General features: G+C 54.9%; 10 protein-coding genes across 10 annotated transcripts in view; 3 read left to right on the top strand and 7 right to left on the bottom strand.

The window, feature by feature from the left end:
- The window catches only part of DAZAP2 (DAZ associated protein 2), a 3,020-nt gene extending 1,394 nt beyond the window's left edge, over positions 1 to 1,626 (top strand). Inside the window, 3 exon segments of the mRNA XM_054295202.1 lie at positions 611 to 838; positions 1,346 to 1,526; positions 1,529 to 1,626. Of these exon segments, the coding sequence (XP_054151177.1) occupies positions 611 to 838; positions 1,346 to 1,526; positions 1,529 to 1,626 (507 nt within the window).
- A 4,360-nt stretch (positions 1,627 to 5,986) lies between these two features.
- Positions 5,987 to 8,772, bottom strand: SMAGP (small cell adhesion glycoprotein). Its single transcript, XM_054295227.1, has 3 exons — positions 8,742 to 8,772; positions 8,576 to 8,650; positions 5,987 to 6,150 (listed from the first exon to the last, which is right to left on the bottom strand). The coding sequence occupies exons 1-3, from the start codon at positions 8,770 to 8,772 to the stop codon at positions 5,987 to 5,989; spliced, it is 270 nt and encodes an 89-aa protein (XP_054151202.1).
- Positions 8,773 to 13,777: 5,005 nt separating this feature from the next.
- Positions 13,778 to 20,168, bottom strand: BIN2 (bridging integrator 2). The gene is made up of 11 exons (XM_054295201.1): positions 20,091 to 20,168; positions 18,626 to 18,706; positions 18,478 to 18,532; positions 17,204 to 17,298; positions 17,017 to 17,112; positions 16,827 to 16,934; positions 16,656 to 16,741; positions 15,604 to 15,679; positions 15,236 to 15,318; positions 14,170 to 14,977; positions 13,778 to 13,885 (listed from the first exon to the last, which is right to left on the bottom strand). The coding sequence occupies exons 1-11, from the start codon at positions 20,166 to 20,168 to the stop codon at positions 13,778 to 13,780; spliced, it is 1,674 nt and encodes a 557-aa protein (XP_054151176.1).
- Positions 20,169 to 21,591: 1,423 nt separating this feature from the next.
- On the top strand, positions 21,592 to 23,421 carry LOC128950319 (chymotrypsin-like elastase family member 1). Its single transcript, XM_054295200.1, has 8 exons — positions 21,592 to 21,631; positions 21,723 to 21,805; positions 21,900 to 22,000; positions 22,256 to 22,381; positions 22,466 to 22,602; positions 22,924 to 23,069; positions 23,156 to 23,305; positions 23,404 to 23,421. The coding sequence occupies exons 1-8, from the start codon at positions 21,592 to 21,594 to the stop codon at positions 23,419 to 23,421; spliced, it is 801 nt and encodes a 266-aa protein (XP_054151175.1).
- A 4,329-nt stretch (positions 23,422 to 27,750) lies between these two features.
- CELA1 (chymotrypsin like elastase 1) lies at positions 27,751 to 29,580 on the bottom strand. Its single transcript, XM_054295199.1, has 8 exons — positions 29,541 to 29,580; positions 29,367 to 29,449; positions 29,172 to 29,272; positions 28,791 to 28,916; positions 28,570 to 28,706; positions 28,103 to 28,248; positions 27,867 to 28,016; positions 27,751 to 27,768 (listed from the first exon to the last, which is right to left on the bottom strand). The coding sequence occupies exons 1-8, from the start codon at positions 29,578 to 29,580 to the stop codon at positions 27,751 to 27,753; spliced, it is 801 nt and encodes a 266-aa protein (XP_054151174.1).
- Positions 29,581 to 31,288: 1,708 nt separating this feature from the next.
- GALNT6 (polypeptide N-acetylgalactosaminyltransferase 6) lies at positions 31,289 to 41,701 on the bottom strand. The gene is made up of 10 exons (XM_054295212.1): positions 41,214 to 41,701; positions 40,156 to 40,328; positions 37,952 to 38,101; positions 36,985 to 37,219; positions 35,557 to 35,674; positions 35,257 to 35,457; positions 33,576 to 33,707; positions 32,093 to 32,194; positions 31,843 to 31,995; positions 31,289 to 31,402 (listed from the first exon to the last, which is right to left on the bottom strand). The coding sequence occupies exons 1-10, from the start codon at positions 41,699 to 41,701 to the stop codon at positions 31,289 to 31,291; spliced, it is 1,866 nt and encodes a 621-aa protein (XP_054151187.1).
- A 14,408-nt stretch (positions 41,702 to 56,109) lies between these two features.
- On the top strand, positions 56,110 to 87,285 carry SLC4A8 (solute carrier family 4 member 8). Its single transcript, XM_054295214.1, has 25 exons — positions 56,110 to 56,243; positions 63,636 to 63,717; positions 65,136 to 65,270; positions 65,895 to 66,030; positions 66,870 to 67,030; positions 68,417 to 68,602; positions 69,074 to 69,162; positions 69,272 to 69,429; positions 69,778 to 69,865; positions 71,448 to 71,594; positions 71,755 to 71,846; positions 72,599 to 72,773; positions 73,036 to 73,169; positions 74,414 to 74,659; positions 74,750 to 74,855; positions 76,234 to 76,395; positions 77,004 to 77,117; positions 77,564 to 77,725; positions 78,237 to 78,488; positions 80,455 to 80,523; positions 82,780 to 82,953; positions 83,742 to 83,879; positions 84,865 to 84,962; positions 85,390 to 85,493; positions 87,020 to 87,285. The coding sequence occupies exons 1-24, from the start codon at positions 56,199 to 56,201 to the stop codon at positions 85,475 to 85,477; spliced, it is 3,237 nt and encodes a 1,078-aa protein (XP_054151189.1). The 5' UTR covers positions 56,110 to 56,198; the 3' UTR covers positions 85,478 to 85,493; positions 87,020 to 87,285.
- A 3,037-nt stretch (positions 87,286 to 90,322) lies between these two features.
- On the bottom strand, positions 90,323 to 92,458 carry LOC128950317 (pro-glucagon-like). Its single transcript, XM_054295198.1, has 3 exons — positions 92,364 to 92,458; positions 91,319 to 91,465; positions 90,323 to 90,506 (listed from the first exon to the last, which is right to left on the bottom strand). Exons 1-3 carry the CDS (start codon positions 92,456 to 92,458, stop codon positions 90,323 to 90,325), a joined length of 426 nt encoding a protein of 141 aa, XP_054151173.1.
- Positions 92,459 to 108,095: 15,637 nt separating this feature from the next.
- AQP5 (aquaporin 5) lies at positions 108,096 to 111,276 on the bottom strand. Its single transcript, XM_054295225.1, has 4 exons — positions 110,914 to 111,276; positions 109,523 to 109,684; positions 109,129 to 109,212; positions 108,096 to 108,281 (listed from the first exon to the last, which is right to left on the bottom strand). Exons 1-4 carry the CDS (start codon positions 111,274 to 111,276, stop codon positions 108,096 to 108,098), a joined length of 795 nt encoding a protein of 264 aa, XP_054151200.1.
- Positions 111,277 to 121,592: 10,316 nt separating this feature from the next.
- Positions 121,593 to 125,329, bottom strand: part of AQP2 (aquaporin 2) — a 6,106-nt gene continuing 2,369 nt past the window's right edge. The window contains exons 2-4 of the mRNA XM_054295224.1: positions 124,459 to 124,623; positions 122,732 to 122,812; positions 121,593 to 121,808 (exon numbers count right to left, since the gene is read on the bottom strand). Of these exons, the coding sequence (XP_054151199.1) occupies positions 121,593 to 121,808; positions 122,732 to 122,812; positions 124,459 to 124,623 (462 nt within the window). The remainder of the gene's footprint in view (positions 121,809 to 122,731; positions 122,813 to 124,458; positions 124,624 to 125,329) is intronic.

Here is a 125,329-nt window from a genome sequence, read left to right as displayed (position 1 = left end):
AGGGACACACACACGATACACACGGGACACACACATGGGACACATGGGACACATGGGATGCACACACGGGACATGTGGGACATGTGAGATGCACCGGACATGTGGGACACATGGGACACACATGGGACACACGGGACACGTGGGACACACCAGACATGTGGGACACGTGGCACCCATGGCACACATGGCACACATGGGATAGATAATATCAGGACACATGGGACACCTGTCTGGGGGGGTGACACCTGTCTGTGGGGTGACACCTGTGTGCGTGGGTGTGACACCTGTCTGAGGGTATGACACCTGTCTGGCTGGGTGACACCTGTCTGGGTAGGGGTGACACCTGTATGGGTGGGTGCACATCTGGGTGAGGGGGGTGACACCTGTATGGGTGAGGTGACACCTGTCTGAGGGGGTGACACCTGTCTGGGTATGGCTGACATCTGTCTGGGGGGGTGACACCTGTCTGGGGGGTATGACACCTGTCTGGGTGGGTGACGCCTGTTTGGGGGGGGGGGTGACACCTGTCTGGGTATGGCTGACATCTGTCTGGGGGGGTGACACCTGTCTGGGTATGGGTGACACCTGTGTGCCCTCGCTGTTTTTGCAGCTCTACCGCCTCAGCTTTGTCCCCCTGGGCGCCGCTGGTGTCCCTCCCGTGTCCCCAGCGTGCCCGGGTGCGTCCCTGTACCTGCCCCTGGCCCCGCCCCTGCCCCTGGGCTCCCCCGTGGCCTTCCTGCCCCTGGGCCAGGTGTACCCGGCAGGACCCGCCCTGCTGCTGGAGGGGGGCGTGGGCAGCACGGCCAGGCTGGGCACAGGTGGCACCGCCGGCATCCAGGTGAGGGCAGGGGCAGCTGGGGGGTTTGGGGATTTGGGGCAGAAAGTTTGGGGCAGGTGGGAAGGGTTGGGACAGGTGGCACTGCCAGGATCCAGGTGATACCAGGTGGGTCTGGGGGGTTGGAGATGGGGTGGGAAATCTTGGGGTGATACTGGCAGCATCCAGGTGATACCAGGTGGATCTGTGGGATTTGGGACAGGTGGGAAGGTTTGGGACAGGTGGCACTGCCGGCATCCCAGGGAGTGTAGGTGGATCTGTGAGGTTTGGGACAGGTGGGGAGGTTTGGGACAGGTGGCACTGCCAGCATCCAGGTGAGGGCAGGTGGATCTGTGGGATTTGGGATGGGGTGGGAAATTTTGGGGTGGCACTGGCACTATCCAGGTGAGTGCAGGTGGGTCTGTGGGTTTGGGACAGGTGGGATTGTCAGGATCCAGGTGAGTGCAGGTGGATCTGTCGGGTTTGGGACAGGTGGGAAGGATTAGGGCAGGTGGGATTGTCAGGATCCAGGTGAGTGCAGGTGGATCTGTCGGGTTTGGGACAGGTGGGAAGGATTAGGGCAGGTGGGAGGGTTTGGGACAGGTGGGACTGCCAGGATCCAGGTGAGTGCAGGTGGATCTGTGGGGTTTGGGGATTTGGGTGGGGAGGGACCAGAAGATCGCCTGGCCCTGGCCAAGGTGAGTCCCAGCCCCATCCAGGTGGCTTTGGGCACTTCCAGGTGGGGTTTGGGATCACGGGTGGCCCTGGGGGGAGCAGGGCAAGGGGGGCCTTGGGCTGCTGACCTCACCTGACCTCACCTGACCCCACCTGACCTCACCTGACCTCACCTGACCCCACACCTGGGCCTGGCACTTCCTGTGGGCTGGGGGAGGCTCCTGCTCACCTGGCCCTGCTCACCTGGGCCCCCCTCGGTTCCCCTCTCCCGCAGCCTCAGAGGTTCCTGCTCCCCTGGAATTCCCACCTGGAGCCTGGGAACAGGTGACAGTGTGTCCCAGGTGACAGCACAGGTGACACTGTGTCCCAATGTGGCAGCAGAGGTGACAGGTGTCCAGGCCAGGTGCCGCAGTCCTCAGGGGTGGCTCAGGGCTGTGTCCCAGCCCTGTCACTGTCCCTCAGTGGGGTTGGGGACATCGCTGTGTGCCCAGAGCGCGCCCGGGGTGTGACACTGTCCCCTATCGTGACAGTGGCCTCGTGTCCCTCCTGTCACACAGCCCTGTCCCTGCTCTGGTCATGATGCTGACCTTGGCTGTCCCCCTGTCATGACAGTGACCCATCTCCTATCACGACAGTGGTCCGTCCCCTATCACGATAGTGACCCATCTCCTGTCATGACAGTGACCTGTCCCTTGTTGTGACAGTGACCTTGGCTGTCACCCTGTCATGACAGTGACCTCAGTGACCTGTCCCCTATCGCAACAGTGATCTGTCCGTATGTCGTGACAATGACCCATCCCCTAGCACAACAGTGACCCGTCCCCATGTCGTGACAGTGACCTGTCTCCTATCATGACAGTGACCCATCCCATGTCATGACAGTGACCCGTCCCCATGTCACGACAGTGACCTGTCCCCTGTGGTGACAGTGACTCCTCCCCTATCGCAACAATGACCCCGTTCCCTGTCACGACAGGACCCATCCGCTATCGCGACAGTGATCTGTCCCCTATCACAACAGTGACTCCTCCCCTATCGCGACAGTGACCCATCCCCTGTCATTCCCCTATCATGAGAGTGACCCATCCCCTATCGCAATAGCCCGTTCCCTGTCACGACAGTTAGCCCTCCCCTATCGCGACAGTGACCCCTCCCCTATCGCGACACTGACCCATCCCCTGTTGTGACAGTGACCCGTCCCCTATCGCGACACTGACCCGTCGCTGTTTCCTTGCAGCCGCCGCCCGCCGGGTGCCCCCCGGTTGCCGCCCCGGTGCCGGTGCCGCCCGGAGCCGCCGTCCTGCTGCCCCCGCGCAAGGGGCGCGTCCCGGGGGGAAACGGGGGCGGCTTCGGCCTCTGGTGAGGGGGGCCCGGGGCTGGGGTCCCCCCTGACCCTTTGGGGTCCCCCCCGTCAGCCCCTCCCCCCCCGGTACCTGCCTGGGGACCCCAAAGGTGGGACGGACCCCACCCCCCCCCCCCACAGGTGACACGAGGGGGTGACAACGGGGAGGGGTTTGGTCACTTGGGGGGCTCATTCACAAATGAGGGTGAGCTCAGCCCCTCCCCTTCCTCATTTATATGCCGCTCTAATTAATTAATGGCCTAATTAAGGCCTGGAGAGGAGTTTCCCCTTCTACACCCGCTCATCCCTCTGCTAGAGCCATCCGGGGTTCTCTTCTTTTTGGGAAAGGTGGGTTTGGGGTAGGAAACAGAAAATATCTCCTCTCCAGAGACAAAATTCTCTTCCCAGAAGCAAAATCTCCTCCCCAGAGGCAAAATCCCTTTCCCAGAGCCAAAAATCTCATCCTCAGAGGCAAAATTCCTTTCCCAGAGGCAAGATCTCCTCCTTAGAGGCAAAATTCCTTTTCCAGAGGCAAAACCTGAGCCCCTCCTGGCCTCTCCCGAGGTTCCCCCTCACCCTCTCCCACCTTTTCCTCCAGGAACTCTGTCCTGGCATTTCTTTGAACCCCCTCCCAATAATTTTGGATTTTTTGCACTTCAACTCCAATCAAAGCCATGAGCGGTGCCAGGGCCGCGCTGCCGCTCCCGTGGGATCCTCCCACTTCCAGCTAGAGCCGGGTTTAATTAATGCTTAATTAGCAAACGCTTGGTTTTAACTCGAACCTGGTCTTTTATCACCCGAATTCCTTAAATCCGAGAGGCTGTTTGCATCTGTGCCGGGATGGGAACGCCCAAATCCCTTGGGTTCCCTCTTTAGGGTCGGGATGGTTTGGGGATTATCAATGGGGTTATCAATGAGGTGTAAATTGGTGGTTTATGGAGGAATTGTTGTGAATGGGATGTTTGTAAATGGATTTTTATGAATGGGGCGGTTGTAAATGGATTTTTATGAATGGAGTGGTTGTAGGTGGGTTTTATGAATGGGGTATTTGTGAATGGGTTTATCAATGGGTTTATCAATGCATTGATAACCAAACCTCCACAAGCTTGGGAGGAGCTCTTCAGGGATCCTCAATCGGGTGTTTTTCTTCCTTTTGGTTATTACTTGATGAAGAAAGAGCTCAGATTCGCTTTTATTTTATCTTAAATATTTCACTTTAATCCGAATCTGTGTTCTGTGTGTGTGTGACCACCCCTGACTGTTCCCGAGCTCGGCTCTCGGACTCTCTGTGCTGCACTGAACTTGTGGATTTTTATACTAAAAACCAAAAATAAAATAAAGATTATTTTGAAAATTTAAGTGAAGTGACAAATTTCTGTTGGGCCTCTGAGAACCCCTTTGGCTGCTGCCAGCTGGGGTTTCCTCACTTCTTTCCTTTTTCCTGCTGTGTTGGGAACTTCCTCTTAATATTTTTTTAGGGAGTATTTGGGGTTTTTCCTGCTCTCGGCACCCACATATTCCTTCCAGGGCTGGCTTCATAAATTAAGGAAGAAAAAAAAACACAAACCAAAAAAAATCAGTCTGTAGATCCTCAGCTTTAGGCAGAAGCCCAGCTCCAGGGAATTTAGGAAGATCAGAAACTCCAGGGGATTCAGGCAGATCCCAACTCCAGGATATTTAGGCAGAACCTCAGCCCCAGGGAATTCAGGCAGGTTTCTAATTTAGGTGGATCCCCAAATCCAGGGAATTTAGGGAGAGCCCCAAAGCCAGGAAATGCAGGTAGAGCCCCAGGGAATTTAGGGAGATCACAAGCTCCATGAGATTCAGGCAGATCCCAGCTCCAGGATATTTAGACAGAACTCCTACCTCAGGGAATTTAGGCAGGTTTTCAATTTAGGTGGATCCCCAAATCCAAGGAATTTAGGCAGAGCCCCAAAGCCAGGAAATGCAGGTAAAGCCCCTAAATCCCTCCAGGGAATTGAGGCAGATCCCACTTAGGAAGATCCCCAACCTCCAAAACATTTCAGCAGATCCTCAGCTCTGGGATATTTCAGTGCATCCCCAACTCCAGGAAGTTTGAGTAGATCCCTGATTCCAGGGAATTCAGGTAGCATCCTAACTCCTGAAAATTCATAGAGGTCTCCGTCTCCAGGGAATTTTCGTAAAGCACAAGCTCCAGGATATTTAGGCAGAACCCCAGGGGATTTAGGCAGGTTTCCAATTTAGGTGGATCCCCAAATCCAGGGAATTTAGGCAGAACCCCGAAGCCAGGAAATGCAGGTAGAGCCACAAATCCAGGGGATTGAGGCAGATCCCACTTAGGAAGATCCCCAACCTCCAAAATATTTCAGCAGATCCTCAGCTCTGGGATATTTCAGTGGATTCCCAACTCCAGGAAACTTGAGCAGCTCCCTGATGCCAGGGAATTCAGGTAGCATCCTAACTCCTGAAAATTCACATAGGCCTCCATCTCCAGGGAATTTAGAGAGATCACAAGTTCCATGAGATTCAGGCAGATCCCAGCTCCAGGATATTTAGGCAGAACCTCAGCCCCAGGGGATTTAGGCAGTTTCTAATTTAAATGGATCCTCAAATCCAGGGAATTTAGGCAGAGCCCCAAAGCCAGGAAATGCAGGTAGAGCCCCAAATCCAGGGGATGTAGGCAGATCCCACTTAGGAAGATCCTCCACCTCCAAAAAATTTCGGCAGATCCTGAGCTCTGGGATATTTCAGTGCATCCCCAACTCCAGGAAATTTGGGCAGATCCCCAATGCCAGAGAATTCAGGTAATATCCTAACTCCTGAAAATTCACGTAGACCCACAGCTCCAGGGAATTTAGGCAGAACCCCAACCCCAGGGAATTTAGGCAGGTTTCCAATTTAGGTGGATCCCCAAATCCAGGGAATTTAGGCAGAACCCCAAAGTCAGGAAATGCAGGTAGAGCCCCAGCTCCAGGGGATTGAGGCAGATCCCACTTCTCCAAAAAATGTCAGCATATCCTCAGCTCTGGGATATTTCAGTGCATTCCCAACTCCAGGAAATTTGGGCAGATTCCTGATGTCAGGGAATTCAGGTAATATCCTAACTCCTGAAAATTCACATAGGCTTCAATCTCCAGGGAATTTCGGGATCTGTGTGGATCCCAGACCTGTCCTTAGATGAAATATTCCTCCTTGTCCTTGGCCGGAGGCTCCTCCCTCGGGGTGGTGTCGGGCTCGGGCTGCTCGTAGGTGAGGTAGGAGCCCTGGTTCCGGTACAGGTAAATCCCAGTCACCACCAGCACGGTCAGCAGGGTCAGGAACACCAGGGTGATCACCACTGCAGGGCAAGCAGGTGTGACAGGTGAATTGGAATAATTACCAATATTGCCAGATGGGATGTGCCTGAGCTTGTCTGGCCCTGGGTGCTGAACCAAACAGAGGGAACTGTGGTGATTTCACCCCAGAGACACCTTTGGCCGGCGGGGTGTGTGGTGTGTTGCAGACATCTTTTATGAAAAATCCTTTCTTTAGGATTTTTTCCTCTTGAGAAGCTGAGAGGCTTCAAGAACAAAATGTAAACAATGATTATCTGCTGCTGTGGAATGCAACAGGTGGATCTGTGATTCGTCTCATGTGGTTGTTTCTAATTAATGGCCAATCACAGTGAGCTGGCTCAGACCCTGTCTGAGCCACAAACCTTTGTTATCACACTTTTGTATTCTATTCTTAGCCAGCCTTCTGATGAAATCCTTTCTTCTATTCTTTTAGTATAGTTTTAGTGTAATATATATCATAAAACAATAAATCAAGCCTTCTGAAACATGGAGTCAGATCCTCATCTCTTCCCTCATCCAAGAGCCCCTGTGAACACGATCACAGCCCAGGGCTCTGCTGCCCAGTCTGGGCAGGAGCCTCGGAGCCCCAACTCCAGATCCCACAGCTCCATCCCAGCCTAGAAAGGCTCCAAGAGGGAAAACGTTTGGCCATTCAGGCTGGGATTTTGGTGCATATCGCTGTAATCTCATCAGAGGTGCGAGGAATTGTGGATTTGTCTTTCTAAACAAGCTGTGGGTCTGGTGATGGATGAAACCAGCACTGGGAGATAAAAGAAACAATGGGAAGGATTCCACTGATTGATGAATGGAAAAAGAGATTTGCTCTTACAAATAAACTGTAGGTTTGCTGATAAATGAAATAAGACATTGAAAGATGAAAGAAACAATGGGGAAGGAAAACCCCTAAATTCCATAAGAATTAAAAATGAAAAGGGAGGGTTGTATGTTAGAGGGGAATCTTTGGTATCAGGTGTTCTGGGGAGTCTGAACCTCTCAAGCACCCCAGAAATGGGGAAAGAGAGAGGGAAATACAGCCAGGAAATTGGGATAAAAAGGAGGCTGCATCCTCCAAAATTCGGAGAGACCCCAGGCAATGCCCCATTGCCTCTCCCTTCATTGGAATAAAGCAAAAGGGCTTCTCTGGCTCCTTTTTGGACACAGCCTCTGGTGTTTGTGGATGAATTCTCCTGACACAGGGAATTTCCCAAACCCTCCTTTGGTATGCCAGGATTTTCATCAGGTGAGTTTACTGTAGCCTCAGCAGGAATTTATACATATCATCCATTACAGGCTACAGTAATCTCACCTGTGAAAATCCTGGCACACCAAAGGAGACTTTGGGAAATTCCCTGTGATGAGATTACAGCGATATGCACCAAAATCCCAGCCTGAATGAAACGTTGCTTCCACAGGATTATTCCTCTGACCAAACCCCAGCAATGTGCATTCGATGTGCACCATCAATAAGATAGAGAGTTATCTCCTAGAATGTATTTTGCAGGAGATTGTTCTCTAACAAGGTGAATTATTTACCATTTTTGGAGAAACTCTCAGCAAGAGCGGCAACAAGAAAGGAAAAACTACATGAAGATGCTAAAAGGATAAGATGAATGATAAGAAAGCAAGAAACCCTTGGAGCTTAGAAATTAATAAAAAGACTTTATGAAAGTTTTCTGTGGGTGATGCCCAGAGGAGAGGAGCCAGAGTGCCCCCCCTGTGTCACCCAACCTGGTTCTGCTCTGATCTGAGCTTTGCTTGTGGCCTTTTTACCATTGTATTTTAATTATGGAATAAATTCTCCTTATTAATCAAATTAGCTAATTCATTTACAACATAGCCTGTAATCGATGATATGGATAAATTCATGCTGAGGCCACAATAATCTCACCTGATGAAAATCCTGGCACACCAAAGGAGGGTTTGGGAAATTCCCTGTGATGAGATTACAGCGATATGCACCAAAATCCCGGCCTGAATGAAATGTTGATTCCACAGGATTATTCCTCTCACCAAACCCCAGCAATGTGCATTCGATGTGCACCATCAATAAGATAAATCTGTGTCTCCTAGAATCGATATTGCAGGAGATTTCCCTCTAACAAGGTGAATTATTTACCAGTTTTGGGAAACTCTCAGCAAGAAAGGAAAACCTACATGAAGATGCTAAAAAGATAAGATCAATGATAAGAAAGTAAGAAACCCTCGGATGCTGGAAATGTATAAAAAGACTTTGTGAGAGTTTTCTGTGGGTGATGCCCAGAGGAGAGGAGCCAGAGTGCCCCCCCTGTCTCACCCAGCTTGGTTCTGCTCTGATCTGAGCTTTGCTTGTGGCCTTTTTACCATTGTATTTTAATTCTGGGATAAATTCTCCTTATTAATCAAATTGTTTAGTTAATTTATAACTGAGCCGGAGCAGCCCGGCCTCACCTGCGATCACGGCGGTGTCGGCCTCCTCATGGCCGGGGGGCGTGGGAGCCTTCCTCAGGTACGGCGTGGTCGGGTCTTCCTCGGCACAGGGAGAGAGGGGGGTCAGGGAGGGCTGAGCGGGGGGAGAAGGTGGGGAGAGCCCGGAGGAGCCGCTCCAGGTGCTCACCTGAGCTCAGGTGGGGCCGATCTCCCTCCATGGCATCGGCGCCTTCCAGGGGAAGGGTTGGGGTCCTTCGGAGCTGCCAAAAACAGCGACAAAAGCGGTGAATTCCCGCTCAGTGCCTCATCAGCTGTGCTCAGGTGGGGATAAGATCCCTCCTTCCAGTGAGTGAGGCTCCGGGTTCCTTCGGAGGTGCCAAAAATAGCGATAAAAGCTATTTTTGGGTGAATTCCCACTCAGTGCCCCATCACCTGTGCTCAGGTGGGGCTGAGATCCCTCCTTCCAGGTGAGGCTCCGGGTTCCTTCGGAATTACCAAAAATAGCGATAAAAGTCGCGATTTCCTCCCAAACCACCCCAAAACTTGCAGCACGAGGGGGGTGGCGCAGCACCAGTAACGCACTGGAATTACTGGGGCTGGGGTCGCAGCCGGGACAGGGAAGAGCCAGCCCCTGGCTGGATTCACTCCCAGATTTTGAGAGCTTCAAAGCGCCTGAAAGTCCTTGAAAATGCCCAAAATGCGGGGCCGGAGCTCGGGAATTGCCCGCCCCACCTTGGCCGTGTCCGATGGGGACCCCCGGGCCCCCCGAATGTCCCGGCCGTGGCTCCGGGGCCGGGCGGCTCCGGGCGCGGGGGTTCCGTGACTCAGCGCGGTCGGAGCGAATCCGATCCCGTTTGTTTGGGGCTTTTTTTTTAAAAAAAGAGGAAATCGAGCGGCGGGAGCGGGGCAGGAGCGGGGCGGGGCCACGGCCGGGCCGGGAATTGGGGTTGGGGGGGAATCGCGAATTGGGGCTGGGGGAGCACCGGGAGTTAAGGTTGGGGGGAGGTGGGAATTGGGTCTGGGGGAGCCCCTGGAGTTAGGGCTGGGGGCGCACCGGGAACTGGGGCATCCCGAATTTGGATTAGGGGAGCCCTGGGAGTTGGGGCTGGGGGAGCCGGGAATTGGGACTGGGAAGAGGCAGGAATTGAGTCTGGGGGCGCCGGGAATTGGGTCTGGGGGCGCCAAGAACTGGGTCTGAGGGAGAGCCGGGAATTGGGGCTGGGGCACCCCGGGAATTTGGTTTGGGGGAGCCCCAGGAATTGGATCTAGGGGGAGGCTGGAATTGGGGCTGGGGGCGCTGGGAGTTAAGGTTGGAGGGAGGCAGGAATTTGGTTTTGGGGAGCCGCGGGAATTTGGTTTAGGGAAGTTGGGAATTGGGTCTGGGGGAGCCCCGGGAACTGGGTCTAGGGACCAGCCGGGAATTGAGGCTGGGGGAGCTCTGGGAATTGGGTCTAGGGCGCCGGGAACTGAGGCTGGGGAGCCGGGAAATTGGTTTAGAGGAGCTGGGAACTGGGTCTGGGGGAGGCGGGAATTGGGTCTGGGGGTGCCGGGAATTTAGTTTGGGGGAACCCCGGGATTTGGGGCTGGAGGAGACGGGAATTTGGTTTAGGGGAGCTGGGAATTGGGGCTGGAGGAGTCCCCCAGGAATTTGGTTTGGGAAGCCCCGGGAGTTGGGTCTGGGGGTGCCGGGAATTGAGTCTGGGGTCCCCGGGAGCTCGGGCCGTGCCCGTTCCCCTCCCGCAGGGCTCAGGGAGGGCGGGACCCGAGCAGGCAAAGCCCGGCTCGGGCTGGCAGCAGCCGCTCCTTAAACTCAGTTTTACTGAAAATCAGCTCCGCTTTAAACCCAGCTGTACTTTAAACCCGTTTTTGCTTTAAACCCGGTTTTGCTGTAAGAACAGTTCTGCTTTAAAACCTTGCTTTACTTTAAGCTTGTTTCACTTTAAACTTTGTTTTGCATTAAACCTTGTTTTGTTTTAAACCCAGCTTTGCTTGAAACCAGACTCGCCTTTAATCCAAATTTCGTGTTAAACCCGATTTTTTCTTAAACCCAGCTTTGCTTTAAACCCAGCTTTGCATTAGACCCGATTTTATTTCCAGCACAATTTTTCTTTAAACCTGATTTTACTTCAGTCCAGTCCTATGTTAAACCCAGCTTTTCTTTAAACTTAGTTTTGCTTTAAACTCATTTTGCTTTAAACTCAATTTCACTCTAAGTCCAGCTTTTCATTAAACCCAGCTTTGAATTAAACCTGATTTTGCCTTAAAACCAGCTTTCCTTTAAACCGAGTTTGCTTTAGACACGATTTTACTTTAAACACACATTTGCATTACATCCACAGCTGCTTTAATCCCAGCTTTGTTTTAAACTCGGTTTTGCTTTAAACCCAACTTTGAATGACACCAAGTTGTGCTTTAAACAGTTTCGTTTTCAATTCAGTTTTACTTTAAACCCAACTTTGAATTACACCAAGTTTTGCTTTAAACAATTTCATTTTCATTTCGGTTTTGCCTTAAACCCGGTTTTGCTTTAACCCAGCCCCTCATTAAGCCCAGCTTTGCTGTCGAGCTTACCCAGCAGAGCTCTCCGGGCCTTTCCCAAAGCCAACCTCGCCCTTCCCACGGAGCAGCTGCTGCTCCCGGGCGGCTTCGGAGCCAAAACTGGGATTAAATTCCCCAAAATAAACCGGGGTTTAAGAGAAGAATAGGAAAAGGCGCTGCTGGGTGGAACAGGGGCTGGGCTGAGCTTTGGGAAAGGTTTATTGGGAAGAGTTTGGCATTGCCAGTGAGGAATGCAAACCAGTTCTGGGCCCCAGCACCCCAAAAACGCAACCCTGGTACCCACAAAACGCAACCCTGGGACCCACAGAGCCCGAGGATTGGAGTGCTGGGACTCAGCAAAGGTTTAACCCGAATTTATCTGAGGGAAGGGTTTGATTTCCATCCAACCACGCGTGGTGGTGGAAGGGGAGCTCCTCCTGCTCTCTCCAGGACAGGGATGCTCCCCACGGATCGCTCCCTGCGGGAAGGCCCCGGTGCTTCCCAAAACCCCGGAATTTCTGGCAGTGCCAGGCCGGGATCCAGCCCGGAAGGAGGGGGCTGGCAGCCGCAGTGAATCATTCCCATCCGAATGCATTCAAATGTGTTTTTACAGCAGGCTTGTGAAAAACTCCTCATCTTCCTCATTCCTGCGCTCCGGCCGAGCGGCTCCAGAGCCGTTCCCAAGGGAAACCCTGCCCCGCGCGGCTGCTCTGATCCTAAAAACTCCTTCCAGGAGCGCCGGGGATGCAGCTCCTCCATCCCTATCCCCATCCCCATTCCCGGTGCCTGGACGACGGGAGGAACAAACCGTCCCTATAGATTTGTTAGGGGTGCTCGGCAGCGCCTTTATAGCCTCCCCATTCCCATCCCCATCCCCGTTCCTGGTGCCTGGAGGACGGGAGGAGCAAACCGTCCCTGTAGATTTTTTAGGGGTGCTTGGGAGCGCCTTTACAGCCCCCCTATCCCCATTCCCGATGCCTGGAGGACGGGAGAGGAGCAAACCGTCCCTAGAGATTTTTAGGTGTGCTTGGCAGCGCCTTTCCAGCCCCTCCATTCCCTTTCCGTGCCCGTTCCCAGAGCCTGGATGACGGGAGAGGAGCAAATCATCCCTACAGATTTTTAGGGGTGCTTGGCAGGGCCTTTACAGCCCCCTTATCCCCATCCCCGTTCCCAGAGCCTGGATGACGAGAGAGGAACAAACCGTCCCTAGAGATTTGTTAGGGGTGCTTGGGGAGCACCTTTACAACCCCTCCATTCCCATCCCTATCCCCATTCCCGTTCCCGGTGCCTGGATGACGGGAGAGGAACAAACCGTCCCTAGAGATTTTTTAGACTTTTTAGGGGTGCTCGGCAGCACCTCCATTCTCTTTCCCAGATTTGTTAGGGGTTCTTGGCAGCGCCTTTACGGCCCCTCAATTCCCATCCCTATCCCCATTCCCAGTGCCTGGATGACCGGAGAGGAACAAACCGCCCCTACAGATTTTTAGGGGTGCTTGGGAGCACCTTTACAGCCCCCCTATTCCCATTCCCATCCCAATTCCCAGAACCTGGATGACGGGAGAGGAACAAACTGTCCCTACAGATTTTTAGGGGTGCTCGGCAGCGCCTTTACAGGCCCCCTATCACCATTCCCATCCCCGTTCCCAGAGCCTGGATGACATGAGAGGAACAAACTGTCCCTACAGATTTTGAGGTGTGCTCGGCAGCGCCTTTCCAGCCCCTCCATTCCCATTCCCGGCGGATGGAGGATGGGATCACCAAACCATCCCCCCAGGCTTCTTTCGGGGTGCTCCGCAGCCCCTTTACAGCCGCCCCTTCCCCTCCCCAGCGGGTGGATTGCGGGATTTGCTGCTTGCCCTCGTTTCTTGTCCCTCACCTCGGGATGATCCCCTGAGAGCAGCACTTTGCTCCCGCTGTTTCCCCCTCAGCTTTCCTGCCGGATTTCCTGCTTTCAGCCTCTCCCTGTGGCAGGATCCGGCCTTTTCCTCCCCTCCCACCCCAAATCCAGCTGGAAAACGCCCGGCCGAGCCCCGACATTCCGGCTTCACCCCGGACCGGCCGCACAGCCCGTCCCTCACTGTAGGTGCCACCGTGTCCGAATCCCTGCGACTGGGATTTGCCTCCTGAAGCCCCCCAGGATCGGGAATTTCGGGGGAAGGGACATCCCGGGATCCAATTCCCACTCCTGCAGCTCTTACCTGCCGGCACCATGTGCGGCTCCAGGTGAAGGCGTTGCCCTGTTCCTACCTCACCTTTCCAGTTCGGCTGGAATGAGGATGAACCTCCCCAGGATCCCTCCCCCGTTTAACCCCTCGCTGGCTGCGAGGCAAATCCATCATCGCGGAGATTTGGGGAATTTTTGGATCACGGGAGGGGAAAATTGGGAGTGTTTTGGGGTTTTTTGGCATGACAGCGAATTTTCCGGGAGCTGGTGGAACAGGTTCGACGCCTTTTCCCTGAATCACGGGCGCTGGAGCGGGGCAGAGCTTGACAACCCCCAACCTCCCCCCCCCTACACCCCTCAGCCACCCCAAATCCACCCGTGGGGTCCCCCCGGACCCCTCCGCAATCCCAGATGGAGATTTGGGATTTTTCCACCTTTTCCATCTTTATTTCGGACGGAATGGGGGCTGGGAAATACTTTCTGGGGAACGAATCTGGGGAAGAAGCCGCATTTCCCTGGGATCAGAGGGCGCTGAGGAACTCGGGGGGATCCTGGGGGGGGTCTGCAGCACCTGAGGGGTCCCGGCTCGTGTCCTGGCTCTTGTCCTGCTCCGGTGTCCCGGAACAGCCCTGGGAGAGACACGGTGGCGGTGGCACTGGCACCTCGTGGTTCTGTTGAATCCCACCCAAAAGGGACCGAGCCCCCCGCCTGTGGCACCCGCCTGGGTTGGGGGTCCGGGGGGGCTCCGGCGACGCGGGAGGGGCAGGTCCGGCCCCACCTGCGGCACAGGGTGTCCCACGGGCTGGCTTTGTCCCCGGGTCCCCACATCCCTCCCGGGTGTCCCCAGCCCTGGGTGCGTTCCTCGCTCCCACCCCGGCGTCCCCCAGAACTTTCCCCCCTGAGCTCTGCTCACCTCTGGCTCGGCATCCGCCGCCTCCGCGCTGCCCCCGCTGTCCCCGCGCTGTCCCCGCTCTCCGCCGAGCTGGCACGGCTCCCGGGGACACGCCGCGGGGCCGGGGACACGGCAGGGGACAGCTGAGGCGGGGGACACCGCGGGCCGCGCCCGACCCTCGGCGCTGGTGGCCGCGCTGTCCCCTGCCGTGCCCGCCGCTGTCCCCGGCGCTGCTGACAGCGTGCCAGCGGCCTGGGCGATGGCCTCGGATAAAATCAGTGACGCCAGCGAGGTGGCGATGCCCTCGACCCCTCCCCGCGCCCCGCTGTCACCCCCCGGCTCCGCGGCTGTCGCCGGTGGCTCCGGACCGGGGGACAGAGAGTCGGGGTCGGAGATGGGCTCAGGGGACTCCTCGGTGGACACCGACCCTGTCACCGCTGTCACCTCCTCTGGGGGCTCCTCGGTGGACACCGACCCTGTCACCGATGTCGCCTGCTCCGAGGGCTCCTTGTCGCGGACGGGACCGGGCTCCGTCGTCCCCTCGCTGGACACCGACCCTGTCACCGCTGTCCCCTGCTCCGCGCTCTCCTCGCTGGACACCGAGGCCGTGTCCAGGGAGCCGCCGCTGGCGGGGGAAGCCGGGGGGGGTCCGGGGGACACAGCCCCCGGCTCCGCGGGGCCGGCGCTGTCGGTGTCGGTGTCGGTGGCGGCGCTGTCCCCGCCGGGGGACGCCGGTGTCACCTCCGCGTCCAGCACGGGCGCCTTGTCCGGGCAGGGGAACATGGCCGGGGGGCTCACGGGGGCGGAGATGACCAGAGAGCGGCGATTGCTGGGGGCGAGGGGGACAGAGGGGTTCAGCTTGGGGTTCATCCTTGGGGTGTCACCGTCCCAGCTTGCAGGGGGCGCTTCCCCACCCAGCAGGACCCCGATAATGCCCCAGGCCCACCAAGAAGCAACTCCAGCCCATCTTTGGCAGGCGCCCGCCCACCCCAAGACTGTGGGACCGGAACCTCCATCACATATGTGGGGGCTGGGGGGCGAAATGTCCCCTTGACCCCCCCTGTCCCCTCATCTCCCCGGGGGTTACCTGGGGACACCTTTGATGATGAACACCTTGCTCGAGTGCTGTTTCTCCAGTTTGCTCATCACCTCGTACAGGTCCCGGTTGAGCTGGAGGGGAGGTGGGGACACAGAAACATTTCAGGGGGTGCCCCCAGGTGCCCCCCATCACCCGGGGGCTCAGCAGGGCCCCCAACACCTGGGGACACCCCGAACGCCCTCGGGCTGCTCTGAATGAATGAAGGAAATGAGGAGCAAGGACTCCAGAGGCGCGGGGAACAGCACAGGCATGGACACCTGGGGACACCCGGGGACACCTTGGGGACACCTGGGGACACTTGGGGATGCCTGGGGATGCCAGGTGGTGGGGGACGTGTTTTGGGGTGCCTTCCCCACCTTGCTCATCTCTTTGTAGAAGACGTCACGGAGGTTGGAGATGTTCTGGAAAACGGTGACGTAACAGGCGAGGCGGCTGCGGGGGACAGGGAGGGGTCTGGGGGTGCCCCACGGTGTCCCACGGAGGGGACACTGGAGGGGACATGGGAGGGGACATCGGAGGGGTCTGGGGTGCTCAGCCACCTCCCACCCGTCCCTCCCCCTGAGTCCCCAACTCCGTGGGCCCCACACGGAACGGGAATGTCCCCTCAGGGCCATCCCATGGATGTCACAGAGCTGCCAAGTCCCACTGTCACAGGGCCCCGTGGGCGATGTCCCCCAGGACCCCCGATGTGTCCCCAGGGCGGACTTTGAGGAGAGACCCCTGCAAGTTCTTTCCTGCATGGGAGGATCTCACCCAACCGATGGCACCCACGCCCAGCCCGTATCCCCCGGTCCCACGATGTCCCCCATCCTCTCTGTGTCCCCCAGCCCCACGATGTCCTCCGATCCCACAATGTGCCCCGTCCCTGCTGTGTCTCCTAGCCCCACGATGTCCCCCTGCCCCTGCCGTGTCTCTCAGCTCCACAATTTCCCCCAGCCCCACGATGTCCCCCACCTCTCTGGTCCGTGATGTCCCCAAGCCCTTGTGGTGTCCCCCAGCCCCATGATATCCCCAGCCTGACACCCTCCACGGTGACCTCTATTCCTGTGATGTCCCCCCATCCCTATTGTGTCCCCCAGCCCCTGCCATGTCCTCCCAGCCCCATGACATCCCCAGCCAGTATTTGGGGACATCACGGTGTCCCCCAGCCTGATGATATCCCCAGCCTGACTCCCCCCAAGGTGACCTCCAGCCCCATGATGTCCCCCCAGCCCCACGATGTCCTCCACCCTCTGGTCCATGATGTCCCCAAGCCCTTGCGGTGTCCCCCAGCCCCATGACATCCCCACCCTGACACCCTCCATAGTGACCTCCATCCCCGTGATGTCCCCAAATCCCCGCAGTGTCCCCCAGCCCCCTGCAGGTCCCCGAGCCCCCGCGGTGTCCCCAGGCCTGTGACAGCCCGTACCTGCCGTACAGGACGGGCAGCTCCTCCAGCAGGTCCCTGTTCAGCTCCTCGAACACCGCCTGGGCTCTATTGAACTCCTCCTCGGCCTGGGGGAGGGACGGGGGGGTCGTGGCGTTGTCCCCAGGGCCGGGGGACTGTCCCCAAGCGGGAGCTGTCCCGGGGAGTGCCAACCTTGGCGATTTTGGCCTCGTCCTTTTTCTTGGCGCTCTGCAGAGCCTCCAGGTGGTGCCGGGCGCTGTCGTAGTCCACGAGCTTTCGGCCCCGCTTGGCGATGCGCTCCTGGGGGGGGGAGGGGCAGGTGAGCCAGGACCCCCCCGTGCCCCCCCTGTCCCCAACCCCGCCCGACAGCACAAGGGGGCACCTTGAAGTCGCCGAACTGAGCCAGGTAATTCTCCATGAGCCGCAGGGCTTGGTCCACCAACTTGGCCTCGTAGTCCTCCCACAGGAGGTCATTGCTCTGGGGGGACAGGGACAGGGACAGCAGTGACAGCCGGGACCCTCGAGCCCCCCCGGGCTTCAAGGGGACCCTGGGGACACCCGAGGCTCACGTCGGCGATGGCCCGGAGCTCCTCGTGCCCGTCCCACTCAGGGCTGTAAATGTCCTGCAGCGTCTCGGCCACTCTGCGGGAGCTCTCGTGCATCACTGCGGGCACAGACACCCGGCATGACCCTTACCATTGTCATTATTATAATTATATTATCACCGTCATTATCGTTATCATTATCGTTATCATTATCACGATCATTGTCATTGTCATTATCACTATCACTATCACGATAATCATCATTATCATTATAATTGTCATTATCATTATTATAATTATGATTATCACTATCATTATAGTTATCATTATCGTTATCATTGTCATTATCATTATCATTACTATATTAATATTAACACTATCACTATCACTATCATGATATGATCATTGTCATTATCATTATCATTATCATTGTCATTATCATTATCACGATCACGATCATTATCACTATTTGTCATTGTCATTTAGTCCTGATCTTTAATAATTTATTCACTGCTGTCCGTTGTTGTTTATTAGCCCGGGTGTGTTATTATAAATTATTTATTGTCTCTATTATCCCACATATACACTATGTATAACATATGTATTATCTGTTATTCTATTTAATGTCTTATATAGAATATATATCCCATATATATTTATTATCTATTATCCCACATACAGTATTTACTATTATTATTTTATTAACATTATTAATAATAATTAATATAACATCGTTATATTATTATTCAAAATTATGAATATTAATACTATTTATTTATTACAAGTACTAGTATATTAATAGTATGTATTATTAAATATTATTTATTTATTAACATATTATTGTTTATTATTAATATTATTATTTAATATTTAATATAGTTTTAATATCTATTATTTTTATCTCTTCATTATCTCTCTATTATTTTTCTCTCTATCATGTTTATCTCTTTATTATCCCATATGTATTTAATACATAATGAGATGTAAAAATTTATATTGCATATGTCATATATGTAAGATATATAATATATATCTCATCTAGATTATCTATTATCTCATGTATAGTATTTTTATTAACTATTTTCTCTTTATTATCCATTCATACCTTACAATCTATTTATTCTCAATATTTATTTTTATTTATTCTTTCTTTTGATTTAATACCGATTTTTAATGAACAATCCATTTATTGTAGCATGCTTTATTTCCTCTGCTATTCCTGATTTATTATCCCGGTCCCGCCCCGGGTCCCTCCCTGTTCCCGGCTCTCCCGGGTCCATCCCGCGTCTGTTCCTCACCTCTCACGGCTCCCACGAACCCCTTGAGCTCCTTGTAGAGTTTGTGACCCTCGTTCTGCAAAACAGGGCAGTGAAGGGGGATCAGGGGGATCAGGACATGTCCCCAATGTCCCCAGTGTCCCCAGTGTCCCCGGTGTCCCCCTGTCACCTGCTGCAGCTGGAAGTTGTAGGCGCTCTGCTCGAACTGCTCATCTTTGGTTTCCACCGTTTTGCCCAATTTTTGCAAAACCTGTGATGGGGAGAGAGGGGAAGAGGCCCCTGCCAGACCCCGAGGGCCCCGGGCTGTGCCCCCTAAAACCCTCCTGAGGGGGGGCCGAGGAGCCAACGGGGCAGGATTGATGTGGAAATAAAAAATCTCACTGTGTTCCTCAGTGCTTTTATTTCTTTCAGGAAAATGGTGAATTTTTGGGTGCCAATCTGCCTCCCACCCTAAACCCTGTGGGTGCAGTCCATTCTCCCACCCTAAACCCCTCGGGTACAGTCCTGTGCACCCCAAAACACCCCAAGCCCCGACTGTGGGGCACAGGGGACACCATGAGGAGGATGAGGAGGCTGAAGGAGAGCTGAGAGGCTGCTCTGAGTGGGAGAGATTCAGGGTGTCCAGGCTGAACCTCCTGGGAAGAGGCTGAGTCTGGACTGGGGCAGCTTTGGGGTGTCCAGGAAGAGATTGAGCTCCCCTGGGAAGAGGCTGGGGCCAGGCATGAAGGAGTTTTGGGGTGCCCAGGAAGAAGGTGACCCTCTGGAAAATGACTGAAGCCAGATGGGGGGAAATTTAAGGTGTCCAAAAAGAGCCTGAACCCCCCAGAACAGCCTGGGCCAGGCAGGAGAGACTTTTTGGGTGCCCACAAACAGCTTGAACCCCACAGGAAGGGGCCAGGGCTGGGAGTGAGGAGCTTTGGGGTGTTCAGGAAGAGGCTGGGGCTGGGTCAGAGGGAGATTTGGGATGTCCAGGAAGAGGCTGGGTCCCCTGGGAACAGGCCAGGACCGGCTGGGAGGGAGATTTGCAGCGTGCAGGAAGCAGCCAGAGCCTGGCCCGGGATGATTGAGCCGTGGGAAAGCCAAATTTAGCGCCGAACCCCGGCCAGGAAACCCGGGAGGGTGAGGGTTTGAAAGGGGTCTTTGTGTCACCCCCAAAAGGGGAGTCACAGCTACTTTTAGGGGAGAGGAAAGGAAGGAGGCCCCCCCAAAAGCAGCTGAGAATTGTCCCGCTCGAGCCATTTCCGCAGCCCTTCCCCCTCGCTTCCTGTGCTGATCTCTCCAACTTTCCTGGGACCCCCGGCCACGCTGGGTCCTGCCGGGGACCCCCAGTGCCAGCCAGCCCAGGGACCCTGTGCCACCACCCTACAGCCCCCCCCATAACCCCTGCAAGGCGTTTTGGGTGGAGAACCCCCCACCATTAGAGAAGCCAAAGTGTCTCGGGGAGCTTTGGGAGATGCCATCCCCCAAACCCTTGGAGTAACGATGACACTGACCCAGAAACCCCCAAACTCCCACCCTGTGAGCACCCAAAGGTGCTGAGCTGCGCCCTTTGGGCCACCCCAGGAGCACTGAGGGGGGACAGAAGGACAAACCCAGCCACAGGTGGGGTGTGGGGGTGGGTGGCACCTCCGTACCTTCTCCTGGGCGCGGCTGAAGCGTTTCTGGACCTGCCTGGCGAAGAGCCCGGCGCTGCCGCCCCTGCCCTCGGCCATGGCCCCGGCGCGGCCCCAGAGTGGCCCCGCAGCTGCCGTTGGAGGCTTCGAGGGAGGAAGTTGGAGGCGAGGCCAGGCAGCATCCGCTGCGCGCCCCGGAACCCCCAAATCCCCAAAAGGCTCTTCTGGAACCCGGCCAGGCCACAGGGCTGGGGGGCCAAGGGGGATCCGGCTGGGAGGGAAACACAAGGAGCATCAGGGCAGCTCCTGGCCCTGTGCAGGACAAAAGGTCACTGACGACAAAACCCCAAAGTTCAAGGCTGTCAAAAGATCCGTGACCTCTCAAGTCATGGAGAGGTGGAAGGGACACACAAGGATGATAAAGGAAACCTGTTGGTTCTGCAAAGGACAACTCCAAAGATCCCCAAAATCCAGGAGTGTTGTCCAAGAGCTCCAAGATGTCCAGACTGGTGGAATAATGGATATCCTCAGGTGGAAAAGACCCACTGGGAACAAAGAACTGTGGAACATCTGGAGTTGGATAGGACACAAGTTTTGTGTCTAACACAGGACAATCCCCAAAATGTCAGTAATACACAAATCCCACTTTTTTAGCCCAAAATGAGTGTACAGCCCTTTGTGCCACAGCTGGGGGCTCAGCTTTGCCCTGGGGTGTCCCTGTGTGGGGTGGAGCTGTTGCCACAGTCCCTCGCTGTGTGCCCTTGGTGCTGATAGAACAAACATGGGATTACTTGGAAATTGTGTTCCTGGGAAGTTTCGTGTTTTCCTTGGAAATAAGTGCAGAACTGCAGCAGGTGCTTTTGATTTCCATCACTTTTTTTGACCTGGTTGACCCCATGACCGCTGTGATCCCAAATCACAGGGCCTGTGCCTTGAGGGCCAATGTTCCTCACCAAAACAATCTCCATTTGGAGTTCAAGGGATAAAAAATGACAGAGTTTGGGTAAAAATTCTAGGGTTTAATTCAAACCCTATCTCTGCTTCATTCTGCCCCAACATCATGCCCCAGGGAGCCCCAGCCCTGCTCCAGCGCTGGCTGTGCCGGGGGCTTGGGGAGGGGCTGAAGGTCGTGCCCTGTTTGTGCCTCGATTTCCCCATCCCGGTGCCAAAGTGGCTCCATCCAGGTGTTGGATCAAGCCCCGGGAACCATCCCACGAACCCAAGGCCCCGCAGAGCTGCAGCCAAAGCCTGCTGGGGCTGAGAGCGGGACCCAGTGGTGACACAGCTCGGGGACACGGGGACAGCAGGTGCCAGCGCAGGGCAGCGTCTCCCTGGGCTGCAGCGGCCAGGGGGGCTCGGGGTGCCCCTGGGCTGCCCGGGGACCGAGTGTGCTTTGGCACAGGGGCCAAGGCCGCTCGGCGGGGCCGCGGCACCTGCTGCCCTTCCCGCGCCGCCTCCCGCCGCCCCGTTAAAGCGCCCGGGGCCCGGCGCTCGGTCCCACCGCGGACAGCGCTCCACCATGATGCTGCAGCTCGTGCTCCTCGCCGCGCTCGCCCTGTGCGGTGAGTCCCGCCCGGAGCCTTCGGCCTCGGCACCCCCGAAAGCCGCCTTGAGCCAGGCCCGCCGGGACTGACGCCGTCCCTCTGTCCGCAGGGCGCTGCTCCGAGCTGGATCTCGATGGCATGCAGCGGGTGGTCGGCGGCACCGAGGCGCGCTCGCACTCCTGGCCCTCCCAGGTGGGTCGTGCCGGCGCGCCACGGCCGGGCCCGGGGCTCTGCCCGCGCCGGGACCCCGCGCTCAGCCCCGCGCCGTGTCTCGCCCCCTCCCCAGATCTCCCTGCAGTATTACTCCGGGGGCGGCTGGCACCACACCTGCGGGGGCTCCCTCATCCACAGGAACTGGGTGATGACCGCTGCCCACTGCGTCAGCAAGTGAGCGCCCCGGGGACCCCTCCTTCCCCTCGCCAAACCTCCTTTCCCCCAAAAACCCTTCCCAGCAGAAATTGCGGCTGCCCCAAGCCTCAGAGCGGCCGCCCTTGGGGGGCTTTTGGGCTCCTCCTTTTTGGCCGGGCCCCCGCGGGGCTGCTCCGGGAGCGTCCTGGTCCCGCTCGGAGCCTCCCGGAGCCGCTCCCGCTCGGGCTGCCCGCAGCTCGGCGCTGACGGAGCGTTTGTGCGCCTTGCCGCCAGTAACATGCAGTACCGCGTGGTGGCCGGCGAGCACAACCTCTACAGCAACGACGGCACCGAGCAGGTCTTCAGCGTCAGCAGGATCATCGTCCACCCCTACTACAACACCAACAACGTGGCCGCAGGGTAATGCCCGCGGGACGGGGGCTTGGGGGTGCCCGGCCGGAGTTTGGGGGGCTCCTTGTAACATCCTCTCCCTCCCGCCGGCAGCTACGACATCGCCCTGTTCCGCCTGAGCAGCTCGGCCACCCTGAACAGCGCCGTGCAGCTGGCCGTGCTGCCCCAGGAGGGCACCATCCTGCCCAACAACTACCCCTGCTACATCACGGGCTGGGGCCTGACCCGCAGTGAGTGACGGGCTGCCCCCGACCCGAATTGCCCCGGCACGGCCAACGGCGGCAGCCGCGGCAGCGCCCGGAGCCCGGCACGGCCCCGGGAGGCTCCGCTCGGGGCTGCGCTCGGGGCTCGCAGGCGCTGAGAGCCGGCCGGGGCCTTGCCGAGCCTCGGGGGGACGGCCGGGGCCGGAGGGGCTCGGGGGGACGGACGGGGCCGAGGGGCTCGGGGGGACGGACGGGGCCGCAGGGGCTCGCAGGGAGCCGCGGGCTCTGCTTTGGCCGGGCCGTTCCGGCGGCTCCGGGCCGGCGCTGACCGGCGCCCGCTCCCCGCAGCCAACGGGCAGCTGTCCAGCGTCCTGCTCCAGGCCCCGCTGCCCGTCGTGAGTTACCAGATCTGCTCCAGCGCGTCCTACTGGGGCTCCACCGTCAAGAACACCATGGTGTGCGCCGGAGGCGACGGCGTGCGCTCCGGCTGCCAGGTGCGCCCGCGGCCCCCGCGCTGCCCCCGCCGCCCCCGGCGCTGCTGCCCCCGCAGCCCCGGCTCACGCCGCTCCTTGCTCCGCAGGGCGATTCCGGCGGTCCCCTGCACTGCGCCGTCAACGGGCAGTACCAGGTGCACGGCGTCACCAGCTTCGTCTCCAGCCAGGGCTGCAACGTCGCCCGCAAACCCACCGTCTTCACCCGCGTCTCCGCCTACATCTCCTGGATCAACAGCGTAAGGCGGCCGGGCCGGGCCCAGCCCCGGCGCTCTCGGGGCTCCGCTGCGCCCGCCCCGGCCCCGCGCGGCTCAGCCCGGCCCTTCCTCCCTTCCAGGTCATCGCCCAGAACTGAGCCCAGCGGGACAAGCGCTCGCTGCCCCGAGCCCATGGACATCCCCTCGCTGCCCCGCGCCGCGCTCCGGGCTCCTCGCCCCCGAGCCGGCCTCAATAAAATCTCTCCTCCCGAAAGTCTCGGAGCCTCCGCGCTGCCTTTCCTCGCGTCCGCCCAACCTTCCTCCCCTCGCCCGCCATCCTCCTCCTCCCCAGCTCCCGCACCGGCCCTTCCCCGCCTCCTCCTCTTCCTCACTCCCCAGGGAACAGCCCTGCGGACCAGGAGCTGCCTCCGAGCTCTGGGGCAGCCCCAACCTCCGTGGGATGCTGGAAAAGGGGCAAACGCTGCAAAGCCCCTTCCTGGGCTCCAAGGCAATCGCCCCTTGGCAATGCGGTGGCACACGGAGCGTTCGTAGCAATCCCATCGGGATCTCCCCTGGCACTTGCTGCATTTCTCTTCCCCAAATTCCCTCCTTGCCAATGAGAGGTGTTGGATTCGGGGACTGCCACCCAGCTGCCTCAGCTGCGTCCTGGGGCTGTGCCACAACCCCCCAGCCTGGGGACACAACACCAGCACCAACGTGCCCCAAACACCCGGTTTGCACCCAAACAGACACTGCTGGGTGGATCTAGTGGCCGCTGGGAGTTCCCCTCAGCCCTGGGTCGTGTCCTGCTGAACAAAACACCCACGAGTGACAAGAGACCCTCCCAAAAACACCCTGGACACATCTGTGTGAGGTGGTGCCCACTTGAACACCTGATTTTGCGGGTCCCCTCTGTGGAGACGTGGGTTTTGGGGTGAAGGAGCCCATTCAGAACCTGGATCTGTAGGGGGTTGAGCTTGGGGGGGGTCTCACAAAGACAGAGATGGGGGCTGAGGACTCCCTGATCCAGGAACATTTGAGGGGCAGGAAGTGTCTGTCTGAGCCCCCAGATTTTGGGGATCCCCTCCATGGGGAGGTGGGGTTGGAGGAGAAGAAGCCCATTCGTGGATTTGGGGGTCTGAGCTTGGATGGACCCTCAGGGATGGAAATGGGGGTTCAGGCTCCCCAGCAGAAAAATCTGGGGAGGGCACAAACCCCCAAGTCCCTCGGGCCTGACGTCATCCTCAGACACAGGGGGACCCCCAAAGGGCAGGGTCCCCCACATTTCCTCCATCAGCCCTCATGAGGCCCCAGAACCACTCCCAACGGTTCAGCACCCCCAGCCTGGGGGGGCCGCGGGAGCAGTGGCTGTGCCTGGCACTGCTGAAGCCCCCAGGGCTGGGTCCAGTTCTGCCCCTCCCAGCAAGAAAAACACCCAGGGGCTGCAGAGTGTCCAGAGAAGGGAACAGAGATGGGGAAGGGGCTGGGGCAGCTGAGGGAGCTGGGAAAGGGGCTCAGCCTGGAGCAAAGGAGGCTCAGGGGGGGCCTTGTGGTTCTGCACAGCCACTGTCTCAACCTGACAAGAGGGGACAGCCGAGGGGTCGGGTTGTGCTCCAGGGAACAGGGACAGGAAGGGAGGGAATGGCCTCAGGCTGGGCCAGGAGAGGCTCAGGTTGGACATGAGGAGATGGACACAATCCCTCCCTTGGCTGGCTGTGGTCCCAGCCCTGGTTTCACACTGCAATCCCAAATGTCTCAAGGCCATTGATCCGCTGTGAAGTGACACCAGCACAGCCCCAGCTCAAGCCCCAGCTGGTGCCTCTGAGGATGAACCCTCGGGTTCATCCCCTCACAGTCCAAGAGTGCAACATTTGCTCCTCCTCACAAATCTTTGGCTTCTCCTGTCTCTCCCAGTGTCCCCCCTCCTGGCTGTACCACTGCTCTCCAAAGCATCAGCAAAGGGTCAGGAGCTCATGGCCTCTTGTATCACCCAGAGCTCAACTTTCGTCTCAGCCGCAAACTGAGCTGTTCCTTGACACACCAAGCACAGAATCCCTGGGGTGGGAAAAGCCCTCCCAGATCATCGAGTCCCAGCTGTGCCCAATCCCCACCTTGTCCCCAGCCCAGAGCTCTGAGCGCCACATCCAGTCCTTCCTTGGACACCTCCAGGGTCAGGCACCCCAAACCACCCTGGGTAGCCCCTGACAATGGCCAACCACCCTGTCCGTGTGTCTTAGGTGACAAGATGTGTCTGGGGATGTGCAATTTATTATCACCTGTCAGAGGTGGGGCAGTTATCTTCTGTTCATTGGGCAGTTTTCTTTATCTCTGCCACAACCAATCCTCCCTCCAGGAGATATATTTTGTTAATGAGCATTAATTATTAATTATCATCTGTTCATGGGCCATAAATTATTAATTATCTTCTGTTCATGGGCCAGTGAGTGTCCCTGCAGGGCTGATCCAATCCCAGCATCCCATGGGGAGATGCTCCACCCAGGGGAGGAGCCAAGCATTCCTACCTGGATACAATCTGACCCTGGGAACACCCCAGCAGCCTTTGCCCCCTGCATTCCCACAGGAGCAGCTTTCTGCTGCCCTGCATTGCCAGAGGGAGCCCAGGCCCATCTGCAGCAGCCCTGGAGCTGCAGACGAAAACTCCCCCCTTGTGCAGGATCCCTGCTGCAGCAGAGCCACAGCTGGCACTGCAGGAGGGCTGAGCCCCCATGGGATGGGGCTGGGACACCACCCTGGCATTCAGGGGATCAGCTCCTGTCCTCATTCTGGCTGTTATTTTCTATTACTGCTTTTTCATTTTGTTAAATTTTCCCTAATAAAGAACTGTTATTCCTATTCCCATATCTTTGCCTGAGAGCCCATTAATTTCAAAATTATAAAAATTTGGAGGCAGAGGGTTTCCATTTCAAGGGAGGCTCCTGCCTTCCTCAGCAGACACCTGGCTTTTCAAACTGAGGCCACCTCTCCTGGCCCAGCCTGAGGCCATTCCCTCCCCTCCTGTCCCTGTTCCCTGGAGCACAACCCGACCCCTCGGCTGTCCCCTCTTGTCAGGTTGAGACAGTGGCTGTGCAGAGCCACAAGGCCCCCCCTGAGCCTCCTTTGCTCCAGGCTGAGCCCCTTTCCCAGCTCCCTCAGCTGCCCCAGCCCCTTCCCCATCTCTGTTCCCTTCTCTGGACACTCTGCAGCCCCTGGGTGTTTTTCTTGCTGGGAGGGGCAGAACTGGACCCAGCCCTGGGGGCTTCAGCAGTGCCAGGCACAGCCACTGCTCCCGCGGCCCCCCCAGGCTGGGGGTGCTGAACCGTTGGGAGTGGTTCTGGGGCCTCATGAGGGCTGATGGAGGAAATGTGGGGGACCCTGCCCTTTGGGGGTCCCCCTGTGTCTGAGGATGACGTCAGGCCCGAGGGACTTGGGGGTTTGTGCCCTCCCCAGATTTTTCTGCTGGGGAGCCTGAACCCCCATTTCCATCCCTGAGGGTCCATCCAAGCTCAGACCCCCAAATCCACGAATGGGCTTCTTCTCCTCCAACCCCACCTCCCCATGGAGGGGATCCCCAAAATCTGGGGGCTCAGACAGACACTTCCTGCCCCTCAAATGTTCCTGGATCAGGGAGTCCTCAGCCCCCATCTCTGTCTTTGTGAGACCCCCCCCAAGCTCAACCCCCTACAGATCCAGGTTCTGAATGGGCTCCTTCACCCCAAAACCCACGTCTCCACAGAGGGGACCCGCAAAATCAGGTGTTCAAGTGGGCACCACCTCACACAGATGTGTCCAGGGTGTTTTTGGGAGGGTCTCTTGTCACTCGTGGGTGTTTTGTTCAGCAGGACACGACCCAGGGCTGAGGGGAACTCCCAGCGGCCACTAGATCCACCCAGCAGTGTCTGTTTGGGTGCAAACCGGGTGTTTGGGGCACGTTGGTGCTGGTGTTGTGTCCCCAGGCTGGGGGGTTGTGGCACAGCCCCAGGACGCAGCTGAGGCAGCTGGGTGGCAGTCCCCGAATCCAACACCTCTCATTGGCAAGGAGGGAATTTGGGGAAGAGAAATGCAGCAAGTGCCAGGGGAGATCCCGATGGGATTGCTACGAACGCTCCGTGTGCCACCGCATTGCCAAGGGGCGATTGCCTTGGAGCCCAGGAAGGGGCTTTGCAGCGTTTGCCCCTTTTCCAGCATCCCACGGAGGTTGGGGCTGCCCCAGAGCTCGGAGGCAGCTCCTGGTCCGCAGGGCTGTTCCCTGGGGAGTGAGGAAGAGGAGGAGGCGGGGAAGGGCCGGTGCGGGAGCTGGGGAGGAGGAGGATGGCGGGCGAGGGGAGGAAGGTTGGGCGGACGCGAGGAAAGGCAGCGCGGAGGCTCCGAGACTTTCGGGAGGAGAGATTTTATTGAGGCCGGCTCGGGGGCGAGGAGCCCGGAGCGCGGCGCGGGGCAGCGAGGGGATGTCCATGGGCTCGGGGCAGCGAGCGCTTGTCCCGCTGGGCTCAGTTCTGGGCGATGACCTGGAAGGGAGGAAGGGCCGGGCTGAGCCGCGCGGGGCCGGGGCGGGCGCAGCGGAGCCCCGAGAGCGCCGGGGCTGGGCCCGGCCCGGCCGCCTTACGCTGTTGATCCAGGAGATGTAGGCGGAGACGCGGGTGAAGACGGTGGGTTTGCGGGCGACGTTGCAGCCCTGGCTGGAGACGAAGCTGGTGACGCCGTGCACCTGGTACTGCCCGTTGACGGCGCAGTGCAGGGGACCGCCGGAATCGCCCTGCGGAGCAAGGAGCGGCGTGAGCCGGGGCTGCGGGGGCAGCAGCGCCGGGGGCGGCGGGGGCAGCGCGGGGGCCGCGGGCGCACCTGGCAGCCGGAGCGCACGCCGTCGCCTCCGGCGCACACCATGGTGTTCTTGACGGTGGAGCCCCAGTAGGACGCGCTGGAGCAGATCTGGTAACTCACGACGGGCAGCGGGGCCTGGAGCAGGACGCTGGACAGCTGCCCGTTGGCTGCGGGGAGCGGGCGCCGGTCAGCGCCGGCCCGGAGCCGCCGGAACGGCCCGGCCAAAGCAGAGCCCGCGGCTCCCTGCGAGCCCCTGCGGCCCCGTCCGTCCCCCCGAGCCCCTCGGCCCCGTCCGTCCCCCCGAGCCCCTCCGGCCCCGGCCGTCCCCCCGAGGCTCGGCAAGGCCCCGGCCGGCTCTCAGCGCCTGCGAGCCCCGAGCGCAGCCCCGAGCGGAGCCTCCCGGGGCCGTGCCGGGCTCCGGGCGCTGCCGCGGCTGCCGCCGTTGGCCGTGCCGGGGCAATTCGGGTCGGGGGCAGCCCGTCACTCACTGCGGGTCAGGCCCCAGCCCGTGATGTAGCAGGGGTAGTTGTTGGGCAGGATGGTGCCCTCCTGGGGCAGCACGGCCAGCTGCACGGCGCTGTTCAGGGTGGCCGAGCTGCTCAGGCGGAACAGGGCGATGTCGTAGCTGCCGGCGGGAGGGAGAGGATGTTACAAGGAGCCCCCCAAACTCCGGCCGGGCACCCCCAAGCCCCCGTCCCGCGGGCATTACCCTGCGGCCACGTTGTTGGTGTTGTAGTAGGGGTGGACGATGATCCTGCTGACGCTGAAGACCTGCTCGGTGCCGTCGTTGCTGTAGAGGTTGTGCTCGCCGGCCACCACGCGGTACTGCATGTTACTGGCGGCAAGGCGCACAAACGCTCCGTCAGCGCCGAGCTGCGGGCAGCCCGAGCGGGAGCGGCTCCGGGAGGCTCCGAGCGGGACCAGGACGCTCCCGGAGCAGCCCCGCGGGGGCCCGGCCAAAAAGGAGGAGCCCAAAAGCCCCCCAAGGGCGGCCGCTCTGAGGCTTGGGGCAGCCGCAATTTCTGCTGGGAAGGGTTTTTGGGGGAAAGGAGGTTTGGCGAGGGGAAGGAGGGGTCCCCGGGGCGCTCACTTGCTGACGCAGTGGGCAGCGGTCATCACCCAGTTCCTGTGGATGAGGGAGCCCCCGCAGGTGTGGTGCCAGCCGCCCCCGGAGTAATACTGCAGGGAGATCTGGGGAGGGGGCGAGACACGGCGCGGGGCTGAGCGCGGGGTCCCGGCGCGGGCAGAGCCCCGGGCCCGGCCGTGGCGCGCCGGCACGACCCACCTGGGAGGGCCAGGAGTGCGAGCGCGCCTCGGTGCCGCCGACCACCCGCTGCATGCCATCGAGATCCAGCTCGGAGCAGCGCCCTGCGGACAGAGGGACGGCGTCAGTCCCGGCGGGCCTGGCTCAAGGCGGCTTTCGGGGGTGCCGAGGCCGAAGGCTCCGGGCGGGACTCACCGCACAGGGCGAGCGCGGCGAGGAGCACGAGCTGCAGCATCATGGTGGAGCGCTGTCCGCGGTGGGACCGAGCGCCGGGCCCCGGGCGCTTTAACGGGGCGGCGGGAGGCGGCGCGGGAAGGGCAGCAGGTGCCGCGGCCCCGCCGAGCGGCCTTGGCCCCTGTGCCAAAGCACACTCGGTCCCCGGGCAGCCCAGGGGCACCCCGAGCCCCCCTGGCCGCTGCAGCCCAGGGAGACGCTGCCCTGCGCTGGCACCTGCTGTCCCCGTGTCCCCGAGCCGTGTCACCGCTGGGTCCCGCTCTCAGCCCCAGCAGGCTTTGGCTGCAGCTCTGCGGGGCCTTGGGTTCGTGGGATGGTTCCCGGGGCTTGATCCAACACCTGGATGGAGCCACTTTGGCACCGGGATGGGGAAATCGAGGCACAAACAGGGCACGACTGTCTGCCTCTTCCCAAGCCCCTGGCACAGCCAGCGCTGGAGCAGGGCCTGGCTCGGCCTCCTTGGGGCATGAGTTTGGGACAGAATGATGCAGAGCTACAATCTGAACGAAACCCTCGAGTTTTGGCCAAAACGCTGTCATTTTTTTTCCCTTGAACTCCAAATGGAGATTGTTTTGGTGAGGAACATTGGCCCTCAAGGCACAGGCTCTTTGATTTGGGATCACAGCGGTCATGGGGTCAACCAGGTCAAAAAAAGTGATGGAAATCAAAAGCACCTGCTGCAGTTCTGCCCTTATCTCCAAGAAAAACACGAAATTTCACAGGAACACCATCTCCAGATAATCCCATGTTTGTTCTATCAGCACCAAGGGCAGAAGGCGAGGGACAGTGGCAACGGCTCTGCCCCACACAGGGACACCCCAGGGCAAAGCTGATCCCCCAGCTGTGGCACAAAGGGCTGTACACTCATTTTGGGCTAAATAGGGAGTTCCTAGAACGAGAATTGTGAAGGATACAATGTGTGAGGAGCGTTGGGAGCTCAGAATGGCCAGAGACAGGATTTGTGTAAAATAAATCATCTCTTTATTTGAGGTTCAGTGTCTAGGACAGGTTCTCCCCACTTCTGCCATGTCCAGGAGGATTTTTCCCCACTGTAAATGATATGGCAACAAAAGTGACAGCTACACAAGTTGGGATAGACAAAAAATCTGGAAGAGAGGAGATGTGGCACCCAGGATCCCGTTCAGAAGGATTCTCTCGTGCCATCCAGGGAAAACTCCTCCTGCTCAGCACAAGCAGAATCGCACCCAGGAATCATCATCATTTAATAATAACAATAGTAAAAGCAAGAATCTAACTTCCTCCCCCCTCCAAATCCACATGATTCCTAAGGCACAGATCCCAACTTCTCCCATTGCCCGCCAGCGGCCACCGCAAGCCCCGATTCGCCCTCGACGGAAGCAACCCTACGGTCACCATCCTCCTCCTCGCCGGATTTTCCCGCCCAGATTCCCCATCCGGGGAGGCGCATCCACGTTTTTAAAGCCTGAAGAGGGTCTGGCTGGAGCCGGGATGGGGAGGATGAGCAGCGGCTCCCGAGGAGCATCGGCAGGAGCATCCCTGCCACCGCCGCTGCGTTTCGGGGTCCCTGGGGCGCCCCCGGCCGAACCTGGCTCCCAAAGGCGCGGGATTCCGTTCAAGGCAACCACGAAATGCAGCATATTTAAGGCTTTCACTTCTTAAATTAAAGCGAACAAGGGAGTTTTTTTGGATCCTGGTTTCCTGAGCGCGGCCGGGGGCTCCCCTCCCGTTTAGGTGAAGGACCAGAGCTGATGCGGGTCCGTGAGGTCGCAGGGAACGAGCGCCGGGTGCTTCCCCCGGGCCGTCAGACACATCCCCGAGGCCAAGTTCTTGATCAGCCGGTTCTGCCGAGAAACAAGGCAAACCGTGAGCGAGAGCGGGGTGTGAGCGAGGGGAAACAGCACCGGAGGGGCCGCTCCGTGCCCTGGGGCGATTACCATTGCCTAATGGTAGGGACCCCTTACCATTGCCTATGGTAGGGACCTCTTACCATTGTCTAATGGGAAGGACCCCTTACCATTGTCTAAGAAATTTAGGATTACCTAAACCGAAGGCCTTCAAAGCCTTAAACAAGACTTAAACACTCTTAGTTTCTGCTAAAGTCCGCGGGCCATTACCCTGCATCCCCTAAATGCTTTAATTAAGCTAGGACCTTCCAATTTACTGGACAGATGGGCTGTGATCCCATGATACTGTAGTTAACAGCTATATGCCCTAACCAACAGGCTAATAATCGATGCACATCCATGAGCTCGCAGCTCACTGTGAACTGGGGGCTCCTCACCTGCGCCAGGTCCCACTCCTCGCTGGCGGGCACCCGGCCGGGCTTCCCTCGGAACTGGCACTCGCCCAGCTCGGCCGTGCCCGCGGCCCCGCGCAGGCACAGCTCCTTGCCGATGTTGTGGCGCAGCTCCCGCTGGCTCGTGTACTCAAAGTACTGCGGGGAGAGACAACGGAGCCGTCACCGCCGCGCCCCGGGGGAAAACCGGGGGCTGGGAGAAGGGGAAATGATGGGGGTGGTTCGGGGGGCGCACCTGGTTGCCCCCCAGCCCGTGGCAGGGGTACATGATGAGAGGTTTGCCGCCGTGGTTGTTCTCCCCGACGTCCAGGCAGCTCTTGGTGCCCTCGTTTTTGATCTGTGTGAGGGGAAGAGAGGAGTTGGGAGGGGAAAAGAGGTGGTGGGGGGAAAAGGAGAGGGGAGAAAAAGGAGGGAGAAAAAGGAGAGGGAAAGGGGAGGAAAAAGAGATGGGGGAAAAGAGATGGTGGTAGGAAAAGGAGAGGGGAGAAAAACAAAAGGAGAGGGAAAGAGATGGGGGAAAAAAGAGATGATAGGGGGGAAAAAGAGATGATGGGGGGGGGAAGAGATGATGGGGGGGGAAAGAGGGGAAAGAGATGGGGGAAAGAGATGGGGGAAAGAGGGCAGGGAAAGGCGATGGGAACGGGGGTGTGGAGGGGAGGAGAGGGAGGAAAGACGGGTAAAAAGACAGGGTAGGGGGAAAAAGGGGCAGGAATGAGGAAAAGGTCTGGGAGAGTGGAGGAAAGAAGGGCTCAGAGGAGCCAGGGTGGGACCGGCTCGGGTTTGGCCGTGCAGGGCTCTGGGTTATCGCTGTGCACACACCATCCCGGCATCCAGAGCCGGCTCCGGGTCCTGTGTCCTTTCCAGGACATGAGGAACGCCCGAGCCATCACCTCCGGCACGCGGAGCAAAGGGAAAGGCACCGGGCGGAGGTTTCAGGAAATGAAGGTGAATTAAAAGTTGGATGGGAGCCAGCACCCACCCAGCACATGGCTGTCACCCGGCTGTCGCTGGGCTGGGTGCTGGCCATGCCAGCTGCTGTCACATCGCCCTGGCTGAGGAGGGGTAGACTCAGGATCCAGCACCCAGCTTGAGGGAAAAGGCTTTTCCTGCCTGAGGGGAATCCCATCCTCAGGGATGAAGCTGCAGCCCCTCATTCTGCCTGCCCTCAGTTCCTCGGGGACGCAGCCAGAGCTCCGTGCCCTGCTGTCCCCAGCTCCCTCAGGGACGGAGCCAGCCCTTCACATCCCACCTGTCTCCATTTCCCTGTGGATGGGGGGCTGGAGATGGGGTCCTGCCTCCCACCTGTGCCTAGATTCCCTCGGGATGGAGATGGAGCTCCCCATCCCATCCCATCCCACCCCATCCCCAGCTCAGTTTTTCCAGCCCTCCCTGTACCAGGACGGTGTTTGGGACTCAAGGAAGTTCTCAGCTCTTCCCCCGAATTTAACCCAAGTCCACATCCCCACGGATTCCCCACCCCGGGAGTCACCCCAAACCAGCTCTGCCGGATTCCAGCTCGGCCGGAGCCCAAACCGGCCCCGCCAGCCGGTGACAGATGAGGTGACAGACAGACACGGTGAGCAGTGACAGACAGACAGGGCGACAGACATGGCAGCACCAGCTCCCCAGTTCAATTCAAAGCCCCCAAACCCACCCTCTGGGTGCTCCCCTGGCCGTTCCCGGCGCAGGGCGGAGCTCCGGCCGCTCCCGGCACTCACCGCTCCGTAGAACGTCGGGGTCAGGTCGGGCACGAACATCTCGGGGTAGACGTTCTGCAGGTACCAGGTGAAATTCCTGCAGTGCAGCCGCTCCCGCAGCCTGCGCCGCTCTGTGATGTCACCAAACGTCTTCTAAAAAATGAAATCGGGGCGAAAATTAAATTCACTTCCAAAAACAATAGGGAAAATCGCCAAAAAAACCCTTTCCAGGTTGGGGCTCAGAGCTGGAGTCACCCCCAGCTTTTTCATCATCCCTCCAGGTGTGACCAGCACTCAGACAAGGTGGGGGGGACATCTGGCAGGTACCCACAGGCTCCACCAAGAGCTTGGAGATCTTTTGGCGAAGAATAAGAAGTTCTGGTATTGAAAAAAGAAAATAAGAAGTTTTGGTGCATTCACATTTTCTGAACAGAGAGAGACAATTCTCTCTCCCATGTTTTTTTTCCTGGAGAAGCACAGAGAAAAGAAGAGGAAACAATTCTTATCTCAGCTTGCTGCTCCTGTTTTTTTGCACTTGTGGAATGTGTTAGGAAGATTACCTGACGTGATTTGTCAGTTGGATTCTACTGAGGATTGTTTTGATTCCTTAGGCAATCACTCAAAGCTGTGTCCTGGTTGTCTCAGTCATTCACGAATCTTTCTTTAGTATGTATATTTTGTATAGTACATTATCTCTTTAATATAGTATAGTATAATGTAATAAATAGAGTTTTAATAAAGCAATTGTTCAGCCTTCTGAATCAATGGAGTCAGGTACCAATTACTCCCTACCTCAGGGGTGCCCTGCTTTATGATATTGGTGTTGAAAAAAAATCATTAGGAAACAAGAAACAATTGATAAACTCCAATGTTTTCCTACTGGGAAACATTCTGGTTAGAGAGGGAAAGAAAAAAAAAAAAGCTTTTGGTTATTTGTGTCCACCTGCCTGATCTCCCACCTGCTCCTGCTGCTCAGGTGGAGCTCCCAGCAGGACCAGCCCTCTGTCCCAGATTGCAAGGCAAGATGTATTCTATTATAATCTGGGTGGCACTTGTCTTTTGTCAAGTGGGCAGTTTTTCCTTATCTCTTCCACAATCACTCCTCCCTCGGGAGGGGATATCTGCTGATAACAGCCATTGAATGTCCCTGCATGGCTGATAAGAGCTACAGCATCCCATTGGGAGATGTGAACCCAGAGGGAGGAGCCAAGCATTGCTACCCAGATATAATCTGGAGATTCTGGAACACCAGCACGGCTTCTCCACTGGATTCCCCAGAGGAGCAGCAGGTGCCTCTCCTTCCCACTGGATCTTCAGAGGAAGACTTCACCCTTCTCCAGAACCCCCTTGCTCCAACAGAACCACCCCTGACACTGCAGGAGGGCTGAGCCACAATTCCAATGGGACTGCTGCCAACACCCTGACCCACAGGGTGTCAGGTTGGGTTCTGACTCTGTCAGTGTTGTTCTAGTGTAATGCATTGTTTATTTTATCCTTTAATTTTCTTCCCTATTAAAGAACTGTTATTTCCTGCTCCCATATTTGTTGCCTGAGAGCTCTTAATTTAAAATTTATAGCAATTTAAAGGGGTAGGGAGGGTTTACATTCTCCATTTCAGGGGAGGCTCCTGCCCTCCTTAGCAGGCACCTGTCTTTCCAAACTGAGACACCCTCCCAGCAGAAGCAGCAGCAGCCCCCAATACCTCTCTGGCCATCTGGGAGGCTTGCTGGTTGCGGCGGTAGAAGATCTCCTTGTAGTCGTCCATCCAGACCTCGGCCAGGCGCACCTGGTTCCGGGAGATCACCTGGGTGCCCTTGGGGAAGGTGTGGGGGCTCTTGGAGCGGAACACGTGGCCCACGACGGAGCAGGGGATGATCTCCACCTGTCCCCCGCACTGCCACACCTGCGGGGAAGCCACACCTGAGGTGGGGGGTCCGGCCCCCGGGCCCCCCAACAGGGAGCTCCCTGGAGGTGCCCTCAGAAGGTGGACCCCCATACTTACCCTGAAGGACATTTCCACGTTCTCACCCCCCCAAATCTCCATCTGGTCGTCGTAGGAGCCGATGTGCTCAAAGTAGGACCTGGAGATGGCAAAGAGGCCACCTGCGAAGGTCGGGGACCTGCAGGGGGAAAAGAAGGGGTAAAACACAAGTCAAAGAGCAGAAATCTGAGTTTTGGGAAATCAGAGTCCCCCTCCATCCAGCTGTGGTGGCTTTGGCTGGACTGCTGGGAGGGGACAGAGGTGACAGCGTGACATGGAGGAGCCTCGCTGCCAGCTGGATTCAAAGTGAAAAGAGGATATTGTTACCAAAAACCTGTCGCCAAAAAGAGGAGGAGGTCAGAGCTCAGTGCCCCAATCCCTCCTCCCGCTTCCCTAATCTTTTCCATCTGAGGCTGGAACAGAACCTCGCTTTTATTCAGGAAAAATAATAAACGCCAAGGACTCGCTGAGCTGCTGGAGACGAGGCAGCGGCGGGAGCCAAGCGCCCGGCTGGAGGTGAAAGGGGCCTTTATGGGGACAGGAGCGTCGCCCAGGTGACCCGAGCACAAAGCCAGCCCCGCGGCCGGGGTGGGGCCGGGTGTCCGGTGTCTCCCAGTGGGGGCACAGGGAGAGGTGGGAAAACCACCCAGGCTCTGTCTGCATGTCAAACAGAGGGATAAGAGAGGGGATTTTGGCACAGCCTGATCCACAGGTGACCTGTTCTGCGCGGGGGCACCCGGGCACCGAGGGCGAGAAGGCAAAGACAGCAATTAAATCCTTAATGGGAGTGAGAGCAATGAAATCCTAAATGCCGGAGCGAGAGGCAGCTGGAGGAGACTCTAAGGTCCATTTTGGCGCCAAGGGAGGTTTGCCCTCCACCACCCCCCCAAGCTCTGACCGTGCTTGGGCACAAACTCCCGACATCTCCCATGCCAAAATCCCAAGGGAGAACCCTGCTGGAAAAGGGCAGCACTGCCCACCCAGAGGCACCAAAACCAAGGAGGACACCTGTCGCAGACATCTTTTATGGAAAATCCCTTCGTTAGGATTTTTCCTCCTGAGAAGCTGAGAAGCCTCAGGAACAAAATGTAAGCAATGATTATCTGCTGCTGTGAAATGCAACAGGTGGATCTGTGATTGGCCCATGTTGGATGTTTCTAATTAATGGCCAATCACAGCCCAGCTGGCTCAGACAGAGAGTCTGAGCCACAAGCCTTTGTTATAATTCTTTCCTATTCTATCCTTAGCTAGCCTTCTGATGAAATCCTTGCTTCTATTCTTTTAGTATAGTTTTAATGTAATATATATAATAAAATAATAAATCAAGCCTTCTGAAACATGGAGTCTGATCCTCGTCTCTTCCCTCAACCTGAGACCCCTGTCACAAACACCAATTTGCTGGGAAAAAGAGAAAACCCAGCTGGATAAAGCATCCTGTGCTGGGCTTACTTGATGGGGAAGGTCTCATCCTTCCTGCGCTGCCTCTCCCGCGCTGGAACCACCTCCCAGCCGAAGGTCAGGCTCCAGTCGAAGTTGCCCCGGCTGTGCTGCTTCCCGTTCTGCACGGGCTTGGAGAACTCGAAGGTGTTGAGGTCGATGGTGGCGATGTCGGGGCTCACCACGGCCGTGGGCTCCTCGGCGATGCGCGACAGGAGCGGCTCCAGCCAGCCATGGAAACACTCGCCTGGGACACGGGCAGGGCTGAGCGGGGCTGGGGGAACCCACAGCGCCCGGGGCACGCACGGGTGACACGGGGGGACATTCACATGGTGTCACGGGGGGACACTCACAGGGTGTCATGAGGGGACACACATGGTGCCGCAGGATATCATGGGGGACAGTCACGGGGTCACAGGGTGACACTCAGAGGGTGTCATGAGGGGACACTCACGGTGCCACAGGGGGCCATGGGGGGACACTCACGGTGCTATAGGGTGTCACAGAGTGTCACGGGGGGACACTGACAGGGTGTCATGAGGGGACACTCATGGGGTCACAGGGTGTCACGGGGGGACTCTCATGGTGCCATGGGGTGCCACAGGAGGGACACTCACAGGGTGCTACGGGGTGTCATGGGGGGACACTCACAGTGTCACAGGGTGTCATGGGGGGACACTCACAGTGTCACAGGGCATCACGGGGGGTCATGGGGGGACACTCACAGGGTGTCATGAGGGTACACTCACGGTGTCACAGGGTGTCATGTGGGGACACACAGGGTGTCACAGGGCATCATGGGGGGACACTCACAGTTCCACAGGGTGTCATGGGGGGGACACTCACAGGATGTCACAGGGTATCATGGGGGGACACTCACAGTGTCATGGGGTGTCACAGGGGGGACACTCCCAGTGCCACAGGGAGACACGGGGAGGACACTCCTGGTGTCACAGGGTGTCGCGGGGGGGTAACTCACAGTGGGCATCCAGGAAGGTCAGCACCTCCCCGCTGGCCACGCTGGCCCCCAGCAGCCGTGCCGTGATGAGCCCCTTGCGCTCCCGCTGCCGCACCACGCGCACGATCTGCAGCTGCTCCACGTAGCGATCCAGCTCCTCCTTCAGGTACTCTGCAGGTGGGAAAACCACCTGAAGCCATCAGTCCCTGCATCCCACCAGCCCATCCTGCTGCCCCATCAATCCCATTGACCCCATCCAATCGATCCCATTTTATCCCATCCCATAAATCCCATTCCAAATCCCATCAATACCATCAAACCCATCCCACCCCATCCCATCTCCCAGATCCCATCCTATAAATCCCATTGATCCCATAAAATCCATCCCACCAATCCCATTGATCCCATCTTATCCCATCCCATAAATCCCATCTCTCCCATCAATACCATCAATCCCATCCCATCTCCCAAATCCCATAAATCGATCCCATAAATCCCATCCCATCAATCCCATTGATCCCATCTTGTCCCATCCCATAAATCCCATTCCAAATTGCATCTCTCCCATCCCATGCCAAATCCCATCTCTCTCATCAATACCATCAATCCCATCCCATCTCCCAAATCCCATCCTATAAATCCCATTGATCCCATAAATCCCATCCCATCCCCATCCCCTGCTGCTCAGACTCTGCAGTTGGGTTTGGGTTCAGGGACACCTGAGCCTTTGCCCCAAACCCAAGTGTATTTTTGGCTAAAGAAAATTAGTTTTGTAAGGGTCTAACCCCCTCCTGTCTAATCCCTCTCTAGAGAGGGACTGGGGGTTGGCAGGGTGGGTGAGGAGGTCACATCCCTGTGCTTGAAGTGTCACCAGGACCAAGCTGTTCCTGAGGAAAGGGGTCACCAGAGGAACCCGGGATTTCTGGGCAGATGCAGCCAAGCCAGGAGCTAGGAATGGCCAAGTGGGAGCTGGGACCCTAAGAAAAGCGGCCTGGGAGGGGGATACGAGTCCATCCCACATCCAGCCCCAGTGGGAGTCGAGCTCTGGGGCACCACGAGGTTCCTGCTCCTCGGGAGCCCGTGGGTGGAAAGGGAGAATTTATCTGGGACAAGGGCAGAGTCCGCTCCTCCCAGTGCCCCGACACTGAACCCCGCGTTAATTAGCTCTGAGTGCTAATTAACGAGGATTACAGCTGGCTGAGGGTGGAGGTTTGTGGGGCACCTGATTTGTCCCCAGGGCAGGGATAACAGCGGTGCTGGGGAAGGGAAAATCCCAGGGGTGGATGTGAAATGGGGAGCGGCTGCTGGGAGATCCCGGGATATTGGGAGTGTGAGTGGCTCAGAGCTGCTGCTCCCAGGCTTGGAGAGGGGCTTGGTGTCCCCTGCATCCTGCTGATCCCACATCCTGCTTCCCTCTGGCCCCTGAATCTCCTCACTGGTCCCTCACAGCTCCCTGTGGCTCCTGCATCCCTGTCACTCCCCCATCCCACCACGGCTTGTCCTAACTCCCTCTGGCATCCACATCCCACATGGCTCCTGCATCTCTCTGGCTCCTGCTTTCCACCAGGGCTCCTGCATCCCTTTGACCCACATCCCACCATGCTCCCTGCATCCCTCTCCGGCCCACATCCCACCATGCTCCCTGCATCCCTCTCCAGCCCACATCCCTCTGACCCACATCCCATCACAATTCCTGCACCCTTCTGGCTCCTGCATCTTTCTGACCCACATCACACCACAGCTCCTGCACCTCTCTGGCCCCACATTTCACCATGCTCCCTGCATCCCTCTGATCCACATCCCACCACGACTCCTACATCTCTCTGACCCCACATCCCACCACAACTCCTGCATCCTTCTGGCATCCACATGCCATCACAACTCCTGCACCCCTCTGGCCCCGCATCTCACCATGGTCCTTGTGCTCCTCTGACCCACATCCCGCCGCAACCCCTGCACACATCCCACTGTGCTCCCTGCATCCCCCTGACCCCACATCTCACCACAACTCCCACATCCTTCTGGCCCCGCATCCTTCTGACCCACACCCCACTGCTCCCTGCAGCCCTCTGACCCACATCTCATCACAACTCCTCCATCTCTCTGACCCCACATTCCACCGTGCTCCCTGAACTCCTCTGACCCACATCCCACTGCTCCCTGAACTCCTCTGACCCACACCCCACTGCTCCCTGCACCCCCCTGTCCCCGTGTCCCCCACGCACCGTCCGTGCTGGCATCGTCCACCAGGATGACCTCTCGGAGCAGGCGGGCCGGGGACGAGTGCAGGACGCTGTAGACCGTGCGCAGCAGGGTGGACCAGGCCTCGTTGTGGAACACGATCACCACGCTGGTGGTGGGGAGGGGAGGGCAGCGCTTGAACTTCTGATCGATGCACCTGGGGGGCAGAATGGGGGAGTGAAGGGGGAGGCACGACTGGAGAGACCCCCGATATCCCCCCCCCCCACCAAACCCCACAGCGGCAGGGGAGCAGCTCTGGCCCCTCTGGACTCGTCCCTGCTTTGATTCCCATTGATTTTGGTTGAGTGAGTCCCATTGCCGGCCTCCGTGTCCCCCCTTTGTCACCGCCACACCTGCTAAGCACGGATAATCGCCTGCCGGCGCGGGGGGCTGGATTCCTCCATCCCTTTCAAGGCTTTTTCCATCCCGAATTCCCCCCCATGTCTCCCCCATCCCACCCCTCCGCGCGGGCCCCGCTTTAATCCGGCAGCCCCTGGCCGAGGGCAGGCGGGGAAATCTCTGGAGTTTCCCTCTTTCCCTGCCCCCGACCCCAGCGGGGTCCGAGGCTGTTCCACTCGGCTAAGAAAAGAAAAAGTCTGACCGCTGGAGCCGCTGGGATAAAGGCGAGAGAGGAGGGAAAGGCGGGGAGGCGCCGGAGCCACCAAGCAGGTACAGGGAGACACAAAGAGCCTGCTGCCACTAAACCCGCCCCCAAGGGGCCAAAATTAGGGAGAAATAATAATAAATAATTTCCTTTTTTTTTTTTTTAGCTCTGTCTGCATTCAATCCTCTGCCAGTGCTGGGTGACATCCTGCCCCCAATCTGTTTTAACTTTCCCTGAAATTTAAGGGAGTAAATGGCCAGGTTGAAGGGAATAAGTGGCTAGACCGAAGAGGTTGAGTGGCCAGATTTGAGGGAGTGAGTGGCCAGATTTGAGGGGACTTAGTGGCCAGATTGAAGGGAGCGAGTGGCCAGACTGAAGGGGTGAGGAGCCATTTTAAGCCAGTGAGTGGTCCCAGGGGCTTTCGGGCCCGGCTCTCACTCGGGGGGGCGGCTGTCGGGGCCCAGAGCCCGCTGCAGGGAGATGCGGTCGCTGGCGAAGGCGTTGAAGCAATGCTTCTCATAGCCCCGCTCCTTCTCCTTCGTCTCCTCGGGCGTCCAGCGATCCTTCTTGAAGGCTTTTCCGTCGGCGCCGGGGCTGGCGGGGTCCTGGGGCGGCCTCTCCATCAGCGGCCGCAGCTCGGCCGCGGTGTAGACGCCGGGCAGGCAGGAGCGGCCGCTGGGCAGCGGCTCCGGCGGCGGCTCCGGGGCCCCGATCTGCAGCCGCGGCATCGAGTCCCGCAGGTCCCGCACGGCGCCCAGCATCAGGTCCAGCACCTGGCCCTTGCCCGGCACGATGTTCCGCAGCCACGGCTCCTCGCCCGGCTCCTTGCTGCCCACGTCCTTCTGGAGGATGAAGAGGAAGAGGACGAAGACGGCGCCCGCCAAGGCCACCTTCAAGGCGCTGTAGCGGCGGCGGAACAGCCTCATTTTGGGGTGTTCGGGGCGGTTTTGGAGGGTTCAGGAATGTGGGGGCTGCGGGTGCATCACGGTGTCCTGCTTTGCTCCAGTGACCTGGGGGAAGGAGAAACACCTGCAGTGAATTCCCAGCCTGGATGCAACTCCTTGGTGTCAAAACAGAAATACTGCACTGAAGAGATAATATATTGTGTTTAAAATAGATCACATTGTACCTAAAATAGAATATATAAATATGATCAGCTCATGGAATAGTTTTGTTCAGGACCTTAAAGATCATCCAGTCCAACCCTCTGCCCCGGGCCGGGAACCTCCCACTAGACCAAATAATAATAACAATAAACAAATAATTACATAATAACACAATAGCAAAACAGTACATTAATATATCGACATAGTAAAGCAATATTAGCAACATATTAACATATCAATATTGCAGTACGATGTTAGTAATATATTAATATGGCAAAATAATATCAGCAATATATTAATATAAAGTTTGGCACAAGTGACACCTGTAAAATTCAATCCCCCCAGCACTTCCAGCCCCTAAATCCATCCGGAAATTGAAACACCAGGAAAAGTGCAGGTTAAAAAAGTGCCGGGGGATGCGCCACCCACCCCCATCACCATACACGAGATCCCCCCAAAAGTTTCTTCTGGGACTGATTTGGAGGCTGCAGCCTCCCCCCGCCACCGCCAAGTTAAAATACAGCCCAAAATTTGCCAAAATATTTTTGGCCGCCGGGGAAAAAAAAGCCTTTTCCTGGGCATTTTCCTGCCTGCGAAGGAAAACTCGAGCAGACCATGCAGCGCTCCGGGTTCGGCGGAGCTGGAGCAGCAGGTTCGGTGTCCGGGGCAGTGTCCGGTGCCACGGCCGCCGGGAGCTCGGCGCCAGCTCCCGAGTTTGCCCCGGGATCCGCCGGAGGCTCTGAGCTTTCCACCACCCCCAAACTTCCCGCGGCTCCTCTTTGTGAGCCGCGGCCGCCGGAGCATGGACGAGCCCGGCGGGATCCATTCACGGCCATCTCCTCCTCCTCCTCCACTTCGGGGTCCCCCCCCTTCCCCCGGCTCCTTTTTCCCCTTTTCTTTTCATTCTCTCGGCAATGGGCGGGGAAGGGCACCTGCCACAACTTCAAGGGCGAGGAGGTTTGGGCTGGGGAGGAGGAGGGTCCCGGGGTCCCCGCTTTGAGCGCCGCAGGATCAAAGCTGGACCACGCTTCACTGCCAAGAGCGCCCGGCCCCATCCAGCGCGGAAAAGCAGAATCGGGGGGAAAAACCCCATAAATCCCCTGGTGTTCTCTGCCATTGCCTCGGAATTTCTGCCCCAAGCTGGGCGAAGGTGGCTCCGCTTCACTCCTACCCCCGAGGTTTTCATTGCACGGCGCTGCTGTACAATAGAGAGGGGGGGAAAAAAGGATTTTGGGGAAAAAAACCCATTTCCATCAACCCCACCACTCTGAGCTTCCTTCATGCCACGTTGCTAATGAAGCTCGTTAGGTGTCGGTGCTAATTAACACCAGAGGGACACTCAGGTGTGCGGGGGGGCGCAGGTTGTGCACAACAAGAGCTGCCGCTCCCAGGGGGCCACAACCCCTTCCCAAAAAGGGCGAAAAAGCCGAATAGAAATAAAAATTTCCCCTCTGAAAGACTGGGATGGATTTGGCACGGAGCTCCAGCGTGAGCTCCTGGTGCACCTGCGCCCTCCACTACCTGCCCTGCGAATCCCAGGTGGATTCTGCTCCATCCCATCCCGAAAATCCCATATTGCCACGGGGCTGGCCCTGCGCCCTGGGAAAACAACATTAAAATGACCCAGGGGAGCCTATTGGGGTCGGAAAAGGGGGAAAAGGGGAAAAAAGGAAAACAAGAGGGGAAAAAGGGGGAAAAAAGGGAAAAAAGAAGGGGGAAAAGGGGGGATGAAAAGGGAAAAAAAGGGGGGAAAAGGGGGGGAAGAGGAAAAAAGGGGGGAAATGGGGAAAAAGTTCAGTGGGAATTCCAGGAGCGTCCCCCGCGATGTGGGAGGGAGGGATTGTGGGGAAGAGGCAGAAACAGAGATACACTCGTGGAGGAAATAAAGGGAAATAAATAAAATACAAGCGGATTGACACCCACACTGCCTCAGGTGAGGCGGCCACCGGCTCCACGTGGCAGCGAGCCACGATGACACCGGGAGGGGCAGGGACGGGGAGCTGGGGTGCAGCGGGATCGCTCCCGGCGGGATTCAGCGCCAGCGGGAGGAACTGCATGTGCTGGGAGCTCACAGGGTCAGGATCCTGGCGGGCTTCCCCGCCAGGTGGGTGAGCCCAGAGGGTCCCGGAGCCGCTCCCGGGGTGTGTGAGGGTCCCTGCCCCGCCGGGGATCCTGGGGTACCTCCTGGGGGTTGTGGGGGCCGGGTCTTCCCAGTGCCCTGCCCAGAACCGCCACAGCCTCGGGACCGGACCTCCCGGCCCGGGGGGCTCCATCCCAGGACCACCTGAACCCCCCTGCACAAAGGGGCCTCTGCACCGGGACCCCCGAGCACCCAAGTCCAGGAGGGTCCCTCACCAGGACACCCTGCTCTCCCTTCCCCCGGGCCGGGGGCTCCGCACCGGGACCTCCAGAGCCCCTTACCATGGTGGGGGGCTCCACACCAGGACATCCAGACTCCCTTACCACGACGGGTGGATCTACACCAGGACCCCAGACCCCCTTACCGCGAGGAGGGGTCCACACCAGGACCCCCAAACCCCCTTACCATGGTGGGGGCTCCGCACCGGGACCCCTGGGACCCCCGTACCCCCTCCCCCGGGGCAAAGACCTCGCAGCAGGACCCCAGACCCCCTTACCGCAGAGAGGGGCGCTGCACCACGACCCCCAGGACCACCGGACCCCCTTTCCCTGGGGCGAGGGCTGCCCACCGGGACCCCGGGACCCCCTTTCCCGGCAGGAGCTCTGCACTGGGACCCCCTTAGAGCAGAGGGGGGCTCCCAGCGGGACCCCCGGCTCGTCCCCTCCCTTCTCACCGGCTCCACAGCGGCTGCGGGGCCGCAGGTGCGTCCGGGTGGGGCGGGGCCACCTGCGCTACCTGTCCCCGCCTGCCGGGCAGGTGCACGGGCGGGGCCGCCGCGCTCCTAAAGCCGCTTGGCCCGGGGAGAATGCTGGGTCCTAAATCCGCCCTGCCCGGGAAAAAGGCCGGGTCTTAAAGGTGCCCGGTCCGGGAAAAACCCGGGTCCTAAAGCCGCCCGTCCCGCGAAAAACGCTGGGTCTTAAAGGTGCCCGGCCCGGGAAAAACGCTGGGTCCTGGAACAGCCCGCCCGTCCCGGGGATAACGCCCGGTCCTGGAGTCACCGGCAGGCCCCGAGCCTGAAATGGAGGTGCTGTGCTGGGACCAGTATGGGGCTGGCACTGGGGACACTGGGGACCAGTAAGGAACTGGTACTGGGCACACTGGGAGCCACAGGATAGGACTCCACGTGTACTGGGGCCAGTAAAGGACTGGTGCTGGGCGTGCTGGGAGCCACAGGGATTTATGGAGGTGCCAAGGTCACGACTCCAGGTGTGCTGGGAATCAGTAAGGGACTGGCACTGGGAACACTGGGAACCAGTAAGGGCCTGGTACTGGAGATACTGGGAGCTGCAGGGTAGAACCCCATGTGTACTGGGGACCAGTAAGGCACTGACACTGGGGACACTGGGGACCAGTAAGGGACTGGTACTGGAGATACTGGGAGCTGCAGAGCAGGACCCCATGTGTACCGGGGCCAGTAAGGGACTGGCACTGGGGACACTGGGGACCAGTAAGGGACTGGTACTGGGGACACTGGGAGCTGCAGAGCAGGACCCCATGTGTACCGGGGCCAGTAAGGGACTGGCACTGGGCGTGCGGGGGGCTGCAGGGATTTATGGAGGTGCCAAGGTCATGGCTGCAGGTATGCTGGGACCAGTAAGGGACTGGTACTGGGGACATTGGGGACCAGTAAGGGACTGGCACTGGGGACACTGTGGGCTGCAGGGTAGGACCCCACATGTGCTGGGAACCAGTAAAGGACTGGTACTCGGGATGCTGGGAGGTGCAGGGGTAGGACCCCACGTGTGCTGGGGACCAGTAAGGGACTGGCACTGGGGATACTGGGAACCATCAAGGGACTGGCACTGGGGATACTGGGAGCTGCAGGGTAGGACACCATGTGTACTGGGGACCAGTAAGGGACTGGCACTGGGTGTGCTGGGGGCCACAGGGATTTATGGAGGTGCCAAGGTCTTGGCTCCAGGTGTGCTGGGACCAGTAAGGGACTGGCACTGGGGATACTGGGAGCCACATGGGTAGGACCCCATGTGTACTGGGGACCAGTAAGGAACTGTCACTGGGGACACTGGGAACCAGTAAGGGATTGGCACTGGGCATGCTGGGGGCTGCAGGTATTTATGGAGGTGCCAAGGTCTTGGCTCCAGGTGTGCTGGGACCAGTAAGGGACTGGCACTGGGGACACTGGCAGCCGCAGGGTAGGACCCCACGTGTACTGGGGACCAGTAAGAGAGTGGCAGTGGGGATACTGGGGACACTGGGAACCAGTAAGGGACGGGTACTGGAAGTCCCAGGGATTTATGGAGGTGCCAAGGCTCCAGCTGTGCTGGCACCAGTAAGAGATTGGTACTGGAGGTCCCAGGGATTTATGGCGGTGCCATGGCTCCAGCTGTGCTGGCACCAGTAAGCGCCCGGCACTGGGCGTGCTGGCAGAAGCAGGGCACGCACGGGAAAGCCCCGGGGGGACGGGCCCAGGCGGGCTCCAACACCCAGCCCAGGATTCTCCCTTGGCTCCGGCGCTGCGCGGAGGATTTGGGAGATGTGAGCTGGAGCAGAGCGAGGATTAATCGGGATTATTGGGACATTAGCTGGAATATTAACTGGTTCACAGGGATGAGGTCTCCGAGGCACAAACACCCCTCAGCCCCAAATTAAAGCGCTAACGAGCTGGAATAAGGTGTGAGGGGAAACTGAGGCACGGATTGGAGCCAACCCTCGGTCCCCCACGAGCCCCCTCGGCCTCCATCGCCCTCCCCGGGGCTTTTCCGAGCTCGTTTCGAGCCCGTCGCTCTCGCCCCTTTCGTTTCCTGCTCCGGAGGTTTCGCTCTTCGCTCACAGCCCGAAGGGGAAATTCCCACCCCCAAATTCGCTGCTGCTCGACTTTCGGCGCCCGCCACTCTCAGCTCGGCGCCACCGCGGCCACCGGGCAGGGCCAGCGCGGTCCCCGCACGGTAAGTCAATTTTGGGGGGAAAGAGAAGGGTTTTGGGGTGGGCTGGGTGGTGGGGATGGGATTTTGGGGGTCCCGTTCCCCCCCACCCTCGGAGCCAACCCCGCAAACGGGAATTTTGTGCTCCCGAATTGCTGCTTTTAATCGCAGTTTGGGAGAGGAGAGGCGTTTTTGGGACATAAAAAATCTCCTGCAGCTTCATCCTGGGGGCACCAATCTGGGGAAATGAGGAGTCGAGACCTGAGGAACCCTGGCAGGGCTGGAATGAAATCCATAACAAAATCCAAATGAAATCCAAATAACAAAATCTTCCCAGGCTTGTTAGGGAGAGGCGGCTCGGTGTCACGCTCCAATTAATAATTAATTGGCGTCTTTATAGACAAAACAAAACTTGAATTAGAGGTGGAGCTGGCTGCCTCGGGAGGGAGGGGGGTGTAAAATGTTTAAAGGTTTTCAGGAGCAGAGGACCCCAAAGAGCCAAAACTGGGGTGAAGTCACCCCAATTGCGAGCACTGCAATTCCCTGCGCCGGGAGCAAACCTTACCATCGCCTCTGGGGTTTTCCTCGCTCCGAGCGCATTTCCTTGGGGATTTCTGCCCTTCATCCCTCCCGGGGAATCCACAGCGCCGGAGGCGGCTCCATCCAACCCTCCAGCCAAACCCCCAATTTGAGCCAGAGATTAAATTTGACCGAGCCGAGCTGAAACTCGCGGGGCTGAGCGACAGCAAACCTGGAGGAGCTGACAGGAAGCCAGGCTGATTTTTTTTGCTCATTATGCTAATTAGGAGCGCGCGAACCTTTCAGATCCCCTCTGCAGATGGTTTGCAGATTTGTGCCCAGCTTTGGGTTTGTGTGTTATCTTTTCGCCCGGTAATAATTGGCGCAAGATGGGAAAACTGGGAAGTTAAATCCATAATACAGCTGTTAAAGAGGGGGCGAACGTGGGAAACGCAATTTTCCTCTGTAATGCAAATATTTGGTTAATTGATGCTGGGTGGTGCTTTCTGAGGTATTTTTGGGAGGAGAAGGGGCTGAGCAGCTCAAAAAAGGGAATTGTGTCCCCACCCATGGACATCATTCCTTGGATGGGTTTGTTCTTGGGACTTTTTTGCTTTCATGCCCAAAAATTCGATCCTTTGGTACTGAGTTGGAAAGACAACTTTTTCCAGGTAGATTTTTTTTATTTAAACAGGATTTTTGTGCTGTTTGGAGGTCGTGGAAGCTGTGGGGGAGAGGTGGAATAACCCAGCTCAGCTCCTCTTAGGAAGAACTTCCCTTTTTTTTTTTCCCCCTAAATTATGAGAGAACTGGGAAAGATTCTCTGTGCAATCCCACACACCTGCAGCACCTGATCCTCCCCATCCCACCAGCTCGGGATGGCCCTGCAGCTCCTCCTGCCCTGGGATAACCCCAGGTACCAGAGATTAATAATGATGATTAATATGATCATTATTGCTGTTCCAGGTGCTCGTGGCCTCTCCTCCCGCTGCCCAGGTGCGATGGAGATGCAGGAGGTGTTCCTGCAGCTCTGGGGGGAGCTGGCCCGGCTGCAGGAGCTGTGCTCGGAGCAGGGGCGGCTCCTGCGGAGGCTGAGGGCCAGGAAGGGACCGGTCCTGGGTGAGTGGGACCTGCGGGGTGCCCAGACTGCACATTGGGGTCATTCCAATCTTTATCCTGGCAGGGTTATGGGTCCTGGTAGGGTCATTCCCACCTCGGTCCTGGCTGGGTCATCCTCTCCTTGGTCGTGGCGGGGTTGTTGGTCCTGGCTGGGTCATTCCCACTTTTATCTTGTAGGGTCATTCCCACCTCGGTCCTGGCAAGGTCATTCCCACATTTATCCTGGCTGGGTCATTCCCACTTTTATCCTGTAGGGTCATTCCCATTTTTATCCTGCAAGGTCATTCCCACCTCGGTCCTGGCAGGGTTATTGGTCCTGGCTGGGTCGTTCCCACCTTTATCCTGGCTGGGTCCTGCTTTTGTCCTGGCAGGGTGAATCCCACCTTGGTCCCAGCAGGGTCATTCCCACCTTTATCCTAACAGGGTCATTCCTATTTTTATCCTGGCAAGATTATTGGTCCTGGCAGGGTCATTCCCATTTTTATCCTGCAGGGTCATTCCCAGCTTTATCCTGGCTGGATCATTCCCACCTTTATCCTGGTGCCCTCAGAAGTTCCTCTGGTGGGGTGAAGGGTCTCGGAGCAGGAATGTGCCCTGAGCCCCTTGTGGCTTTGGGTGCTGCTGCTCAGGGACGCTCCTGGTCCTGGGACCATCACCTGGAGAGGGTGGGGCAGGGCTGGGGAGGATCTACAGCCCAGAAAACACCCAAGAACCCTGTGGTTTTCCAAGATTTCCCCTGTCTGTACTCTCCTATCCCCCCAAACATTCACAGCAGCCCCACGGGGTCTGGCATCATTTCCCCAACCCTAAAATGGGAATTTTGTGGTTGGGAGGGATCGATTTGGACAAAGCTGTGCTGGGAAACTGCAGCCTCCCCACCCTGGGGCTCCCTCCTTTGCACCCATGTCCTGCCAGGATTTAAACCAAAGCATTTCTGGGATCAACCTGGAGTTTGGGAGCATGGGGATGTTCTGGTTTCCTGAGGAAGATGATGGTCCCCCATCCCTCAGCCTTCCCTGGCTGTCCTCAGTGTCCTTTCTCAGGTGGCCCTGGAGAGCTCTGCCAGCCCAGGGGTTCCCCAAGCCCAATGGGAAAATTGAGCAATGGAAGGAGAAAAACCCCTTTGAATTCCCAGGAATGAATTCCAGGAATGAGCTGGGGGGGCTCTCTCCTTTCCACCCGTGTCCTGCCAGGACATAAACCAAAGCCTTTCCTGGGAGTTTGGGGACATGGGGATGTCCCGTTCTCCTGAGGGAGCTGATGGTCCCTCAACCCTCCCTGGCTGTCCTCAGTGTTCTTTCTCTGGTGGCCCTGGAGAGCTCTGCCAGCCCAGGGGCTCCCCAAGCCCAATGGGAAAATGGAGCGATGGAAAGAGAAAAAACCCCTCTGAATCCCCAGCAATGACCCCTCTGCCTCCCTCTCTCCCAAAGACATCCCGGTGTCGCTGCCCGTCCAGTGCACGGAGGATGTGGGGACAGGGGACGGACAGAGGTCACCTGAGAGCCGCCGAAACCACCCGGGAGCTCTGGCATCCTCCACACCCCACCTGGAGGGCTCTGCCTGTCCCATGGGACAGCCCTGGGCCACTAAGAGGCTCCCCCTGAGCCCTGGGCAAGGCACAGGAGCTGCAGGAGCCGCAGGAACCACAGGTCCTGGCAGCACCAAGGAGGACAAGGGGGAAGCGCCCGCACAGAGGAGAACCTGGATCCTCCCGGCGCCCTGGGAAGGAGGGAGAGCTCCCTGCAGCCCTCAGGAAATGGAGACACTAAACCCAGGGCCTGGGGGCTCCTTCCCAAATCTTCTGGATCTCTACGAAGCCCCTGAAGCGCTTGAGAGGGAAGAGGCTCCCAAAGATGTGGCTCTGGTGGAGATCCGAGGGCCTGTGAAGGTAATGGGGGAGGTTGGGGGGAGTTTGAGCACCAGGGACCCTTCACCCTCCTCTCCATCAGCCCTGGACACATAGGAAGTGTGGCAGAGTGGGGTTATTTCCTTAAAAGGTCTCTGGCCACCCCATTTTCTGGTTCCCAGGGGATTTGGGCACAGGAAAGTCCCTGAGGTCCGGCTGTCCAGCCAGGACATCCCTCCTGTGACCCTCAGGGAGGCTTTGGGGATCCCTTGGAGGAGTCAGCTGGGGAAAGTTCTCCCAACCTCCTTTGAATCTTCCAATTAAACAGCTCTAACTATTTACTTCATTCTCTCCGATCTCAAATTTCCAAATAATTCCAAACAATTCCTGTCATTCTGAAAGGATTTCTAAAGTCCTCCCTGAGCTCTGGCCCCTCCTGGTGAACCTCCACCCCAGTCCTGGCCTTCCCACCCAGGGTCCCAGGGATGCCAAATCCATTTCCTTTCATTCCTTTTCCCAAATGAAGGCCATAAAAATCCCTTAATGGCTTCAGGGGCTGGGTATTCCCAGGGATAACTCTGAGTTTGGGCTGGATTTGGGAGGGGGTTTTTGAAGGAGAAGGGGGAAGTGGGGCTGTGTCTGTTGGAGCCCCATCAGCGCTCAGATGACAATGGCACAGGGACAGGTGACAGTTGTGCTCCAGTTTTCTGCTCAAAGCCCATTTTCCTGCTGGTTTGGCCCATGGGAAGTGCTGGGGGAGGTTCAGGAGCCACACGGACATGGGATTGTCCAGTGGGATTTATGGGATGGGGCGAGCTCGAGCTCCCCAAGTTCCAGCCCAGCCCTTTTTGGGTGGGATCAGGCTCTGGGGGCTGGCCCAGGGCACTCCTGGGGGTTTCTCTTCCCAAAATCTCCCATTTCCTCACAGACCTGCTGGACCCCGGGCTGGGTGCTGGAGGAGGGGACGCTGAGCCCCAGCGCTGAGGCTGCCCCGGGCTGTGAGCTGTGCCAGGAGATTCTGCCCTCGGAGGCAGCGGGACACATGGAATATCTGAGCCACCTTCTGCTCCACCTCGAGTAGGACTCGTCCTCCCAGTGGGAAATCCATGGATCTGCACCCTGAGCCACGGGACAGACTCTGGACATCTCCAGTGGACAGACTCTGGACATTTCCCATGTCCATGGGACGGACTCTGGACATCTCCACGGGACAGACTCTGGACATTTCCATGGGACAGAGTCTGGACATTCCATTTCCACAGGACAGACTCTGAACATTTCCACGGAAAGACTCCAGACATTTCCACAGGACAGACCCTGGACATTCTAGACATTTCCCATCTCCATGGAACAGACTCTGGATATTTCCCATGTCCACGGGACAGACTCTGGGTGTTTTCGCAGGACAGACTCTGGACGTTTCCCATTTCCATGGGACAGACCCTGGACATTCTGGCCATTTCCCATTTCTATGGGACGCACTCTGGACATTTCCAAGTTGGACTGATGGCCTCGGGGGCTCCTCCAGCCCTGGGGCTGATGAGGGTACTGGGGTGCTGCTGCTGGTTTGGCCTGGGAGCAGTTTCCACGTTCCCTGTCCTTCTCCATTCTCCTGGGAACATGGTCCCAGCTCTGGATCACCCCGGGTGTGTTCTGTTATTGATCCCTGTGGATATTGAAGCCAATCTCATCCCAGGGTCTGGAGGTGTGAGGAGGATCTGCAACTCCTACAAAGGGAATTCCTCAAAATTTGCCTTTGACTGAGTGGAAATGAATCTTCCATAGACACTTAGGGATGCTTGGGAAGGCACGTCGGCTTTTTCTGGGAGTTTGGAAGGTTGGGTGGGAGAATCTCAAGGTTTTTGGGGTCACTAAGAATTATTTTAATTCATTAAGAGGAATTTGAGTGTTTTATAGCATTCCCATCAGTGGCATCCAATTCCCAAAGGAATTCACTGTAACACTGAGGAAACTGAAGCACAAAGCATCAGTTCCCAATCCCTCTTTTCCTTTGGAAAAATCTCATCTTAGGCTTTTCTGTTTTGCAAGTTTCTCCCAAAGTGGATTTGGTGTCTCCTGTTTGAGGAAACTTGTGTTGAAATGAAGAGCCAGGTTCTCCTCTAACTCCAGGGATTGGGAAGAATTGGAATCTTCAGCTCCAACATCTCCTCTTTGGCAGCACAGAAAAGCCAGGATTGAAGTTTCTTCCCCAAAACAGAGCCACATTAATGGATTTATTAATGACAAACTCCTGTGTGTCCCCAGGGTCCCTGGAAACATTTCCCAAGAGAAATCCCACAACTTTCCTTTGCATCAGCAGCTTTGACCTTGGATTCTCCACCCATGTGGATGTTGGAGCTGCTTCCAGCCCTGGGTAGAACCAGGGCCTCCATTTCACTGAAAATTGATTTTCTCGAGGTTTTCTTGGGGTTTTCTCAGGGGTTTCTTGGGATTTCCTTGTGATTTTCTCAGGGTTTTCTCTGGATTTTCTCAAGGTTTTCTATGGATTTTCTCCAGGTTTTCTCCACACCTCAATGAACTTTCCCACCACCATCTCCTGCTCCAAGTTTCCTCCTGTGGCTCCTCAAATTAATTTGCATTATTTGATGATTATTTGAGTGTTTTATGCTCTTCTTAGGGGAGAAACTCTCATTTCCCAGGCGAATGCCTGCAAGCTGCAGCCCCAAAGCTGGAGCAAGGACCCCACCAATTAATTCCCATGGGTTGGAGCTGGCCAGGAGGCGAGGGATCCATCCTCAGCCAGGAAATGGAATTCCCAAAGCAGAAACAGAGATGGTTTTTATCAGACTCAAAGCTCCTGGTGTGGGGCTGCTGCAGCTCCAAAATGCACAAAATGCCGTGGAAAACCCCCCTGGGAGCCTTTGGGCTGAGAAACGAGGGAATTTTTGAGTTTTTCCATCTTTGGGAGGGTCAGCAGTGGAAGCTCCACCAGCCCAGCCTCCCTCAAGGACATTTTTAGTGTGGGGTAATTAATCCCCCCCTCCAGATGTTCCCCAGGGGTGTGGAGCTTCCCTTTTGGATCTGCAGGGCAGGAAGGTGCTCTGGCTCCAAAATAACTTTAATTGCAGGGTGCTGTGGGGCCGTGGGTGGGCTGTGGCTCCAGCCTGGCCTCCAGGTGGGTGGGAGCTGTTTTGGAGCTGGGTCAGGGCTGGAAAATCACGAGTGGGTGAAGCTGTGCCAGGAGAACTCAGGGAAGGGAGCCTCACTCTTGGTCTCAGGGATGGAGATGGTGGTGCTGCTCCTGGGGAAACCACAGCAGCAAAAACGCAGCTGGAAATGGGATTTTGGGTGGAAAATGTTCATTTTTGGGGGTTTCTAATTAAGGGTTTGGGCTGTGGGAGGGGGAAGGGGCTGCCCAGGTGCTGACACTGAGCCCTGGGTACAAATCTGTGCCCAAACAGCCCCAAATTCCAACATCCAACTCCTTTGGGGCCACATTTTCAGAGGAGAAAACAGAAATGAGGGTGGGGCAGGCTGGGATTTCATCCCTCTGATGGGAGAGTGAGGAAAAAGGGAAATTTCCTGCCCAGGAATAGAATTTCTCCAAGGAAAAACCCTCTGGCTGCTGTGGCTGCCCCAAATCTTCTGGGAGCTGCTGGAAATGAGGGATGGAGAATCATCTGCAGCAGGAGCCCATCTGTGCCACCAGCGAGGATGGGAAGTCATTAACGCCTCTGTTAATTAATAACTGCCCCTCAATTTCATCCCTCATTAAGGGAAGGGAAATGTTCCGTGATCCTGCTGTGTTTGGACGCGAACTCAGGAGGCAGAGGCTGGAAATGGGATAAAAAATAATGAATTTCCAAGGAAGTCAGAGACTTCCAGGTGGTGTTTGGGGAAGAGTTGGAGGTGACAGCTCAACCCTCCCCAATTTCTGAACCTTTCCTGCTGGGACAAGGGGAATTTTGGGGAGAAAAAAGGGACAAGGGGATTTTTGGGGAGCAAAAAAGGGTCAAGGGGATTTTTGGGTGGGACAAGGGCATTTTGGGGAGCAAAAAAGGGACAAGGGGATTTTTGGGGAGCAAAAAAGAGTCAAGGGGATTTTTGGGGAGCAAAAAAGGCTCAGGGGGATTTTTGGGGAGCAAAAAAGGGACAAGGGGAGTTTTGGGGAGAAAAAAAGGGCCAAGGGGATTTTTGGGGAGCTAAAAAGAGTCAAGGGGATTTTTGGGGAGGAAAAAAGGCTCAAGGGGATTTTTGGGGAGCAAAAAAGGGACAAGGGGATTTTTGGGGGGCAAAAAAGGGACAAGGGGTAAAAAAAGGGACAAGGGGATTTTTGGGGAGCAAAAAAAGGGACAAGGGGTAAAAAAAGGGCCAAGGGGATTTTTGGGGAGGAAAAAAGGGACAAAGGGGTGTTTTGGGGAGCAAAGGGCCGGGTTTGGCCTCAGCTGGGGGAAAAGGGGGGTGGGAGGTGGTGGAGGGGGGCCGGGAGGGGACATGGGGGGCTGAGGGGGAGGTTGTGGGGTTTGGGAGATTCCTGAGGGGATGGGGGTGAGCTGGGGGGGGGGGTCAGGATGGCATTGGGGAGGAACAGGATGGGGCTGGGGAGGTCAGGATGACCCTGGGGGTATCAGGATAGATCTGGGGGGTACCAGAATGATACTGGGGGGTGTCAGGATGGTGCTGGGGGTACCAGGATGACCCTGGGGTGGTCAGGATGGTGTTGAAGGTGATGCTGGGGAGGGATGGTGGAGGGGATTTGGGGGTGAGAGGGCTGGGGGGTCTGAGGGGATTTGGGGAGCAGGGATCAAGGGATGGTGCTGAAGCAGAGTTGGGGTGATGCTGGGGGGGGGGGTCAGGATGGTGGTGGGGTGGTCAGGATGATGCTGGGGTTACCGGGATGGTTTCGGGGGTGGTCAGGATGGTGTTGGAGGGTACCACGATGGTGTTGGGGGGGGGACAGGATGGTTTTGGGGGGTGGCAGGATGGCGCTGGAGGGGTCAGGATGACCCTGGGGGGGGTCAGGATGGTGTTGAAGGTGATGCTGGGGAGGGATGGTGGAGGGGATTTGGAGGTGAAGCTGGAGAGGATCTGAGGGGGAGGCTCGAGGGGATCAAGGGATGGTGAGAAGCAGAGTCGGGATGATGCTGGGGGGTCAGGAGTCAGGATGGTCCTGGGCAGGTACCAGGATGGTGCTGGGGGTGGGTCAGGATGGTGCTGGGGGGCACCGAGGGTGGGCGATGGCTCTGGGAGGGGGCACTGAACTGCCGGAGGGGCCGGGGGTGATGCCGGGGGATGGGGTGAGAGGGGAATCGGGGTGATGATACCGGGGGCGAGCAGGGGGATCCTGGGGGGCTGCTGCGGGCACGGGGGAGGGGGCAATGCCGGGGGGTGGGGGGGCACTGCGTGCTGAAGGGAATTGGGGTGATGGGGGGGAGCTGGGGGTCAGCCGAGGGCAGGTGCTGGAGCAGGATGGGGGCAATGCCGGGGGTGGGGGGGCGCTGAGCAGTGAAGGGAATTGGGGTGAATTGGGGGGATTGGTGGGGTCAGCCAAGGGCAGGTGCTGCAGGGGGGATGGGGGCGATGCCGGGGGGCACCGGGAGGGTGCTGGGCACAGTTCGGAGCGGTCGGAGCGGGGCTGGGGAGGGAATCGGGGCGGGGGGCGCAGGGAACCCGCGGGCATCGCCCCTCCCGGCCCTGCCTCCTCCTCCTCCCCCTCCTCCTCCTCCTCCTGCCGCTGCTGCTGCCGCCGGCCTGGGCGGGGTTTGGCCCCGGCCCCGGCGATGCTGGAGCCGCTGTGAGCGGCACCGGCCCCCCCTGGCCCCCGCCCCGGGGGGGTGCCCGGGCCCAGCCATGCCCGCCGGCAGCACCGAGCCCGATGGCATCCTCAGCTACCAGGTGGGGCCGCGGGCGGGGGGCGCGCGGTGCCCCCGGGCCGGCCGGAGGATGCTCCGCGCCCGCTTCACTGCGGCATTTCCGACCGGGGGGGGGAGAGGGGAGGGTTCTGCAGGATGGGGGGGCGAGGGGAGCGCGGAGGGGGTGAAGGGCATCGGCGGGGGGGGGAGGTGATGTCCGTGAATTTGGTGCCGGGGATGGGGGTCCGGCCGCGCAAAGAGGGGGGGGAGAGGGGCTCGAAGTGGGCGCAGGAAGGGGGGGAAGGGCACCTGAGTGGGGCTGCTCGGGGGCCTCAGCGAGCCCCCCCTGGCTCCTCCTGTGCATCTGCATCTGCCTGCGCCCCCCTCCCCCGGGCGGCTTTGGGAGAGGAGACAAAGGCCGCTGTCCCCGCAGAGCCCCGCGTCACCCCGGCACTGTCCCCCCCCCGGTCACGGTCCCCCCGTCATTGTCCCCCCGTCATTGTCCCCCCTTCACTGCCACCCTGCACTGTCCCCCAGTCACTGTCCCCCTATCATTGCCACCTTGCGCTGTCCCCCCGTCACTGTCCCCCCCATCACTGTCCCTCTATCATCGTCCCCTCGTCACTGTCCCCTCCTGCCCCATCACTGTCCCCCCTGTCACTGTCCCCCTGTCATTGTCCCCCTGTCACTGCCACCCTGCACTGTCCCCCTCACCACTGTCTGCCCCGGTAACTGTCCCCCCCCATCACTGTTCCACTGTCATTGCCAGCCCATCAGTGTCCCCTGTCACTGGCCCCGTGTCCCCCTTGTCACTGTCCCTCCATCAGTGTCCCCGCATTGCTGTCCCCCAGTCACTGTCCCCCGATCACTGCCACCCTGCACTGTCCCCCCATCACTGTTCCCCCTGTCACTGTCCCCTCTGTCACTGCCATCCCATCACTGCCACCCCACACTATCCCCCCTGTCACAGCCCCGCAGCCTGGGGGTCTCAAGGGTTGTGCCTGTGCCCGGGCAGGAGAGGTTAGGGGACCCCTGTGCTGTCCCCCCACCTTGGGCTATCCCCCCCCCCCTTTCAGCATCTCCTTGTCCCTGTCCCCCCCCGCCCCACACCCCAGGACTGTTGGGAGCTGCTCTGGGTGGGAATTAATTAATGAGAGGTTGGGAATTAACGAATCTGCCCGAAAATTACAGCGTGAATGGAGTTAATGTCCCCCCTGCCCTGTGACCATGGTGTCCTGGGGATGTCCTGGCTGTGACCAGGGGGTCCCTCCCCAGCCCCATTTTGGGGGTACAGAGACCCCTCCTCTCCCCCAGCCCCAGCCAGGGGGTCCCTGGGGGTGACACGGCCCAGGGGACCCCAGGGCTTTGTCCAGGGGGATAGAAAGGGGTCGGGGGGGGTCTCTCTGCCACCTCAGCAGCCCCCAGGTCCCCCCCGTTACCTTCATCCCATCAGAACTGTGGGTCAGTTATTAATGAATTATTAATTATTAATTACACCTCGGGCCGGGTGAGTGACATCAATCCTGCCAGCGCTGCTGGTGGCTGCTCCTGGTGTGTCCTGGGCTGGGGCCAGGGGGGCTCAGGGCTGGTCCTGAGCCTCTGCTTGGGGCTTTTCCTCATCCTCAATTACCCCAAAACATCCCCAGAGCAGGAGATTTCCATTCCTAACCTGAGGAGTCGCAGGGAGCCAGGGAAACTGAGGCAGAACCGCCAAGGATCCCTCTGGGGTACACAAAATCTCAACAAAATATGGATTTAGAGAGGGGGACAGGACACACATGAGGAGGCAGAGACTGGAAAATGGGATAAAATAATGAATTTCCAAGGAAGTCAGAGACTTCCATGGGGTGTTTTGGGAAGAGTTGGAGGTGACAGCTCAACCCTCCCCTGTTTCTGAACCTTTCCTGCTGGGACAGGGGGATTTTTGGGGAGCAGAAAAGGGTCAAGGGGATTTTTGGGGAGCAAAGCGCCAGGTTTGGCCTCAGCTGGGGAAAAGCGGGGTGGGAGGAGGCCAGAAGGGGACATGGGGTGGGAGGTTGTGGGGTTTGGGAGATTCCCAAGGGGATGTGAGATGGAGGTGACCAAAATGGGTTTTCCTGCCTTGCTCCAGCCATTCCTGATTTCATTCCTAGTAGCAACAATTCCTTTCAGTCTCCTCAGAAAACAACTTCCAGGCAGCCAAATTGAGTTTTTTTCCTTAGAAAACAGCAAATTGAAACAACTCTGGCTGCTCTGAGACTCCGGGGTGAGCGATGCCAAGCTCAGCATCCCCCTTGCAGCCCAGTTTGGATGATTTGGTGCTTGCCAGGCTGTCGGCAGTGGAGGAGGATGGAGAGGCAAGGCTGGTGCCCATCCAGGCATCCTGGGATAACCCCTGCTTTGGGGCCACCCCCTTTTCTGCTCAATCCCACCCCAAACCCATGGCTCCATGGTCATAAATCCTCAATTTCCCCTGAATGTCCTCGGGGGAACAGCCCCTCCATCCCATCCCAAACCCATGGTTCCATGGCCATAAATCCTCAAATCCCCCCAAATGTTCTTGGGGGAACAGCCCCTCCATCCCATCCCATCCCAAACCCACAGTTCCATGGCCATAAATCCTCAAATCCCCCCAAATGTTCTTGGGGGAACAGCCCCTCCATCCCATCCCACCCCAAACCCACGGCTCCATGGCCATAAATCCTCAAATCCCCCTGAATGTCCTCAGGGGAGCGGCCCCTCCCAGTCTGTCACTCCAGGACATTTAATAGAACTGGAATCTCCAAGGTAAAAGAGAGGGAAGTTTAATTTCTGACTCCAACATTTATAGCTTTTCAAAAGTGACAGTGGATTGGAGGGTGACAGTGCCACCTCTCCAATGACACTGGACAAAACCAAGAGCCCATCAAGTTTATCCTCCTCCATAAAAGAATGCAAAGCAATTAATTATTTACATGAAGTCCATAGGAAAGTTCATCACAGAAATACAAACATCAGGAGGCTTAAAAGAACTTAAAAAACCAGAACAATGCTGAGTTGCCTGACTGGGACTGGGGCAGTTTGAGGGGCAGCATTTCCCTCGCTGTGATTTCGGGGATGTGTCCAGGGAAGGGAAGGTCCATGGGATGTCAGAGCATCCCACCGGTGCCACCTGCCCCTCCTAAAGCTCCTGGAGCCTCAATCCTGGTTAATCACCCTCAGTGGGGCTCCGAGCTTGGTCCCAATGGGATTTTCCCAGCTCGGTGTCACCTTCCCGGCCGGGTCATTCGACACCCGGGTCACCTTTCCGGGCAGGTGAGCTCTGCAGGGAGCTCATAAAGCAAACGAGTCTGGAGGATGGAGATGCCAGATTCGCTCAGCTCGGGGAGTCAGGCAGAGCTGGAGAGGGAGGAGAGGAGGAATGGGGCTTGTCCTCTGTGAAAAACGCCAATCACTTGTTTTTAAAATTTTTAAAAGTTTAATAGTAATAAAATAGTTAAAAAGAATAGTGACACAATTAGAGTAATAACAATTTGGACAAACTGAATTAGGAAAATAAGAGACAATAAAAAGCAAAGAGTTACGGACGTCCGGGTACCTTTTTCTGGGCATCATGAGCCTGAAAAAGGACCCCCGTTAACAAAGGACTAACCATTAGGAACAATAGCCCATTGCATATTCATACACTTCATACATGATGCATAAATTCCATTCAAACAGAGGATTCCGTCTGGTCAGTGTCAACTTCTTCTTTCTAATCCTAACAGTGCCTCCAAGGCGGGAAGAAGTTCCTTTCTTCTGATAAGAAGGCAATAAATTCCCTTTCTCTGAAAGGTTTAGGTGTCCTGGGGCTGCTATCTCGCTGCAAGCCCTTTCTGTTAAACAAAGCATCTTACATAGCATCGTTTCTGTTTTAACAATTTTTATAGCCTAAAACTATATTTAACACAGTACTTAAGAAAATTATTACAGCATTATTTTCTAACACAACACATATAGTATTCATTTTAATATTTGCGAAAAGCCAATCATAAAATACATGCATTTTTCACATCCGGAGCCTCTGTCCCGTGGCAGGGCAGGCTCTGGATGATGAGAATCCCCCAAGGGATGGGGCTGGTGCCCAAGTGAGATCTTCCAGAAATTCCCTGATTTTCTGCAGGAAATTTGGATGGAAACAGCCCTGCCCATGATGTTTATTTTCCTGACAGTTTGTACCTCACTTTTTTTATCTTGACATTTGTTTTCTTTCATCAAGTAATTAAACCATATATCCCCACATTATCCAAATCACTTATCATCAATACTTTCAATTAATCTTCCTCTACATTTCCTATTATTAAAAAAAACCCAATCAACCACCATTATCACTCCACAACCACCCCTAAAGACATAGAATTAACCCCAGAACTAACCCCCCCCCCAAAAAAAACCAAACAAAAATACAAACCATGATAATAAATCATCAACCAATCACCCACCAAATTTTACGTCCTTGTAGTTTATAGAAAGCTTGTGCCAAAGTGAGACCTTCCAGGAATTCCCTGATTTTCTGCACGAAGTTTGGATGGAAACCAGCCCTGCCCATGATGTTTCTTTTCCTGACAGTTTGTACCTCACTTCCTCTTTGGGAATTTGGGTTTAAAATCCACTCCAATGCTGATTGTCCTTCCCCTGGCAGGATGTGGTGTTTTCACCTCATTCTGGAGAATTTTCCATGAACCAGAGCTGGGTTCTTCCCCTCCTCAGTGTTTTCTGAGTGTGCAGAGTTTTGGGGAGTGTAAATAATCCTGGGTTTGGAACTCTGGATTCTGATCCCGTCCCTTTTTGTCTCTTGGAGCTGAGGGACACAAGGTGACCTTGTCCTGAGGGAATCTGACCCCTGATCCATCTGGAGTCCCCCAAAACTGGGGATGGACATGGGGATGAAGGAATGGCTTGGATGGGAAGGGACCCACGAGGTCACAGCAGTGACAACGTGACCCTTTCTGGGAGAATCCCAGGGGCTCTGCTGGGGCTGTGCATCCCCTGAGGGAGGGAAAATGCCCCCAAATCCTGCTGGAGCTTCCCTGGGGTGCAGGAGGGGAGGTTTGACAAAATGTCCTTTTGGGGAGAAAGAGCCTTGAATTGAGGCAGGATTGAATCTGCCCCTCTCAAATCCCTGTTCACTCCCACTGCCACAGCTGTGCTAAAATTTCCCATTTTATTAAAATTCCCATTTAAAATTGTGATTTATTGAGCCCTTTCACGCTGGGCCTTTTCCAGGGTGGGATTTAGTCCCTTTTGGTGGCTCTGGAGGGTGCTGGGAAGGGCAGGAGTGTGGTGATGGATGGTGAGGACAGAAATCCTGTTTACTCTCACTGCCACAGGTGTGCTCAAACTTGCCATTTTATTAAAATTCCCATTTTAAATTGTGATTTATCAAGCCCTTTCACCCTGTGCCTTTTCCAGGGTTGGGGTTTAGTCCCTTTTGGTGTCTCTGGAGGGTGCTGGGAAGGGCAGGAGGGTGGCGATGGATGTCACTGGAGCGAGGACGGAAGAGCCACTGGCACAGGAAAATCCGGCTGCTGGGCAACGTGGGGAGAGGGCAGGTCCAGGAGCAGGCAGAGGAAGCGACACTGGAAATCTGGAATTAGTGCTCATGCATCAGCAATCATTCCCAGCAGGAATCTTTGCTCCTCTTCCTCATCAAACTCACCCGTGCCTGGAAGGACCTGAAGGTTTTCCATCCGTGGGTTAAAGCAGGAATTTGGGGGGAACAGATTCCCTGATATCCAGCTGAAATCATAGTCCATTATTTATTCTCCATTTTCCAATCACCTCGTGGCATCATTATCGATACAAGGGCAGTGTCTGCCTGGTGGGGTTGGAAACTTTCCTTACAGATTCCAGCTGTGGTTGCTCTGAGCTGGTTCAGCTCTTGCTCCTGGAATCTCATCCAGCAGCCCCTCTAGTTCCCCCAGTTCCCTCAGGATTTTGCTCCTTTTCCATCTTCACTTTCAGGAATCAAAATCTGGGTGATTTTTGTTGTTTGAATAATTTTCGATCGCCGTGATGGCATTGAACCTCATCCACTCAATCATCCCAAACCTTCCCCTTGAGCCTTTAGATGAGGAATAATTGGGAAACTTGATGGAAAATAATTGGGAAAATTGATGGAAAATATGGATTGTTGGGCATTGCAGAGTTTGTTTGCACTGATTATGGGATTTTGGTTTTCTTGGGGGCAGAAGGAGAGGGAAGGTGAGCAGTGGTGATTCCTTCCTTTAGTATTTGCAGCATAAAAGAATCATGGAATGGTTTGGGTTGGAAAACCATCGGACCGTCCTGCTCCAATCCCTCTGCCGTGGACAGGGTACCTCCCATGAGCCCAGGCTGCTCAGAAATCCCAATTAAAAGATGGGAAATGCTGTTTTCTTTGGGGGACCTCTCACCAAGGGGAGCCTGAGCATCTGCAGGACCTTGAAGGCTTCTGGAGGTCATTGGTGGCCACGTCCTCAGGCCAAGAGCCACCCAGAGAGTCCTGCAGGAGCCACCCTGAGACCAAAGGTGGCTCTTTTCCCCCAGGTCCCTCAGGATTTTGCTCCTTTTCCACCTTTAGTTTCAGGAATCAAACTCTGGGTGTGCTTTTTGTCGTTTGAGTAATTTTCAATCACTGCAATGGCATCAAGGCAAGGTTGGACCTCATCCACTCAATCATCCCAAACCTTCTCCTTGAGCCTTTAAATGAGGAATAACTGGGAAACTCATGGAAAATATGGGTTGTTGGGCATTGCAGGATGTTTGTTAGCACAGATGATGGGATTTTGGTTTTCTTGGGTTGTCTGGGGGCACAAGGAAAGGGCAGGTGAGCAGTGGTGATTCCTTCCTTTAGTATTTGCAGCATAAAAGAATCATGGAATGGTTTGGGCTGGAAAACCATTGGACCATCCTGCTCCACCTCTCTGCCATGGACAGGGTACCTCCCATGAGCACAGGTTGCTCAGAAATCCCAATTAAAAGATGGGAAATGCTGTTTTCCATGGGGAACTCCCACCAAGGGGAGCCTGAGCCTCTACAGGACCTTGAAGAACTTTGGAGGTCGTTGGTGACCACGTCCTGTAGCCAAGAGCCACCCAGGGAGTCCTGCAGGAGCCACCCTGAGACCAAAAGTGGCTCTTTTCCCCCAGCTTGGAAATCCCTGTGTATTTATTCATTTTTTAAGAAATCAACTACAAAAACAAAGCAGGGGGTTGAGTATTTTTAGGTTTGAAATGCCCAAATTTGGGTCTGAAGTGCCTCTCCCCCCACAGTAACCATTCCAGACTCCCATCGTGTACAACACGGATGGGTTTATTTGGGATTGGGAAAAGAACCTTCCACAAGTCCCTGGTTTTTGGGCTGTGCCTGGAGGAGAAGCCGTGATCCTCATGGAATGGTGGATGGACAGGGAGCTCCACAGACCCATCACCAAATTTTCCCTTCTTGTCCTCTTTAGAGACACGACGAGGAGGCCGTGATTGACCAGGGCAGGACGAGCAATGTGGTCAACATCCACTATGAGAAGGAGGAGCTGGAAGGTGAGATCCTGCTGAGAACTTGCTGGGATCCTGCTGGAGGAGCCACCAGGGCCTGGGAAAAAGTCCCTGCAATGTCCCTTGCCTGGTGTCACATCAAGAGCAGCAAAACCTGTTGTGGTTCTTGGTTAAACAACAAATTATTGATTTATTTTTTATTGCAACGGCTTTTAAAGCCCTGGTGGAGGCCCAGTGTGAAATGTGTCCATGGGGTTGAATAATTCCCATCTGCTTTTCCCACAGCAGCTGCTCCTAGCTTGGAGAGGGCAGGAGAATGATTTGATGTGGTGGAGATTCCGTTTTCCCTTCTGGAGTTCATTGTCATGGGGCTCCTTTGACCTTTTCTTGTCACCTTCTGCCATAAAAAGATTTCAAAACTATAATTATTGTATTATCTCCTGCTTAATGAGCAAATCTGAGGGTTGGTGGTGGTGGTGTTGTCCAGCCCAAGCTGGAATTTGAGAAGGGTTTTGGTGCTTTTAGGGCACATTTAGGTGACCCCCAAACCATCCCTTGGTGTGAAGCTTGAGTAAAATGGGCTTGGAAAAAAGGACAAGTCTGTCAAAGTCAGGGGTCCACTGAAATTTACATTGAGGGAAGTTGCTGTGGGAGTTTTGGGTGTCTTGGTTTGGAAAGACAGGAGTCTGCTAAGGAAGGCAGGAGCCTTCCCTGAAATGGAGAATGTAAACCCTCCCCACCCCTCCGAATTGCTATAAATTTTAAATTAAGGGGCTCTCAGGCAAAAAATATGGGAGCAGGAAATAACGGTTCTTTAATAGGGAAAAGAAAAAAAAAAGGATAAAATAAACAATGCAGTAAACCAAAACAACACTGACAGAGTCAGAACCCAACCTGACACCCTGTGGGTGGCAGTCCTGTTGGAATTGTGGCTGCAGCCCTTCTGCAGTGTCAGGTGTGGTTCTGTTGGAGCAAGGGGGATCTGCAGAGAAGGATGTATTCTTGCTCTGAAGATCCAGTGGAAGGAGAGACAGCTGCTGTTCCTCTGGGGAATCCAGTGGAGAAGCTGTGCTGGTGTCTCAAAAACCTCTGGATTATATCTGGGTAGCAATGCTTGGCTCCTCCCTCTGGGCAGAGCATGTCATGATGGGATGTTATAGTTCTTATCAGCCATGCAGTGACATTCCATAGTCTGTTATCAGCAGAATGTCCCCTCCCGAGGGAGGTGTGATTGTGGTCACTCAAAGAGAGAGATAAAGCAAACTGCCCACTTGACAAAGGTAATCTGCCGTACAGATGGTAATGGAAAACATCTTGCATTGCAATCTTCAGCATTGGGGTGTCCTGTGTGGGTCCTGGATGAACCTCGCGGGTCCCTGAGGAGCTGCCCTGACTCTGTGGCCTCCTCCTGGGGTGGCTGTGCTGGCTGAGCCACCAACATTGCCACCATCCTGTTTCCCCAGGCCACCGGACCCTGTACGTGGGCGTGCGGATGCCGCTGGTGCGCCAGAGCCACCGGCACCACCGCGCCCACAGCCAGAAGCACCGGAAACGGGAGCGCGAGAAGGACGCGGTGCCCACCGAGCAGGGATACCACTGTAAGTCCTGCCGAGGTGCCCACCATGCCACTGCCCAGCCAGGTCCCTGGGGACACTTTGTGGGGCTGTTTTACCCAGGAAAAGTGGCTTTTTTTTTTTTAGCAAGGCTCCCTTTTTCCAAAATTTCCTCTGGCTTTGGAGTTAAATAAAATAAAAAAAAAAAAAAAAAAAAAAAAAATCCATAATGGGTTTGGGGATCCTGCTGTAAAACTGGAGGTGTGGGTAAGGAAAGCAGTCCCTGTGGACACTTTGTGGGGCTGTTTTACCAAGGAAAAGTGGCTTTCTTTTTTTTGGCAAGGCTCTTCTTTTTCCAAATTTTTTCTGATTTTGCAGTTAAATAAATAAATAATAAAATAAAATAAAATAAAATAAAATAAAATAAAATAAAATATCTATAATGGATTTAGGGATTCTGGTGTAAAACTGGAGGTGTGGGGAAGGAAAGCAGTCCATCCTTATGGGATGGAGGCTCCACCTTCCCCTGTGAGAGCCCGGAGGGAGCTGTGGGAAGGGGCCAGCCCAGCGTTTATGGCTGGACTGATCCCAGTGATGCCACTGGAATGTGAGTGTGCTGGGATGGATCCAGGCTCAGAAATGGGATGGGGAATCTCCTCCTGTCCCCAGACACCCCATCCCAGCGGGTCCAGTTCATCCTGGGCACGGAGGAGGACGAGCAGCATGTTCCTCATGACTTGTTCACGGAGTTGGATGAGATCTGCGTGAAGGAGGGGGAAGATGCCGAGTGGAAGGAGACGGCCAGGTAAATAAATCCCTGGGATTTGGGAATGGCAGGAAGCTGTGCCAGGAGGGGTTTAGGCTGGACACTGGGAAAAGGTTTTTCCCCTGCTGGAACAGCTCCCTAGGGAATGGTCACAGCCCTGAGGCTGCCAGAGCTTCAGGAGTGTTTGGACAAAGCTGTCGGAGACAGGGTGAGATTTTGGGGTGTCGGGGCAGGGCCAGGGATGGGACTTGATCTTTGTGGGTCTCTTCCCACTTAAGAGAGTCCATGGTTCTAGAGGTCAGGGAATGCTTGGTTTGGGCATCAGTGGGATTTTTGGGGTTATCCTGAGCCAGAAGTTGGACTTGATGGTCTTTGTGGGTCCCTTCCAATTCCAGAGATTCCATGATCCTGTGATCCTCATGAGTCCCTTACACCTCTGGAATTGATTCCATGTTTCCAGAGGCCAGGGACATCTCTAAGTGGGATTGTTGGGGTGTCCTGCACAGGGCCAGGGGTTGCACTCTGTGGTCCTCATGGGTTCCTTCCAATTACAGAGCTTCCATGATCCTGTAATCCTCATGGGTCCCTTCCACCTCTGGACATTCCATGATTCCATGTCTCCAGACGCCAGGGACAGTTTTAAGTGAGATTGTTGGGGTGTCCTGCATAGGGGTTGCACTCTGTGATCCTCGTGGGTCCTTTCCAGCTGAGGATATTCCAGGATTCTGTGATCCCTGCTGCCAGCTGTGGTGGCAGAGGAGTCCCCGTTCTCTGGGACATGGAACTCTCCCAGCTGCAGGAACCTCCTCCAGCCACTCCACGCTTTTATCCGAGGGGCTGCAGGGCTGGAGCCCTTTTCTCTCTGGCCAAATCCACAGGTGGCTGAAGTTTGAGGAAGATGTGGAGGACGGGGGCGAGCGCTGGAGCAAACCCTATGTGGCCACGCTGTCCCTGCACAGCCTCTTCGAGCTGCGCAGCTGCATCATCAACGGCACCGTGCTGCTGGACGTGCACGCCACCAGTGTTGAGGACATCGCCGGTACGGGGGAGAAATCCTGCCCGGGACTTGGGGCTCCCAGCTGGCCTGGTGGGGCTCTGTCTTGGTTTGGAAAGACAGGAGTCTGCTAAGGAAGGCAGGAGCCTCTCTGAAATGGAAAATATAAACCCCCTCCCTCTGAATTGCTATAAAATTTGAAATTAAGGGGCTCTCAGGCAACAAATATGGGAGCAGGAAATAACAGTTCTTTAATAGCAAAGAAGATAAAAGGATAAAATAATGCAGTAAACCAAAACAACATTGACAGAGTCAGAACTCAACCTGACACCCTGTGGGTCAGGGTGTTGGCAGCAATCTCATTGGAATTGTGGCTCAGCCCTCCTGCAGTGTCAGGGCTGGTTCTGCTGGAGCAAGGATCCTGTGGAAAGGTGCAGTCTTCCTCTGAAGGTCCAGAGGAAGAAGAGGCAGTTGCTGTTCCTCTGGGGAATCCAGTGGAGAAGCCGTGCTGGTGTTCCAGAATCTCCAGATTATATCTGGGTAGGAATGCTTGGCTCCTCCCTCTGGGCTCACATCTCCCAATGGGATGCTGTAGTTCTTATCAGCCAGGCATTCAATAGCTGTTATCAGCAGGTGTCCCCTCCTGAGAGAGGAGTGGGTGTGGAAGAGATGAGGAAAAACTGCCCACTTGACAAAAGACAACTGCCACACAGATGGTGATAGAATACATCTTGCCTTGCAATCTGGGACGAGTTCCTAGAATGGGAGTGGGCTCCAGGTGTGCAGCTCTTGCTGGCAGTGTGGGGTCCTTTGGAAAGTGATTTTTGGGTTAGAGAGAGACTGGAGCAAAGTTCTGCTGCAAAAAAAAGAGAATATTTTGCAGTAAAAGGGAGAATATTCTGTAGTAAAAAAAGAGATTATTCTGCAGGAAAAGGGAGAATATTCTGCAGTAAAAGGAGAATATTCTCCCTTTTACTGCAGTACCTTACTTTACTTTACTTTACTTTACTTTACTTTTTCCTTTACTTTTCTCAGTAAAAAGGAGAAGTGTTCTGCAGCAAAAAGGAGAATATTCTGCAGTAAAAGGAGAATATTCTGGAGCAAAAAAGAGAATATTCTGCAGTAAAATGAGAGTATTCTGTAGCAAAAAATGAGAATATTCTGCAGCAAAAAGGAGAATATTCTGCAGTAAAAGGGAGAATGTTCTGCAGCAAAAAAGGAGGACATCCTGCACATTTTGAGTATTTCAGGACCTGGCTGTTTGGCTCTACCTAGGAGCTGGCCCTTGTTCAATAATTACTCACTCCAAGCCATTTCCTCACATTACTCTGATTCCATTTTCCCTCCACACACCGGGGTTCAGGGCTTTAGGGGCAGAGTGGCTCAGGCAGGGCAGGTCCATGCTCTGACCTGGTGTCCCTGTCCCCCCAGATCTGATCCTGGCCCAGCAGGAGCCCTCGCCCGAGTTCGACGAGCGCACGCGGGCCAAGGTCCGGGAGGTGCTGCTGAAGAAGCACCACCACCAGAACGAGAGGAAGAGGAACAACCTCCTGCCCATCGTGCGCTCCTTCGCTGATGTCAGCAAGAAACAGGACCTGCACCTGCTGGAGAAGCCAGGTGAGGTTCTGCGGGGTTTGGGGCTGGGTGAGGTTCTGCATGGTTTAGAGCCAGGTGAGGTTCTGTGTGGTTTGGGGCCAGGTGAGGTTCTGTGGGGTTTGGAGACAGGTGAGGTCCTGCAGGTATGGAACCAAGTGAGGTTCTGTGGGGCTTGGAACTAGGTGAAGTTCTCCAGGGTTTGGAGCCAGGTGAGGTTCTGTGGGGTTTGGAACCACCAGGTGAAGTCCTCCAGGACTTGAGGTCAGATGAGGTTTTTGCCAGGTTTTAGCACCAGCTGGAGGTTTCTGCCAAGCTTTACCACAAGGTGAAGGTTTCTCCAGGGATTTGACACCAGGTGAGGTGTTCTCCAGGCTTTGGCACCACATGGGGGTTTCTGGGTGACTTTGTCCCCATTAGACTTGTTCTGGCAAATAACAAACACCCCAACTCCTCCCTTCCTCCCTTTCTGAGTGTTTTTCTCTTCCCTCCCAGCCCAAACCCTCACCCCTCACCCTTCTCCCACCACTGCAGAAGCTAAAAATGGGGTGACCCCTGAGACCAGTGCCATGGACCTAAGCAAGGTGAGACCTCTGCACCTCTCCCACTCCTCCAGGGGGGTGAGAGGGACCCTGGGGGACCCTGAGGGCTTCGTTTTTGGGGAATTCCCTGAGAGTGGCTGGTCATGCCCAGGCGGAGCTGCACTTCATGAAGAAGATCCCCAGTGGAGCGGAGGCGTCCAACGTGTTGGTGGGAGAGCTGGATTTCCTCCACCAGCCCCTCGTGGCCTTTGTCCGCCTGACCCCGGCCGTGCTCCTGTCGGGAATGACAGAAGTTCCCATCCCAACAAGGTCAGAAGGAGAAGCACAACTTTTTATTTAAAAAACCCCAAACACACCTGAAATCACCCCAAACCCACCTGAAATCAAATCTGGGGCCCAAGTGAACAAGTGGGAGCTGAATGTTTCTCCCATGCTGCTCCTCACCTTCCTCCCTTCCCTGCTGGATCTTTGAAACCTATGCACTCATTTCAATGAAATTGGCCCCAAAATGAGATTTGTGATTGGTTTTGGTGAGCAATTCAATCCATCAAGGAGGTAGGGAACCAATGTGTTTCCTCTTGAGGGCCCAGGGGTTTCTCTGGGTGCTCTTGGAGTGAAGCCACATTCCCCTCTCTCAGTTTGGTTTTCCTTGTCCAGGTTCCTGTTTGTTCTGCTGGGGCCAGGAGGAAAAGCCCATCAGTACCACGAGATCGGCAGGTCCATGGCCACCACCATGACGGATGAGGTCTGATGAGACAAGGGGGATCTCGGGGTCACTTTTGGGGTTCTTCACCATTTCCTGTCTCTGGAGCAGTGAGGAAGAGGATTTGCTGTCCCAGCTCTTCATTCACACCCCAAACCAGGCAGATTTACACCACCCCAAATCCCGGGGGCTGAAATTCCCTCTGGGTGCATCCCACATCCCATCCTTCCCTAGGGGGTGCCTAGGACATTTTCCCCAGTGGTGGCATTGCCCAGGCCAGAGGAACTTCACAGAATCAATCACACAATCACAAAATAATGAGGTTGGAAGAGACCTCTAAGATCATCAAGTCCAACCTATGCCCAAACACCTCAACTAGACTATAGCACCAAGTGCCATGTCCAGTCTTTTTTTAAACACGTGTCAGCACAGAAAGTCTAAAATCCTCAGCATCCAGAGCTCCAACATCTGCTCTTTGGCCTATCCCAATCTCAGCCCCCCACTTCTCCCTCCAGCTCCATCCCAAGCCCCATCCCTGCCTTTCTGCCTGCTGGATTTTGGCAGAAAAGTGAAATTACACACTTCTAATCAACTGCACAGCTGTAATCTCAGTGCTACCAACCAATTTCAGAAGCCTTCTCCACAGCCTCAGGTCAAAATGTAGAGCTCTCCTGGGAGTCAGGGTGTCACAGAATCACAGAATCAATCACAGAATCACAGATTCACAGAACAATGAGGTTGGAAGAGATCTCTAAGATCATTGAGTCCAACCTATGCCACAACACCTCAACTAGACTATAGCACCATGTCCAGTCTTAAACACATCCAGAGATGGTGACTTTACCACCTCCCTGGGAAGAGCATTCCAGTACTGTATTATTCTTTTGGTGAAAAACTTTTCCCTAATATCCAACCTATTCCTTCCCTGACGTAGCTTGAGACTGTGTCCTCTGGTTCTGTCAGTTGGTGCCTGGTGGAAGAGACCGACCCCACCTATCTCCAACCTCCCTTCAGGAAGGTGTAGAGAGCAATAAGGTCACCTCTAAGAGAGCAATAAGGTCACTGCTAAGAGGGCAATAAGGTCACCTCTAAGAGGGCAGTAAGGTCACCTCTAAGGCAATAAGGTCACCTCTAAGAGGGCAATAAGGTCACCCCTAAGGCAATAAAGTCACCTCTAAGGCAATAAGGTCACCTCTAAGAGGGCAATAAGGTCACCTCTAGGGCAATAAGGTCACCTCTAAGGCAATAAGGTCACCTCTAAGTGACCCCTAACTTCTCCTCTTTGAGCCAATGCCTCCAGTGTGGCCACAGGGAGCAGGGCTGAAATCCCACCCGGGATTCATCCTGCACCTCATCCTCCCCACACCCAGGGCTGGCACCATCCCAGGGGCGGCACTGCCAGGGTGGGAGAACTTCTCCTCAAAGCCATGAGGGACGGTGACCTCATGGAGGAGATGATTGCAAGCACCACAATGCTCAGATTCTTCCTGCTGGGGGAACGTTTCCAGCTGCCATTTCCAACTGGAGATTTGAGGAAGATGATCCTGCCATAGCCAAAGGGGAGCGGCCCAGGTGAGGACACCTGGGGTGGGTTGTGCTCTCACTGGGGCTGTCCTCTGGGCAGGTTTTCCACGACGTTGCCTACAAAGCCAAGGACCGGGCTGACCTCGTGGCTGGCATCGATGAGTTCCTGGATCAGGTCACGGTGTTGCCTCCGGGAGAGTGGGACCCCTCCATCCGGATCGAGCCCCCCAAAAATGTCCCCTCCCAGGTGGGTGCTGCAAGGGGGACAGGCAGCGCAACACCCCAAATTCTGCTAAACTTGGGATTCCCAGTTTGGCACAGCCACACCCAGGCCAGGAGCACAACAAGCTGGTGGTTGATAAAATACCTGGAAAATGCCAGTTTAGAGCTGAATTCTGTGCTCACAGGAAAAGAGGAAGATGCCGGGAGCTCTGGATGAGAGTTCTTCCCACAGCAAACCGGAGAAACACAGCGGTCCTGAGCTGGAGCGGACTGGGAGGTGGGAGCTCTCCTGGTTTGGGGCTTTCGTCTGTTTTGCCCCCAAAATCTGAGCAGGCACCTCCCCTTCCAGCAGCTTCTGGGGTCACCTGGTTCAGTGAAAGGGCCCACGTTGCCACCTTGGGCTGGGCAGGAGGGACATCTGGGAAGGTGGGAGATCTGGGAAGGTGGGAGATCTGGGCAAGGGGGTCATCTGGGTAGGGAGGAGATTTGGGAAGGTGGGAGATCTGGGCAAGGGGGTCATCTGGGTAGGGAGGAGATTTGGGAAGGTGGGAGATCTGGGCAAGGAGGTCATCTGGGTAGGGAGGAGAATTGGGAAGGTGGGAGATCTGGGTAGGGAGGAGGTCTGGGAAGGTGGGAGATGTGGGTGGGGGGGGAGATTTGAACAGTGAGGATGTCTGGGAAGGTGGGAGATCTGGGCAAGAGGGACACCTGGGCAAGGAGGACATCTGGGAAGAAGGGATATCTGGGTAGGGAGGAGGTCTGGGAAGGTGGGAGACTTGAGTAGGGGGGACACCTGGGCAGTAAGGAGATCTGGGAAGATGGGAGATCTGGGCAATGAGGAGGTCTGTGAAGGTGGGAGATCTGAGTAAGGGGAACACCTGGGCAGGTGGCCCAGCCGCAGCATGAGCACACTGGGGTTTCCTGGCTTTGGGGCAGGAGCAAACACCTCCAGGTGAAGGCCTTTTCTGCCCAAAGGAAACCAAAGGTGTTCTCCCAGAGAACAGCCTGGTGTTCCCTCCCTCCCTGCAGGCTCTTTGGGGGTCTGGTCCTGGACGTGAAGCGCAAGGCGCCGTGGTTCTGGAGTGACTTCAGGGACGGTCTGAGCCTGCAGTGCCTGGCGTCCTTCCTGTTCCTTTACTGTGCCTGCATGTCCCCGGTCATCACCTTCGGGGGCCTGCTGGGGGAGGCCACCCACGGCCACATTGTGAGCTCCTCTCTCTGTAGGGAGCGTGGGGAGGGGGAGATGCCCCAAAAGGACCCCCCTGGACTGGTGGGGAGTGTCCCTGCTCGTGGGGAGCGTTTGGAGCCCAAACCAGCCCCTGCCAACTCAACCCGCTGGTCCCTTCCAACCCAACCCGCTCCATAACCTTGGAAATCTCTTCGCTGCTGTGAATTTCCTTTGGGTTTCTTGGAGTTTTTTTATCCCTAATGATTGATTTGCTTTCTGCTCCCTCTCTCCCTGACAGAGTGCCATGGAGTCACTGCTAGGAGCATCCATGACAGGTGTGGTTTATTCTCTCTTTGCTGGCCAACCCCTCACCATCCTTGGCAGCACTGGACCCGTCCTGGTCTTTGAGAAGATTCTCTACAAATTCTGCAAGTGAGATGCTTGTCTTCTGTTCTTCTGGAGGAGAGGCTTTTTTATTGTTTTGGGCAGGGAGAAGATGTTTTTCTTCTCATTTTCTCGGTGGGAATTGTCAGATTTAAGTTGTTTGCTGGGTCACAGAGGTCTCCTGCTGCTGTTGTTGCACAGGAAGGATGAGAGCCCTTGGGATTCAGGGTCATTTGGGGTTTTTGGCTTGGGGTCATTTGGGATTTTAGGGTTGTAAAGAAGCAGTTGGAGGAGCAGGAACCAGAGGCTCTGGATGGATGCCCAAGAAAGGTGAAACAGATCACTCTGGTTTGGGAATGATGGAGGGTTTGTTTTCCACTGAGTACAAAATTCTAAACCTGATTTTTGCTGGAAGAAGAAATAGATTTTGCCCTAATCTCCATGTCGTTCAAATGGAATACTTTGAGTTTTGGTGATTTTATTGAGCAAGTGGGAGCTTTTCCTGGGAAATAGCTCTTTTCTATAACAGTCCTTTCATCTTGGTGACTTTGGTGTGGGATGAACCCCCCTCACCAGAATTAAACTTCTCATTTACCCCCAAGCTGACTGTGGGTGCCCAGGGCAAACCTAGCTGGTTTTGGTGTCAGGGCTCTGGGGCACATGGGAGAACGTTCCACAAACTCAATCAGCCTTCAAGGCATTAAGAACACATTAATTAATGCTAATTAAACACTTGGCTTCTCCACCCACTGTGACGGTGTTCACAGGGGTTTTCAGATGAGGGAAGAGACGAGAATGTTGACTCCATGTTTCAGAAGGCTTGATTTATTATTTTATGATATATATTACATTAAAACTATACTAAAGGAATAGAAGAAAAAGTTTCATCAGAAGGATAACTAAGCTATGAATAGAATCAGAAAGAATGATAACAAAGGTTTGTGGCCTGGGCCCTGCGTCCGAGCCAGCTCACTGTGATTGGCCATTAATTAGAAACAACCACATGAGACCAATCCCAGATGCACCTGTTGCATTTCACAGCAGCAGATAATCAATGTTTACGTTTTGTTCCTGAGGCCTCTCAGCTTCTCAGGAGGAAAAAATCCTAAGGAAAGGATTTTTCATAAAAGATGTCTGCGACAACCCACACCCTGCAACCTCAAGGACATGGAAACCTCAATTACCACCTGCAACCTCCACACCCTCTCCCATTGCTCCTAATTTTCTCTGGAGGAAGGCTCGGTTCTGAGGCCTGTGCTGGCCTTTCCCCAGGAGGTTTTGTGCTTTTCCAGGGACTACACGCTCTCCTACCTGTCCCTGCGGACATGCATCGGGCTCTGGACCGCATTCTTCTGCGTGGTGCTGGTGGCCACGGACGCCAGCTCCCTGGTGTGCTACATCACCCGCTTCACCGAGGAGGCCTTCGCCTCCCTCATCTGCATCATCTTCATCTACGAGGCCCTGGAGAAGCTGAGCCACCTGCGGGAGACCTTCCCCGTGCACATGCACAGCAAGCTGGACCTCCTCACCATCTATTAGTGGGTGTTCTCCTCCTCACCCTCCCTCAGGTGCCTCTGGGCTCATCCTGCTGCTGTTCCCTCAGCCCTGTCCTGGTTTCCCCCCTCCAGCTGTAAGTGTGAGCCCCCAGCTCATCCCAGCAACGAGACCCTGCGGATCTGGCGGAGCAACGGGGTCAACGTGTCGGGAATCACCTGGGGAAATCTCACAGTGACCGTAAGTGCCCTGGGCCACCACTGCCTCAGGGAGGCCAGGTGCCAGAGCCACCTTCTTCAGGAGACTTGGGGCTTCAAAGTGCTCCGAAAAGTCCCTGCTAAAATCTCATAAGTACTTTAAGCCTGCTTGGTCCTGGAAAGGAGAGTCCAAGGGTGCCGAGCCTACCTGGTCCAGCCCCCCTGGTCCAGCCCCCCTGGTCCAGCCTCCCTGGTCCAGCTCACCTGGTCCAGTCCATCTGATCCAGCCCACCTTGCTCAGCCCACCTGGTCCAGCCCCCCTGATCCACCTCACCTGGTCTAGCCCCCCGGTCAAGCCCACCTGGTCCAGCCCACCTTATCCAGCCCACCTGGTCCAGCCCACCTGGTCCAGCCCCCCTGGTCCAGCTCACTTTGTCCCCAACCTCAGGGACAAGAACTGTCCCACTCAGCTTTGTGGGACCTTGATCAAGGTTAAGGGAGCTTAGATTCCTGGAGCATTTTAAGGACTGAAGTTCCTGCCTGAAGGCAGTGATTGGCTCCCTTAATTGGTTCCTAATGACTCCCAGGCCCTGCTGTCGAAGAGTCTTGCATAAATTTGCATGTCTGAGCAGCCCCACAGGGATTGTCCCTGCAAGCAGAGCCCAGGTGTGGGATGGGGGCTCTTTGGGACATCTCCAGCCACTTTTGGCCTTGTCCTGAAAGCCCCAAATGCAAAGGGACAATTTGTCTCTTTTTCCATCCTATGGTTGTCCCAGCCCTCTTTCCCTGGTCCCTCTTTATGCACAAATTTCCAGCTTTTCCTTCTTCTGCAGTGTTTTCCTCAGCTATGGTGGGGCAGAGGATGTGCCATGGGTCTGTGGTGTCCCACCACATCCTGCCTCTGCTCCCCTCTGTGTAATTCCAGCTCCATGTGTCACTTGTTCAGCTGCTGCTGCCCATATTTGCATTATAAAAATATAGAAATATTTATACATAAACATCTACATGTTTATATAACATATTATATATAATACTATTTATATATTTTATATATCTCTAGTTATTTATCTTTGAAATATTTATATTTATAAATATATATATGTGTAGTATATTGTATTATACATAATATGATATGATATGATATATGATATATGATATAATATTTATAAATATTTATATTTATATGTAAATAGTAACATTTATATTATTATATTATAATATAATAATATTTATATTGTATATTTCTATTTATTTCTATATAAATATGTACATATTTACATCATGCTGATATATTTATAATATATTCATATATTCATATTTATAACTCCTATGGCAGCTGCAGGGTCACAGATCTTGCACCAAGACCCTCCACCCCCCGTTATCCTGGTTTTCCTCTGTGTTCTGATGCTCTGTTTCTCCAGGAATGTCGCTCCTTGCATGGGGAGTTCCACGGACCTGCCTGCGGACACAACGGCCCCTATGCGCCCAATGTCCTCTTCTGGTGCTGCATCCTCTTCTTCTCCACCTTTGTCCTGTCGAGTTTGTTGAAGAAGTTCAAAACCAGCCGTTACTTCCCAACCAGAGTAGGTAGAAGGTGGTGGCTGGGGGCAGATTCCATGCTCCTTTCCCAAAATGCCATTCCTGAAGCACTGAAGGATTGGCCACCGCTCAGTCAGGCTGGGAAACGCTGACCTTGGATGTCCCTCCCTCGTTTCCATGAGTGCAGAGAGGTTGTGGCATTCCCCACCTGCCTCACAAACTGTTCCTGAGTGATGGCTTTTGGCTCAGGCAGTGGGAAATCTGCTCTTCCAAAGTTATTTATTTCTCTTCCCCTTCTGAGCATCATTTTCTGGAGTGGCATTCAAATGAGGAGTTGCCATGGAAAAACAGGAATGAATGATGCCTCAGTGCCTTATCCCCATTTTACCCAGAAGTGTGGTACCTTTCCTCATTTTTGGTATTTTTGTTAATGTCTGAATTAAAATTTGAATTTTCCCCCTAATTAAACTCTTTCTGCTGTCCCACACCAAATCCCCAGATCTCCAACATGGCAGCACCATCCACCCAAAGGAGTTGGCTGCATGTCCTTGGAGTGGAGGGATTTTAGGGATTAACAATCCCAGCTCTGTGGGTGTCCCCAGGTTTCCCCCCTCGTGTCCTGGCCCCTCTCAGCCCCAGTTTCTTGCCCCAGGTCCGAGCCACAGTGAGTGACTTTGCTGTGTTCCTCACCATTGTCATCATGGTGCTCATCGACCTCGGGATCGGGATCCCGTCCCCCAAGCTCCACGTCCCCCACGTGTTCAAGGTAACGGGGTAGGGATTGGTGGAGAAAGCTTTCGGCACCTCAGGTGCCACCAGGTGATGTCAGGGCAGGCCTGGAGGAGGTGCTGGTGGTGGAACCATCTCTTCTTGGACATCCAAAAGCATTGATCCCCCATGGAAATCAGGGCACAGCCCCAAAACCAGACACTGGACAGGAGAACCATCACCAGCAGGGCAGGGCTGGGCTGGAAGAGCTGCTGGTGGTGTGAGCTTCTGCCACATCCAAGTCATCAATCCCTTCCTGAATTTTGGGAAGCCAGCCCCAAGTCCAGGGGAGAGGGGACTCTGGGACAGACGACACTGGTACTGCGGAGCCCCCTGGGAGAGGGTGACATGAAGGGAAATGGGAAATGCTTGGACACAGGGATGGAAGGGAACAGAGGCCAGGAAAGGGTTTGGGCTGGGAACTGATCCCACCCTGTGTTGCAGCCCACCAGGGATGACCGTGGGTGGCTCATCAACCCCATTGGGCCCAACCCGTGGTGGACGGTGTTGGCTGCACTCATCCCAGCCCTGCTCTGCACCATCCTCATCTTCATGGACCAGCAGATCACGGCCGTCATCGTCAACAGGAAGGAGCACAGGCTCAAGGTGAGGGGCTGCAGGGGGTCACCCCCTCCCCACCCCACTCTGTGGGGCTGGGACAAGCTCCAAACACTTTGGGAAGGTTTGGGATAACACCAGGCTGTGTGGCAGGAGCTCTCCTGGACACAGAGAGGGGATGGCAAATTTTGGGAGCAGCAAGTGAATATTGGAATGTAGAAGGGTTTTTTTCAAATGTCAGTGGCAGCTGGGGAATGAGCTCCAGGGATCACTCAGAGCCATGTCCTACCTGCAAGTGGTGGGAATTTCTTTATGAATGAAAAAATAATCAATTTTAAAATGATTTCTGAGTACCAGAGATGGTACAAACCCTCCAGACCCACTTTGAGTCCTGCCAGACTTTCGTGCAAGACATCAAATCCACGTTTGGTTCCAGTTCTTATTTCAAACCTTATTTGAATTTTCCAGAAGTTGCCTTGTGCTTGGGCAGTCTTTGAGCCCCACCCATGGTGTTGCCCTTGTCCCTGAGGGATGCTCCTGTTCCACTTTTGCTCCCCAGAAAGGCTGTGGGTACCACCTGGACCTGTTCATGGTGGCCGTGATGCTGGGGGTGTGCTCGGTGATGGGGCTGCCCTGGTTCGTGGCCGCCACCGTCCTGTCCATCACCCACGTCAACAGCCTCAAGGTGGAGTCCGACTGCTCCGCGCCGGGCGAGCAGCCCAAGTTCCTGGGCATCCGGGAGCAGAGGGTCACTGGCCTGATGATCTTCGTGCTCATGGGCTGCTCCGTTTTCTTCACCTCTGTGCTCAAGGTGAGAGCGGGATGGAAATCCCCTGGTGACCCACATGAGTTTGGGGGGAGATGTGAAATTAGGGCCTCTCTCCCCCAGGTGATGCCAAGGGCAGGATGGGAACCAGCCTCGGTGACTTCCCAGCCCTTCAGACCCGGCTTGGGGTGCTCAAGCCAAGCAAACAGGACAAATCCCTTAATTTGGGATTGTCCTCCACATCCTCTGTAGTGAGAGGGATCCTGGCTGGATCCCACCAAACCTGGTCCATCCCTGCCCTTCCCAGCTGGACTGGAGAGAAAATAGACCAAAGGTTCATGGCTTGAGATAAGGACAGGGACAGATCCCTCATCAGCCATGATCATGGGAAAAAACTCTGGAATTAGGGATATTAATTGAGTTTATTACTGACAAAGTCACAGCAGGATCATGAGAATTAAAACCAAACCTTAAAAACTTCCTTTCTTCCCCATTGGTCCCTCCCAGGGGACACAGTTCTCCAGGTTCTCCTCCAACCCGAGTCCATCCCATGGCAGACAGCTCTCCCCAAACTGCTCCAGCAGGTCCATCCGGGAGCCAGCGGGAGCTGGTTCTGCCAGACATGGAAGAAACTTCCAGCAGCTTCTCACAGAGGCCATCCCTGCTCCCCAACCATGGCCACGCAAACTCAACATGTCCACCCCCTCATTGAGTTAGAATTTAGCATTTCAGACAAGCAGGACTTTATTGGCTGCAATTCACTCCCCCAGGAGCCTCGGAAGAGCCATTCCCAGGAGCTGGACCCTCAGAGTTCCCCCCACAGGCTTCCCTGCCCCTTCTTTTCACCAAACAATCCCAGCTCCAGGTTCACAGGAGACAAAACCCAGGCTCAAAGGAGACACAACCCAGGCTTAAAGCAGACACAATCCCAACTCCATGCTCAAAGCAAACACACAATCCCATCTCCAGGCTCAAAGCAGACACAGTCCCACTTCCATGTTCAAAGGGGACCCATTTCCACCTCCAGGCTCAAAGGAGACCCAGTCACAGATCCAGGCTCAAAGGAGACACAACCCAGGCTCAAAGGAGACCCATTCCCACCTCCAGGCTCAAACCAGCCCCATTTCTACCTCCAGGCTCAAAATAGACATAGTCCTATTTCCAGGCTCAGAGGAGACCCAATCCCATCTCCAGGCCTCAAACCAGACCCAGCCCCACCTTCAGGCTCAAAGGAGACACAATCCCACCTCCAGGTTCAAACCAGACATATTCTCATCTCCAGGCTGAGAGGAGACCCATTCCCACCTCCAGGCTCAAATGAGACACAATCCAGTCTCCAGGCTCAAAGGAGACACAATCAAATCTCCAGGCTCAGAGGAGACACAATCCCAGCTCCAGGCTCAAAGGAGACACAATCCCAGCTCCAGGCTCAAAGGAGACCCATTCCCACCTCCAGGCTAAAACCAGACCCATTCCCACCTCCAGGTTCAAACCAGACCCATTCCCACCTCTAGGCCCAAAGGAGACACAATCCCAGCTCCAGGCTCAAACCAGACCCATTCCCACCTCTAGGCCCAAAGGAGACACAATCCCAGCTCCAGGCTCAAACCAGACCCATTCCCACCTCCAGGTTCAGAGGAGACACAATCCCACCTCCAGGTTCAGAGGAGACACAATCCCACCTCTAGGCTCAAAGGAGATGTCATTTCCATGCATTCCCACAAGAGTTTTTTCGAGATAATTTTTACCCCCCACAGGAGGTCTCAGATAGATGAAATGTGCTCCTGATGGATGAAATCCCCTCTTTGTCTCCAGCCTCTCTGGAAAAGAGGATTATTCTGATGGAATGAGTCAAAAGATCAGCCTGACCCAGAGAACAAAATCTGTGCTGGATAAAATCCAGCATGGGAAAGTTGGGAATCTCCAGGCAGCACCTGAGAAAGGAGTGGTGGGAGAGAGTGGCAATGCTGCAAATGAAATTGGAGCCATTAATTGTTGCATTTTTCCCCAGTTTATCCCGATGCCAGTCCTTTATGGGGTCTTTCTGTACATGGGGGTCTCGTCACTCCGAGGAATCCAGGTACGGCTGCTCCGGGGAATTTCCTCTCCTGAAGGCCTTGGGGTGGGAAAAATGTCTCTGAGAGCAGGAAATTCAAATGTTTTTTTTGTCAGGAATGGTGGGTGCAGGCTCAGGAAGTTTTTATGGCTTGGAGGGCCAGTTCAGTACTGGGAGGACCCAGTTCAGTGCTGAGAGAGTCCAGTTCAGCACTGGGGAAGGCAGTTCAGCACTGGGAGAGGCCCAGTTCAGCACTGGGAAGGCCCAGTTCAGTGCTGGGAAGGCCCAGTTCAGCACTGGGACAACCCAGTTGAGCACTGGGAGAAGCCAGTTCAGCACTGGGAGAGGCCCAGTTCAGCACTGAGACAACCCAGTTCAGCACTGGGAGAGTCCAGTTCAGTACTGGGAGGATCCAGTTCAGCGCTGGGAGGAACCAGTTTGGCACTGGGAGGGGCAATTCAGTACTGGGAGGACCGAGTTCAGCATTGGGAGGGCCCAGTTCAGTGCTGAGAGAGTCCAGTTCAGCCCTGGGGGAGGCAGTTCAGCATTGGGATTGCCCAGTTCAGTACTGGGAGAGCCCATTTCAGTACTGGGAGCACCCAGTTCAGCACTGGGAAGGCCCAATTCAGTGCTGGAAAGGCCCAGTTCAGCACTGGGACAAACCAGTTCAGCACTGGGAGAGTCCAGTTCAGTACCGGGAGGATCCAGTTCGGCACTGGAAGGAACCAATTCAGCACTGGGAGGAACCAATTTGGCACTGGGAGGGACAGTTCAGTGCTGGGAGGACCCAGTTCAGCACTGGAGGGGCAATTCAGTACTGGGAGGACCGAGTTCAGCATTGGGAGGGCCCAGTTTGGCACTGGGAGGAACCAGTTCAGCCCTCTCTGTTTCAGGTGTTGGGACAGGTTGGTGTTTGGTGATGGGAAAATAGCAGAATTCATGTGAAGAGAAGGAAATTTTACTGGAGAGAATCCTTGCTGGGGATTCCCTGGGCCAAGAGATGCTGACCAGAGAAAACCCTGGAATAACTCGGAATTTGGTGGGCAAAGCCAGGTGGATTTTGGATGGAGTGAAGGGACAGCAGGTGCTGGTCCCAGGAGGAACAGAAGGGGATCTTGGATTTCTCCTTGCTCCCAAAATCTCCACATCCCAGCAACTGCAGGAGCTGTGGCAGTGTGTTAGTATAACTTATTTGAGCTAGGTCTAATGAGCTCTAGGGGGCTTATAACACACTTAAGATAGCTTAGCTACTTTTGGAGGCATAAAAATCAGCAGGATGGCTTCTGTTGCAGTGTTGGAAACAAAAAAGTTTAATAAAAGGCAAAATAACAAACAGAAAAACTGAGCTAAGTGTTTGACATTCTTGCTCTTAGTAAAAACACTTTACAAAAGCAGTTAGTTTCTTTGTTCACGTCTTTTTCTAGTTAATTGTTTAGGCGAGACTTTTTAGCTCTTGTCTAATTAGCCATCCTTGAGTTTGAAGTGAAGTGTCTTAAGTCTTATGAAGTGTCTTTTCACTTAATTAAAGAGAGAAACTTCTAAGCTTCTGTCTTAGTTTGGAAAGCCAGGTGCCTTCTAAGGAAGGCAGGAGCCTCCCTGAAATGGAGAATGTAAACCCTCCCCACCCCTCTAAATTGCTATAAATTTGAAATTAAGGGGCTCTCAGGCAACACATAAGGGAGCAGGAAATAACAGTTTTTTAATAGGGAAGAAAATTAAAGGATAAAATAAACAATGCAGTACACTAAAACAACACTGTCAGAGTCAGAACCCAACCTGACACCCTGTGGGTCAGGGTGTTGGCAGCAGTCCCATTGGAATTGTGGCTCAGCCCTCCTGCAGTGTCAGGGGTGGTTCTGCTGGAGCAAGGATCCTGTGGAAAGGTGCAGTCTTCCTCTGAAGATCCAGGGGAAGAAGAGGCAGCTGGTGTTCCTCTGGGGAATCCAGTGGAGAAGCCGTGCTGGTGTTCCAGAATCTCCAGATTATATCTGGGTAGGAATGCTTGGCTCCTCCCTCTGGGCTCACATCTCCCAATGGGATGCTGTAGTTCTTATCAGCCAGGCAGTGACATTCAATAGCTATTCTCAGCAGGTGTCTCCTCCCGAGGGAGGAGTGGGTGTGGAAGAGATGAGGAAAAACTGCCCACTTGACAAAAGACAACTGCCACACAGATGGCAAATAGAATACATCTTGCCTTGCAATGTGGGACAGCTTCTTCCTTTTTCAAGAGACAAAAGACAGTTTTATCACTCCTCCAGCAGTGCTCTCTTTTCCCTGCAGTTCTTCGATCGCCTGAAGCTGTTCTGGATGCCAGCCAAGCACCAGCCCGACTTCATCTACCTGCGCCACGTGCCCCTGCGCAAGGTGCACCTGTTCACGCTCATCCAGCTGCTCTGCCTCGTGCTGCTCTGGGCCATCAAAGCTTCCCGCGCCGCCATCATCTTCCCCATGATGGTGAGGGACGGTGTTCGCGGTGTTCCCAGTATCCTTGGTGTTCCCAGTGTCCCAGTGTTCCCGGTGTTTCCATTGTCCCCAGCGTTCCCTGGTGTTCTCAGTGTTCCCAGTGTTCCTGGTGTTCACAGTATCCCCGGTGTTCCCAGTGTTCCCAGTATCCCCAGTGTTCCCGGTGCTCCCGGTGTTCCAATTATTCCCAGTGTTCCCAGTGTTCCCATTATTCCCAGTGCTCCCAGTGTTCCCAATGTCCCAGATGTTCCCAGTGTTCCCAGTATTCCTGGTATTCCCAGTATTCCCATTATTTCCAGTGTTCCCAGTGTTCCCAATATTCCCGGTGTCCCCAGTGTTCCCAGTGTTCCCAGTATTCAAGGTATCCCCAGTCTTCCCAGTGTTCCTGGTATTCCCAGTATCCCCAGTGTTCCCAGAGTTCCCGGTATTCCCAGTGCTCCCAGTATCCCCATTATTCCCAGTGCTCACGGTGTTCCCAATGTTCCCACTGTTCCGAGTATCCCAGTATTCCTGGTGTCCCCGGTGTTCCCAGTGTTCCCAGTATTCCTGGTGTTCCCAGTAGTCCCGGTATCCCAGTGTTCCTGATGTTCCCAGTATTCCCACTATCCCAGTGTTCCCAGTATTCCTGGTGTTCCCAGTATTCCCAGTGTTCCTGGTGCTCCCAGTGTTCCCAGTGTTCCTGGTGCTCCCGGTGCCCCTCACTGTCCCCCATGCTCACAGCCCTGGAGGGATGGAAGCACCATTTCTGGCCTCACCCATCTCCCCTTTCCTTCCTGAAGGTTTTGGCTCTTGTTTTTGTCCGGAAAGTGATGGATTTGTGCTTCTCCAAGCGGGAGCTCAGCTTCCTGGATGACCTCATGCCAGAAAGCAAGAAGAAGAAGTTGGATGATGCCAAAAATAAAGCCAAAGAAGAGGAGGTAACACCAGGAGCTGGGAATCTCCTTGTGGTATTTTTGGGGTCCCCCATCATTGGGAGGAACTAATGAATCTGACTCCATGCTCTTAGAAAGCTAATTTATTGTTTTATGATCTATATTATATAAAATAATGTTGTAGTAAAACTACACTAAAGAATAGAGAAAGGATACAGACAGAAGGATAAAAGATACTAAAGAAAAACTCACAACTCTTTCCAGAGTCCTGACACAGCTGGTTGCGATTGGCCAATAAGTAAAAACAATTCACATGAAATCAATGAAACAATCACCTGTTGGTAAACAATGTCCAAACCACATTCCAAAGCAGCAAAGCACAGGAGAAGCAAATGAGATAATATTGTCTTCCTTTTTCTCTGAGTCTTCTTGGCTTCCCAGGAGAAGAATCCTGGGCAAGGGGATTTTTCTAGAAAATATGATGGTGACATTTCCTCTGGGCTGTGAGATTCCCTGTTCCTGTCACAGCTCATCCTTAGATCATGGAATTGTAGGGCCATGGAATGGGTTGGGTGGGAATCGACATTAAAGCCCAGCCAGTGCCACCCCTGCCCTGGGCAGGGACACCTCTCACTGTCCTGGGGTGCTTCAGGCTCGTCCAGCCTGGCCTTGGGCCCTGCCAGGCTGCTGCCTCTGGGCAGCAGCTGTTGGGAACATCAGAACTGAGTAAAACGGATCTCACAGCCTGGATCCCACATCCTGAACTTTTTTCCCTAAATTCTGAAAGAGTTTCACACCAGAACAGAGACATCATTATAATTTTAAAATGACCCTTATAATAAAAATAATTATATATTTCTGTGAAGGTTTGCTCCCAGCAGTGTCACTAACCCCAAACCCACCCACAGGTCTTTACCTGCTGCTAAGAGTGCTGTGGGTCAAAGGAGAGGGCAGCCTGCCAGGTTTTTACTGGAATTTCATTTTTTCTCTCTTGGATCAAGGAGAGACAACTTGACTCGTCTTTTTTCAGGAGTCCCAGAAAATGATGGAGGCAGCTGCTGCAAATTCTGTTCAGCTGAAGCTGGGCAAGACCAGCAGGGTGGACACCCCAAAGCCCAGCAGTGACAGGTAAAGATCCCCCCAGGTAAGGACCCCTGGCAAGATCAGTGGGAAGTGTCTGGCTCAGATTTCTCATCTTGCAGATTTATCCCCAGTCATTTTAGTGGGAAAATCCCAATTTACTGGAAATTTAGGAGGTGATGGCAGAGCTCTGTCCCCACACAGATGCTGCATAATTCCTGTTTTATCCCAAAACTACATCACCAGTGGTTTTCTGGGATCTGCTCCCACCTGAGAGGTCACAGGGGAAAACACAAAACACCAGCTGTGGGTCTGCAGCTCCGGGCCTTGATTCCCAAAATTCCTCATCCAGCCAAACCATCCCCACCAGCTGAGGTCCGGTGTTCCAGGCTCTCCTGTCCCTCTGGCTGCTGCCAATTCTCCTGGTGAGATCAGACCCCTCCTCATGGAAAACCATCTGGAACATTCCTTGCAGGGCTGATCCTTCCGAGATCAACATTTCGGACGAAATGTCCAAGACCACGGTGTGGAAGGCTCTGACCATGAACACAGAAACGCTCTGAAGCCGGGAGGAAGGAGGTAAAGGCTCAGCTGTGGGGTGGCCTCGTGGGGACAGCACAGGCCCACAGCCCCTCTGGGCTCTGGCCAGTGCTGCTGGGCAAGGGGAACGCTCTTGGGAAAAGGCAGCAGGACCATGGCCACCAGCAGCAGGACCATGGACACCAGATCCTCTCTGCAGGGAAGTGTGGGAGCTGCACCTGGAATCCTGGGATCCTACACCCTGAGAGGCTTTGAGGTGCTGGGGGCATCTCCAGAGCTAGGAGTGGAGCTGGAGAAGGGCTGGAGGAGCAGGAGGAGGGTCTGGAGAGCTCCTGAGGGAGCTGGGAAAGGAGCTCAGCCTGGAGAAAAGGGCTCAGGGGGGACCTTGTGGCTCTGCACAACTCCTGAGAGGAGGAGGCAGCTGGGGGGATTCGGGATCTGCTCCCAGGGAACAAGGACAGAAGGAGAGGGAATGGCCTCAGGTTAATCAGGGAAGGTTCAGGCTGGATATTGGAGAAAATTCCTTCATGGAAAGGTTGTCTAAGCCCTGACACAGCTGCCCAGGGCAGGGGTGGAGCCATCATCCCTGGAAGAGTTCCAAAAACTTGAATGTGGCACCTGGGGACATGGCTGGTGATGAACATGGCTCCCAGGGGACAAGGACAGGAGGAGAGGGAACGGCGTCAGGTTGACCAGGGAAGGTTCAGGTTGGATATTGGAGAAAATTCCTTCATGGAAAGGTTGTCCAAGTCCTGACAGAGCTGCCTGGGGCAGGGTGGAGCCATCATCCCTGGAAGAGTTCCAAAAATGTGGATGTGGCACCTGGGGACATGGCCAGGGGTGAACATGGCTCCCAACAGAATGAAAGGGAATGGCCTCAGATTAACCAGGGAATGTTCAGGTTGAATATTGGGGAAGATTCCTTCATGGAAAGGTTGCCCAAGATCTGACACACCTGTCCATGGCAGGGGTGGAGCCATCATCCCTGGAAGAGTTCCATAAACTTGGATGTGGCCCCTGGGGACATGGCCAGTGGTGAACATGTCTCCCAGGGAACAGGGACAGGAGGAGAGGGAACGGCCTCAGGTTGACCAGGGAAGGTTCAGATTGGATACTGGGGAAGATTCCTTCATGGAAAGGTTGTCCATGACACAGCTGCATGGGGCAGGGGTGGAGCCATCATCCCTGGAAGAGTTCCAAAAATGTGGATGTGGCACCTGGGGACATGGCCAGGGGTGAACATGGCTCCCAACAGAAGGAGAGGGAACGGCCTCAGATTAACCAGGGAAGGTTCAGGCTGGATACTGGGGAAAATTCCTTTGTGGAAAGGTTGTCCATGACACATCTGCATGAGGCAGGGGTGGAGCCATCATCCCTGGAAGAGTTCCAAAAACTTGGATGTGGCACTTGGGAACATGGCCAGGGGTGAACATGGTGGTCAATGGTTGGATTTGATGATCTCAAACACCTTTTCCCGCATGAACAATTCCATGGATCTCCGATTCTGTGTCTCCCACTGATGACACCCTCCCTCTTTCCCCTTTTTCCCCCATGCCCACGTTCAGGCGCCTCGACGCCGCCGTCGAGGAGCAGGAGTGTGACTCAGGGATGTGCCAAGGCAGACACGGAGGAGCGGCTCGTTTCCCAGCCGAGGGGTCCCACAAAGCCATGCAGAGTTTCCCGTTCCCCCCGGGCTGCTGCGTCCCGGGGGTCCGTGTTGTCCAGCCTCGTGTGTCCTCGTGTGCGTGTGTTGTGCAGTGGTGGAGGCTCTGCTACCGCTTCCCATCAGTTCTATTTTTTTAATCTCTAATTCTTCGTCTCCTTTCTCTCTTTTTTTTTTTTTCTTTTTTTTTTTTCCAAATATAAACTCTGAATGTACAAAACCATTCCCTGCTCGATCTGGCGCCTTCTCCTTCCTCACAGACGGGGTTTCGGGCTGGTTTGGGATCCTCCTTTGGATAATTTCTGTCTCTTACTAGTACAAGAGGGATGCTGTCCATGGTGGGACAGTGTTGGGAGCATCTTAGAAATTGGGATGAACCACCCCTGAGCACTCAGGATAGCACAAAGGAAAAGCTCCCTATGCTCCATTTTCCCATCTTTTTTGAGGGTCTTTCTGGGCTCTGCCACCAGCCTGAGAGCAGTAAAATCTAGAAATGTCCCTTTTTAGTCAGCTCCAAAATGACCATAAGGGAAGCTTAAAAATAAAATCCCTGGTGGTGCTGAGTTTGTGAGGGTCCCCAGGATGAGGTGAGAGATGAGAATCTGACTCCATGTTCTCAGAAGGCGAATGTATTATTTATATTAAAGAATGATATACTAAAACTATACTGAAGCGATACAGACAGAAGGCTTAACAAGAATGATGATGAAATCTTGTGACTGACTCCTCAGAGTCCGACACAGCTGATGGTGATTGGTTATTAAATAAAAACAATTCACATGAAACCAATCAAACATTCACCTGTTGGTAAACCATGTCCAAACCACATTCCAAAGCAGCCAAACACAGGAGAAGCAATCAGATAATTATTTACATTTTTTCTCTGAGGCTTCTCAGCTTCCCAGGAGAAGAATTCCTGGCGAAGGGATTTTTCATAAAATATGGCAGTGACACTGGTGGTGGGAGCAGCCAGGTGAGATGTGGAGTTCTGCACCCCCAGAATCTCCACCCTTGTTCCTCCCCTTCTGTCACCTCCTGGACTCTGTTTTTTCCTTCACCCCATCCTTGCAAAGCCTCTTTGGAGCTGCAGGGAACTGGGAAGTGCCTTTTCCTCCTCCTTTTCCTGCTGTTTCACAGGGAGAGGCTGGGAAGCAGTGAAGGTCCTGAAGCTCTCCCCACACTTTGGTGGTTTTTGGGGCTCTGGTGTCCCCCTGGGATGTGTGGCTGGGTCTGGGGACCGTGGAGCTGGGAAGGGAGGATGTTCCAGAGGAAAAGGTGCTCCCACAGCCCTCGGGAGGTTTGGAACATGCTCCAGCCTCTTGGAATACACAGCTGGGACAGGGGCACCACCACTCCTGCTCATCCCACCCATCCAGGAGCCTTCTCCTTCATGGAACCACCCCAAAAGGACAATGGGGAAAACAAGGTGGGGAATTGCTCTGTGAGAGGATGGAGGTGCCACCTCCCCAGGCAGGGCAGAACTCCATCAGGTTAGATGGATGGGCATTTGGGAAGTGGAGTTTCACTGCTGCCAGCCTGGGGCGGGCAGTGGCCGAGCAGGAAAAGCTGCCTTGGGCCTTCAGGAAGGAGAAGGGGCTGAAAAATGAAGTACGTTCTGGAGAAATGGAAAGTTGGGATTGGAGGAAGGAAGTGGCGGAAGGAAGTGGCGGAAGTGGCGGAAGTGGCGGAAGTGGCGGAAGGAAGGAAGGAAGGAAGGAAGGAAGGAAGGCAGGAAGGAAGGAAGGAAGGAAGGCAAAGACAACTCCATGTTTTGGGAGGATTTGATATTTCCTTGTGCAGGGGAAAACATCAGAGAGGGAAAACCTTCCAGAAATGGTTCCTGGAGCTGCTTTAGGGATAAACCCAAAATATCTTTGGAATGACCCAGAAAGTGAAATCTGACATCAATCCCCTCCCACTTCCCCCCAGGCCTTTCCAGAGAATTCCCAAAAGGAAATCCATGGGAATGGGAGCGACAAAGGCTGTAATCAGGGAATAAATCAAACAGGGAATAAACGAGGTGCTGACATTTTCTTTGTGTTGTTTTTGTGCTTGCTATGAAAATTCTGGAGTTGTTTCTCTTTCTGAGAGGTGGAAATTATTTTATTTATTTTATCCCAAGAGAGTTTGGGAACACTCTGGGCTGGAAATAAAACCAAGGGGGGAATTTTTAATTAAAAACATTATTTTATTTTTTAAAATATTTTTTATTTTAAATTTTATTTTAAAATATTTTATTTTAATTTATTTAATTTTTAGAATTTTATTATTCTGAAATTAATATATTTTAATTGAAAACTATTTCCAAATTATTATACTTTTATTTTTCCTGAATTATTTTATCTTAAAATGATTCTATTTTAAAAACTATTCTTTTTTAAAATTATATATTTAAAATTTTAATTTAATTTATTTCTCAGTGGAAGTAGCTGTGTCACACGTGTCCCCTGTGCCAACCCTGGCTGTGCTGGGACTCCAGGAATGCCCTGGAGAGGTGAAATTCCCCATCCGGAGCTGTTGCCTCTGCTGTGTTTCTGGGCTTTTTTTGGGCCCCCTTGCCCTGTAATTAATTAGAACTAAATAAACTCCAAAGAGGTTCTTTGGATCTGGGTTAAATTGGAATAATTTAACACCAAAAAGGGAATTACTGCAGGGTTTTTCTTAAATTTCTTTTGGCTCTGGTCAGTGTGGTCAGCCAGACACATCCTCATTGTCCCTTTTATCCAAAACTTGGGGAATTGAGGGGAAAATGCACCAAGATGGGAGTGAGAGGCTCAGAATCCCCTGGGACTGTGTGGGATCCTAGTGGGACACTTGGAGACACCAGGAATGAGCTGCAGGAGTGAGCAAAGGTTTTATTGGCATTGAGGGTAAAACGCAGGGAGAAGAAGCCAGAGGGAAATCCAGGCTGGAGGAACAGCTGATCCATGGGGACAGAGTTCAGGAGGAGCTCCCAGGGACCAGGGGCTGTGTCCAGGAGCTGCAGGTGATGGGTGAATCCTTCCCCTGGAGCTCCCAGGGACCATGGGCTGGGTCTGGGATCTGCAGGAGAAGGATTCAACCATCACCTGCAGTTCCCAGGAACCATGGGCTGGGTCCAGGATCTGTGAATCCTTCTTTGGAGCTCCCAGGAACTATTGGCTGGGTCCAGGAGCTGGGAATCCTTCCGCTGGAACTCCCAGGGACGATAGGCAGGGTCCAGGAGTTACAGATGATGGATGAATCCTTCTGTGGAGCTCCTAGGAACCATTGGCTTGGTCTGGAAGCTGCAGGTGATGGGTGAATCCTTGCCCTGGAGCTCCCAGGGACCATGGGCTGGGTCCAGGAGCTGCAGGTCATGGGTGAATCCTTCTGTGGAGCTCCCAGGGGCCATGGGCTGGGTCTGGGAGCTGCAGGTGATGGGTGAATCCTTCTGTGAAGCTCCTGATCCTGGTAGACGAGGAGAGGCCCAACCTTCCCACGTGGATGTGGCTGGAGAGCTGCTGCCTGGATTTTGTGTCAATTGTACCTTAAAAACAAACCCCAAAGAGCTTCAGGGAATGGAAACTCCTGCTAAAGTCAGGAGCTGAGAAAGGGCAGGGAGGGTTCCCTCGCTCAGGGAGGAGCTGCCCCTTGGGAATGGCTGGAACAGAAATGTCAGTGGTCCCAGGAGGGTAAGGCTGGAATGAGGAGGAAAATGTGAGGACAAATCACGGGGAGGACGAAACAGTCCCTTTCCATCCCAGAGTTCCAATCCCAGCACAAATGCCTCCATTTTCCTGACCTTATTACAAGAGACTGGAGGATCCTCAGGTGCTGCTGGGCAGTAGGAAAAGGGAGTCCAACCCTGCCTTGGCACCAGATCCATGGATTTCATGGAATCATGGAATGGTTTGGGTTGGGAGGCACCTCAAAGCTCATCCCACCCCACCCACTGCCATGGGAGGACACCTTCCTCTATCCCAGGGTGCTCTAAACTGACCCTGACAAGGGATCCACGGGCAGCCACAGCTGCTCTGGGAAATCCATTCCAGCCCTCCCCACCTTCACAGGGAGGAATTCCTTCCAATATCCCACCCATCCCAGCCCTCTGGCAGTGGGAGCCATTCCCTGTGTCCTGGCACTGCTCCAGCTCCCTCTGCAACTCTCCATGAGGATCAGGACTGGGGTGGTGGGTGGTTGTTTCCCAGCACAATCCCACCCCTCTCCCTGCTCCCAGCACCTCTTTGTGTTGATGAGCCAATGCACAAAGTCCTTGGCCTTCATCCTGTCCAGGTACCGCGTGAAGTCGCTGGTGAAGGTCCCCTCTGAGTGTCGCTTGATGTGGGACAGGAAGCTCTGGGAGTTCTGGGCTCCCAACAGCTTCCATCTGCTCAGGGTGGGAGGGGAAGGGAGGAAAATGGGGTTTAATGGACACCCCAGCAGGATCCTGCCCTCAGGAGATGCCCAGGGCAGGGCTGAGCCCCCCAAACCTTGTCCTGTCCCAGATCATCCCCCTCTTTCCTGCTTGGTGGATCCCAAACTCCACCCTGGCCCCTGCTTCCCCCATCAGAGCAGGAACGTGGGGCTCTCCAAGGTTTGCACCATCCCCAGCAGCTCCAGGGTGATTTTGGGTTTCACCACAGAGGGTTCCCATAGGACAGGTGCCATGGGAGCGCCAGCCCAGATGGGGCTCAGACCAGCCTGGCTGGCCTGGGGCAGGGTGTCTCTGCTCTGGGTGTCTTTGCTCTGATCCAGGCAGGAAATCCTGGGATTCTCTACAGGGAATGTCCCTGCCAGGAACTGCCCCGTGAAATTCCTGCTGCAGCTCCTCGGCCAGGCAGATCCCACTCGTGATCCCAGCCTGGTGTGGCTCCCCCAGTCCAGACCTGGAACTGGGGATGTTCCCTGTGATTTGTGGGATGTTCCCTGTGATTTTGGGGATGTTCCCTGTGATTTATGGGATTTGGGGGTGAAATGATGGCCCCATGAGGGGCTGCAGTTCTGGATCCCTGTGAGACATTCGGGCTCAGCCCAGGAGCTCTGGGAGCTGGGAGGGAATTTGTTTGGATCCATACAAAATAAACGGGAACATACAAGATGGATACATAAATGGGATCCATACAAAATAAACGGGAACATACAGGATGGATACATAAACGGGATCCATACAAAATAAGCAGGAACATACAAAACGGATACATAAATGGGATCCATACAAAATAATCTGGAATAGGGAGAGCTGGGACGGGAGTGGAGAGGGATAAGCTGCTCCCACAGCCCCGTACCTGGACAGCTCCTCCAGGTCCTTGGGAGCCACCTGCCCTCCGGCCGGGATGAGCACGGCGAGCACCAGCCCGGACAGGTACAGCCACTGCACCATCTGTGCTCCTGGGGAGGCAGAAACCCTTCAGGGAATCTCCTGGCTGCAATTCTCACCCCAAACCCTGCAGGAAGCCCTGGCAGTACAGCCCTGATCCCCTTGGGACAGCCCTGCCCGGGGTGTGGGCAGGATTGGGGTGACAAACCCACCCTCACCCTCCCCGTGGGCACATGGCACACAGAACAGCACCCAAAGATAAAACTGCAATGAATTTTATCCCAAACCTCCTTTTCTGTCTAGGGGTGACATTTCTATCCTGGAATTATCACCACAGTGCTGGAGAACTTTCCCACTGCTCGGAAAAGCGCCTTCCAGATGGGCAGGTTTATTCATATTTTACATTCCTTATTTTTGCTGGGCACCTCAGAAATTCTGCAGGAATAAAATGCCACCTCCCACCCTTTATTTGGAAAAACCAGACTTCTGCTGCCCATCACCAAATGCTCTCTTCACCTGGTTAGAATCCTTTGGAGACTGGGAGAATGAAGGGAGGGAGAGGCACCTACCTTGGGGATTGAGCTGCTCCTTCCACACCAGATCTGATTTTCCTCCTTCGAGCCAGTTCTGGCTGAACTCTTCTCCTCCCTGGTGCTTTTAAACTCGTCTGGAGGATGCCCAGAGATGACAGGTGGGTCACAGGTATCCTGCTTTTCCTCAGATGGGTCACTGTGAATCATTACAGCTTTTCTGGAGTGGGGCTACTGCAGACAATGTTCTTACTGGCGGATTTTCCAACTGACGCCTTCAATGAAGTTTTTTTTTAATTGTTGTTGCTGTTTTTCTTATATTTTCTTTTTTTTCTCCCCACTTTTTGGACCAAAGCAGTGACCTGTGGGTTTCCTCCTCTCAGGTGAGGTGACCCCTTGCTGGCACAGTATGTCCTGCACAGATTCCTCTGCCCACGGGCTCCCCTTTCCAGCACCTTCACTGGAGAAAACAAACAAGGAGGGGAAAAGAGCAAAGGCACAAACCAATGATTTGTGTCTCCAAACACTTCCTGCCGTGTGAAATTCCTGCTGCAGCTCCTCGGCCAGGCAGATCCCACTTGTGATCCCAGCCTGGTGTGGCTGCCCCAGTCCAGACCGGGAACTGGGGATGTTCCCTGTGATTTACGGGATGTTCCCTGTGATTTTGGGGATGTTCCCTGTGATTTATGGGATGTTCCCTGTGGTTTTGGGGATGTTCCCTGTGACTTATGGGACTTGGGGGTGAAAGGAGGCCCCATGAGGGGCTGCAGTTCTGGATCTCCGTGAGACATCCAGGCTTAGCCCAGGAGATCTGGGAACACCTGGAACTCATTGGTTCAGAGTTTTCCAGGGTGTCCCATAGGAACTGGGCTTGTTTGTTTCAAATCCTTGAATCCAGTGAAGGAAAAAGGAGAAGAGGAAAACTCAGGGCAACCCTAAAGAGCTGTGTCTGGGCCTGGAGGAGGGTGGGGGCTTCCAGGTGGGCCCAGGGCAGAGCCCTCAGCTCCCTCAAGAGCTTCTCCCCACCTGGGGGCTCTGCATTCCCAGTGTGGATGGCAGGAGGGGCTTCCAGGGCAGGTTTGGGATCTCTGGGGCGTTTCCAGCCAAGGAAGAATGTCCAGGGTTTGGTGTTTGGGGTCTGAATGTGCCTTTTCCCCCAGGCAGTGGGATACAAGAGCCAGTCCTGGGGAGCTGGGCCTTGTCTCCCACCAGGAGAGATGGGGGTGCAGGTGCCGATTTCTCTTTTTTTCCTCTTTCTCCAGAGCTTTCTGTGCTCTCCCCCCACCGGGACCTTTCTGCTCGTGCCTGGGTAATTATTGTCATTCCAGCACGGAGAGTTCTGTAATTACTGCCACTGTCAAAATAAGGTCGGTGTTTGGGGGACGCTCATCCTGATGAGCCTTTAATGAGGGCCGCTCGCGGCCTTTGGAGGGAGCCTGACATCCCCCGAGGGAGGAAAGGGGACATTAATTAGCTGGATCTCGGGAGGACAGGGCCAGCTCTGCTGCCCGTCACTCGGCTGGGATGTTTGTTATTAACGCCACCGAATTAGCTCACGGTGTCACCGTTTGCAATGTCCCCCGGCCCGGGAGGCCGCAGTGCTGTCTGTGGAGGTGGCAGCTCGGGGAGGGCAGATTCAGCTCAGCCCATGCTCCTCGTGTGGTTTTCTCCCCATGGATCCCAGTGCTGGAGTGAACTCAGGAAATGGGCTGTGGGGGCCCTCTCCCCACAGCCCTTTGGGGATTTTCTGCAGCCCTTTGGGACGTGGTGCTTCCCCATGCTGAGCAAACTCAGTCACGCTCCCTTTCCCAGCTGCATGGAGCTGCTGGTGGCTCTCCCGGGCTGCAGGAGCCCAGCAGGCAGGACCCTGAGCTTTGGGACCCTGCAGAGCTGAATCCATCCCGCTTCAGGACTTTGAGAGGTTTTTATGGACACCAGGTGGCAGCGTTTGTCTGTCTGTCCTTCCCTGCCTATCCCTCCTCTGCCCATCCTTCCTCCCCTGCCCTTCACCATCCTCGTCCCCTCCTCCTCCCTTCGAGGCTCCCAGAACTCCCGTCCTGCCCCTCCAAGGACCGGCGATTCCTCTTTTTGCGGAGGAGAGGCCCCAAGGGGGCTGCTTGGACATCCTGATGACATCACAGTGACATCACGGTGACATCACAGCCGAATTGGGACGGTTATGGTCAAACTCTGGGTCTGGGAGCATCCCCGGAGAAGCAGCTTTGAGGCTACCAGAGCATCGTGTTCTGATGGAGCAGGAACAAAACGCTGATGAGGGAAAACTCCTGGAATGTGTCCAGATACCACATCCATCAACTCTCATCCAGTCCCCATCCAGCCCTTTTCCCATTTTTCCCCAGGAGCTCTCATGAGGGTGAGCTGATCTCCCGGAGTGGGGAGAGGCAGGAGGAGCCAGGGCTGCTCCCATGGGGATGGTGGGACATGGTCCTGCTGGGACTGTCTAAAATCAAGCTGGGAACACGATGAGTTTGTCATGGAAGCACAGATGATTTGGGTTAGAAAGGACCTTAAATCCAATTCCACATCCCTGCCCAAGTTTATGTTTAAACCTGCTCTTAAATTTAACCCAGATTGCTGGAGTGGGGTCAAACCAGGGGATGCTTCATTTTGAGGGGATTTATGGCTAACAGGGAAGAATGAAGGCTTTGGCTTCCCCTTGGCTCCTCTGAGAGGCCTTTGCTGCCCACAGAGCCCAGCCCAGGCTCTCACCCAGGGCAGGGACTGGAGAACGTCCCCATCTGTCCCCCAGCCGTGGATCCAAGCCCAGGGCCCTGGGAATCAGCACTTTTCACCCCCATTTTCCCCTTGAAGAAGTTTGTGGCCTCCTCCTCCCCACCACAGCTGGAGATGCCACAGTGGCCAAGGCAAATCTGGCAAAAAAAAACCTCCTTGGGTCACTGGTTCCACCTGGAACCTCCCCTGTGACGCCGAGTGCCTGGGTTTGGTCTCAGCATTTTTTGGGCTGTTTTTTTTCTGTTTTGCTTTGCAGGTATTGAAGAGCCAAGGGAGGGGCCACTGCAGAGTGAAACTCTGTGTTCTCACCGGGTATTTTCGGTGAAGCCCTTTCTCTGAAGGGCTGGGGATTATTTCCTCTCCCCTTTGTGCCTGGGTTTTGGCAGGAAACATCTCGGAGTTGATGTCCCACAGGCTTGGTGCTAGGGAGGAGCAGTGGGGTGGGATGGGAAGCTGAGCTGGTGCCAAGAGTGGGACCTGATGGGTTGAGCTGTGAGAAGCCAAAACTTGGGCCCTCTCCAAAACCCAGCTCAGGCTGATCCCTGTGGTGGATCCCCATTTCTGATGGATTTATGACTCCTCTCACATTGCTGGTGACAAACTGGGTGAGGTCCCTCTTGTCCCCAGCTGCCAGCACTCTTCTGTCCCCAGGCAGCTTCCCTGAGCTCTCAATGTCATGATCCTGGACACTGGACAGGGGGCCAAGGACAGGCTTTGCCCATGGGAAACTTGGACATGAGCCTGGGGAGTTGGAAGTGGTTTCATCACTGGGGGTTGGAGCAGAAACCAGTTTGAGCCCATTGCTGGGTTGGGAGATGGGTGAGAAAATGGGATTTGCAGGTGAAACTCTTTGGGGTTGAGCATGGGGCTGTCACCCCTGGGACCTGGACACCGGCGGGTCCCCAGCCATGGTGACCCCTCTGCTGGTGTCCCTGCTCCTCCTCATCACTGGGAGCTGCTCTTTGGGGGTCACCTGCAGGTCAGGCTGGAGGCTCAGTGCTCTCACCTGGCTGAACTGGTGCATTTCACCTCTTCTGCTGAACCTTGGTGGGTGGAGCAGGGCGTGGGACACACCTGGCTGAGCCCACAGCGCCTGAAACACCTGGGGTCTGAGCCCTCCTTGGCTGCTCCTTCTGATCCCTGGCCCTCCCTGCTGGTTTCTCCTGCTCTCTGTGTTGGGGAAGATGAAACAGGAAAGCCTTATAAATATGATTGTCTGGCAAAAGATTTTGAGAATATGGAAACTATAAATGAGATTGAAATGAAAGCAAGCTTTGAGATCCTTCAGTTACTGAACAACTGGAAAACAATGGTGTGGCCAGCTGAAGGTAATCCCCTTTTGATGAAACAACACCCTCTGCTTGCAGACAGTCCATGGGTCAGAGGAGACCCTGCCAGCTTGGCAGAAGGGGCCCAAAGAGGAGTTTTTAGGGTTTAAAATGTAACACAGTATGGTAATGTAGTGATTCTTACAGGCTGTATGGAAATGCTATAGGATTTGTATCTTGTACTAGATTGGTTAGTGAGAATTATAATTTTCAACACAGAAGAAGATTTATTGTATTGGAACGGGAACTTTGCTCTCTTAGCTCTTGCCTCTTAGCTCTTGCTTTTTACTCTCTTACCCCTTTTACACTCTTATGCTTTTACTCTCTTACCCTCTCATCCTCTCTTCTCTCAGCCTGCTCTGAGCTGTGCCTGGCAGCTCCCAGCAGGGCCCTGCACTTGGCCCTTTGCAATAAACCCCAAATTCCATGACCTGGCTTCAGAGATCTCTCGTCTCCATCCGTCCTGACCATGCAACCCCCTGATGCCCTTACACTCTGGAGCTCCTCAGTGACCCCTGTTTCTCCCTGGATGTTCTCTGGTCCTCCTGGGTGGCCCCTCCTGCTCCCCGACCCTCCTGGGTGCTCCCAGCACCATTCCCTGCAGTGAAAGGTGGTTTCCATTATGGAGGAAAGACTTTTTTCGGTACCATCAGATGTTTTTGGGCAACCCTTGGGTGCTCTGAGCAGCCTCAGGCCCTCAGGGCCCAGCACTAGTGCTTACTGGGACCACACAGGAGCTGAACTGGGGCAGCTCTGAGCACCATCAGCTCTGAGCACAGGTTTTGAGGGCTGTGGGGTGGTTTTGGATGGCTGTGGGATGGTTTGGGGAGGCTGTGGATATTCTTAGGAGGTTATGGGATGGTTTTGGGCGGCTGTAGGATGGGTTGGGAAGCTGTGGGATGGTTTGGGAAGTTGTTAGATGTTTTTGGGTGGCTGTGGATGGTTTAGAGAGGCTGTGGATGTTTTTAGGAGGTTATGAATAGATCTGGGTGGCTGAGGGAGGATTTGGGGAGGGTGTGGATGGTATGGGAAGGGTGTGGAATGTTTTTGGGTGTCTGTGGGATGGTTTTGGGGGGCCGTGGATGGTTTGGGAAATGGAGGTTTTTGGGAGGTTATGGGATGGCTTTGGGTGGCTGTGGATGTTTTTGGGAGGTTATGGGATGGATTTGGGTGGCTGTGGGATGGTTTTGACCCTGCACCTCGGTGGTTACACACCTGCAGCCTCACAATGGCTGATCTTGGGGCAGGGTGGGGTTAATTCCCCCTCTTTGTCTGAGACAGAGGCAGATGGTAGTTAATGGTTTATCCTGGTTAAAAGTTTATTTCTGCTAAATGTCCCTCTGGCTTTGAATGTGGAAAAGCATCAGGGTTTTGTTTCCCTGACTCTTCTTCCTGCCCATAATTCTGTGGAAATCTTAGACACCCTCCCGAGGCAACTTCCCCTCGTGCACGAGCCAAAAACCTTCAGTGGAGTCTGCAGCAAATGTGGCCAAGGTTTTAATTCTCCTCTCTTGCAGGCTTGGGGATGATTAAACAACCCAAATACTCCTAACTCTGAAAAAAGCCCCGTATTTGGGCCAAAAATCTTCAATGCAATCTGGAGCAAATGTGGCCAAGGCTTTAATTCCCTTCTCTTGCAGGTTTGGGGATGATCAAACAACCCAAATACTCCTAACTTTGAAAAAAACCCACCTTATTAGGGCCCTTTTTTGGCTGTTTGCAGTGCTTTTAGCTGGGCATCAATCACCAGTAACGGCTGATGAAACCTGATGGGGCCGTAAATCTGCCCTGCTTTGAATTCAAATGCAGCAATTAATCCCGGGGGGTGTGGCTGCAATTAGATGACAAATTGTGCCTCCAGATTCACTTGCCTGCTTGGACAGCAGCCGCCCGTGTTTGCTCAGCCGCCGAGGCTTGGCTGCAGCTCCTGCTCTCCCCGGGGATGGGAATGAGCCCTGGAGCTGCAGCTGCACCATGAGGACCCTTCAGCCTCAGCCCCTTTACATGGAGATGGGACGTTCGGCTCTTTGGCTGCCTTGGATTGTCTGAGCCCTCCTGCTCCCAAGGTGCAGAAATCATCCAGGCTGGGAGAAAACCACCGAGAGCAACAGCAGCATTAACCAGCCCCCCAGGGGCCACATTCCTGCGGGTTTTGGACACTTCCAGGGGTGATGACTCCAGCACTGCCCCAGTGCCAGGGCTGGACAAACTTAGAGTGAGGAAATTTCCCAACCTGAACTTCCCCAGGCGCTTTATTCTTGTTCCTGTTTCCTGGGAGCAGAGCCTGAGCTGCCGTGGCTGTCCCCTCCTGTCAGGAGTTGTGCAGAGCCACAAGGTCCCCCCTGAGCCTCCTTTGCTCCAGGCTCAGCCCTGCCCAGGTCCCTCAGGAGTTCTCCAGATCCTTCCCTGGTGCTCCAGCCTTTCCCCAGCCCCATTGCTGGCTCTGGACTTGCTCCAGCCCCTCGGGGTCTTTCTTCAGGCCCCAGCCTGAGCCCAGGTTTCAGATCTAGCTGCAGGATTTATCCTGACCATCCTCAGACGTGGGGCAGGAGGATTTGGGATCCTCAGGAGCTGCCTCCACCTGAGACATTCCTGGCAGTGCCTGGTTTGGCTCCTTTGGGCTGGGTTTGAGACCAGAACTGATCCTAAACAGCATCAGCCACAGCTGAAGGAGCCCAGTGCTGGATTTGCTGCTGGATCTTGCTCCTGCCCATCCCGGGATGGCTCATCCAGGGGTGGTCTGGGGTCCTGCACGGCGTGGGGGTTGCTCCCTGCCCTGGGGGGGGGCTCTGGTTAAGTCTTGGGTTGCTGGTTGTTAATTGCTGCCCCGAGATGTGTAGGATTGTGACGGTGTTCACAGAGGTTTTTGGATTTGGGAAGAGACAAGGATCTGACTCCATGTTTCAGAAGGCTTGATTTATTATTTTATGATACAAATTTCATTAAAACTATACTAAAAGAATAGAAGAAATGGTTCTCATTGGAAGGCTATCTAAGAATAGAAAAAATGATAACAAAGGCTCTGTCTCCGACTCTCTGTCTGACCCAGCTGGGCTGTGATTTGCCATTAATTATAAACATCCAACATGGGCCAATCAAAGATCCACCTGTTGCATTCCACAGCAGCAGATAATAAATGTTTACGTTTTGTTCCTGAGGCCTCTCAGCTTCTCAGGAGGAAAAATCCTTAGAAAAGGATTTTTCATGAAAAGATTTCTGCGACATAGGATGTCTCTGTTTCGGCCCACACAACTGAGGAACGAGTCTGGACTCTTCACTTTTCGGTCTTGAGGTTGTTTATTAATTCTTATCTATAAAATTTTCTTTCTGCCCAGCCGAGATCTGCTCAGCAGGGCAGCCACAGGCACTCTGTGTTGTCCTTTTATACTGCAAACTACGTATAACATATTTACACTTAATGCCCAATACCTATCACCTATGTTAGACAGTGCACTTCTACTCTAAACCAATCCCAAAGTGCCAACATCACTGCAGAAAATGGAGAACAAGAAGAAGAGGGAGGAGAAGGACAGGACAAGCCCACATTCCTCCATCATGCCTCCTGATCCCCCATTCTAAAAACTCCAAAATTCTACATTTTCACCATGTGATTAATTCACTATCATTCTACTCAAACTCTTGTGGCTTGTAACTCCTCACACAAAGCTGGCAATTGTTTCCAGCCCGTGGGGTGGTGTTAGTTTTTTATACTAAAATCTATGTGTACAATATTTACACTTAATGCCCAATACCTATCACCTATGTTAGACAGTGCATTTCTGTTCTAAACCAATCCCAAAGTGCCAACATCACCCAGAAAGTGGAGACCAAGAAGAACGGCTGGACACGCCCAAGTTCCTCCATCTTGTCCCCACAACCCCCATACCAAAAATCCTAAAATCTACATTTTCAGCTTGTGATCATTTTATTATCATACTATTTAAAATTCTGTGACTTTCAGGTCCTCATACAAAGTTGGTAACTTGCTGCAGGCATCAAAATCAAATCCCCAGGTGTTTTGGGCTGCGTGCCAGGGTCTCTGAGCCCCCCAACTCTGGACACCCAGAGGGATGCACTGAGTTCTGACAGTTAACCACACTGAGACCTTGTTCTGCTGCACCCGGGGCTCAGGGTGGCTGCTGCACGGAGGGGAGCTCTCAGTTTCACCCCTGTTTCCATGGAAAGAAAGGAGCACCTGGGGTTTGGATGGTGCAGGAGGGATGAGCAAAGCCCAGCACAGCTCTGCTGCTGCAGAGAGAGAGAGAGCCCAGCTCTGCAGCTCAGCTCAAAATCCAAACACAATGTGGCAAAAATCCAGGGCAAAGCCGTGGAGATGCAAGCCCTGATGTCAGCAGAGGGATAAGGTTGTGTTTGCACACCCAACACGCTTTTATCCACTGATTAACTGTTCCTACAGGGCTCCTTTGCGAAACACACCAGTGGTTTCTGTTCCAAGAGATAAGAAAACAAGCTCAGTTTTATATGCCTTCCCCATGAGGGTGATAACAGAATTTCAGAATTCCTGTGGACTCTGATCTCCAAACGGGGGGCTCCCAGTGAGGCAACAATTGGCTGTTGGGATAAGTAGCTTATAAATAAGGAATTAAAATAAAAAGAATGGAGGAAGAGCTCATTTTCTTTGGTTGCATGGCAGGGAACCAACTGCTCTGTCCCCAGAGAAACCAGCTCCTGGGCAGGAGGGAAAAATCCCCACTGATAAAAACTGGAAGATTTGCTGGGGAAGAGGAATTGATTTATTTTTTTCTTTCTGACTCTTTAGAAAAGGCCGATTGTGCTGGACATTTAAGTTTGTTTTCATCCCCATTTTTAATCCTGGCTGCACAAGAGGGCTTTATCCCAACCTGCAGCTGCACCTTGCTTTGGGCACAGGAGCTCCTGTGGCCTTTGCCAAGCAGGATTAATGTCAAGTGGCAGAGCCGGGCCTGGATCCTGGAGGCCTCGTGCCAGGGGATTTATTTGGTTTATTTTGCGGGTTCCTGGTGATTTTTCAGGGGTTGTTTCTGCCATGGATCAGGTCCCAGTTTTCCTGAGTGATTCTGTGCATGGAGAGGACCCTCGAGGTCTTGTCCTCCTTTTCCTGCCCATCCTGGGGCTGGATGGAGGCGCCGAGCTTGGAGAGCTCCTATTGTGGAGGAACCGAGCCCAAAGCCTGGCTGGAGCAGCTGAGGCAGCTACAACACATCACCCCAGGGCTGCAGTTTAACAAAGCTGAGTTCAATCCCCTCCTTGCCTGCTGGGTTCTTGCTTTCTCCAGCCTGGGAAACCCTCTCAGCTCCAGAGCTGACCTTTCCCAACAAAGCCCCTTTGTTAGGCCAAGCTCGGGCCTGCAGGGTGCCTTTATCTTCCCTCCTTATTACCCTTGATTTTTATTGATGCCATCACCAGCAGCCCTCAGAGGAGCCGCCTGGACTTTGTTTGGAGGGTGATTAAGAACAAACAGATCCTGGAAAGCCGAGGCAAAACCTTGAGCAAGAGGAAACTTGGCAGAGGGAAGAGCCGCGCTGCTGGCAGCGCCAATGAACGGAGTCCCCGGGGAGGAACCTCCATTTCCATGGGGTGCTGAGGCTCAGCTCTGGGAAGGGTGGTTTTCCCTCAGCGGGGGCTGTTTTGGGAGGGTTTTCCTGGCCTCCTCTCCTGCCCCCACGGCAGTCCCAGCAGAGGGCAGCAGGACATGCCCTTGGCACCCTTGGCTCTCCCAGAGCACCCAGGGCAGGGGGACACCTGTCCCCTCCTGGTCCCCACCTTGGGACACCTGCTAAAAACTCCCAGCTGCTCTGGCTTGAAGGCTGAAGGGGCTGAAGGAGTTGGAACTTATTAGAGTTGAGTTGAGACTTATTAAAAGCTAAGTTGGGACTCATTAAACTTATTGGGATTTATTAAAGTGGCATTTTTTGGGCTGTAGGAGTTGGGACTTGTTAAAGTTGGGACTTATTAAAGCTGGGAGTTATTAAAGAGGTTATTACTGGGGGGCTGTGGGAAGTGTTTAGTGGGAACAGAAGCACCTTTGGAGCTCCTCTTGCCCTCCCTGCTCTCTGGACATCTCCGGCCCTTCGCCTCCTCAGTGTCCTGGGTGGTTTTTTTGGCAACTCTCACATTTCCATGAATTATGAACACACTGGGGTCTCGGTGCACTGTGGGGACCAGGCAGGGCACTGGTGGCACTGGCAGCACTGGGGGTGCCCAGCCTGACCCCCAAATCCCCGTGAACTGAGCCAGGGAGCCAAACACAAATTGCAGGAGGTGCTGCTCAGGCGGAGGCCGCGTTCCTGGCCGGGGTGACAACAGGAAGGGTGGCTGCTGTCCCTCGGTGGCCTGGGAGCTGTTTCCTGGCTCCTAACGAGGGATTCTATGGCACAACAGGCTGGGTAGAGGCTGAGTAGGAGGAGGAAGGCTCTGGAGGAGGTGGGTGCTGGCACAGCGTGTGCCATGACTAATGCCACCACCCAGGCTGGGCTCTGCTCCTGGGGCACAGCTCGCTCCTCTCCAGGGGCATTTCAGCCCTGGGAATGCTCTGGAAATGCTCTGGAAATGTCAGTATTTGCAGGAATAAAGTTTCCTGGTATGGAGCCTCGAGCTCTGTTCTGGGTTTGCTGTTCTGGCTCCTTTATACTGAGTTCTGTTCTGAGTTCTGGGTTTTTTGTTCTGTATTCTGGGGTTTTGTTCTGTGTTCTTTATTATGTATTCTGGGTTTTTGTTCTGTGTTCTTTATTATGTATTCTGGGGTTTTTGTTCTGTGTTTTTATTCTGAGTTCTGGGTTCTGCTTTGTATTCTGGGTTCTGTTCTGTGTTCTTTATTCTGAGTTCTGGGTTCTGTTCTGTATTCTGGGATTTTTGTTCTGTGTTCTTTATTCTGACTTCTGGGTTCTGTTCTGTGTTCTCAGTTCTCTCTCTGGCTCAGCTCCTTCATGGTGCTCCTGGTCTCCTCTCTGCTTGCTCGGGGCTCTCCAGAGCAGCCCTGGAATTCCTCCTGCAGCAGGGAGGTGCTCCCTGGGCTGCTGAGATTTCCCAGCTGGGATTCAAGCCCCTCAGTGATGCTTTTCTCCCTCTCTGGGATTTCCTGGGGTGTTTTCTCCTCATCTTCCCAGCGAGCTGGGCTGAGCTTCCAGGTGAAACCAGGACCTGAGGATTCAAGGGAAACATTCAGGGATGCACAATAATTGGAGCTGGGAGCAGGTGGAAGGGATGTGCCCCAGATGTGGAGCTCTGTCCCTTCTGGGCCTCACCCTCTGCAAGGAGCAAAACCAAAGAAGCTCCTGCATCCCACAGAAAAATCCTTAACTGGGCCATTTCCACTGAATTTTGCTTCTTCTCATGGCCCTGGTTCCTTCCCCTGCCCAGAAAACCTGAGGTTCAGGGAATTTAAATTATCTGGTGGAGATCTTTCTAAATTAGACCTTAATAGACCTGAAATCCCTTTGATGTATTAAAAATGTGAAGTTTCCAGACTGCTGCAACCTGTGAAAATCCTGGGCCTGTCCTCCCTCCAGGAAAAAAAAACAACCAATTTTTAAAGCTGAGCAGTGATTACCTGCGGATGGAAAAGGTACTCAGGAGTGAGGAATTATCTGTGAAATCTTCTTAGAGCAGAGCAGCTGCTCGTGGGCACGTTCAGGGAATAACCTTTAATTAGAGTAGAACCACCCAGGAATGGTAATGAGATGCCTTTGGAGTGGTTTTACCTGGTGAGAAACGTTTAAATTAGGGTAAGAAAAGCTGGTAATAAAGTGTAATTCACCTTTTAATACCCCAAACGATGGTGGAGAGGTGTGGAATGGAATGGAATGGAATGGAATGGAATGGAATGGAATGGAATGGAAATTCCTGTTTTAGGGGGAAACAGGAAAACCAGCACAGCACTGCAGGTAAGTCAGTGTGAACACACAGGTTTGTGCCTGGCCTTGCTGTTTCTGCTGAAATAAAGGTGAATTTTTCCATGAAAAGCCAATTTCTCCAATTTCTGCTCAGGGTGTGAGTGGGGCACTGCTGTCTCCCAGCCTTCCAATCTAATTAAAAACGAGTCTGAAGGAGCTGGAATGTTAAAGAAGCAGTAATAATAAATTCTCCATTGGTTTCCAAGTGCTGCTGTTGCCATTCCTGGACAGGTGAGGACGGGTGGGAGGCCCTCGGTCCTTTCCCAGCCCTGCCCTGGGCCCTGCCCTGGCCGGGTGAGGTCACGGGGTTTGCTGGATGCCAAAATTGAGTCTGGGTTGAATTCCCCTCCCTGCCTGGATCAAACCCTCAGGGCCCAGGGGAGCTGGGGGGGAAGGAGCTCTGGGCTCTGTTCTGAGGGGTCCTGCTGGGCTCAGCTGCACCTGCCCTGCCCTGGGGTGCCCCTGACCCCAAACCCCCCGGCAGTGCCCGAGCTGGGCTCAGGGCTGGGCCCTGTTTGGTTTTAGTGCTGACACAGAGCCGGAGGTGCAGGAGCCTCTGATTCATCCCGGGAGGGCTCACGCCCAGCCGGGGCTCCTTCCCCTGCTGCTGATCACCTGCAGGGACTGGGGGGGCTGGGCACACCTGGGGAGGGGGCTGTGCTGGTCCCTAGCTCCCACTGGAGCTCCCCCATCCCTGCTCTGGATGGGGTTCAGAGCTCCAGAACCAGGGGATGGCCAAGATTCCCAGTTTGGGGGGGCTGAATGCACCCACTGGGGGCATCCTTGGGTCCTGGGGTGCAGGGGAAGAACACGGGGGAGTGTAGGTTTTGGTGGGGGAGGGGGGGCTGAATGCACCCACTGGGGGCATCCTCAGGGTCCTGGGGTGCAAGGGAAGCACACTGGGGGGGTGCAGGTTTCGGGGGGGCTGCCCTGCCCCAGCCCCTGAGAGGGGTCTCTGGGATCTGCTTTAATCTCCCCAGGGCCGGTGTTCTTCTCATCCCCCATGGGAAGGTGGCAGAATATCCCTCAAAAGGGGAAGCTGAGGTGTGTGGGGAGTCCTCAGCCCATCCTGAGGACACCTGGGGGGGTTGCAGGGTTTAATTTCCTGACCCAGAGGGCTTTTCTACCTCCCTTCCTCCTCCTGCTTGTCCCCAACCCCCTCAGGGGACAGCTGTGGGGGGGTGACAGCACTGTCCCCAGGCTCAGCAGGGACTGCAGGTCCAGAGGTGCCAAAATCCACGTGGGGCTGCCCTGGCCAGGGCTGCAGGACCCTCTGGGTGGGATGGAGCTGACCTGGGATGGAGCTGAACCTGGGATGGGGGAGCTCCCCGGGCAGAGCCTGCCCCTCCCTGGGGCTCTGTGGGGGGAACCTCCCCTGGGCAGCAGGAGGAGGGGTTGGGGTGGGTGTCCCTGTGCTGGTGTCCCTGTCCTGGTGTCCTGGTCCTGGTGTCCCTGTGTCAGTGTCCCTCTCCCGGTGTCCCTCTCCCAGTGTCCCTGTGCCTGTCCCCATGTCCCTGTGCCTGCTCCAGTGTCCCATGCTGGTGTCCCTGTGCCAGTGTCCCTGTCCCTGTGCCGGTGTCCCTGTGCCTGTCCCTATGGCCCTGATGCCTGTTCCAGTGTCCCGTGCTGGTGTCCCTGTGCCAGTGCTGGTGTCCCTGTCCTGGTGTCCTGGTCCTGATGTCCCTGTGCCGATGTCCCTGTCCCTGTGCCGATGTCCCTGTGTCAGTGTCCCTGTCCCGGTGTCCCTCTCCCCATGTCCCTGTGCCTGTTCTGGTGTCCCATGCTGGTGTCCCTGTGCCAGTGTCCCTGTGCCTGTGCTGGTGTCTCCCTGTCCCTGTGCCGGTGTCCCTGTGCCGGGAGCTGCTCTGGCAGAGGGTTGTGGTAGAACTGGAAGAGCAGGGCCAGAGCAGAAGGGCAGGTGAAGGTGTGGGTTTGGCACAGGTGAGGGGCTGGGGAGTTGTGGGTCACTTTTTGAGGGCACCCACGGAGCTGTCTGGGAGAACTGGTACAGCTGGAGTCAAACCGGCCGTGTGGGAAGGGCTGGAAGCACTGAGGATGAAAAAGGTGAGGATTGCTCCTGCTCCTTCCAGCCCTGGATGGATCCCAGCTGCCCTGCACTGCAGGGATTGCTCTGTCCAGCCCCGGGATGGACTCCCAGGGGCCCTGCACTGCAAGGATTGCTCCTGCCCTGCACTGCAAGGATTGTTCCTGCTCCTTCCAGCCCCGGGATGGATCCCAGCTGCCCTGCACTGCAAGGATTGTTCCTGCTCCTTCCAGCCCCGGGATGGATCCCAGCTGCCCTGCACTGCAAGGATCACTCCTGCTCCTTCTATCCCTGGATGGATCCCAGCTGCCCTGCACTGCAAGGATCATTCCTTCTCCTTCCATCTCCAGGATGGACTCCCAGCTGCCCTGCACTGCAGGGGTTGTTCCTGCTCCTTCCAGCTCTGGGTGGATTCCAGCTGCCCTGCACCTGCTGCTCTTCCCCACTCCAGCACAGGCACCCACTCATCCATCCCAGGATTCAGCTTTTCCCCTCCCAACCCAGCAGCTCCCACAGGATCCAGAGTCAGAGTCCTTGCTATTTCCCTGACCCTTTGGGATGAGTTTGTGTCCAGCTCAATCCATTCTTCCCCCTAAACTTTGAGACTTGAGCTGATTTGCACCCAGGAATTTTATTTTTTTTTAACTTTCCTTTATTTGCAATAAATAATAAACTATAATACAAAGATCTCAACACAGAATCCAAAAAGTCTCGTTCTTTTGGGAATAAAAAGGACTCCCAGCACCAGGAAAGGTGAAAGAGCATCTACGAGCAGCCCCTGGGCTGGGGGTAGCTGCGCCCCCCTGCCCTAAGCAGTTGTTCCCCTTCCCCCAGGTGTTCCCATCCCTGGGCCAGGTGAGGTCCTGCAGGTGCCTCGGTGTGGGGTGTGGGGCCCTGCCAGGGTGCAGGGCTGGAGCCGAGGGTGCCAGGGCCTGGCTGAGGGGAAGCTGGAGAGGTTCTAGAGCTCATGCAGGGGTTCTTTACACACACACAGAGCCCCCGGCCTTCCGGCACCCGCAGGGGCCGGGATGGGAAGGTTTGGATGAAGAGTCAGCAGCTGCAGCTGGGTGTGGTGGTGGCCTGGCTTGGGGCACACACGAGCCCACGGGTGGGCCTTCCTCCCCTCCGTCAGCCTCGCTTTGCCAGCTGCTCCTACGGCGGGGTCAGCTCCATGGACTTCTTCCTCTCCTCCCGCTGCTCCTCCCACTCCTCCTCGGACTCGTAGGTGCCCTTGATGATGGCCACCCTGTCAGACATGTTCATGCAGTAGGGGACCAGGATGTAGAAGTAGAGCAGGGAGGCCAAGCAAGCCCCAAGGATGGGCCCAACCCAGAACACCTGGAAAGCAACAGGGACGTGGTGAGAGCAGCTCCTGGGGCTGCTGCTCCAGCTCTGCTCATGGCACCTCCATCCATCCATCCATGATTCCATCCATGATTCCATCCATGATTCCATCCATCCATCCATCCATCCATCATCCATCCATCCATCCATCCATCATCCATCCATCCATCCATCCATCCATCATCCATCCATCATCCATCCATCCATCCTCCATCCATCATCCATCCATCTGTCCATCCTTCCCCCATCCATCGTCCATCCATCCATCCATCCATCCATCCATCCATCCATCTCTGCTCCACAACTCCTGCCACATGGAGAGAGGAAAATACCCATTCCAGAGACTTCCTGGGCTGCACCCCCTCCAGCCTGTGCTCACTGAGGGCCAAACCTGCTCTGTAAGTGTGGGGCTGAGCTTGCAGGAAGTGCTGGGTGAGAGGAAAGGCCAAGCTGGGCTCCTCCGTAGGCTTCCTTCCCCTCTGATGATGCACCACTGGTGCTCAGAGGGCACCACGGCTGATTTCCGTGCCTGGAAGTGTCCAAGGCTGGGCTGGATGGGGCTTGGAGCACCCTGGGCTGGTGGAAGGTGTCCCTGCCCATGGCATCGAGTGGGACTGGATGAGGTTTTAGGTTGTTCCCACCCAGCCTACCCTGGGATGGGTTCATTTCTGGCTGGCTCTGTTCCCAATGCATCAAGGGGCAAAACCTCCCTCCTTCTCCAGCCCCTTTTAACCCTTCCTGCCTGGGGTGGACTCTGAAACCCCCACCCTGCCATTCTCACGGCAGTCCCTGCCCTGTCCCCACCTGTCCCCCACCTGTCCCCAGTGCCACCAACACCCACCCAGTGCGCGGGGCTGAACCTCCTGGTGACGACGGCGGGCCCGAAGGAGCGCGCAGGGTTCATGGAGCAGCCGGTGAAGTAAATCTGGAGGTGTGGAAAGAGCCCTGGGTTAAGGAGCAGATCAGAGCCACCCTTTGGGAGCAGGGACTGAGGTGTCCCCTGCCAGTGTCTCTGCTCCAGAGAGCTGGAGATGACCCCTCACCACCAAAGACACCAAGGGCTCCTTTGTTTGCTCCTCCAGAGCAGCTCCAACTGCTCGAGGGCATTTTGGGGAGCTCTGTGCTCCTCGAGGGCATTTTGGGAAGCTCTGTGCTCCTTGAGGACATTTTGGGGAGCTCTGTTCTCCTTGAAGACATTTTGGGGAGCTCTGTGCTCGCAGGACCCCCTGACTCACCCCCACCAGGTGGCCCACGGTGACGGAGAGGCCGATGGACAGCGCGGGGGAGCCGACACCGCTGCGCCGGTTGTCCGTGGATGCAAAGATGCAGGCGGCCAGCTGGAAAGTGAGGATGATCTCCACCACCAGGGCCTGGCCTGGGGTTATGTTGTTGTTGAGCTGGAACCACGAGAGCGACAATAATTAACCCTTCCAGGGCTTAGCACCACTGGGAGGGCTCCCGGGTGCTTTGCTGGGAAGTTTGGGAGGGTGAAGTTGGAGGAGAAACCCCCCGGCCCCTGCTTGAGCTCCCTGCTCCTTCTTTGAAAGGAAAGAAATGATCTTTCTTTCTTTGCAATTCTCCAAGATCTGTCTCTCCCCCTTCCCTGGGCTCTCCGCATCTCTCTTCACTTCCCTGTCTCCACAGCACTGGGTGCTTTCCCACCAAATCCTTTTTTCCTGCATTTCTTTGATCCTTGCAGCCTGTTGTACCCTGCAATTCCTGGAGCGGCTGCCTAGGAGGATGAGGAGCAGCGGGGATGGGATGGAGGGAGAGGGCTGGGATGAAGGTCGTGGCCTGGGATGGGCTGTTCTGTCCCAGTGACTCTGCAGAAAACCCTGGAGACTCTCAGGGGAACTCGACCCCACTGGACACGGAAAGGACAGAGTGACCCAACCCACCAGAGCTCATTTTTTATCTAAATCTGGCTCGTTTGGGATGTGGAACCTGTGGAATGAGAGGCATTGGAGCTCCTCATCCCAGTGAACGTCTGTGCTGCCCCCAGGCCTGTCCGTGGTTGGAGCAGCAGCCCCACCACTCTCACTGCAGATGTTCTCCAGCACTGCCCCGAGGGTTTCGGGCCGTGCTTCATTCCTGCTTATCTCAGAGGGTTCTGCTGTGCCCCCTCCTCCCCTGGGAGCAGCCCCCACTGCTCGGGGCCCCTCCACACCGTCCTGCCCTCGCTCCTTCTCCACCTCTTGCCCACCACTCTCCCCACCCCTCTCCATTCCCAGCTCCCCCAGGGCTCTGGCTCCAGTGGGCTCCTGCTCCCCCTGCCCACACTGGTCTGACTGGGTTCTGCTCCCTCCCTTCCCCCTGCTGCTGGCACGGCTCCTGTCCCGCGCTAATCTCCAGGTGGAGAGGCTGCACTCAGGAATATCTCAATGGTGCGGGTGACTCACGGGGCCCTCGGGACAGAGGAAGCCCTCATTACAGGAGGGAAAAACATCCCACTCATCACTCGCACAATAAAGCCGTCATGTCAGAGCTCAGCTCCGCTCCCGTCCCATTGCCAGCTCGCCGTGCGTGAGGGACAGAGAGCTCAGGATCCATCCCCAGGATTCTCCTCCCTGTGCAGGTGCCAAGGGGAAGGCGAGGAAAGAGAGGAGCTCTCTGGGCAGGGACTCACCGCGTTGATGGCCAGGTTGCCGCGCGTGTTGGCGGGGGTGACGCCGTAGAGGATCCCAGCACCAGCGATGGCCCCGACCAGCTGGGCCACCACGTAGAGCAGCGTGCGCAGCAGGGAGATCTGGTTGCCCACGAAGAAGGCGATGGTCACGGCCGGGTTGATGTGGGCGCCGCTGATGTGGCCGAAGGCCTGCACCAAGGTGCCGATGGCCAGCCCGAAGGCCAGCGCGATCTGCAGGATGCTGGGCAGCGCCGACGGCCACTTCAGCGCCGAGCCCAGCCCGATGAAGACGAAGATGAGCGTGCAGAGGAACTCCACAAAGACGGCTCGAGCAAAGGCCAGGGTTAGTATTTCCTTCTTCATGGTGGGAGCAGGTGGAGGGCAGCCAGGGAGGAAGAAAGTTTAAGATTGCTCTGTGTCCGGGCTCTGGTGTGTGCAGCCGGGTGTAGGGCCATACCTATCTATATATGCAAGAGCAGCAGGAGCTGTGTTACAGGGTGGTGGGTGGAGCCAGGGGATTAGCCAGTCCTCCCAAATTACCATGTGAACCTGCAAAAGTTTCCACCTGAAAACGTCTTTGGAGCCTCTTGGTGAACCTGTGACTCAGATATTGGTGGTATTTCTCTCCTTTCCCTCTGCAAACAAAGAGCCCCTATAGGATGTCTCTGTGGTCGTTGAATAACGAGGTTGCATAACGAGGCTGAGCTCCCTCCTCTGCTTTTGGCTTTTACTGCCTCTTGCCAGGCCCTGGGTGTTTCACTAGCACAGGTGTAGTTAATATTTGCTCCCTCCCTCCCTTCCCTGTGCTTGCACACTCCTCCTGTTGGAAAACCCTTGCTGGGCCGGAGCAGTTCTGCTGGGGCCAAGCAAGAGTGCGTTCGATTTCCATGGAACCTTGAAATGGAAAATCAAACACCTGGAGCTTCTCCCAGGCTGCCAAGAGAGCTCAGTTCCAGCAAACAAGTGGTTTGCGGTTGTCCAGGGAGCAGGGGAGGGTTTGGGGGAAGCTTTGTCCGTCTGGGGAGCTGTAGGTGAGCCGGAGCTTCCTCGAGGTGCGTGGATGGAGAAATGGCGTGGAAAGAGCTCCTGGTGCAGAGCCTGGCTGGGAACCTCTGCTCCCTGCCCTTTCTGCTGCTCCTTCCAGAGCACTGGAACAAGTGCTGGAATTGGGGCGTGCAGCTGGGAATGGTGTCTCCTCCCCTGTCACCCTATGCCCTTTCCTTTTCTTTCTGCCTTTCCAGCTCTTGCTCAATGAGCAGTGATTTTGCTCCTGGGAATGTCAGCACCAAGCCACAGGCTCTGCACGGACACAGGCTGTGTTTACACGTCTCCTTTCATGTTCCTGGGGCGCTGCCCTCCATCCCAAACCCATCCATTGGCAGGTGCTTGGCTGGCAGGGAGGGGCAGGGGAGGCACTCGGGGCTGTGCCCATGGAGCTGGTGGGGACGGAGGTTTTGGGGCGGAAAAGGTCTCGGGTGACACTTAACAAAGAATTCTTGGTTCTCTCGTAGCCCTCGCAGCCTTGTGCCAGGATATTTTTTTTTAGATGAGTTTGGGTGCCAGATCTGCTCTCCTTGCTCGGTTGATCCGCTTTTCCTTTCCCCAATGATGCCCAGGCTAGTTTTACCCCTGGCTGCCAGGTCCCTCTGCAGGGGCAGCCACACTGCAGCACTCAGGGAGCAAAGCTCAGCATTGGTAAAAAATATAAACCAACTGGACAGTGGTAAAATCCTCCCTAAATCCAAATAGTTGGATTCACTGCTGCCTTCTGAGGAGGCTGTCAGGCCTGGGGGGGTCAAACACCTGGAGAATTCTTATCCAGACCAAGGAGAGGGAACTTCTTGCCCAGGAATGGAAATAAATGAGCTTTTCTCTTCCTTTGTACCCAAAATCCTGAGCAAAACAGACCTGGTGAGCCTCGAGGGACTGAGGATCTGTTACAGCCTTAATTCCTGATAATGGTTTTCTCCTGGATCTGCTGATCCTGGGGCTGATTGCAGAGTCAAAGCCCAGATCTGTTATCCTCGAAACACCTGGTCCGTTGGCATGTTTTGGTGAAAGTTTTGCAAGCTGGTATTTCAAGACACCCTGGCCGGATTCCAGGGTGGTAATTACTTGCCACTTCCCTTCAGCCCTGTCTGTGGCTCCAGCAGGATAAAATGCTCCCTGTTCCCATCCTTCAAACCCTTCCTCGATGTCCCCATCCCTTGGGGGCAGCTCCATTTTGCTGTTGGCTCCTCCAGCCCTCTCCTCGCTTCGGCTGAAAAGCAAAAAATGCTTTCCCAGCCTCCCAAGTGTGGATAATAACAGCAAAATCCTGCAGCTGACTAGGAGATCTAATCAAAGAGGGCTGGGAATGACAGGGAAAACTTCCGGAAAGCACCACGCAAAGCCTCTGCTCCCGAGGCTCTTCAGGAACCTTTTCTCACCAGGAGGAAGATTATGAGGGATGTTAAAATTAGGGCTCATTTGTGCCCTTTTTTGTCTAGAGGCATTATTATTTGTTTTGTAACTAGGTTGATAAGCCATAGTTGGAGGGTACAGAGTCGGTTAGTGATTCAGTGATTGTCTAGGGATGGTAGTAGGAGAGCTGGGAATGTTATTGAGATGAGGATTAGTGGGATTCCTAGGAGGGATGGGCTTGAAAACTGGTCAAAGAAGGTTAAGTTCCTGGTCAGGTTCAGGGGGTAGTGCTGGGTGGTTTGTTAGAGGGGGGATTTATTGATACGAATGACAGAAGTTTGGGTTGGATAATTAAAGAGAAAGTGAGTCATGAAGTGAGCATGATAAAAAATCAGGATCTGGGGTTTAGTTGAGGGATATCATCGGGGGGGAGGGGAACCCCTCTTTGTTTAGCTTAAAAGGCTAATGCTGGTTCATAGCTTTTTCAACGATTAGGATGCTATTAGAGAGGGTCAGCTTTCGAAGTTAGCGAGGGCATTGCTGCCGGGCTCCTCGGGTGCCAGCCCTGGCGTTTGGAAGGCTCCCTGGCCTCTCCGTGGCTCGGTGCCACCCGAGGAGCTTGGCTGAGCTGGAGGTGCTTTGATGTGTCAGGTTTAATGGGATTGGGCAAGGTGCAGCAGGCCTGGGGCGGGCGGCGCTGACAGACGGACACCCACGAGCCGGGGGCACACACGCCTCGCCCGCCCTGCAGGGACAGCGCGGGAGGCTTTGGGCAACAGGGGCGGGTTTGGCTGCCTCCTTCCTCCTCCTCCTCATCCTCCTCCTCTTCCTCTTCTTCCTCATCCTCATCCTCCTTATCCTCCTCATCCTCCTCATCCTCCTTATCCTCCTCCTCCTCATCCTCCTCCTCATCCTCCTCCTCCTCATCCTCCTCATCCTCCTTATCCTCCTCCTCCTTATCCTCCTCATTCTCCTCCTCCTCATCCTCCTCCTTCTCCTCCTCTTCTTCCTCTTCCTCCTCCTCATCCTCCTCCTCTTCCTCCTCCTCCTCCTCATCCTCCTCCTCCTCGCTGTCACCAGCAGACAAACAACACAACCCAAACCTGCCCCAGTCTCCCGCTCAGGAGAGGGACCCCAAAGCAGGGAGGGGATGGCAGGGAGGCAGCTGCTGCCTCATCCTCACCTGGGGCTGCCTTGCCCAGGGAGGCTGTGTGTCACTGGGGCCACCCTGTGCCACCCCTGGCTGTCCCTGCTGTCACCCTGCTCGTGGTCAGAGCCTGTGCGGGGCTGTTGTTAATTTGCTGTTGTTAATTTTCTGTTGTTAGTTTGCTGTTTTTAATTTGCTGTTGTTAGTTTGCTGTTGTTTGTTTGCTGTTGTTAGTTTGCTGCTGTTAATTTGCATTTCTTCGCTTTTTCTGGTGAGTTCAGCCCCGTGCTGCACCTCGGGGCCTGGCAGGGGCTGCTCCAAATTCAGGTTGCAAACGCTGCTGAGCCAAGGTTTGGGGTTTCCTCCTCACCTGGCTCTGTACCTCAGCCAAGGACCTTAGAAATGGCCCAGTAATGGAGGCAGGAACAACAACAGAGACAGGATGTCCTCAACAGGAGACACCAATTCTGCTGGAACTGGGATCACAAAAACACAATTAATTGAGCTGGAAAAGACCTCTGAGACCTTCAAGTCCAACCCATGACCTAAAGTCATGAGCTGGGATGAGATGACCCAAAGATCTTGGTTGGGATGATATCAGACGAGAAAGTTTGGTTCAGTTTTTCAAGAGAAAAAGTGTTTCTTGCTGGCTCAGCTCCAGCATTCTGCAATGAGGCATTGATAAGGAAAAACTGAAATATCACAGAGCAGAAGCAGCAAACGTTGCCCTCGTGATGCTCAGTTTGAGGGCTGCAGGGAAGGCTTTGCTGCTGCTCTGGGATGCCCCTGTGCAGGTGTTTCAGGTGTGGATTTCAGGATCCCTCTTATCTGACCCCATCTGCTGCCCTCTCTTTGAAGCTGAGTGATGACACCGCTGGCCTGGGACTGGCTGCGTTTCCACTTTCTCCTGCCCTGCAGCAATGAGGGTTTGGCTTCCCTCAGTGCTGGCTGCAGAGCCAGAGCTGTGACACTGAGCTCTGGGGCTGTGACACTGCATTTGGGGCTGTGACACTGAGCTCTGGGCTGTGACACTGAGCCTTGGGGCTGTCCCCACATCCCCTGTGCTGGGACACTGATCTCTGGGGCTGTCCCCACGTCCCCTGTGCTGGGACACTGATCTCTGGGGCTGTCCCCACATCCCCTGTGCTGGGACACTGATCTCTGGGGCTGTCCCCACGTCTCCTGTGCTGTCCCTGCTGCTGCAGCCCGCCGTGGCTGCTGGAGGTGACAGTGACCTGCCGTCTCTGGATGCCACCTGGATGCTCGTTAATGCTGAGTGGTGACAAAGCTTAATGACAGCTCTGCTCTGCTCTTTACTCAGTAATTCCTGCTGGTCAGGGCTGCTCTGCCCCCTCAGGAGTTCATTTGCACTGAAGCCACCGTTAAATTGTCCCATGGGATAATGAGTGGCAAGGAAAGCAAAAGCCAGGTCAGAAAACCAAACCACACAGTGGGAAAGGTGGGATGAACCCTCCTGATTTTCAGGTCCAGCCCTTTTCAGCAAAGCCACCAGCACCAGGGACATGCCAAGGCCCCCTTCTGCTCACTTGGAGGTGTCCCTGCACCAGGGACATGCCAAGGCCCCCTTCTGCTCACTTGGATTCTTTTGGGCTGTTTGTTGTGTCCTCAGGATTCAGAGTTGGGGCAGTGGTGTTTTTCCTCTGCAAAGGTGTTTGCTGTGGAAATGTCTTCACCTGTGCAACCCTTCCTTGGTTTACAAGGAGCACAGCCTGGAATAATGGGAAGGATGTGGGGAGGGAGATGTCCCTGGGAAGGTGATTTCCCCCTGCCCTTGGCACTGCCATGCCACCTGGCCTGGAGGAGCTGCACCAAGGCACAGGGGCCTGAAATCACAGCCAGGCTCTGAATGACCTGAAAAACACACCATAAATAAATCAATGACTTCTTGATATCATTGCAGGAATCTGGAAACTCCTAAAAACCTTCTGGGGGGGTGTTGGGGAAGATGAAACAGGAAAGCCTTATCAATATGATTGCCTGGCAAGAGATTTTGAGAATATGGAAACTATAAGTGAAATTGAAATGAAAGCAAGCTTTGAGATACCTCAGTTACTGAACAACTGGAAAACAATGGTGTGGCTGGCTGAAGGTGATCCCCTTTTGATGGAACAACACCCTCTGCTTGCAGACAGGCCCAAGGGTCCAAGCAGACCCTACAGCTTGACAGAAGGGGCCCAAAGAGGAGTTTTTAGGGTTTAAAATGTAACAGAGGATGGTAATGTAATGATTCTTACAGGCTGTATGGAAATGCTATAGGACTTGTATATTGTACTAGATTGGTTAGTGAGAATCAGAATATTCAACACAGAAGAAGATTTATTGTATTGTAACGAGAACTTCACTCTCTTAGCTCTTGCCTCTTAGCTCTTACTTTTCTATGCTCTCACCCCTTTCACTCTCTTATGCTTTTGCTCTCTTGCCTCTTTTACTCTCTTACCCTTTCACCCTCTCTCCTCTCAGCCCTGCTCCAGCTGTGGCTGGCAGTTCCCAGCAGCTCTCTGCACCCAGGCCCTTTGCAATGAACCCCAAATTCCACAACCTGGCTGCTGCAGAGAGCCCAGAGGAGGCTCCAGGATGAGCAGAGGGATGGAGCAGCTCCGCCGGGAGGAAAGGTTAGGAGAATTTGGATTATCCAGCCTGAAGAAGAGAAAGCTCTGGGGTGGCCTCGTTGTGGCCTTTCACTGCTTGAAATAGCAGGAAAGATGAATGGAGAAAATTTCCAAGGGTCTGGAGTGCCAGGACACAGGGAATGGTTTCCCACTGCAGAGGGCAGGGATGGATGGAACATTGGGCAGGAATTCCTCCCTATGAGAGCGGTGAAGGCCTGGGATGGATTTCCCAGAGCAGCTGTGGCTGCCCTGGATCCCTGGCAGTGCCCAAGGCCAGGCTGGACCGGGCTTGGAGCATCCTGGGACAGTGGGAGGTGTCCCTGCCATGGCAGGGGTGAGACAGGATGAGCTTTAAGCTCCCTTCCCACTCAAACCCTCCCATGGCTCTATGAAAAGCCAAGATTTTCATGCAATCCCCTGGCTCCAAATGCCCAGGGTTTCACAGCAGAACACTGGGGACAGCTGGGGAATGGGAAAATCGATTTTCCCTCTGTTCTGCCTCTGAAACTCAGAGCAAATGCACCAAGGAACTTCTCAGCTTTAAAGATCTTCACTGGGGAGTTAAAGAGAGCCATGCTGGGAAATTCCCTTGTGCCATCAGATCTGAAGCTGAAGGTTCTTGCACTGAGGGTTGCCTGGAAATGTGGGATTTTCCTTTGGATTCCTGAGAAGTCTGGATAAAACTTGAAGCAGAAACTCCATTCTCTCCAGCAGATCCTTTGGCAGAGTGCCGGGAATAGAAGAGTTTTGGGATGTTTGGCTTCCCCCTGGAGCACCAGCACCCTCTGTGATGGTTTGTGGTCACTGTGGTCATTTTCTACACCTGGCCCTGCCTCCTCCTCTAGCCCTCCTGGCTCCTCAAGGAAAACACAGTTGGGAAATATTTCTCCATCTACAAATAGATCCATAAAAATGATTATGTAAAATAATGAGGTACCTGATCCCAGGCAGGTCATGGTATTGCAGGGCAGTGACTGCTGGAGGCTTACACAGGTTTGGGACTGGGAAGGTTTGGAAAGGTCAGGCCAAGAAATCCCAAGCAGAGAACTCAACACTGTGCCCCCCTGAGGTGACCCTGGGCTGGTCTCTGTCCTCCCTGTCCCACAGGTGTGACCAGGGGCTCAAGGGGTTTGTCCTGTGCTGGGATGTCCAAGGTACAGCTGGGTTTGGCTTCTCCAGGCCATGATTTTACTTCCATGTTCTCCAGTGGTTTCCCCATTTCCCCACACGATGCAGAAACCCCTCAGGCCCTGGGATCAAGGTCGGTGCTCCCAGGTTCTCCCAGATTCCCTGAGCTGGGATTTGGATGCCCCCAGGTCCCTACAACAGGTAAGGGATCAGTGGGTGGGTGTGCAATGCTCCACCCCAGAGCTGGAATGGGCAAGGGAGGGAATTCCTTGGGATTAACTGCAAATTGTGGCAGAAGTTGTGAGGAGCAGGACCAGGACGCAGCCCCAGGGCTCTGCTGAGACCCCTCAAATCCTGGGGTCCCCTTGGAGAGATCCTGAGGGGCTGGAGATTTTCCAGGGCTGGGAATGGAGCTGGGGAAGGGCTGGAGCACCTGGGAAGGGTCTGGAGAGCTCCTGAGGGATCTGGGAGGGCTGAGCCTGGAGAAGAGGAGGCTCAGGGGGGACCTGGTGGCTCTGCACAACTCCTGACAGGAGGGGACAGCCAGGGGAAGTGGCCTCAGGCTGTGCCAGGGGAGGTTTAGTTGGATATTGGGGAAATTTCCTCACTGGAAAGGGTTTTCCAGACCAGAGACAGCAGCTCAGGGCAGGGGTGGGGTCCCATCCCTGGGGGGGTTTCAAAGCTGTGGCACTTGGGGACATGGTCAGGGGTGGGGAAACGCTTGGGCTGGGTGGTCCCCGAGGCATTTTCCAACCTGGACAATTCCACGGTTCCAGGAGCATGGCAGCCAAGCAGCAAGGACAAGGAGGGGATGAGGGTGTGTGGAAAATGCTCTGGAGGTTCTGCAGCGCTGCAGAAGGGTCAGCCCAAAGCTGAGGCACCCCTGGGTGGGAGAAGGGGAAAACCTTGTGGTCTTGGGGGTGGGAGGACTTGGGAATGCCTCAAATCCTGGCTCTGACATCCAAGTGTGGCCAGTTCAGCGAGGGCTGGGGTCTGGCCATGGCAGCTCCAGGTTCCTGGTCCTGCCCTCCAATTCCAGCTCCCCCGGTGCCATCTAGAATGTTTGGGTGCTTTCCTGACAGGGCAAGTTTGGGAAGTGACCCAGCTCCACAGGGAAGGTGAATTTGTGCTCCCAGGAAGACTGGGGCTGCTTGAGCCCCCTGGCTGAGGGGTTTGGGCTCTGAGAGGTGACTTTATATCTGTTATTTACCATAAATGTGTCAGTGTTTTCCATAAATGTGTCAGTATTTCATCCCTGTGTTCGAATTCAGGAGCTAAAAAGGAATTTAAAGCACTTTGTTGGAAAGAGGAGAGCCATTATCAGACATTAAACCTCAGGTTCAGGCCCTGTGAGACTTAAACATTGTCAGGGTAAATAATAAATGAAATGCTTCAATCTGGAGAAGAGCTATTGAACGCACCAGCATTAATTTAAATAAATAACTGAATTCATCTGTGGCTTTTTCCACAGCAGAGCATGCCCAGGGTGACTTCTGGAAAAGTCTGCTGGGATTTTGCTGCACACAAACATGGATTAATTTTCCTTTAAAAAGCATCAAAACCCCCATATGATTTTTAAAAGTGAGCATTTGATAACAGAAATTCAAATTGACACTGGGATTGATTTAAAACATGATTTTATTGCCACTGCTGAGAACAGAGGGAATTTTTGAGAAGCCTCTTCTGAGCTAAAATTCAAATTCACCATCAAGGAGCAAAGGGAAGCAGAGCCCCTGTTTTGGGTGGATCAAACCAGGGCTGGAAGTGCTGCCTTGGCAAAGCCCTCTGTGGGTGTTTGCATGGATTGGCCGTGGGTAAACACCAGGTCTGGGTCAGATCAAAGCTGGGCTCCCTCCTCACCCCTGCAGCAACAGCCACTCCAACATCTGAGGAAGAGCACGGGAGGAAGGCAAGGATGGATCTGATGGGAGGAGGGGATGGTGCTGTGGAGCAGAGTGAAGAGCATCCTGTGCTGGGGGTGTCCTGTCTGAACAGGGGCAGGGAGATGATCCAGAATGATCCATAAATCACCTTATGATTGGAATTGGGCCCAGTCTCATTGAATATTCTCATCCCAGACTTTCCAGAGAAATCCTGGTGGGCCTGACACTGCTGGGATCCACTCTGGGAACTTGGGGCAGAGCAAGAAAAATGGGGTTAAATCAATGGCTGAAATGGGGTTAAATCAATGGCTGAAAGAGCAAAGTTCACCCAAAAACCAACCCAAATTCCTTGGCCAGGCTGAGGACCATGGCCAGGTCCTGAGAGAGCAGAGGGAAGGGGTGGGAGGGGTTTGGAGGGTCTGGAGTGATGCAGCCATGAGAAACGGATGTGAGAAGCAAATGATCGAGATGAGAGGGAATTCCTCCCTGTGACAGTGGGGAGGGCCTGGAATGGATTTCCCCATGGCTGCCCCATCCCTGGCAGTGCCCAAGGCCAGGTTGGACAGGGTTTGGAGCAGCCTGGGAGAGTGGGAGGTGTCCCTGCCCACGGCAGGGGTGGGACTGGGTGGGGTTTGAGGTCCCTTCCCATCCAACCCATTCCATGATTCTGATTCTTCACACCTGGAACAGGCTGGGTGTGAAATCTTCCCTTGGTATGTTCCAGGTGATCCGAGGGGAACAGGACCAGAGGAAAGAAGGGAAAACCAGGGAGAGAGAGGAAGGACAACCCTGGCCCAGCAACGAGGTGGGTCTGAGTTTGGGCTGTAAACTGGGTTTGTTGTTTCACAGGAGGGAGAATTTGCAAGTGCTCTCCAGTGGGGCCTGCAGGGACTCATGGCCATGCTCCCAGTCCCATCTTCCCAGGAAAGCTCCTGTGGGAGCACCTCTGTGTCCTGTGTCGGGTGGGAAATGGCACTTGGGTCCCTTTCACAGCAGAACCTGTCATGTGTGGCACTCATGGCTCAGAGTGAGCGCTCCTGCTCCTGCTCCTGCCCCTGTGTGTGAGCCCAGAGCCGAGCAGGGGCCCGGGACGGGAGCAGAGTGCAGCAGCAATGAGGCATCGGGTGGAACCTCCACACCCAGGGTAATGAACACTCTTCGGGCTCCTCAGAGCTCTCCGGGAGGGAACAGCCCCAGCCAAGCTCCGTGTCCTGCGAGGGGCACGAGGGACAGGGCATCCTGGGGACATCCCTTGTTCCTGCGGGGTTGGGATTGACTGGCTCTCCCCCAGATCAGAAACCCCCCGGGCATGGGGAGAGCTGGGACAGGAGGTGGTGGGACCAGCACAGCATCTCCTGGGAGAGGAGTCAGCTTCAGTGCCCCAGGAGAAACGAAAGGAGAGAGGGGACAGGGGAGATGCTCCTCTGGATGAGCACTAAAGCTGTGCCAGAGGTTTTCAGGTCCTCTCTCGGCCCAGGGAGGGTTTGGCTACACCTTCTCAGACATGCCCCTGGGCAGGCTCTGGGGCGAGTGCAGCTCCACGGACTGGCGCCGCCGGGCCTCGCGCTCGGCCCAGTCCTGCTCAGGCTCGCAGCCCTTGAGGATGGCCAGGCGCTCCGAGAGGGTTTTGGCCTGTGGGAACAGCACGAAGTTGTAGAGGATGGAGGCTGCTGCAGCCCCAATCAGGGGGCCCACCCAGAACACCTGGAGAGGAGAGGAGAGAAAATGGGGTGAGCAAAACCCAGCCTGGCTTTGGAGGGTGGGGAGGAGCTGGGATCTCTGAGGGGCATGCCAGGGGCTTGGGTTCCCTCCTGGGGACAAAACACGGAGTCAGCTCTGCTTTGGGCATCGCTGGGGATCTGAGCTCCCCTCCAGTGCTGGGATATTCCCAACTATCCTCTTCCACCATTCCCCCTCTTCCCAGACTCTGCATTAATGACAGGCCCATTGTGAACATGCTGAGGGATGTGGCATCATCTGGAGGAGCATTTTCCTGCCCACTCATGGATTGCTGTGGGAGGAGGAGCAGGAGAAGGAGGAGGCACCTGCCTGGGCCAGACACCTTGGTGACATCAGGAGCCACCACAGCTCTGCCTCCAGCCAGGCTCTTTGTAGATGAAAACAATAAAATCATGGAATCTCCTGAGCTGGAAAGGACCCACAAGGATCCTCAAAATGCTCTCTGGCCCTGCTCAGGACAACCACCACCAATCCCACCCCAGGCCTGAGAGCATTGCTGAAATGCTCCTGGAGCTCCAGCAGACTCAGAGCTACGGGCATTCCCTGGGGAGCCAGGGAGTGTTCCCAAAGGTGCACCTAGATCCAGGAACCAGGAAAGTTCCCCAGGACTGGCAACAGCTCCACTCTCCATCGGTTTTGTTCCCTGTGCCAAGTCATGTCAACAGACCTCACACCCTGAGCCTGTTGCAACGCTCCCAGTTTGAAGTTTGGAAAAGCCAATTAAGTACCCAGCAGCCGCACCTCCTTCTCCTAATCTCTCCATCTCTCCTCCAGCTGGGAGCTGGCATGGGAGTGCCTGGGATTTGCCTGGCTTGGTGAGTTTCGAGGAATACTGGCAGTGTGGGGGCCTTATCCACCCCAACCCAACCCAACCCCAGAGTTCTCACCCAGTGGTCGCTGAAGTCTCCCACGACGACGGCGGGGGCGAAGGACCTGGCGGGGTTCATGGAGCAGCCAGTGTAACGGATCTGCCGGGAACACCACGGCTGCTGTCAGCATCAAACCCTTCCACCTCACTTTAAAAACGCTGGGGTGTCATTAGGGTGACAGCTGAGCTGCTGCTACACCCGTCAGTGTTCCTATTCCAGGAAAAGGCATCCTGGGAGCTGCCAGCAGCTGAGTCAGCACTGTGAGGTGGCTGAGCTCACAATGTCCTGGGGTTGCTGTGCTGCAGCCCCGGGAGCTGCGGGGATGAGCTCCCAGACCTGCAGAAAATTCCCTCTCATGCCCCTGAGGACAGGAGGAACAGTCCCATGGACACAGGGGCTCGTGGGGCACTGAGGATGGAAGGTGTGATGTTGGGGAAGATGAAATAGGAAAGCCTTATAAATATGATTGTCTGGCAAAAGATTTTAAGAATATATAAACTATAAGTGAGATTGAAATGAAAGCAAGCTTTGAGATCCCTCAGTTACTGAACAACTGGAAAACAATGGTGTGGCTGGCTGAAGGTGATCCCCTTTTGATGAAGTAACACACTCTGCTTGCAGGCAGGTCTGAGGGTCAGAGCAGACCCTGCCAGCTTGGCAGAAGGGGTCCCAAAGAGGAGTTTTTAGGGTTTAAAATGTAGCACAGTATGGTAATGTAGTGATTCTTACAGGCTGTATGTAAATGCTATAGGATTTGTATCTTGTACTAGATTGGTTAGTGAGAATCAGAATATTCAACACAGAAGATTTATTGTATTGTAATGGGAACTTCGTTTTCTTAGTTCTTACCCCTCTTAGCTCTTGCCTCTTACCCTGTTTATTCTCTTACCCCTTTTACTCTCTTCTGCTTTTACTCTCTCACCCTCTCATCCTCTCTCTCCCTCTCTTCTCTCAGTCCTGCTCTGAGCTGTGCCTGGCAGCTCCCAGCAGGGCCCTGCACCCAGGCCCTTTGCAATAAACCCCAAATTCCAGATCTGGCTTCAGAGATCTCTCGTCTCTGTCCGTCCCGACCGTCCTACCCCACGATGCTCTTACAGCCTGGTGTGACCAACAGTGTTTTCCTGTGTGCACTGGGTGTGGGGGCTGCTTTGGGCCATCACCCAGGTGGGATTTCCCTGAGCATCCATCCCAAACACTTCCAGGCTCATCCTGCACTTGGGAGCTCCAGCAGCCAAAGCCATCGCTCCAGGAGAGATCCCACACAGATCCCTGGAACTCCCAATGGGACTCAAGGAGAGGCAGAGTCCAAGGGAAGTGTCTGTGGCCAGCTGGATCCTTCCTCTGGCTTCAGCCCCAAAACCAGGGGACATTTTTGGCACCAATATGAAAAAACCAAAAATTTCCCAGCTGGAAGAAGTGGCTCAATGGGAAATAGTTGAGGGACCTCAGGAAATTTCAACCCTAAAACTAAGGGAGGAAGATGAGTCCTGCCTCCATTCCTGCTCCTGGCAGGATGTGTTGGAGCAGCAGGGTCCAGCAGGTGCTGGGCTTGGAGTTTTTCATGCCAAATAAAGGCTGAGCTCAGGCCACAGCTCTCCCATGGCTCTGGTGGGATTTTTCCCTCTCTCTGCTGGAAAACCACAGGTTACATATCCTCCATCAAGCCAGGAGATGCAGCCAAACCAACTTGGGGCATAAACAAAAAAAGAACCCCAAAAGTGCCAGGTTTTGGCCCATCCACTCACCCCGAGGAGGTGCCCCACGGCCACAGAGAGGCCGATGGAGAGGGCAGGGGAGCCCAGGTTGTCCTCACGCCGCTCGTCCGTGGAAGCAAAGACGCACAGGACCAGCTGGAAGGTGAGGAACAGCTCCACCGTCACCGCCTGCCCCGTCGTGGTCTCATTGTGCAGCTGGAACGGGAGGAAAAACATGTTCCAAATCCAGGTTCTGTGAGTGGATGGGAAATATGGAGAAGGAATCCAAAATCAGGGGGAGACAAAGGAGACAGGGCAGATTTTTGGCACCAATAAGAAAAAACTTCCCAGGTAGAAGAAGTGGCTCAATGGGAAATGTTTGATTGACCTCTCAGGAAGTTTTATTGGCAATTTTTTGGTATTTCTTAATTTTTTTTCTTTTCCTTCTTCTCAAAATGCCTTTTGGAAAAGTTTACAAGTTGTATTTTGAAGACATTGAAAAGAAATATTTTGTCATGAAAAAAGAAAAAAAAATCCCTTTCCATACTTTTATGACTCAGAGAATTTGTCAGGTCTGATCTGGAGCTGATCCTCCAACTCAATCCCTTCTTTCCTTGTCCCCTCCCAAATCTAATCCCATTGCTTGGTGATCCCAGGAAGGTCCTAACTGCCCTCCTGCACGAGCTCCAGAGTCAGATCTTCCTCATTGTCCTCCCTAATATTCCCCTCCCTTTTTACAGGGGTGATCTGTGCAGGCAGCCACACCATGAACAGCTCACAGGGGAAAAAAGCCTTCTCAAAATCCCAAAATCCCCAGTTCCCACTTTAAGCTGTGAACCAACAAAGCTGAGCAGTCTGAGTGTCCCTTAAACCTCCTGCTTTTATTACCCTCAGTTATTACCAGCCTCAATCTCCTCATTCA

This window comes from Melozone crissalis, unplaced genomic scaffold, assembly GCF_028551555.1.
Source record: "Melozone crissalis strain CALT ecotype California unplaced genomic scaffold, PUWL_Pcris_2 ptg000537l_1, whole genome shotgun sequence".
NCBI classification, from domain to species: Eukaryota; Metazoa; Chordata; class Aves; order Passeriformes; family Passerellidae; genus Melozone; species Melozone crissalis.
This window is presented reverse-complemented; position numbering and strand designations above follow the sequence as displayed.

Excerpts from the sequence above, each read along its gene's own strand:
- SMAGP (XM_054295227.1), bottom strand. The coding sequence starts at position 8,772 with ATGGAGGGAGATCGGCCCCACCTGAGCTCAG. Across the intron at positions 8,651-8,741 it reads TCGGCCCCACCTGAGCTCAG|ACCCGACCACGCCGTACCTG; the intron begins GTGAGCACCTGG and ends GTGCCGAGGAAG. Across the intron at positions 6,151-8,575 it reads CGACACCGCCGTGATCGCAG|TGGTGATCACCCTGGTGTTC; the intron begins GTGAGGCCGGGC and ends CTTGCCCTGCAG.
- BIN2 (XM_054295201.1), bottom strand. The coding sequence starts at position 20,168 with ATGGCCGAGGGCAGGGGCGGCAGCGCCGGGCTCTTCGCCAGGCAGGTC. Across the intron at positions 17,113-17,203 it reads AGCTCCGGGCCATCGCCGAC|AGCAATGACCTCCTGTGGGA; the intron begins GTGAGCCTCGGG and ends CTGTCCCCCCAG. Across the intron at positions 15,680-16,655 it reads CTGCCCGTCCTGTACGGCAG|CCGCCTCGCCTGTTACGTCA; the intron begins GTACGGGCTGTC and ends TGTCCCCCGCAG.
- LOC128950319 (XM_054295200.1), top strand. The coding sequence starts at position 21,592 with ATGCTGCAGCTCGTGCTCCTCGCCGCGCTCGCCCTGTGCG. Across the intron at positions 21,632-21,722 it reads CGCCGCGCTCGCCCTGTGCG|GGCGCTGCTCCGAGCTGGAT; the intron begins GTGAGTCCCGCC and ends CTCTGTCCGCAG. Across the intron at positions 21,806-21,899 it reads CGCACTCCTGGCCCTCCCAG|ATCTCCCTGCAGTATTACTC; the intron begins GTGGGTCGTGCC and ends CCCCCTCCCCAG.
- CELA1 (XM_054295199.1), bottom strand. The coding sequence starts at position 29,580 with ATGCTGCAGCTCGTGCTCCTCGCCGCGCTCGCCCTGTGCG. Across the intron at positions 29,450-29,540 it reads CGCCGCGCTCGCCCTGTGCG|GGCGCTGCTCCGAGCTGGAT; the intron begins GTGAGTCCCGCC and ends CTCTGTCCGCAG. Across the intron at positions 28,707-28,790 it reads ACCAACAACGTGGCCGCAGG|CTACGACATCGCCCTGTTCC; the intron begins GTAATGCCCGCG and ends TCCCGCCGGCAG.
- GALNT6 (XM_054295212.1), bottom strand. The coding sequence starts at position 41,701 with ATGAGGCTGTTCCGCCGCCGCTACAGCGCCTTGAAGGTGGCCTTGGCG. Across the intron at positions 38,102-40,155 it reads GGACGATGCCAGCACGGACG|AGTACCTGAAGGAGGAGCTG; the intron begins GTGCGTGGGGGA and ends TCCCACCTGCAG. Across the intron at positions 35,458-35,556 it reads ACGTGGAAATGTCCTTCAGG|GTGTGGCAGTGCGGGGGACA; the intron begins GTAAGTATGGGG and ends GCTTCCCCGCAG.
- SLC4A8 (XM_054295214.1), top strand. The coding sequence starts at position 56,199 with ATGCCCGCCGGCAGCACCGAGCCCGATGGCATCCTCAGCTACCAG. Across the intron at positions 63,718-65,135 it reads TGAGAAGGAGGAGCTGGAAG|GCCACCGGACCCTGTACGTG; the intron begins GTGAGATCCTGC and ends CTGTTTCCCCAG. Across the intron at positions 80,524-82,779 it reads CGTCACTCCGAGGAATCCAG|TTCTTCGATCGCCTGAAGCT; the intron begins GTACGGCTGCTC and ends TTTTCCCTGCAG.
- LOC128950317 (XM_054295198.1), bottom strand. The coding sequence starts at position 92,458 with ATGGTGCAGTGGCTGTACCTGTCCGGGCTGGTGCTCGCCGTGCTCATC. Across the intron at positions 91,466-92,363 it reads GACCTGGAGGAGCTGTCCAG|ATGGAAGCTGTTGGGAGCCC; the intron begins GTACGGGGCTGT and ends CACCCTGAGCAG. Across the intron at positions 90,507-91,318 it reads TGGCTCATCAACACAAAGAG|CTCCCAGACCCAGCCCATGG; the intron begins GTGCTGGGAGCA and ends CATCACCTGCAG.
- AQP5 (XM_054295225.1), bottom strand. The coding sequence starts at position 111,276 with ATGAAGAAGGAAATACTAACCCTGGCCTTTGCTCGAGCCGTCTTTGTG. Across the intron at positions 109,213-109,522 it reads CCGTGGGCCACCTGGTGGGG|ATTTACTTCACCGGCTGCTC; the intron begins GTGAGTCAGGGG and ends CCACACCTCCAG. Across the intron at positions 108,282-109,128 it reads GGTTCAGCCCCGCGCACTGG|GTGTTCTGGGTTGGGCCCAT; the intron begins GTGGGTGTTGGT and ends GTTGCTTTCCAG.